Source organism: Bos mutus, chromosome 7, assembly GCF_027580195.1.
Source record: "Bos mutus isolate GX-2022 chromosome 7, NWIPB_WYAK_1.1, whole genome shotgun sequence".
In the NCBI taxonomy this organism is placed as follows: Eukaryota; Metazoa; Chordata; class Mammalia; order Artiodactyla; family Bovidae; genus Bos; species Bos mutus.
Window position 1 is genome coordinate 65610184 of NC_091623.1, and position 144179 is coordinate 65754362.

General features: G+C 37.4%; 1 protein-coding gene across 1 annotated transcript; it reads right to left on the minus strand.

The window, feature by feature from the left end:
- Positions 1-2435: 2435 nt before the first annotated feature.
- On the minus strand, positions 2436-96265 carry SLC12A2 (solute carrier family 12 member 2). Its single transcript, XM_005888414.3, has 27 exons — positions 95392-96265; positions 70630-70749; positions 69303-69378; positions 68855-68950; positions 56618-56757; positions 54638-54748; positions 53953-54061; positions 50939-51066; positions 50758-50842; positions 48722-48873; positions 44392-44499; positions 43234-43357; positions 42157-42258; positions 40675-40830; positions 39269-39368; positions 34658-34769; positions 33005-33145; positions 22040-22146; positions 18476-18555; positions 16123-16248; positions 13386-13433; positions 11841-11963; positions 10244-10355; positions 8950-9036; positions 8490-8625; positions 8116-8183; positions 2436-5559 (listed from the first exon to the last, which is right to left on the minus strand). The coding sequence occupies exons 1-27, from the start codon at positions 96121-96123 to the stop codon at positions 5424-5426; spliced, it is 3615 nt and encodes a 1204-aa protein (XP_005888476.3). The 5' UTR covers positions 96124-96265; the 3' UTR covers positions 2436-5423.
- Positions 96266-144179: the final 47914 nt, after the last annotated feature.

Here is a 144179-nt window from a genome sequence, read left to right on the forward strand (position 1 = left end):
TCACAGCTGAGAGGAGATGGAAATAAGTGTACTCTTTAAGAGACTCGATAGGCATGGGTAAAGGATAAAGGGAACCATAAAGAAGGGGTTATACTGAAAAGCTGTGTTTGTGAAGGGGAGGAATTTCACTCAGAGACTGGCAGGAACAATTATATTTTAACAAACCCTCAAGGTGATTCCAATACACACTGAAGTTTGAGAACCACTGTTCTCAATACAATAATACACCTGTTTTAGTACATAATACACCTGTTATTCCCTACTGTCAAATCTCTGAAAAACATCAAATGTGACGTTTACGTCAACAGTGTTAAACTCACAGGTGCACAGACAGTAAACAAAGGATTATCTTTATTGATGGAACAGCCATAGAAAAAGACTTCCTGAAAGAGATAGGTCATACTTCTGAATTTAGTACCATGTAACTAATAGGAGATGCTTATTAAAATCAACAGACTTTAAAATTCAGAAAAAAAAAAAAACAAACCTAACTTCCATTCTTCACAATTCACTGTTTCCCAGAAGGAAGAGTGAATGCAAGACTTTCAGCCATAAAAGCAGTCTTTCACAATCCATGAACCTTTCTTGGAGTGTAACTTGCCATTCTACCACTCTCCACCCCAATTCCCAAATAGTCGTTGCCATCTTTTAAACATCTTGACTACTAACACTCCTAGGAAACTCAAAGGAGTTTTCATGGCTTAAGCAAAAATGTGTGCTTGAAATAAAAGTAACCTGTGTTATACTGGTCATACAAATTCCTAAAACTTGCTCCTTTTCAAATTGTGATGACCTCCTTTTAAAATGGCTTACTTGGGACTTAATTTTATTTAGAATATAAAAGAGCAAATACAATACCTTATAGCAGTAGTTGTTATATGCCTTATGTGTACTATATATAAATCAAAACACGCTGCCTGCTTACTTTTAAAGTTTGTCTGTTATTAGATAGGAACTGGATATGAAATTATCTAGAAACTCAATTAATGTTTCTAGAATAAAACCTCCACAGTTCTTTACCTTCAAAGCTTATTTAGCAGTATTCTAATGAAATTCTGACAAATACTGAGTCTGAGGTGTCTGTTTTTACATTTCACATGGATCAGAAAAGAAAATTTCTTTTTCATTTGTAGTTTTGGATGGAATATCTTGCTAACTGGCATTCATATGATAGAAAAGAGGAACAAAGAATATGTGTAAACTATTATTTGGGGGAATGAGCTCCTGATCTGAGGACCACAGCCACAAGTAAGGCTGCAGGAGACAAAAAATTCAGACATATTCACATTTTCCTCTGAAACAGTAGTAACCTTGTCCAGCACAAAATTCAGTGGTAGTTTCAACAAGGAAAAAATGGGCTGCAGTTCTCCTTAATGCTGCCATTTAACAGCCTACCTTAAACTCCTATGCCACAGGTAAAACAGGTCTATGACCACTGCTTCCAGATTCTATAAAAAGCAATGAGACTGAGCTCTTCAGGTGTTTTAGTAGTCCCCCCCAAAAAAGTATGTCTGATTGGTTAATCCACCAACACCTTTCATGTACCTACTATCTGAACTAGCTAAACAGTACTTTCTGATGAGTGTATCCTAAACTTGTGCTGTTTTAACCATTATTTTGATGTTTTAACTACTTGTTTACCCAAATAAACATCAAACTATCATCCATTTCCTCTAATCCTATAAACATCCTGTTGATACATACATATGCATCCTGTTGACACATATCAAAGCATTTATCTTTTATTCCCCAAATAAAAACAAAACAAAAAACTCTGCTGGCTCAAAGACTTAATTACATTCCTGTTTTGAAAACCACTGGATGCTCTGATAGTAAATGTCACAATCATAGCTGCCTTTGAATTCTCTCTTAACCCCCTCCTATTCCACAAAGAAGTGAGTAAACCTGAATAGCAGCTTTTTGAGGAATAAGCAAAAAGCAAAGATCATACAATGGACACTTATATTTGTTTCAGATCTATTAGATAGCCTGTGCCCAGTATATACTTGTAACTGTAATTTGTATTACCTGAGCACAAACTTCCTGGGCAGGTAAGTATGAGTAGTTTGGAAATGACCATTCTAAACCAGTAATTAAGTTATGGATCAGGCAGCAGTGACTGAATAATGGTGATATGCGTGAAGATGAAAGATCTGTGCTCTAGACCAGTATCCTTTGTTGATTTATCACATGATCTTGGGAAACTCGCTACAATTCTCCAAGCTACTTTCTCAAGAGTAGAAGAGAGAGAAACAGCTGTCCCGCACATATAATACACCTACTGTAATGTTCAAATGGTAAAGTGAAAATGCTTTGTAAAACTGTAAATTAGCTTTGCCAAAAATCTTAGCAAGAAATGAATCAGATTATACTCAGGGACTGTGAATCCATTTTAATATTCTACTTTCTTCGCTCATAAACACATGATTTAACCAAAAGACAAATAAAGCAGAATTAGAAAAGTTAAATGATTTATAAAATATCAAAATGAGCTGTGTCTGATATAGCTCAATCTGTCAAGAAAATTAGTGATTACTCCAAAGGTTTAAGGATAGTGAACAACTTCAAACAACTTTTCCAAACAATGAATATTAGGGTAAAAGCCATTTTAAAAAACTCAAGACATCCATGAAATAAGTTGTATAAATGAGATAAAAATCAGAGTTGACAGGGATTTATAAAATGGATAAAATGAATAGACATTAAATTGTTTTAATGAATCCACTTCCTTTATTGCAGTAACTTCTGTACAAAGCAGCAACTGCAATACTCAACGTTAAAACATTAGAAAAGCATTTGTGTGACAGTTATAGTACAGTATTATCAAAATATTACATTTTCAAACTTAGTAAACATTCACCAGAGCTCAAATCTTTAAATTATTTTTCCATAGTCTTTAAAAATATGTAATGTCAGAAAGCATAAAAAAAGAATGTAAAAGGAAACCTAAAAATACAAATGAAATAATGTGACAAATAAATATGTGATTTAATTAACTGTTAATAATCAGCTTAACACCATCATTCTTTAAACCCACTGAATTTTTACCTAGAGAAATAATGAACGGTCATATGCCATTGCATAACTGTTTATTTCCAAGTTATCAGCAATGATTAGAACTTAAAATTTTTGGCATTAAAACAATCAAATTCAGCATAAATAAAATAGAGTAGAATAGCTTCAACACTGGCTAACATTTCTAAGAATTAATTGTTGAAATTTATCAGAGATAGCACAAAAACAACCTTGAAAAACCTGACCTGGTATCTAGTGTTAAGTAAAAGTAATGCATTTCTTTTTAAGTGAAAAGTTTCTTACATTATTTCACAGACAATATTACCCTCCCCATTATGTATATTTAGATATATTTTATGTACTTTATACACATATGTATGATGCATGACATTTGGTTCCTGCAGTACAGATCACAACAAGGTTTTCCTGAATGGGAAAAACTTAAAAAAAGAAAAAGTAAGTGTACCTGTGCACATTTCAAGATAGCAGCACTCAGTTATGCCCTATTAACCATTTAAAAAGTTGAGACATGATATTGTTTATTGAATATGACATTTTTACTGTCTTTCCTCTTAAACACTACAAAACCTCCAAAAAATGGTACAATGGTATGAGTTATAACATAGGAAAAAGTTTTTAGGAAAACAATTACCTCATTCTCTTAACATTCTGAATTTAAAATTACTATCAGATCTCTGTTATGATATTAACTTAGTTCATACTCATGCAGCAAAGATATTGCACTACTGAACAACAGTAGTAATTTTATATTTTCGAGATTCATGAACACCTACATAAATTCTTCACCAGTGAAACTTATACCAGTGAACACACTGAAGAGTACTTTAGATGAAACATTCTCCATTTCCTAATCGAATGATAACTGTGTGAAGTTACATGCCCTTCCAGTGATCACATTTGTTCTCCATGAAACCTGTCTTTCAATCTGTGAACTCATAAACAAAAAATTTAATATGATAAATCTTAACACTTTAAAATGCAAACAACCATTGTGTCGTCATAAATACACATATGCATATGTGTATGCATATATACACACACACATACAGATATGTAGACATACAATCCCTTGAAATGTTTCTAGGAAATCCTTCCTTGAATAAAAACAAAAAATTCACATTAATAATTGCATATAAAGCTTTTAGTAACAGTACATACGCACTGTCCAAATTGTACTAGTAGACTATGATGTCAAAACAGACTTTTCAAAAGCACAAACTGGCAGTTTTTCTTAACACAAAAGTTTTAAAGTATTAAGAATGGATTAAATTTAAATGTCCAGAATAATCTGTTCAAACCTGAGTATATTAATTAAGACTATGTACTTGACAGTTGAATGAATTAAGCCTAAGAACATTTCACTAAGAAACCAGTGGTCCATTTAACCATTTGATGAAACATTAAATATTTTAATGATTTATAAAAAGGATGATATAGTGATATTCCATATATTTATTGAAATATTCTATTAAATGACAATGCTTTGTCTAATTTTAACCAGGAAAGTCTTTTAGCATTTTGTAAAAGTCCCTCAGATTTGAGGAAAATTCTAAATTAGGACAGATCTTTCTTCTAATAAATATAAATGATTTTAAAAGATTTTCTTTAGAGAATGACAATATGTGATTTTTCAGGATGGTATATAGAAGTACTGGATAAATCTTCAACCTCCCCTAAGGATTCAAATAATAATAATCAAAAGAGATATAAATAACAGCCAATTAGAGGTTTTAAAAAAAAGGTTTATTGGGCTTTTTTCTCCCTAGATCTACATTTATACATCCTAACGCAAACCTAACCTTAGGGTCACTTTTCAGTTCTCATATTTTTTCCCTTGCATTTTCATTAACTAGTCCTAATTCTCGCCTAACAAACACATTTACAAAAGTAATAGAAAACATACAGTACTCAACACTAATTGGTCAATGGAAAAAGAAAAGCAGTGTCCATTTTAAGGTGGGAAAGATTAGAAATAAAAATAGCTGAAGGCAAAGTTCGACATTCTACAAATTTATAAAAGAGGATATATGGATGAAATTTGGTTAATTTCAGAAGGCACCTCAAGGCTAAAGGCTTTTTGTACTCCTTTCATCAATCAAAAAATAACACACTTTTATTGCTATTCAAGTAGCAAAGGAAAAACTTTACTCTCACAAGCTTCAGTCCAACAAGGAATCATCATTCACTAAGACTGAAATACGGAATTGACTAAAACTGAAGTCTCCATACATATATCAATGGAGCAACTTCCCTGTGTGCTTTCAAATTAATGAAATAGTGAAAAAAAGTCACAGTTCACCATTGTGATGTTGAAGATTTCAGTGATAGTTACTTCACTAGGCACTGAAGTACCGTCTGGAGGGCTGTCCACTGTGCAGATAAAACACTTAAGAATAGAAGGTAAGGACACTCTGATGATTCCCACGGACTAGGAGAATTGGTGGCAGGTCCTTGGATAGAGCTTCTAACCATGCCATGTAGAGAGCACTAGACACAGCACCTTTTCGTGCAACTGGGAGACTCCTGGTATCAAAAAACAACAAGAAATTAAACTAAGCTAAGAATAAAATAATAAAAACTATAAGTCACAGTAATAGTAACTAAAAATTACTATAATTACAATATATGCTGTAACAACTACTATACCATATATTCCTATTTTTTTTCAAGTTTGAACAAAGTATTTCTTACAAAATATCTTAAGAATAGCAAATTTTTGTTGTTCAGTCGCTCAGTCGTGTCTGACTCTTTGTGACCCCATGTACTGCTTCCTTGTCCTTCACCAACTCCCAGCGCTTGCTCAAACTTGTATCCATTGAGTCAGGGATGCCATCCAACCATCTCATCCTCTGTCATCCCCTTCTCCTCCCACCTTCAATCTTTCCCAGTACCAGGGTCTTTTCTAATGAGTCAGTTCTTTGCATCAGGTAGCCAAAGTACTGGAGTTTCAGCTTCACCATCAGGCCTTGCAATGAATATTCTGGATTGATTTCTTTTAGGATGGACTGATTTGATCTCCTTGCAGTCCAAAGGACTCTCAAGAGTCTTCTCCAACACTATAGTTCAAAAGCATCAATTCTTCGGTACTCAGCCTTCTTTATGGTCCAACTCTCACATCCACACATGACTACTGGAAAAACCATAGCTTTGACTATACAGACCTTGGTCGGCAAAGTAATGTCTCTGCTTTTTAATATGCTGTGTAGGTTAGTCATAGTTTTTCTTCCAAAGAGCAAGTGTATTTTAATTTCATGACTGCAGTCACCATCTGCAGTGGTTTTGGAGCCCAAGAAAATGAAATCTGTCACGGTTACCATTGCTTCCCCATCTATTTGTCATGAAGTGATGGGACTGGATGTCATGATCTTAGTTTTCTAAATGTTGAGTTTTAAGCCAACTTTTTCACTCTCCTCTTTCACCTTCCTCAAGAGGCTCTTAGTTCCTCTTCACTTTCTACCATAAGGGTGGTGTCATCTGCGTATCTGAGGTTATTGATATTTCTCCCGACAATCTTGATTCCAGCGTGTGCTTCATCCAGCCTGGCATTTCGCATGATGTACTCTGCATATAAGTTAAAAAAGCAAGGTAACAATATACAGCCTTGATCCTCTCCTTTCCCAATTTGGAACCAGTCTGTTGTTCCATGTCTGGTTCTAACTGTTGATACTCAACCTGCATACAGGTTTCTCAGAAGATAGGTAAGGTGGTCTGGTATTCCCATCTCTTCAAGAATTTTCCACAGTTTGTTGTGATACACACAGTCAAATGCTTTAGCATAGTCCATGAAGCAGGTGTTTCTCTGGAATTTTCTTGCTTTTTTTATGATCCAGTGGATGTTGGCAATTTGATCTCTGGTTCCTCTGCCTTTTCTAAATCCAGCTTGAACACCTGGAAGTTCTTGGTTTACATAGTGTCGAAGCCTAGCTTGGAGAATTTTGAGCATTACTTTGCTAGCATGTGAAATGAATGCAATTGTGTGGTAGTTTGAACATTCTTTGGCACTGCCTTTCTTTGGGATTGGAATGAAAACTGACCTTTTCCAGTCCTGTGGCCACTGATGAGTTAGTATCTAAAATTAAACCTCAAATCTCCCCTTATAATTGTTTTAGGAGAAAGGGATATTTCTATCTGAATTTTGATAATGGTAACTACATACGGATGAATGAAATTCAAACATAATTAATTCTATATATTAATGTTCAATTTCTTGTACCTATCTCTGAGCTTTCATTTTCATTTGTAGGTAGTGGATGTATGTCCAGTTGCTCCATAGAGTGTTTTTCTCTAGATTTCTATGTTTTAGTGACTTCCATTACAGATACTTGGTTACCATCAGCAAAATTGGAAATTTCCTGGTGTAGTCAAATTTCCTGGTGGTTAGTCAAAATAGCAATCTTTTGGTATTACTTAGTTTCATAATTTGACATGTTTCCAGAGATCTGAGCCTTTTTTACCTATATAAGGACCAGGCTCCAGGACTTAGAAAATTTGGGTTCAAGAAAGATCTAGGCAACCTGGTTTAGTGAAAGAAAAGCCAGAGTGAGCACAAGTATCTAAATTCAATGCAAAGACATTGTGTCTATATGACATTTTTTATGTGGGAACTTGGGAGTGGGAATTCAGATATGAACCATGTTTTAAATTTAATCCTTAGCCTAACTTGATGGAATTATTTCTATGAAGAAACTGTCTAGGAACCAAATTTCAACTTGCAGCCCCATTACCCGACAAATGTTGATGGTTATGCTGTGGTATTTCCAGGTTATGCTGTGGTATTTCCAAAGCTAAGGAATTTTTTAAAAGTGGGAAAAAGCATAAAGGAAAAAAATCCCAGAATATGCTACGATGATAAGGAATTATTTAGATTTATATAAGCTTAAGGTAAATATTTTTATCTTTCTTATCTTATATGATTTCTTCATATGCTTAAAGCAAAATGTATTAAAAAAAAGTTTGTTTTTCTCTCATAACCACTAAGTTATTATGGTTATAGATATATTTTTGGTAGAAGAAATGAATCCTAATTGAATTATCATAAAATGAATAGCCAAGAAAATCTTAGTATAGGTTATTACTTACATGACAATGATATTAGCTGTGTTTGAATGTTCCTTTAATAATTCATTTAACCTGATCTGCCGGTATGTCTGAAATGAAACATAACAGTCATTCTTAGTCCTTTCTAAAACTGAAATTTTCCCTGGTACATAAAACTATAGATAAAAAGAAACCAAAATCAATTTTGGTATAATAAAAATATCCATTCCCAAACTTAAAAAAAAAAAAAATCAGTGCTTTGCACTATCCAAATATAAGTACAACTTAAAGTAGATTTAGTTTACACAACTAGTTCTTTTCATAACCAACTGTAGTTCTTGATATTTATTTCTTAAGTATTTTCTAAAAAAACCACAAGGAAGATTAATGAAAAGGAAGCAGGAGAGAAAGAATACCTTGGTCTTATAAAGTTCAAGCTCATTATCTGTTATTCGCCATGGTTCATCTTCTTTCATTTTATCTGCAATATCTTGTTCTTTATCATCTTCATGAAGTCTGTATGGCTCAATCATTTCATCAAAAGCTACAATACTTAAAAAAAAAGGAATACAGACAGTTAATATGTATGTTTGGGATGGGTACAGAAATGTAAACTGAAGTATAAGGCATATTTGGGGGAACAGGAGATAAAGACAGAAAGGAAACAAGACAGACTATAAAGGGCCCTTTGGACTTACTTCAATATCTGCAATGTCAGTCAGTTATCTGCTAGCTTAAGAAAAAGTTGACTTCACATGTAACTAAAAGCAGGCAAAACCCCCAGGTAATTAAGTTAAATGACCTATTACAGTGTCTGAGTAGGTCATCCATAAAACAATCAGAAATTTATACAAAACAATTTATCTAATAACTTACTTTTCTTTCTTTGGTTTAGTATTAATATCTCCTAAGACCATGATATCAGAGAAGTCTATCCGGAACTTGCTAAGCAAAGTAGCCATCCTAGAACAAAAGTGAACAGCACTGATATACATGAAGGCTGTATACAGAAATATTTTTATTCTATTTAGGGCTGACTCCATATGATTTATAGGAAAGAATGATTTACAGGAAAAGTATGTCAGGTGCTGAGCAAAATCCATCGAATTAATTTATACTACTCATTCACAAAGTAGACGTCTAAATTATCTAGAAACTTGCATTGTATTCTCTTACATTCTCTGAATTTTTCCTTAGTATCCAATGGACAGAGGAAGACAATAATTAAATTTGAATGGCACCTAGTTTTTTAATTTTAGTCAGTTTGTATACGTACATGAATTTCAATAAAAACTGGTAAACAGTTATTTGTAACAAATAGAAACAGGGAACGTTTATGAGGAAGGTGTCAATAAGTACTAGGTTTTAAAGAATGGAGTTATTTTAACACAGAAGGGAGGCTAGTGAAGAACTATTTGTAGTAGAGAGATGAGAGCAGGCAAAGAAGTAAAAGTCTGAAATCATATGTATGTTTAGGGTGGGTGCAGAAATGTAAACTGAAGTATAAGGCATATTTGGGCAAACAGGAGATAAAGACAGAAAGGAAACAAGACAGACTATAAAGGGCCCTGATTGTCACACAGGCTTTCTATGGTATGTAACAGAGAAGAAGTTAAAATTCCTTGGGGCAGAGGCGTCACATGATCAAAGCTTTTCTTTCCAAACATGAAATTAGGAGCATATGTATAATATATTATGAAATAGTCAGAAATGAGACAGAGGGTACTTAGAGAAGCACTGAAACCAGAACTAGAATTGTGTGACAGGACAGACAGAAATGAGAGAATGGACAAGGCCATCATGCATTTCTGTTGTCTAGAAGTCTGAAAAGTATAATACATATATGGATATATAACTTTTGTGCACTTTTTACCCTGCTAATTTTTCTTCATAAAAGGCTGATTAATGCTTCTATGCTACAAGTATTTAAAGATGTTCTAAAATGTCAACATATTAAAAATATTACATGTGAGTAAAACCAAGAATCTAAACTTGAACATTAAGACTAAATTAAAAAGAATGAGGTTTTATTTTAGACTCTTCAGCTTCGCTACAGAACAGAGCAGCATTACTGACATTTTCTGTACTGTCTAATTGTTACCCTACCAAACCGATATTGAGATAATGAAATACTATTAGATAAAAGCTCATCAGTTTAAAACAGACTTACGCTCTTCGGTCATGGTCTATTCTATTTATTTTTCCACCAATGAATACTCTGATCTTACAATCTTTCCACTTTTTCTTGGTAGTCAGAAGATAAGGTATCAATAAAGTCAAACCTAAGTCATAAAAATATAACAGATCATTTATATTTAACATTGATTTCTCAATTAAAAACTTTTAATTCAAGTTAGCTGCTAAAAACTTCTTTACCACACCTCAATATATAACAAACATTTTTTTTCCGTCCTGCCTGTAATCATTCAGTCAAAAATCCACTTGGCAGACCTGAATAAGGAGGGAGGTCCAGTGAAGACAAGGCCCATGTCATGAAAGCAAAAAATGAGGTACTGACCTTGCAGGGTAGGGAGATTTGTTATATCAGGACTGAGAAAAAGAATGTTCACTGAAGCTAATGGGAGTCATGTTTCGAAACATGAAAAGGGAGAAGCTGGAGCAAAGCCTGCAGTGTTGGCAATGGAAGTGGTTTCAATCTACACATGTACATACAAATAAGTGCTGTGTGTGTTTCCTACATCTGTCCACTGAGAGGGCATGGGAGCAGTGACACCCTAGTAGAAACGGGCGTATCTAATGCTCTGACCGATGTTTCTAAATACTGTTCTTCACTGAAAGGAATCAAGGCTCTTTGGATTAAAGGGTCATTCAAGTGCTGATGCAGGTGAAGTACAAAATTGAGCCTGGAACATCATATTTTATCATAAAATAAAGAATGATCGGGACATGACAAATGGACACAGAAGTCAGCCTAAAGAGGATACTGCTGGTCAAATCTGGGACATCAAAATAAATTATAAAAATGAAAAATGCTAACCCACTGAATATAATTGGAGACTGTTAAGTCCACACAAATAGAAGTAAAGAGAAAGCTCTTCTTTACAGTTAAACACCAGATAAAACTAATAAATAAGGAAGAAATGATGGGATTGGAAAAATCATCATTTGGAAACCACATATACACCATAACAATAACAGCAAAAATAAATTCAGGCGGAAATATCAATGTGTGCTCAAGATGGTGGCAAAAATCACAGCAACAATAGAATATTTACATGGTCTCAAAGAAATTGCCCATGCCCCAAATACCCGTAATTATAAAAGGTGGCAATAATAGCTTTTCAGTATATAAACACAGTGAAAGCCACCTTACTCAAAGGTCAAAGCTACTTTCACCAGTGATGAGACGAATCAACATCAAGAGCCACCTGATGAGATGCAGACAGAAGGCACGGCATCACTCTTGTGATATTCCTACCCAAAATACATAACTTGAGACTAATGATTATGAATCATTAAACAGCACCTCAAATCAAGTGACATTCTACAAAACGGTCTAATTTTTTTAAAAAATTTTCAAGTCATAAAGCTCAAGGAAGGGCTGAGCAACTTTCAAACCAAAGGATACTGAAGAGAGATGACAACTAAGTGTGATGCCTGATTCTGGAACTAATCCTAATGCTTTGGGGAATGTTGGCCTAATGGGAATGGGTCAGTGAGTAAAGAGTACATGCTATTTCCTAATAACACCCCCACAACTCCAAAAAATTTAAACTTATTAAAAAAAAATAGGTTAGCAACCTTACCTCCATCATCAAAAAGCCACCAGACGTCAATAGTATTCTTTCCCTGTTTTTTCTGAAATTGTGTACTAGCTTCAAGAAGCTTTTGGTCAGCTACGTTTAAAGGCACAGCAGGGCCTTTGGATTCTGAAGGATTAAGCAGAAAAATAAGATGTAAGAGAGGTAAATCTTAAAGTATATTTTGCTAAATTCCTATAGTTCCCTAACTTTTGTATATTCAGATGTTTATAATGAAAGACAATTATATACATGGCATTCTTCACGACACAATTGCTTGTAATTTGAACATACTTTTAAATGATTATAGATAAATATATCTATACTCATCCAAACTACCTTGCCTAATTTCTAATATTTTGAAGCATTCTGAATGAAAGAGAATCACAAAAACCAGTAAATAAAATTATAACTGCTAGATTTTGACTTTTGAAAAGCTGTTTTAGGCTGACTGGGCAAAGTAAGTTTATCCCTGTTCCATGAAGATATTTCTTTTGTAATTTGGTTTCTCAATAATTTAAAGCTCAAAAATATTTAAAATAAATGTTTTTATCTGTAATATAAAAGACAGAAGGGAGTGGGAGACATATCAATACAATCATGCAGTTATCACAGTAAAACCTCTCACTGTTTCACTGAAGAAGGAAAAACTCCCTCATCTTTACCTAACTCTGTCCCCTCAATATGTGAGGCCCAATTTTAAAGCCATATAAGCACCAAATCTTTCTGTGAACCACAAAAACAATGTGGGAACTCCCAGGAAGAGCACCCATTTGCTGCAGGTTTAAAGAACAATTTGTCAAGGGAATTCTCATTTACATCGCTAGGAATTAAAAAGGAAGAAAAAAATCAGCACTGACTGTGAGCAAGCAAATGACTATAATGAAATCCCTATACCAAATTTTAAAAGCATAAATCCACAGAAAGAAATCTGATCACTTCTGAAGAATGTCTTATCATTCACGTTTCATGCTGCCATGATGTATGCAAACATGACGAATGACTTTGCATGATGAAATAATATGGCTACCAAACCACACTGCTCCATAACTCTCACCTCTATCTCCTTCTCATAAAATTCATGTACGTTGACATGACTGTATCTCCCAAACGCAGCAGGACTGTGAGAAATATTGTAATTTTTGAAATGAGAAATATATTAGTATCAAAATTAAGGACTTGGCTGGGTACAACTGATGGTAAAGAATGCAAGTGACACTGTAAATAAACCTATTTCAGTGTCTCTACTTATCATCTAAACCATGCAGTTTAAATTATAAAATTAAAATACTGACTTTCAGGATTTGAATATTCCTGAAATGCTACTATGATTTAAAAGAATTTGTTTTTGACATATCACCTTTTCCTGGGATGATTTAATGCTTTATTTGGACCAGTCATTATTTTTCTAATCTGCATTTAATAAATAACTGTAACATCACCTCACCATGAAAATAAAAACCAAGGTAAAGAAAGAAAATAATAAAATTGGAGTTAAAGAATTAACAGTATGAGAAAGGAGATTAAAATAAAATGATGAAAAATGCCTGCCTTTTTTCAACAGTGGTTGAGTTGGAGTCTTGCCATCCTCTTCCTCATCTAGATTATGTTTAAGAAACACAAAATATAAGTTAATTGCCTTTTTATTAATAAAATAATGAAAATGTAACTAGAACACATTTATAAGCAAACATAGTATGAAGAAACAGTGTGAAAAATAATTAAGACTGAAGATATTTCTAGACTGAGTGTTCAGGATTGAAAAAGCAAACATGTTAGATTCCTCCAACAGGGCTACTGAGTAACACCTGCCCCTAAATTTTATTCCAGTAAAACTGGCAAAAACTAGAATTTTTTTTTGAACTTTTAAACTGGCAAACTTGAAATCAGTTGCTATGGCTTACAGAGTAGAAACATGATATCAAAAAATTGATGTTGCAGTCAAACATGCCACTGTATCATTTGCAAATGGCTGCCAAGTAATTTTAGAAGCACAGATATTTGGTTTTTGTAAAAATTAATTACCACTTGAAATATTAAGGCATTTGATCAAAGACAAGAGTCTTATGGTTTATATAAAATGCCAGGTTATACAGGAGTGATTTTTCAAATATATAAATTTGTATATACATACATATATGTGTATGTGTGTGAGAGTATATATGTAGCATATACCAGTCCATTTATATTTATATATCTATAAATATTTCCCAGAATTAATATTTTTCTTAACTTAAATTTTTTTTTCTTAAAATAAGCTATACTATTTGTTTAAGGCACATAAAACTCCCAACTTGGACAGGAAAGAGTACACTACAGTGACGGGCTCTTGAGTCAGACTCCCAGCATTTCAAGAGTACCTCTAAACCTTTTTCTAGTGGTGTGACCTTGAGCTAATTACTTAAGGCCTCACTTTCCTCACTTGTTAAAAGGTTGAACAATACCTACCTCTTAAAGTTTTTATGTTGCAAGCATTAATGCACTGAGCTCAGTGCCTATCATAAAACGTGTATTCAAAGGGGACTCTTTTTGTCCCTCTGCATACTGCAGGCCTCAATAAGACAGACATACGAAATATAAAAACAATAACAGAATATTTATCATTCTGCAGGCTTTTTATATAAACTTTTCTACATTTTCCATGTAATTCTGAAAATAGCTAAATAGAAAGCTAACAAAATAAAATGTATGCTATTTTTGAATGCTAATTTTTATGCATGTTATGGAATAAGAAACATTTCAATTATTAAATCTAATTTTATAGTATTAAATAAACTGTTCTTATAAAGCAGACGTTTGATATTATCTATCTTTAACAGTAATAAAAGACTGTTGGACATTCTGTATTCATTTCAAAGAGCTCAGAAATGTGAAGAAAATACACTTAAAAGTGATTTAAACTAATTTTAAAGGCATTTACATTTTTAAAAGAAAAAGATGAGCAGAAATGTACTGACCTAGTCCCCTACTCTTTAAAAATAATGACTTCATAAGATTGTGACAAACATTAATAAGCTCATGTAAGGATAACATCTACTACAGTGTGAGAGGAACAGTAGATGACTGATAAATATTACTTCTCCTGTCATAGCTTTACCTATTAATTCCTAACATATTCCCATAAAGAAAAGATCTGTTTTGAGGCAAGAGAAAAGGGGAACAACAACAAAAAAAGTAAGAGAAAATGAAAGAATGTATACCATAAACTAAAAATAAATGCAGGAACGTTTAAGAGTTAGCAGAATCAGTTTATAGAATTTTGAGGTGAAATAGAAAAAAAAAAAAAACAAGCCAGCAAAGAACTGATATGGAAAATGGGTCGCAACTGGACTTTCAACTATCACTACTCTAAGCAAACAAATAAGGAGGAAAGAAAAAGCAGCATTAATGCTTCTAAACGATCTAGAAGAGATTTCAGAGTTAGGTTATCAAATTTCCATGGTAATCAATTTCAGAATTATAGGAATCAAAAGTATGATATGGTTTGATGATTTACAGTGCAGATTTTTCTTGTTGCATGTCAGCTGGGAGTAGGACAGATGGAGATACTAGACTGAACAGAGGTAGGAGAGTGAGGGTGGGAGAGTAAGATTTGGAAGTCATTCCTTTTTCCTTCTCATAGACATGACAGAGATTTATGGATGAAATTATCCTGAAGTCTCAGGAGACTTGGAAGGTTTTTTTGTTGGCTTAAACCCTGACTTAGCCACCAGGGGTATTTATGTCTATAGTTATGACTCAAAGAGTTCAGCAGCTAAACATAAAGAGCTCGTTTCTTGGGAGGAGATTAAACTGATTTTTTATTAAACTGTTCTACCTGAACAATACTAGGTACAGTAGATATATAAATATTCAGGGTATTTCAGTACATAAACAAAACCTCTGGTATTAAAATATCTTGATTAACCAAAAAAATCAGATAAACTAATCTTATAAGCCTCATTCCTTTCAGTGTTATCATATGCTGTATACACATTACTCCAAAACTACCAAGTTTCTTTGCAAACTCAGCTTTAACCTATGCTTCAAATTAAAATTAAGTATAAACAAAAATATACAAGAGCATATTAGTATTTAATTAACTAGCATGGTTTCTATTCTATGAGCTATTCAATACCTTAAAAATAATTAATTATTTGGAGCCATTTTTGAAAGGCATAACTTTCACCTGAGCAAGCAGAAATGAAGAGTACATATTTGAAAACTAGTTACTTTGTGAGACATGCCATATAATAAAAACCATTTCTTCTAAAACCATTAATAAAATTTCTTGTTTAATAAAAATTACCTTTATGTGTAATGGATTTCTCACTGGATGGTTTAGAAGTATCTAAATCTGATTTTTTACTATACTCCACACTTAGTACCACATCCTTTACACCAGGAGATTTCTCTTGCGATGATAGTAATTCTTCTGTAGACATAAAAGTATTCAAAATGTTTTGTAAATCTTTCAATCAAAGAGGGCATCACGGTGTAACATCAATTTAATGACAATTTTAAGCGCAGTTTATTATGAGTTAATAGTGAGTTCATAATAAATTATTTCTTATATAAAGGAATGTGATAATCCATTTTGAAATGACCATTCAACTAAATTATATTCGGCCACAACTGTCAGACATTTTAATTAGGTGATGAGAGAGAAATCAGTAATGAGTTGGTTTTACAGAACATAATATGGTATAAAATGTGAATCAACTCTAATTTCAAAGTCATTTACACATGTAAAAAAATGGAGAATGTGACAAATGTTGATATACATATAAGATGATAGACAACAGTGAAAAATTATACCCATGACTGTAGAACTAAAACTAAGGGATAGAGTTTTTTCCTTAGCTCATGGTAAACGTGTTATCTCTTTATTTTTAAAGTACTTTCTTCATTTTCTGCTTTGTAGGAAGGGGTTAGCAAACATTTAGCTTCCACGATAAAAGCATTTATCATAAAGAGAAACATGATATGAAATTGATCCTCTAGTCATAGTCCTCATCACTGATATGCATACATTAGGAGAAATAAAAATAGGAAGTATATAAGCCTAGGTGCCAGCACTTTGCTAAGATGGTGTCAGTCAGTATCCCCTATTAAATCTTCACAATAATCCTCTGAATACAGATGAGAAAACTGAGGCTCAGAAGGCAGCAAATTTGGCCTGGCTACAAAACTACTAAGAGAAAAGGCTGGAAATTATTAAAGCATATCTGACTCCACAGCTTGTGCTCTTAAGCCATGTGCTAAAGCATATTCCTGTTTCAGATCTTAATGATGAATAACAAGGGTTTCAAAACAATCCTCATAATGATTATTAACACTTGAATATATAATTTATTAGCTAAACTGATATTTTTGAGAGTGAAAGGGAACACTAGTAATAATTATGCAGAGTTAACAGGTATCCTAAACCAAAATTACTGTGAGAGCAAGAGAGAATGAAAATAGTATTTTGCAAGGCCTACTCCAGAGTAAGAAAATGCATTTTCAGCAGGCCATACTTTTGTGTTACATGGATAAAGATCTCAAAGCATTCCTTTCAGAACTGCACAATGCCCTTAAAATGGTGGGGGGAGTGGGAGGATTAAAACAGTTTAAATACATAAACAGATGACACAAGTTCATTACATGGCTCTCAGCTATTTAGGCTTAGCTAATTTTGATGATCTCGTTAATTAATTGATAAGGGTAAATATTAGGTATGCAAATTTTCTCAAGCTTATAGTATTTTTTAAACTACCCAGGAAAGCATTAGAGGGTACGGAATTTTCCATAGTTTTTATAAAGTTGGTAAAAATGCTAAGTATACTTTAACAGGTTTTAAATTTAAGGAAAAAAATTTTTAATGCTTGAAAAATTATACAGCTTGAGAGGAGATTAGGGTGTCAGGGGTTAAAGACTAGGGAAAGAATATGATAGAAGGTATGAAACAGTTGTACAAGAGAGATCTTTGTGGTGATGGAACAGCTCTGTATCTTACATGAAACAAATGTGACAAGTGAAACCAGAACTACACATGTGCTTGTGTGCACACGCGTGTATATAAAAGTGGTGAAATCTGAGTAAGGTATGCAAATTGTCCCAATGTCAATATCCTGGTTTTGATGTTGAACTGAAGAAAAAATGGAATAGAAGATGTTACCATTAGGGGAAAGTGGATGAAGGGTACACACATTTTTGTGAATCTATAATTATTTCAAAATGAGAAAATTTTAAAAATATTTATAGGGTCTTCTCTGAAGAAAGAATCTTTCATTAATAATATGCCTCTATGTACAAAGTACACTTTTCATAAACATGAAAATGTCTAAAATGTTTTCCTCTGATTATTTTACTTGTCATGTATTTTTATAAATCTGGCCAAACTACAATCATAGCTAACATTTGTTTCTCTTAAACTTACAATTTGAATTGTATTATATTAGTAATTACTAGCTTTTATCCAGATTGGTACAAAGAGAAAATACAAACTCTGGTGGTGCCAAACAGATCTTTAAATGACATACAGTAAGTATATGACACAGATTAGATGGTAAATATTAAAAGTATTGAAGGACGTTTTTCTAAAAAAGTAATTACTATTCTTAAGATATACTTAAGAATATATTAAGATATACATATATCTTATCTCAAACAAGATTTACCTTGTCCTTGAAGATGAGATATATCCAGACCTTCTTGTAGGCGGATAACTACTACTCCATATTGTATATCAAAAGCATCACTGTAACATGAAAAAAACAGCAATTTTTTTAAATCACAAAAATTTCAGTCTCCTTCTCTATAAAGGCAATAGTTGACAATCTCTAAAATTACTTTCAGGTTTAAATATCTGATTTGTTCAAATATGCTTTGAAAATTATGGTGATATCATATGTTACTTTCAAAACCTATACCATTTCCCATCCCCTTTTCCGTAACACCTCTAAAATCTACTTAAGTATAGTTCTTTATAGTATTGACATTTTACCTACAGTAGTGGTTTAAAGCAGTAACTATAGTTTTATCTATCAGAAACAGACTAAAATTACAGGAAAAAACAAAACTTTCAGTAATCCCATCATATATAATTTAGGCTTATACATTTAAAGCCAAGAGAAATATGTGAAGGCAAAGAAGACAGTTTCTGAGAATGAGACCAGGTTGTATAGTATGAAGGGATCCCTTATCACTTATGAAAGGAGAAGGGTATTTTTCAAGTAATTTGAGAATGGCATTGAAACATGTAAAATATCATGTATGAAACAAGATGCCAGTCCAGGTTCAATGCACGATACTGGATGCTTGGGGCTAGTGCACTGGGACGACCCAGAGGGATGGTATGGGGAGGGAGGAGGGAGGAGGGTTCAGGATGGGGAGCACATGTATACCTGTGATGGATTCATTTTGATATTTGGCAAAACTAATACAATTATGTAAAGTTTAAAAATAAAATAAAATTTAAAAAAAATAGTAAATATGTAAAAAAATAAAATAAAATACAAAAAAAAATTTTTACAAAACTGGTTTAAAAAGTGGTCCTAAGATTATATATGCATTTGCAGACATGTATTGATATGCCCTTTTAATTATTTTAAAAACAAAAACAGGAGTGTCTTATATATAGGTAAAATACATTAAAACCTCGAAGACAACTCTAAAACCAGACTTAAATTCTGAAAACTTTGTTAACATCATAAATCATGTAGACCTAAGCTGTTAAAGGCACTTAAAAAACTTATTGTTCCCTGGAGTGAAAGTGAAAGTCACTCAGTCGTGTCTGACTCTTTGCGACCCCATGGACTATACAGTCCATGGAATTCTCCAGGCCAGAATACTGGAGTGGGTAGTCTATCCATTCTCCAGGGCATCTTCCCAACCCAGGAATAGAACCGGGGTCTCCTGCATTGCAGGTGGATTCTTTACCAACTGAACTATGAGGGAAGCCCAATGGCAGCAGGCTTTTCTCTAGTTATTATCTTTACTTACACAAGTAATCAATGTTTATAATATGCATATAAAAATGATATGGTAACCTATAGCTAGACATAACAAAAAGAAAACTAATAAAATGATCAAATTTTTGCTCCTATTGATAAATATGTCATTGTAAAAGGTCTCTTATCATTGTTGTTTTAAATCACAGGGAGACAACCTCATTTCTCCTTGGTTGAATTTTAAACATGGTCAAAAGAGATTCACTGGAGAAAAAATGAATAGACATTCTCAGCTCTACTGTCAGAAGTCTAATTAACTCTTAGAAAAGAAATAACTACAAGTATTTTTTTAAATAGTTAATAAAGTAACTGAACCAAAATCAATTTCCTTTAAGAAAATTCAGAGAATATAGCTCTAAGCTAAATATTTTTGCTGTAACATATAGAAATTCCTATAATCTATATAATTTCTTTAAGCTATAGAAATTGATTTGCAGTTTTAGACCCTCCATACTGTTAATACATATATAGTAAATAAAGTATACCTCAACTGTTTCAGGTATTTCAAATCACAGCCAAAACATAAGTGTCACAAGATAAAAGAGTAAGCCATATCACTGCTTTCAAACAGCCACCAACTCTTATAGTTTAAGAAACCAGAGAGCAATATTTGACCTATTTAAAACTGCTGCCTGACACATAATACCGGACTTTCAGAGCAAACATTCACTTCAGTTCCTGCAAGATCAGTGTCAGATAAGACTCCCTTCTTTCAGGGCTCCCATTATTACAGACACAGCAAAAAACGAATGATTATTTGCAAAATGTCCCTTTTTCTCTCTTCTAGGATAACTATTCCATCTCACTGCTCTTATATGTGCAAAGGAAAAAAGCATACTCCCTGGCTCAAGGCCCACATGATGGATTCTTTCTTTCATACTGTCCTTCTTTCCCTGATCCCCATGTATACAAAGTACAGACCACAGAATAAGAAAGGGAGAATGAAATGCTGTTTATAAACAAGTAACAAGCCCGAAGAACAGTCACAACCTCTGACAAACCAGCAGAGCTTGAGTTTTGGGAAATCTTATGTATGGCATATTTTACTAATCAATACAAGGAGATTTATAAAAATAAAGTATAAGACCTGGGTACTTCCACAAAAATGTTTCAAGGCAGCTACAAAAACAAAAATATTATATGTGACACAGGCAAATAATTATATGGTTCTATCAATAGACACAATAGGAGCTCTGGGAAGGGAAGCAGCTCCAGTTAGTTAAGGATAAACAGACAAAAATTCACAGAGAAATAGGATGTGAATCTGGTCTTAAGAGTTATTTTACTAGATATAAATTTTTCTTTAAAATGAAAATTTTTATTAAGAAATTACTTTATAAAGAGTGAACTGTTCTATTTCATCAGCAGCTATGACAAGAAGAAGCTACTCTTCAATCAACTATGATGTAGGGAGAGGGAATCCTTATGCTCATGTGGACGAGACAAAGAGATTTGCTAAATAAATACCAGGAATACTATTATAGAAAAAGAAAGTACTTTTCAAGCTTAAAAACAAAATCTAACAAAATAAAAAGAAATTTTATTTTTTATTAAAAAATTCAGTTCCAAAACATATTTGTAATATATTAAAATACATATGCAAAAATTAATAACAACATGGATATAGTAATATCAGAAAGACAAAGTAACAAAAGGATAAGAACTCATTAGACAACCTGTATGCTATGCTATGCTAAGTCACTTCAGTCGTGTCCGACTCCGTGTGACCCCATAGACGGCAGCCCACCAGGCTTCCCCGTCCCTGGGATTCTCCAGGCAAGAACACTGGAGTGAGTTGCCATTTCCTTCTCCAATGCATGAAAGTGAAAAGAGAAAGTGAAGTCGCTCAGTTGTGTCCGACTCTTAGCGACCCCATGGACTGCAGCCGACTAGGCTCCTCCGTCCATGGGATTTTCCCAGCAAGAGTACTGGAGTGGGGTGCCATTGCCTTCTCTAAGACAACCTGTAAACTGATGTAAATCAAAACTAAGCTATCTTATAAACTTCATTGACAATACCACTGAAAAGTGAATAGTAAACTCAAAGGTGCGGAAAAGCAAACATATTAAGTGCATTTTAAAAAGGAAATGGAAATAATTTCCAAGTGATTATTTTCATTCTTATCCTTTTACTAGAAAAGACTATGTAAGAACGGACTTCAAAAACCAGTGCAAGCTTTCAAAATCAGTACTTTCTCAATCAACTAAATTACTGAATTAAAAGGATACTTACTGAAATAAGTTTATATACATATCTACATCCCTCATATCTGCTTGCAACCAGTCTTTCTTAAATCCAAGGACAAGTGTGTTTGGTTTCATACGCCCAAGACCAGCAGCCTAAAACACAGAAAAAATACAACTTTAAAGATACGCTATTCACAAAATGGTTTTTAAATGACAATATCCTAATGGACAGACTCTAAACATTTCAAAATTGTGCACTCTTATCAGTAAAAATTCTTGAGCAATACGTGCATACTTATAATAAATTACATATACTATATAAATCATATTACTTATGATTAAACATATAAAAATAGAAGATAAAATTAAACAGATGAAAAGTTCTAAATTTTTGTACTTTCATGACTTATCAAAATTTTTGATTTTAGTAAGAGAAAGATGATGGAATATACTTAACCCTTCATAAAAATCATAATAATACAGTGATACTCTCAATTATATATATATTTTGATAACAGCCATTAAAACCTGATCAGAAGTCCAAATTGAAGACATGCATTGCTGGCTACAGTTTAGAATTCCATCAACTGTTCTTGCAACTTCGTGCAGAGTTGCAATTCAATGTGCTTAACAAATATGCCCCCAAATCCAATTAATTTCTTCTTTTATAATATTTTTAAAACACACTGAAAATCCTATTCTCAAGGCTGAGTACACATAAAAGATAAAGTAGTTTGCCATTTTAGCCATTTTAAAATGCACAATTCAATGGCATTAATCACATTCACAGTGTTGTACAACCAACCCCACTATTTATTTCCAAAAAACTTTCCCATCACTCTAAACAGAAATTCTCTAAACACTAATTCTTTCCTCCCTCCAGGCCCTGGCTTATTTCATTTAGCATACTGTCTTCTAGGTTCATCCACGTTACAGCATCTATTAGAACTACTCTCCTTTTTATGGCTGAATAATATTCCATTCTATGTATTTACAGTATTTTGTTTATCCATTCATCTGCTGATACATAATTAGGTTGTTTCTACCTTTTGGCTACTGTAATGCTGAAACAAACACTGGCCTAAAAACATCTCTTTGACTCCCGGCTTTTAATTTCTTTGGGTATATGACTAAGAGTAATAAATTATTGGATATACAGTAATTCCTTGTTTAAACATTTGAGTAACCACCAAACTGTTTCCCACAGCAGCTGTATCATTTCACACTCTCACCAGCAATGCAAACACTCCAGTTTCTCTACATCCTCAGCAACACTTGTTATTTCTTGTTTGTTTACCTAATTATATACAAGCTAGTAGTATAAAATGGTATCTCACACTATAGCTTTGATTTTGCATTGCCCAAGTGAAGAAGAACTAAAGAGCCTCTTGAAAGTCAAAGAGGAGAGTGAAAAAGTTGGCTTAAAGCTCAACATTCAGAAAACTAAGATCATGGCATCCAGTCCATCACTTCATGGCAAATACATAGGGCAACAATGGAAACAGTGGCAGACTTTATTTTCTTGGGCTCCAAAATCACTGCGGATGGTGACTGCAGCCATGAAATTAAAAGACGCTTACTCCTTGGAAGAAAAGTTATGACCAACCTAGACAGCATATTAAAAAGCAGAGACATTACTTTGCCAACAAAGGTCTGTCTAGTCAAGGTTATGGTTTTTCCAGTAGTCATGTATGGATGTGAGAGTTGGACTATAAAGAAAGCTGAGTGCCAAAAAATTGATGCTTTTGAACTGTGGTGTTGGAGAAGACTCTTGAGAGTCCCTTGGACTGCAAGGAGATCCAACCAGTCCATCCTAAAGGAGATCAGTCCTGAGTGTTCATTGGAAGGACTGATGTTGAAGCTGAAACTTCAATACTTTGGCTCCCTGATGCAAAGAACTGACTCATTTGAAAAGACCCTGAAGCTGGAAAAAGATTGAGGGCAGGAGGAGAAGGGGACGACAGAGGATGAGATGGTCGGATGGCATCACCAACTCAATGAACATGAGTTTGGGTAAACTCTAGGAGTTGGTGATGGACAGGGAGCCCTGGTGTGCTGCAGTCCATGGGGTCACAAAGAGTTGGACAGGACTAAGTGACTGAACTGAACTGAATGACTAATGATACTGAGCATTTTTTAATGTGCTCATTAGTTATCTTTATATCTTTGGAGAAATGTGTATTCAAGTACTTTGCCCCTTTTTAAATAGAGTTTTTTTTGTTTCTTTGGAATTTTATATACATTTTGGATATTAGGACTATCACATATATGATGTGAAAAGGTTGTCTTCCATCCTGTAGGTTGCCTTTCTACTTTCTTGATAATGTCCTTGGATGTACAAAAGTTTTTAGCTGTGATGAGGTCAAACTTGTCTATCTTTGGTTTTGCTGCTTGTGCGTTTGGTGCCATATCTAAGAATATGTTGTCAAATTCAAGATCATGAAGATTTACCTCTATGTTTTTTTCAGAGAGCTTTATGGTTTTACCCTTATCTGTGGATCTTAGATCCATTTTGAATTAAGTTTTTATGTGCTCTGAGGTCGCACTTAAGTTTTTATACATGATATACCTAAATCATTTTTGGTTAAAGATTAATTCAAGTACTTTTCAAGAGCTGACCATGTGCCACTGTCCTAAAGACTGGATAACTTGGGAACAAAAGCAATAAGCCTACCCATGTGAAGTTCACAGTCATTTCCAAAATGTTCTATTCATGCGCAAATTTCAAAAAAGATTTTTTTAAACTCAGAATTATGAACAACCATTTACCTTTAGGAAACAGATAAAAAAATACTTATTTTTGTTTTTTAAAACTAAGTGTTAGGTAGCAAGGTGGCTACTAACTACAGAGCATAATTTTGTTTCACTTTTCTGGTAAGTGAAAACCAAGAAATATCTTCAATTTTACATATATATATATATTTTTTAAAGAACTAAGCTACAAGACAACTGGTAACTTATTCATAATACAAAATAATGTCAGAGTTATTCCTTTTCTCATCACAAACTTTTGCACAATCTTATTATAATTAAAAGGTTTTATTTGTATAACATTAAACATCCTGAGGTATTCTGTGCACTTCTGCTTACAACTTCATTATCGTAATAACTTTCTCTTGAATGACTGAGTAAAGAAATTTCACATCAGTCATCCTAAATCCTTTGTAAATTACAATCAAAGTAGCTATTTAGTTAGGAGTAATATTTTATGTTTCTATAAAACATCCAGTATTTTAAAGAAATACCATTACTGAAAATATGTCTTTTCTAGAACGTATTTCTTTTGGCTCAGAGAAAATAAGTTCTTTGTGAACTTCCATAATTGAAACTGATTTAGCAAAGTGCAATCATCTGAAGATTGTTACAAATATCTCTAGTTTCAATCAAGACATTCTCCCTCTGTCATTTCTTTGAATTGTTAGCAATGTTTTTTGCATATCCTCCACCAGAATTTGCTGACAAAAAATGCATTTAGTTTTTTATAATAATTTTCTTTGTATCATTTTATTTTGTAACTTTTTATTTGTTTATTTATTTTTTGGTAACTGTTTTTAGTGTGGCAGAAAGAACAGCTGTTTCCTCAATATTATGTCTTTGGCTATTAAGTGAAAACATTTCCAAATATCATGGTTATCCAGTTAAATACTATAGTAAGATTTCTATTACTTTAAGAATCACTGATAAAAATTATAGTTTTGGCTTCATGTTTTGGATGGTTTGTTTTTAAAAGGTTTAGTTAATAGTGATGGTTTCAAATTATTATTTAATTAATTTAATATTATGGCATTTTATATATATGGAAAGGAGCTACAGGACATGGGTATAATTTAGTTTTAAATATTCTTATTGGCAATATTAAGTGATTTTGACCTTATTTTAGAAAATTTTTTAAAAATTGCTTCTTACCTCAAAATGAAGCTGATGAAGAAAAGAAAAGGTTTCAGAAACATTCAGTATATATTATAGGATAATTCTAGGCTAGTTTTGCCCAGGAAAAAAGGTAATTATAGCTACACTAAGACTGGATGAGATCCATGTGGTTTAAGGATCATCATGATATAATATGAATTTTCAGTAAAAACAAGAATTTTCTACTAATTTAAAATGACTATTTAAAATTCAGTTCACAATCAAGTGGCTCCTGCCTTTAAAAAAAAAGGGGGCGGGGTGGTGGGAAATAAAGAAGTTAGCAGTGTTACTGTCTTACTGCCAAAGGGCTCCATAAGCAAGCTATTGGCAAGACTACCTCTTAAAATGATCCAGCGGATGTTGGCAATTTGATCTCTGGGTCCTCTGCCTTTTCTAAAACTAGCTTGAACATCTGGAAGTTCACGGTTCACGTATTGCTGAAGCGTGGCTTGGAGAATTTTGAGCATTACTTTACTAGTGTGTGAGATGAGTGCAATTGTGCGGTAGTTTGAGCATTCTTTGGCATTGCCTTTCTTTGGGATTGGAATGAAAACTGACCTTTTCCAGTCCTGTGGCCACTGCTGAGTTTTCCAAATTTGCTGGCATATTGAGTGCAGCACTTTCACAGCATCATCTTTCAGGATTTGAAATAGTTCAACTGGTATTCCATCACCTCCACTAGGTTTGTTCATAGTGATGCTTTCTAAGGTCCACTTGACTTCACATTCCAGGATGTCTGGCTCTAGGTGAGTGATCATACCATCGTGATTATCTTGGTTGTGAAGATCTTTTTTGTACAGTTATTCTGTGTATTCTTGCCACCTCTTCTTAATATCTTCTGCTTCTGTTAGGTCCATACCATTTTTGTCCTTTATCGAGCCCATCTTTGCATGAAATGTTCCCTTGGTATCTTTCATTTTCTTGAAGAGATCTCTAGTCTTCCCCATTCTGTTGTTTTCCTCTATTTCTTTGCATTGGTATCTCTTCTTGCTATTCTTTGGAACTCTGCATTCAGATGCTTATATCATTCCTTTTCTCCTTTGCTTTTCACTTCTCTTCTTTTCACAGCTATTTGTAAGGCCTTCCCAGACAGCCATTTTGCTTTTTTGCATTTCTTTTCATGGAAAAACTAAGAAAGTTCCAGAAAAACATCTATTTATGCTTTATTGACTATGCCAAAGCCTTTGACTGTGTGGACCACAATAAACTGTGGAAAATTCTGAAAGAGATGGGAATACCAGACCACCTGACCTGCCTCTTGAGAAACCTATATGCAGGTCAGGAAGCAACAGTTAGAACTGGACATGGAACAACAGACTGGTTCCAAATAGGAAAAGGAGTATGTCAAGGCTGTATATTGTCACCCTGTTTATTTAACTTATATGCAGAGTACATCATGAGAAATGCTGGGCTGGAAGAAACACAAGCTGGAATCAAGATTGCCGGGAGAAATATTAATAACCTCAGATATGCAGATGACACCACCCTTATGGCAGAAAGTGAAGAGGAACTAAAAAGCCTCTTGATGAAAATGAAAGAAGAGAGTGAAAAAGTTTGCTTAAAGCTCAACATTCAGAAAACGAAGATCATGGCATCTGGTCCCATCACTTCATGGGAAATAAATGGGGAAACAGTGGAAACAGTGTCAGACTTTATCTTTTGGGGCTCCAAAATCACTTCAGATGGTGACTGCAGCCATGAAATTAAAAGACACTTACTCCTTGGAAGAAAAGTTATGACCAACCTAGATAGCCTATTGAAAAGCAAAGACATTACTTTGCCAACATAGGTCTCTCTAGTCAAGGCTATGGTTTTTCCTGTGGGTATGTATGGATGTGAGAGTTGGACTGTGAAGGCGGCTGAGCGCCGAAGAATTGATGCTTTTGAACTGTGGTGTTGGAGAAGACTCTTGAGAGTCCCTTGGACTGCAAGGAGATCCAACCAGTCTATTCTAAAGGAGATCAGCCCTGGGATTTCTTTGGAAGGAATGATGCTAAAGCTGAAACTCCAGTACTTTGGCCACCTCATGTGAAGAGTTGACTCACTGGAAAAGACTCTGATGCTGGGAGGGATTGAGGGCAGGAGGAGAAGGGGACGACAGAGGATGAGATGGCTGGATGGCATCACCGACTCGATGGACGTGAGTTTGAGTGAACTCCGGGAGTTGGTGATGGACAGGGAGGCCTGGCGTGCTGCGATTCATGGGGTCACAAAGAGTCGGACATGACTGAGCATCTGAACTGAACTCAACCTCTTAAAACAGGGAATCTCTAAATAAATGCTTATGATTATAATTAGTAACCTGATAAATGAAGTGACAAATTTAAAAAATCAGAATGTATAATAAAAGAAACCCATATAAAACAGCATCTCTAGAACTATAAGTTACTGTATAAAGAAATCAATGCACAAACTACTTTGACAAAGATTATAAACCTCCAACAGACATGAAGGCATTTGCCACTTTATGTAATGGGTTTTGAGAAGGTATGAACGAAAGAGAAATACTCTCAGTTGCAACTCATACTCAACTCGTACTCATATTTCAGTGTTTAGTTCTAAAGAGGCAATTTGTAAGGGTATTTTAAAACAGTGTTCCTCAGACACTCTGCCACTGCAATAAACCATCTCCTGAGAATCTTTGTAAGAGGAACAGCGTTTGTCAGGTTTATAAGGCAGTCTCAGAATGATATTGATGCTCCCTTTGCCCACACTGGTGAAACTGTCATGACATGGGGATGAGCATGTTAGGTGGAAGAGAATGCTAAGCAATATAGTTCCTCACTCTTGGCAAATTTACAATACTGTCATATATACTACAAAAACCCCTGAGGGTATAGTTCTCAAAGTGTAGTACCTGGACTGGAATGGCAGCAGCATCACCTGAAAAGTTGTTAGAAATGCAAATTCTTGGGCCTCACCCTAGACCTACTGAATCACTATAAAGACAGGGCCCAGAAGGCTGTGTTTTAGAAAGTCCAATAGGTGATTCTGATGCAGGCTAAAGTTAAGAAACATTGCTCTAAGTAAGTATTTTCCTTCATTTCCTTTATAACACTTATTAAATATATAAAGTAATTATCAAAGTGTTCCTATAAATTATACAAAAGTAAGCAAGATTTAAGCACTAGAAACAACCTTATGATGAGGGGTAGCATTCCGTTTGAAATATTTACATATTTTACATACAAAAAGTGAATAAAGTAATAATCACCACTCACTTTAAAAGCTTGATGAATACATATAAGCACACTATGAATCCTTTTCAAAATCTCCTTATATTTTTACTGTATATTCCATTATCTAGGCATATATAAGTTTGAAGTGTTAAGTTACATATTTTTAAAAATTTATAATGCAGATGGTATGATCACAATGGTATGATCACTCACCAAGAGCCAGACATCCCGGAATGTGAAGTCAAGTGGGCCTTAGGAAGCATCACTATGAACAAAGCTAGTGGAGGTGATGGGATTCCAGTTGATCTATTTTAAATACTAAAAGATGATGCTGTGAAAGTGCTGTACTCAATACGCCAGCAAATTTGGAAAACTCAGCAGTGGCCACAGGACTGAAAAGGTCAGTTTTATTCCAATCCCAAAGAAAGGCAATGCCAAAGAATGCTCAAACTACCGCACAATTGCACTCATCTCACACACTAGTAAAGTAATGCTCAAAATTCTCCAAGCCACGCTTCAACAGTACGTGAACCATGAACTTGCAGATGTTCAAGCTGGATTTGGAAAAGGAAGAGGACCCAGAGATCAAATTGTCAACATCTGATAGATCACAGAATAAGAGAGTTCCAGAAAAAACATCGATTTCTGCTTTATTGACTATGCCAAAGCCTTTGACTGTGTGGATCACAACAAACTGTAGAAAATTCTGAAAGAGACGGGAATACCAGACCACCTGACCTGCCTCTTGAGAAATCTGTAGGCAGGTCAAGAAGCAACAGTTAGAACTGGACATGGAACAACAGACTGGTTCCAAATAGGAAAAGGAGTATGTCAAGGCTGTATATTGTCACCCTGCTTATTTAACTTCTATGCAGAGTACATCATGAGAAACGCTGGGCTGGAGGAAGCACAAGCTGGAATCAAGATTGCTGGGAGAAATACCAATAACCTCAGATACACATATGACACCACCCTTATGGAAGAAAGTGAAGAGGAACTCAAAAGCCTCTTGATGAAAGTGAAAGAGGAGAGTTAAAAAGTGGGCTTAAAGCTCAACATTCAGAAAATGAAGATCATGGCATCTGGTCCCATCACTTCATGGCAAATAGATGGGGAAACAGTGGAAACAGTGGCAGACTTTATTTTCTTGGGCTCCAAATCACTTCAGATGGTGACTGCAGCCATGAAATTAAAAGACACTTACTCCTTGGAAGAAAAGTTATTACCAACCTAAACAGCATATTCAAAAGCAGAGACATTACTTTGCCAACAAAGGTCTCTCTAGTCAAGGCTATGGTTTTTCCAGTGGTCATGTATGGATGTGATAGTTGGACTATGAAGGAAGCTGAGCACCAAAGAATTGATGCTTTTGAACTGTGGTGTTGGAGAAGACTCTTGAGAGTCCCTTGGACTGCAAGGAGATCCAACCAGTCCATCCTAAAGGAAATCAGTCCTGAATATTCACTGGAAGGACTGATGCTGAAGCTGAAACTCCAATACTTTGGCCACCTGATGAGAACTGACTCATCTGAAAAGACCCTGATGGTGGGAAAAGATTGAAGGTGGGAGGAGAAGGTGATGACAGAGGATGAGATGGTTGGATGGCATCACCAACTCAATGTACATGAGTTTGAGTAAACTCTGGGAGATGGTGATGGACAGGGAGGCCTGGTGTGCTGCAGTCCATGGGGTCGCAGAGTTGGACACGACTGAGCAACTGAACGGAACTGAGCAAGACCACATACAGATAGGCCCAGACAGTCAGATTTCTTCAGAAGTCCTTCTGTTTTCTTTAGATTTGGGAACTAGCTTCCCACAACTATGTATCTGCATTTCATAAAACATTTACTAGCTGCATCTGTTCTCTGGTTTTCTATCTCACAACTTAACCATCAATCACTTGCCTAAAAACAACATGAGACCCATCTAAATGAGGAGTTTATTTTGTTGTTATGAAGAACTGTGAGACATTTGTATCCTTCCCGCGGATACACTGAAGGGAAATTCTTTATTGTGTTTAACAGCAAAACACTCATCTTCAAAAAATGCTCCTTAAATGGATACCCCCTCCTTGTCCATTTCCTTCCTTCACTGAAGTCACCACCTTGAACCATAAAATCTTTGACAACTCAGTGAAAGAGACAACTTTTATAATATAATGGCTTCTGAGTTGATTTCCCAGTCCCCTTTTCACCTGTACAAAGACAATGAAAGTTCTTGCATGTTTTGGGGCACATATCAGAAAATAATTCAAAGACAGCTCTTCCAGCAGGTTATTAGTGGAGATGTCAAAGAAACATCTAGGATGCTGAACCTTTATTCCCATGGTGTCAATACTCTGATCTCTGAGTAAAATACAGTTCCAGGTGAACACACTTTAAATAGGGAAAAATCAAGGACAAACTAATCCAATCATTTTGCTCCTGATTATCTTTTATCTTCTAAATAACTTGTGCAGGCCTTCTTAAATTCTTTGCACCAGTCCAGTCTCCTCTTCCCAGGGTCTGGTCTGTTAAAGCGCTTCAAATCTACCACCACTAGAAAAGGCACTAAAGACTGTACTATGGTTTTAGTTTTAACTTCTGTCATTTAGGTTTCCTCTTCTTTTCATGTCTTTTACTCCTTTAAAAAAAATCTCATATTGATTTACAGTATTTCTTTATATATTGTGGCCCATATTCTTTTTGCTGATAACATGTTTTCTCCCTTTAGGTCTGTGGCTTCATTTTTCATTTCATGCTTTCTTTAAGAAGCAGTTTTATATGTTAACTAAAAAAAAAAATTGGTTTCTTCTTCATAGTTCAACTTTTTGTGTCTCATTTAAAAACTTCTTCCTTAGTCCAAGATCAAAAATTTATTTTCTGTTTTCTTTTAAAAGCTTAAAAATTTTTCTGTTCTTGTGTAGGTCTTTCAACTCAACCTGGAAATATTTTTTGTTCATCTTTATAAAGACCTGTTATTTTTTTCACATAATCAGTTTTCCCAGTTCATCCTTTCAATGTCACCTCTGTCATGTATTTAATTTCCTATATCAAAGACTCAGTTTCTACTCAGTTGAAATGTCTGTCCCTATTTCAACACCACGATTTCTTAATCACTATAGTTTTATGATAAGGCTTTATGTCTGTCAAAGCAATCCTACTTCTACCTCTTATTATTCCAGAGGACTGCCTAGGGTATTCTTAACCACATGTTTGTCAAGTTTTAAAAGACACAAAATAGAAAAAGGCCAGTGACAGTACTCTGAATCTCCCACTCTATTTTAACAAAGCAGCTCAAACAAAGCAAAGCAAAACAAGGGGCTTTTGCTTGAAGTTTTCTTTTGAAGAAAGAGGTTCCTATAAAAATAAGTTGGCCAACACTGTCTTCCTACAACCATAAGAGTTGAGGAAACTGAGTTTCAGAGAAGTTAAATAATTTTTTTGTTTGGTCCAAAATCTATAATAAGGAAGTTGCAGTGCTAGCTAGCATTTAAACCTAGGATTGATTCCAAATCCCATATTCTGGTTACTATGCCAAAAACAAAACCCACAATAAGTCTAAGTTTAGAACTAGTAAAATAATAGAAATAAAATAAGGAATTAAAATTTCTTAAAAAATTAAATAAGGACTGCCATTACTTAACACTCTCTCCAAAAAACCCAGTGAGTCAAAGCAGGGAGTGAATGGGAAATACCTTAGGAAAAGGACAGAAATAGGCTAAGATAATTCACAAAGAGGTTCTTTGCTGTCAGCTAACAGCACAGTATTTCTATAGTCCTTTTAACTCTCAAATTACACAAACTGTAGTGGTATACGGTAATAAACATATGTTGAAAGTTTACAATTTTTATTAATGTGAATAATGAAACCTGGAATAAAAAACATTTTGAACACTTACACAGAATTAAAATGTTATCATTTAAAAGAGGTAAGAAATTTACCTGCATCAAATATTGTGCACCCTCTCTCAAATCATCTGCATGTACTGGAGCATAAAAAGCCTTCATTTTGTTTTTAATAAGCCACCGCTGATATTTGGCTTGATCAATGGACATCTCTTTCATAGCTTGTCTTCGAGGGCCCTTTAAGGTAAAAATATTAATAAGTCTTTAACTGAAAGGTAATCTATTCCATTTTCATAAAAAAAGCTTCCTGTTATCTTGGCTTAAACAAGGCATCTGAACATAGCAGTTGGGGGAGAAGGGAAGTACAATATAATGCTAGCGTTTTACTCTCAAATCGGTGAATTATATCCAATAAAGACTATGAAAAGACAGTGTTGATGGAACAGAGGCACAGAAAGAAGAGAAAAGGAAACAGACTTTGAAAAATAAATAAGTATTGGTAGTAGTAAATGAGAGAAATTATAAATTACTGAAAATGGAGACGATATTACACAGAGAAAAATAAGAGCCTTCTGTTTTTCTATGGAAAGTTTCCCATCTTGTTTTTCATTTGTCTCAAATGTCTGAGTTATTAAATCTCAGAAACCTAGAAATATCATTAAAAGTCAAAGTTAGCTATATAAATTCATTTTTTCCTTTGTCCTTCTGTTGAACAATGACATAACATATGAAAGGAAATTAGTTTTTTCAACTTGCAATTCTATTTTGATCCTTGTAAGCAACACATAAAATGTATTATATGTTTTACCTAAAGTGTATTAAGAAAAAAAAAATCTAAAAATAAGATTAAAAGTTCACCTTAATTATACATGAATAAGGAACTGGAGAAGGAACTGGCAACCCACTCCAGTATTCTTGCCTAGAAAATCCCATGGACAGAGGAGCCTGGTGGGCTACAGTCCACGGGGTCGTATAGAGTCAGACATGACTTAGCAATTAAATAAGACAAGGAATGGTACAATTTATCATTATTAGTAGAAAAATTGCCTCTGTGCAATTTCTTACGCTCAAGACTCCAACCTGAACTGATCTACTTGGAGACAAACTGAAACTCCGCAGGCCCCAAGTGGAGTCAGTGTCTCAGTGTGCTCTTCACTACCCTACACACACATTTTACTACTCTACAAGCAGAAGATTAACTCTAGCAGCGGCTGGGACATAGGGCATATAACATGCATTTCTAGCACCAAAATAAAATACGCAATAGAGCCTGGGAGGTAAGTTAATCTGGTAAATAAATACTCCAATTTCTTATGCAGAAAAGATCCATCATCTAGTGATTTTAGCCAAGAGGCCAAAAATAAAACTACTTTTAGATGAACATTTACCCCTATTTTTAGTAATTTCCTTACTCATGAATAAAACTAAAATGAATGGGCAAGAATTCAGCTTTCACCCTACTCTTTACATACCAGATACTAAATATTTATCAGTACCATATCTGACAAGTAAATGTTCCTGGCGTTTCAGGACTTTATTAGATTTATCAGTAAGAAAAAAACACATACCGAATTCCATTCAGCTTCCTTAGTTTTTTTTAGCTCCTTAGTAGGCTATTTTTCTTAGCTAAAGCAATATTGCTTCCTAAAAGCTACTCAAATTATTTCAAATCTAGAAAGATTCACAAATTACAAATGATATACACAGAGTGTAAAATGTTTTAATATGGAAGATAAAACTAGGACTTACCATATGCACATGACCACAGATCATCAAGCCAACATTTTTTGTGAAATCGTGAACAAGATGAAGTAAAGCTGGGCGTGAGTTTGGCGCACCTGTCATAACAAGACACTGAGGCCTAATTTAAGATTAAAAGGAGAAATGTAATTAGAGAAATTTAAGGCTTTGATAACATGGACATGATTTCAAGTCGCTTCTCTAACACTACATTGTTACACTAGACTCTCCTTTACACAACTGTCCTCAAGACGCAGGCTACACGATTCTCATAGAAGATGACATAACCAGGGTTCCTTGGTGCATGAGAAATGCAGAAACAAAATCTTCTTTGAGCAAACATCATACCAAATATCCTAAATTAATAGGTAATATACATCAAGATTCTGGGAGATACTACAGAAAGAAATGACCATAACCGATTAAAAACATGTAACAACTTTTCATCTTCTAAAAGTAATAAATATTACAATTCTTTCAACAGAGTTCACAAAACTTCATAAGAACACGCCATGTCTTCATGTAAAGAACAGGTCGCTTTCCTTCTTAGCCTGATCAAATCATACTCATTTCTGCTTAATAATATCAGTCTTCCCTAATCTAGCTTAATTTTAGTGAATGTTGTTCTATGAGTAAAATCACCTATGGTGAAGAAAAGGTTTCTATTTGAACTAAAAGTTTTAATTCTAATTCGTTACAATGAAAGCCAAAATTAATTCAACTGCCTTTCAAAAAATAAGACACTCACATGATTTTTCATGTATTTTTAACTCTTGATTTTCACTGACTAGAAATAAAAGTCAATATTGTTTGAGGAAAAAATATTCACAAATCCATTTCATAAATTCAAACAGATTCACAAAAACTCATTAAAACAACAGTGTGTATAGTTGAACTTTAACAAAAAGCAAATAGGCTGAGAATTCTGACTTACCTACTAAATTAGTTAGTAGCTCCTAACTATTCTCATAAAATAAGCAGGAAAAGCTGAATAAAGACTACAAACTGATTCAGAATTTTAGCAAGCCATCTGAAAATCCAGTTCTGTCTGGAGGAATAGATTTGAGGCAACCAAACATGAAGTCATCTTTAGCAGCCCAGAGACTGCTAGTAGTCCCGTCTCTCCATCTGAGTGTTAGCAGGTTACATGGCTCCCCAGCTAAACACTGCCTTTCTTAGCCTTCCTCAAAGTGGCCCTATGACTGATTTCCAGCCCATATGATGTTCCTAATTCCTCATCCTACCCTTTAAAAGGAACCTGGGTCACCCTCCATACTTTCTTTACCTTTTCTGTAATCTAGACTGTGGAGTTGGTGATGTCTTTGGCCACATGGACATAAAAACATATCCTAGGGAATGGCAGGCTGATGAGGTAAAAGGAAGAAATGGGGGACTTGAGTGACCAAGTGCAGCCAATCTATGTAGCAGCCATAAACTGTCCATCTACCTTTGGACTATCACAGAACGCTGATATCTATCTTGTTTAGCCACTTTGTTTTTTCAGCTTTTTGTTATGGTAGTTTAACCCATTACTAATATAACCTAGTACTGTGGGAAATGAACCTGTAGTCCCCATCTTTACTAAATAGTAAACATGTTAGTAAACATACCACAAAGGCATAACTTGGGTATAATAGTATACCAAAAAAAGGCATAGAACAAAATATATTAGGGATGTCGTCTAGTAACGAGAGTGTGAATATCTGCCTTCATCTTTACTCCCTCTTTTAAAATCTCCATAGTATGATAGGATTTTTTTTTAAGGCACCAAAATATAGAGAAGAGGATAGGACACAATTCCACTGAAATTTTGAAAGCCAGAAAGCAAATGCAAGAACAATAAAGGATTTGACAAATCAGGAAAACGCTAAATTATAAATGAGCATTAAGAGAAAACTGTGAAGCCACCTGATTTTATACCTGCTGCTACTGCTGCTAAGTCACTTCAGTCATGTCCGCTCTGTGCGACCCCAGAGATGGCAGCCCACCAGACTCCCCCATCTCTGGGATTCTCCAGGCAAGAACACTGGAGTGGGTTGCCATTTCCTTCTCCAATGCAGGAAAGTGAAAAGTCAAAGTGAAGTCGCTCAGTCGTGTCCGACTCTTAGCGACCCCATGGACTGCAGCCTACCAGGCTCCTCTGCCCATAGGATTTTCCAGGCAAGAGTACTAGAGTGGGGTGCCATTGCCTTATCCGGATTTTACACCTAAGAATCATCAAAATGCCTAGGACTGACAGGCAGTAGATGCCTCTGTAAATGGCAGGGGCAATGTGTTAAAAAAACAAAAATAAGGAGAACTAATTTAAAAAGTTTGCATAAGAAGCATCTAGATGAACCCAAGTCATTTCCATCACTATGATGGGCAACTGTCCTTGCCTTTCTCCAACCCTATTAGGCTAGAGCTTATTTGCTAGAGAGGCCTGTGGTCTGGGAGCAATAGCTGAGGGCATAAGCAGCTACCTTAAGCAGGGAGTTAGAACATTCGCCATATGCTGGAAACTGAAATCTCCAAGCTGCTTTGTCACTTAGCTCTCAGAACTGTGGCAGCCAGAACTTTACCAGTAAGCAAAGATTAAAAGATTGTTTTCTGAAAAATCTAATCAAATTAAAAAAGAAAACTTTTAAGATGACTTAAACTTCTCAAAGAACCATCACGGTCACATTAATCTCCATTAAGGGCTTGACTGAGAGCCCTACCCCTAATGCAGAACTTCCCTAGCCCCGGATCACAGACATTTCAGACAAGGCTAAATCTAAGAACCCAAATTAAAGAGGCAGGAAATGATGAGAAAGACACTTCAAGGAAATAGAAACTATAAAGTGAAGAAAACAAAATCTTTTGGCACATTTGGTGAAGGCTGAGATAGTGATAAATAGAAACTGAAATAGGAAAAACAATTTATTGGCTACATAGAAAACATAAAACCTGTACAGGAAAAGAAAGCAATCATAATTTACAAGCCTAAGCTCTGAATTATGCTTTAAAAGTCATAAAAATATAAACATCAAGTCTAACCTAATCAAAATAGTGACATAAAAATATACTGGGAGGATAGGGTAAAGAGAAGGGTGTGTGTGTGTGTGTAATGGGCATGCATGGATGAAAGAAATCAAGAGAGAATGCCTAAAATTTAAAATCAAACAATACAATAAGACAAACATGCTTTTGGGGACTATTAAGTAAATACTACACAATTCAGCTAAGAACTGAAATTGGTTGCTAGTGGCATAAAAGAAATAGGGATTTGAGAAGTAGGACAACTACTAATTTTCACAACAAATGTAAGCTTTTCCTCTTTTAAATATGTTCATGTATAATTCTGATAATTTTAAAACACTTGTTAGAGTAAACTTTTTTTTTAAGTTTTTAAAGGTTTTAAAAAATTCCCATTTCTATTAATAAGCCAAATAACAGTTTTTTATTGACGGCAAGTTAATTCTGATTCTTGATCATACTCTCAGTTCCGGGACACAGCTTTTTGCACAAAGGAAGGATTTCTATTTTCTGCCATACTTTGCATTAACTATGAAAACATTAAAAATGTGCTGAAATTAAAGTTTTCCTCCCAGGGCTCTCACTTCTTTTCCCTATTTCTTTCTACTCCAAAACTGAAGATCTGTGGTCTATGGGAATCTTTCATTTGACAAAACAAATTGGTGGTAGTGGTGGTTGGTGTGGGGGTGGGGGGAGGATATTCAAAGAGTAACATAAAGAATATATTAATACAAAGGTGTTTCTTCTTGAGAGAAATTTGGTAGAGCACTTATCCATCTTGAAATTTTCTTTTAAAAAGATTCTGTCTTTTGTTTTACTGAAAACAGGAATTTATTCCTGTGATTACTGTTCAGAAGCCAATCAGAAGCAATTACTCATGACTAAAGAGTTGCCTGTTCAGAGCCAGGCTTACATGAACAGTATGAGAATGACTGTCTAATGGTCTATTTTTAAAAAAATGACAAGCCTACTTTTAGCTACACTTAACAATAATCTATAATTTCTAAGAATCTATATAAATAAATTAATACTTTGATTTCCAACAGTGCTTTAATAACTGAATCTCATCGACTATTAGAAACGTTAAATTAAGGAATAGCATTTAAATTGATGACTGATAAACTAAATTTTAAGATAAAATAAAAAGGAAGGAAATAGTAAGAAATGCTCTTTACTCTGACATTGATTCTTTATCACAAAAACTGATTGCCAGTTCCACAGTGAGAACAAAGCCACTAACATGAAAATATTTACCACCTGAGTAAAATTATAAAACAAGTATTTTTATGAATTTCATCCTTAATAGTTATAAACTTGAATGGCCACAGAGGGGGGAAAAAGTTTACTTTAACGATACCTATCTAAAAGCCTTCAAAGAGAAACCTCCAAAACTTCCATAACATTTTTATAAGGTAGATGATAATTTTTCTCTCTGTAAATTTTTGAGAACAAGAAGCCTCAACCTTGTTTTTGAATAAACTGCTCAAATCAAACCAAACAAGAAACAATATTCTATGCTTTTAGATAATTTTTCATGAAATATTACCAAGTGAAAATATTACTAAACAATAAGTCCTGATTGCCATCTAAAACAAAATGTTTCTGTGTTACCTGATCACTTACCTGAAGTTTTTCACGTGGTCTTCCACTCCAGAAAGACGAATCGAATGCTGCAGTGCATTCAGGTAGGTCAGAGCTTGTGTGGAGGATCCCCAGTTCACATCTGTAAGAGGACAGTGTTCATGCACCATAATACTGGTGATCACAAATCATCAATAACCAATGCTTGCACATTTAAAAAGTCAGCTGCTAAAATAAACTGTTGTACTCATCAGGAATTTCAATAGTTTACATCTACAGCATGAAATTAAGGGAATGCTAATCTGAGCTATTATTAACATTTAAAGAAAGTGTACAACTTGGAAAAGACTGAGATGAAAGGGCTGCAGACATGCTGTGCATTCAGCTCAAAATGAGTCTTGCAAACAAAGAAAAAAAAAACATTTAAAAATTATTGTTTATACAGCCAAAGGTCAAAAAGGAAAAAGGCAGATCTATGATTGTTATAAAATACTATTTATAGTACTTCACCGTGTAAGTTATTTGAACATCAAGGCAAATTTTACTTCTTATTGAATAAACAGTCTAAACACAAATGATGATTTTAGACATTTGTTACTTTAGAGACTTAACAGGCATATTAGAGAAATAATTGTTTCTAAGATATTTAAAACAATATCTTCTTTGTCTACTTCATTTCTAAAGCCACTGTTCTAATCCAAAACCTCATTCTCTCGTACTTGGATCACAAAATGTTTCCTCACTGTGTAAAATAACTACACTGCAACTACTCTGTCGTCTCTTTCTAATCTACTCTATTGGGCCACAACTTCTCAAGTTTTTTCAACAGATTTTCTTGTTACATGTTATCACACTAAATAACTGGACTAATCCTAACCTATCCCAGCATCTGCTTATGTGGAGATATACCCAGCAGTTATCAATGCTACACATTCTAGATAATCTTCAACTATTTCCCTCTTTATTCCCAGTTAAGTATATCTGTCTAATTGTCCTTGCTATACAGTAAGCTAGTGGGAAGATACTATGTGTTCTATTATTTTGTGATTCTGTGGTACAAATTATAGTAGGTACTAAACCACATTAGGTAATACATATAATGCTTATCAGGCTAACAGAAACTTCTGTACTATAATAAAATCCTTTCAAAGATTAATTTTAAAACATATTGAGTGAAACAGAATGTTTATTACATGAATTTGTTATTTTTCTACAAATAGGATTAATTAAATTTAACTCATGGCTAAGAATGAAATTCCACAGAATAAAAAGTCTTAGAGTAACTTTTTCACTAAAACTACATATATTTAGAAATAAAGCATTTTAGGTTTTATGCAAAAGGCCTTTCCAAAATACAAAAGATGGATGTTTAGATATGAAAAGGTACAAAGAACATCTAAACATTTTTTAGCTTGAAATACTAAATATTAAGAGAGAAGACTACTGACCTGGTTTTTTGTAGGTAACATAAATGTAAAGTCCAAGAACTATCACATATGTTAGCAATGCAGCCCACCAGTTAATGACAAACATCACTATGCAACAGAGAATTGCTCCAAGAAGTGATATCCACATATTGTAGTATTTGAATGCAGGACGCCACCCTAACAGAAACAAATAATATAGATAAATAAAAGTCACTCAGCTACCTCATCTGCTTTAGACAGTGGTACATATGCATGCACAAAATAAATTTCTCTGTGGCTGCTACACTGAGAAGTCTTTAAATGTGAACTGTAAAGCTAATTAAACGGTAAAGTCATAGACCATCACTGATCATAATGTCATGATTCTTGATAGCCATGAAGTGGGCACATCTATTTATATCAACATTATCCTATCTTACTAGTTCCCTATTCAAAAAGTCCTTACTAAAAAAATACAAATCAACCTAAACTCAGTGAATGCTAAAAATAGGAGAAGATGAAAAAATTAGGTTTCAAATTGTGTCCTTAATAGTGAGATTTTATTTTCTGGTTTTTAGCATAAGACACATCCATATGTTAATGAATATAGAAAACAATTCAAATAAATTGTTCTTTGGAACTGTTAAAAAACCTCACCTACTTGCTAAAAAACTTATCATCATTTGGGGAAGTATTTCATCTCAATAAAATTTATATTTTTAAAAATTAAGCTTTTAATTTTGAGACAACTGCAGATTCACACAGTTTTAAGAAATAATATAGAGATTCTGGGGGTGCTTTACCTAATTTCTCCCAGTGATAACATCTTGCAAAATGATACCAAAGTATCACAGCTAAAATATTGGTATTAAAATAGTCAAGATAAAGAAAAATTCAACACAAGAATCCCTCGTGTTGCCCTTTTAGAGCTACACCCACATCCATCTCTAAACTTTATATTCTTAAAAACTGAAGCTAAGATGTTTGTCTCCTAAGTTCCCATGTTTTATCTTTCTTGTTCTGAGAAACTTCTAGGCCCATAGAAGCAATAGTGTTTTTGTTATTTCATTTCCTTCTCTGATGCCCAACTGTTGTCAAGGTTTATAACAAAATACCCATAAAAACTGTATATGGAGTAATTTTTCAGTTGATAAAGACCCCTTATATTAGAATTCCACAGAACTCATTGTGTTAAAAATATTCCTGGATAGGGTACTATATCATAACAATGTTCTTAGAACTGATAAATACAGGAAAAAAAATAAAATAATTCTTTCACAGTTAGCCAGAATTTGAGATTAATGCTATTTTAAATTATTTGAAGCAAGAAACAGACATTGTTTACCAATAAACTGCATGACAGAAGATCTCTGAAGACTCAATTTGACTCAACTATAAAGGCAGAATGAAGCATTAGTGAACTAATTCCACACATGCCATCTTTTTAAATGTATTAAAGTTTTATTTTCTCTAAAATCAAACATTGCCGCATTTACGAAACTTTTAAAGAAAATGTAAAATCACCTGGAGATTTTGCAAGTGATGCATGAAATACTGAAAAATTGATCAGTGCATATGATGCAAGGAAGAAGTTAGAGATAATTGGAGCAATAACATTCAATTCAGCTGCAAAAGAAATACGACATATTAGACATTTAACTTTTCAAAACTATGAATCATTTCAAACCTTTAGATAATACATAATACTCCTAAATCCATAACCCAGATTTAATGAACTCTGCTATACATACTTCATATACTTTAAATCATATCCTACGTACACAGTAGAAACCTCCTTTATAACTCTCTCTCTCAAAGTTGAAATATTCTTTCCAGTGACGTTATACTGTTTTCCTACATACATATATGGCTCACAACGATTATGGAGCACTGTTTTGGATGTTTTAAAAGTTACATAAATTACATCATACAATATTATCATTCAGTAATTCAAATTTTTTTACATTCATTATTTTTGAGATTCATCCATATTAACATATGAAAACCAAGTGTATTCACATTTTTACTGCTGAATATTTCACTCGGGTTGTTTCCATTTTTCACTATTATAATTAATGACACTAAAAATATTCTTTTATATAAAAGTTTCTGCAGGGTACAAAGCTCTAAGAACTGGTGGATCATAGGAAACTTTATTAAATATTGCCAACCTGTTCTCAAAAAGTAGCTATACCAGATACATTTTTAAGCATCAGATGAGAAAGTTAGTTTCCATGGTATAATCCAAAGTCCAAACATTCTTTAAGACCCAATCAGAGGCAAAGGAACCAAAAAGATCAGCAGAGGTTCTACCTTCATGGAAGACACCATAATCCTTTACCCTATGCTACTATCATACTTGTTTTAGGGATAAGAAGCTAGGAGCTCCCTTTAGCCTAATAGGGAGTTAGTGAGGGTATGAGTTTGAGCAAATATTTAATGAATGCTATTATCTGCAGTATTTTCTAAACTCTTTTCCTTTGATCAAAAAGAAACTTAGTATAGCAGGCAAAGTAACATTTTATGACTTAATGACTCAATGTTGACAGTTAATACTATAAATGCACCAAAATCTACATCAGCACACATGTATAGACTAACCAATTAAGATGAATCCAAGTGCAATTAAAAATGTTAAGATGTAGCCACGAAGAGGTTCATTATTTTTCCCATAACCTTTAGCAAACATCTGGAAAGCTGGGTAGATGTTGTCCTTACATAGAGCCTAATAAAGAAATGTAAACATTAAAATGGAATACATCAAAATAAGACATACAGATCTGCTTACAGTTACAACAGATAAATCAGGAAATGAACCCAAGTTTCTAATTCTTGGTCCTCTTTTTTTTCCTCTCATACTGCTTTACCAACAAATTGTAAAGAAGAGTCAAACATTTCCAGTATCAGAAAGCCTGGAGATTTAGAATACACTGTAGTGTTTATCTATTTTACCCCACACCAGGTTGACAGTCTTACACAAATAAAGAGTCAAAGAAGCCGGCATATACATAGAAGTGTGGAAGCTTGAGAAGTATGATAGATGTGTGACCTATTTCAAGAAAACCAAGTCAAAATCTAAGACTTAAAGCAAATAAAAATCCTAATATAAAACTTAATCACTTTTCTTAAAACAATACTGAAAATAGTTTTAGGATATATTCTACACCTCTACTGTATTAATTATAACAAGAAATTAAGAACAAAGCTGCAGAATCAATACTTCACTTGTTTTAGTAATAAAAAGTACTTTCTATGCAGTATCAGTTGTTTATTTATTTGATGCTCACTAAAGGGAGATAATGTTTTATTTATCATTATATCCTGAGCACCTAACATAATGTATGGCACATCCTAGGCATTCAAATATTCATAAAAATAAAACACTTATTTTGGCATTATGCTAACAGGAACAAGATAAAGTATCTTCTTTTGATTTATGGTACTTTTTATCTTTGGTAAGACATGAAAATTTATGCTAATAGAGCATGTCAAAAAAGCAAAAATTCATTACCACTTCCAGAAAGACAACTCAAAAACTATACCCTGTCAGTGGATAAATGCACAACAGTTTATATAAATATACATATCCACATTCCTGTGCATAAAATTAAATATGCCATTCTTGATATATGTGTTGGCATGTATCATATAAATTCACAGGGTTGACAGAAGTAAATCATTTAAAAATATTAAAAATCCCATTTGAAATATATTACCTTGTCTACCTCTATAATAAAATTTGCAATGTGAAATACTCACCTGAAATATTTTGGGTGCACTCACAAGAGATGCTAATGCAGAAGAAAGAGTGGCTGAGAAGATACCTGCAGAAATTAACGGTGCAAAGCCTGACACCATGCTCATTACCTTAAAAAGTGACAATGGAAAAGTCAGTCATACACAATTCAAAAAAATCCACAACACTATACATCTTTACTATTCCTATGAAGAACACTGATAGCAATACTGGGGAGAATACAATAACAAAAGCAATAGTCCACAGCAATAATGGTTCTTACATGCATTACAAACTTCTGAAAATGATGTATCACCATCCCTTAATTAATGTAGGAAAAGACCTTTTATTTCGTACAACATCAAAGGCAAACACAATGGCAACGAGAAGAGCATGCCAAACTATAAAATATGCATCAGTTTCAACAGGCCAATCTTTGCGTTATTATAAACCATTTTACACATGAATGTTCCAGATATTATTTCATGCATAAATGTTTCAGTGCGTACCTCTAATGGGTAAGAACTTTAAAAAACTGTAACCACAGTCACTGTCACATCTTAAAAACTGCTTAATTCTTTAACAGCATCAAATACTCAACCGCATCCACAACTCCCAAATTCTTTCTCTTTTCTTGCTTTTTAAAATAGTTCGTTCAAATAAGGATCCACAAAAGGATTACACTTTATATTTGGTGGTTTTGTCTTAAGTCTTTTTCAATCCATAGAGTCATCCTTTCTTTAAATTTTCTTATTTTTATGTTATTTCTCCTAGAGAAACCCGATCTCTGGATTTTGCTGACAATCTCCATGGCCTTGTTTAATTTGTTCCTCTCACCTCTATTTCTAGTCAACTGGTAGGTAGACGTAGCCAGTTAATCAGACGAAGGTGCACAGTAATACTCCAAACTGGTATGAGACACTTCTGTCAGGAAGGTTGTTTCTTTTTTTTTTTTTGACGTTAAGGTAGTAGATTGGTATCATGGTTATGTCTTTTGTTTGTTTTTAAAGAATCCTCATTTTTTTTAAGCTAAAAGTTGAAATATCCAGTCAAAAAGTTGTAAGTCTAGGAATTGTCTCTAAGTAATCTGTGAATTGGGGGTCATAAACAAAACACAACTAGCCATGCTTTAATAACTGATGAAGCTAGAAAACGGGTATGTCAGGTACATTAGATTGCTTTTTCTCTCTTTGAACATGTTCAAGCATTTCCCTATAAGGAAGTTAAACTTAAAAAAATACATCACTAACTTAGATGATGAGAAGGCAATAAAATAAACCCCAAACTGAGGAGCATAATGCCAAGTAATTTGCCTGAACCCTTCAAAATGTCAGCATCTTGAAAGGTTAAAAACAAGCAAGCTGTGAACTCCTCTAGGTTAAACCATTTTAAAATAACACAACTAAAGGCCACATGTTACAATAGACTGAATCCTGGATCAGGAAAACATGACCTGGGGCATTAGTGGAACAAGTGAGGAACTATGAATATGGAATATATATTTAGACAACAGTATTTCATCAACACTGGGATTACTTGGGTGGGATAATTCAACCACACTTGTAAAGAATGTTCTAAATACTTCAATCTGACTGTCATGTTGTGATGTCTATAATTTATTCTCATTGGTTTGAGAAAAATACTATACCTATAAAGAAAAACAACTAATAAATACAAATGAAGATAAGTAGGTAGGGTAGGTTTTCATAGCACTGTTCCTTGTGTGCCTTTAAAATCTGTCAAAATATAAAGTCAATTTGCAAGCACTGTTTAATGGATTTAGGTACTGTTAATTTGATCTATCCATTATAAATTTTACTAGTAGTGAACGATCATCACACTTTGTTTATTAAACAATGGTGAGTCAAAGTTTTCTGAGGACATTAAAATATAGAAATATAATAAGAAACATAAAACTAAATAAAATTGAATATTTAAGATAAGGTGACTCAATTATATGTACATATATTTATCGATTAAATGCAAAATAGCATTATATAGTGTGCCTTTGTATAGATTTCATGATGGAGTCTCCATTTATATGCTCCTCAGTAATGTTCTATTCACCATTCTTCATTCTCCAAGTGACAAGCAATTAATAATTTGACAGAATTTTCTTTCCATTCTCTTATCACTTTACAAAGTACTTTTAAAAAATTTACTTAAATTAGAAAAGCATATTTACATATACCAAACTCCTATACTTTGATTAAGTCCATACTTTCCATACTTAGACTTAATAAAGACAACATACTTTTGTAGTTTAAGGCAACAACACAGAAATCTGATTGGCGTTTTCAGTCACTGGGCAGAGACCAACATTTGTGTCTTTCATACACAATATCAATGTCAGAATTGGCCTGAATAATTAGCTGGACATGAATACTTTCTTTCATTCTACGATTTTGCCTAGTCTTGTGACTAGAAAAAAACAAACATCGTTACATAATTGAGTTCAATATTTTTAACCACTGAAAGTGCAGCCCATTGTTTGAAACTAAACAAAAGAAAATATACATAATGCCATTAAAAATTTTCATGTAAACCACACAGATTCTACATAAAATGTCTACATAATATTTCTACATAATGTTCTGAAATACATTAAATCCACAACTATTCTGTTTATTAGGTTTAAGTATTACTAGAAAAACACGAGGAAGCAGAATTTTTATTTTCCACTTTGAATTTGTAGATCTATTCTACAACTTTACCACAAAATATCTTGTTTTAATCTCCTGAATCTATCTATACCTTTGAGTTTTTTCTTTCTAGCATCCTGAGAATTATCAAGCAACTCTCAAAATATCCTCCAAATTTTAGTAGTTCCTTTTCATCTTATAAATCTAAAACTCATAAATTTTACAAAAATAGAATAAATAAAAAGCAGGACTGATAGCCTGCAAATACTCGAGCAGTAGTACTAATCTTTATTGGGGCTTCCTTTGTAGATCAGCTGGCAAAGAATCTGCCTGAATGCAGGAAACTCAGGTTTGATTCCTGGGTCAGGAAGATCCCCTGGAGAAGGAAGTGGCTACCCTACTCCAGTATTCTTGCCTGGAGAATCCCATGGACAGAGAAGCCTAGCAGGCTACAGTCTATGGCGTCACAAGAGTCAGACATGACTTAGCGACTAAACTACTACTACTACTACTACTACTAATCTTTACAGAGTTCATATGTTTACTAGTTCACAAACTTTTAAGCACGCATTAATAATTTAATTCTGCTGTTCAATGGTGGTTTAACACAGCATCACTATATTAGCCATATTTAATTAAATAAGACTGCTGATACTGATCAACACTTAAAAGGGCATTTATATATAGAGGAATTAGGGAGAAATCTCAAATCAGAAAGCTGAATTCATTTCAGTTAGTACGGATTTAAGTCGGTCAAAAATAAAAACAAAATACTTAGGTGTAAATCTAACAAAAAATATACAGGACTGATATTCTGAAAACTACATAATAATGATGAAGGAAGTCAAAGAAGATCTAAATAAAGAGTAGAACACATGTGTTCATGGACTGGGACAGTGTAAAGCTATCAGTTCTCCCCAAATTGATGTACAAGTTTAATGCATTTCCTACCAAAATTCCAGCAAGACTTTTTTGTAGATAAACATAGATTATTCTAAAATGTATCTAAAAAAGCAAAAGAACTAAAATAGCTAAAATAATTTTGAAAAAAGAATAAAGCAGGAGGAATCAAGCTCCCTGATTTTAAGACTGACAATCTAATTACAGTACTCAAGAAAGTATCGCATTGTTGGGAGGACAGACACAAAAATCAATGGGACACAACAGAGAAGCCAGAAATAGGCCCAGCACATATGACTATGTGTGAGATGCTTTCTTACTTTCTCAAACAGTATACCATATACAATTACTATTTATTATACCTTATTACAGAAGTGTTGCCCTCTGGGGGCCTTTTGCCCCTGAACAGGCTCAGGTTTCATTCTTTTATATTTTTCTGTTTGCCCAATTATTTACATGGGGCTTCCCAGATGGCACAGTAGTAAAGAATCCACCTATCAATGCAGCAGACACTGGTTCAATCCCTGGGTGGGGAAGGTCTCCTGGAGGAGGCAATGGCAACCCACTCAAGTATTTCTTGCCTGGAAAATGCCATGGACAGGCGAATGTGGCGGGCTGAAATCCCTGGGGTTGTGTAGAGTTGACACGCCTGAGCGACTGAGCATGCACTATGAGCTGCATGCCGTCTTCACTGATGTATGAGTATAAAGCAATAGCAAAAACTTTCCGCTATACTCTGAATGGTAGAACTGACAGCAGTTTGACCTCCAGAAGAACACAGAACGCTTGTATAATACAAATTTATGCTCACCTGGAAGTTGTTCATTAGGCCATAGGAACAAGGGTTGGTTTCACAGGATGAAAAATCAAAGTTTAACTTGCAGGCTGCAGAAGTGCAGTTTGTCAGCTCTGTTACAATGGTGTCATTAACGTTCCCAGTAGCGTCCCGAACAACACACGAACCTGAAGCACGAGTGATAATGAGGACAAATCATCAAGCTAACATTTACCTTCACTTCAAAATTATATACACCCACAAAGAAATTTATGGTACTGACGGTATGTACTTGCTTATAATAGTAATTGAATACAGTGTATTACAATTAAGGAAGCTTTACCTGGAACAGAATGTGGAAAGCATCATGGTCCCCAGTATTGAGTCAGGGAAATGAAACCTTATAAAGTATGTATATGTATATACTTAAAAATCTTGTAATCATCACTGTGAAAATGATATATTAGCAAAATCATTTCCTGTACTACTTGATTAAAATGTCCTAAAGCAAATACAGAAACACTATGTTGAAAGAGTTCCAAATGGCAGAAACAGTTTCACATACTCTGAATACTTTATATTTAAAATGTGCCAAAGATCAGACTTGAGGTAATATCAATCTTCTGTGAGGAAAAGTAATTTAAACATGAATGAATTATATAATTCTATTTAAACCTTTGTATCAACTAAGTCCACCCTGATAATACGAAAATATAAGGTGGGAGGAGTCGGGGAGGGATAGTCTGGGACTCTGGGGTAAGCAGATGTAAGCTATTACACACAGAATGAATAAAAAAACGAAGTCTACTATATAGCACAGGGAACTATATTCAATATCCTAGTAAAACTATAATGGAAAAGATTAGTAAAAATAATGTACATCCATATATAACTGAGTCACTTTGCTGTAAAGCAAGAATTAACACAACATTGTAAATCAACTCTACTGCAATAAAAAATAAATGAAAAAATTAAAAAAAGAAAACATACAGTATGAGATTTGCAGCAGACTGAATAATCAAATACTATGAAAAATATATATTCTATAGTTAATGAATTTGGAGTTTGTGATTCTTTTGATTAGTACTAGACTATGACTTATTCTTCTAGTATGCTTAAAATTTTTAACTGTAAAACCTGAATTTTAGAATTTAGACATTAAATATAGTGCTTGTACTTTAGGAATATGATTTCTGAATAAAGTATTTCATTTCATGAATGTACAATAAATTCAAGACAAGACAGCATCTATAGTCACTGTATGCAAATTATATATAAAATCAGTAGTTATTAAATTTTTTTCTAGACTAGAATGTTTCAGTTAAAGAACCTATCTTAGACTTTCAAAATTATTTACTTACTTACTTATAAATAAAAACACCAAAACCCTCTTTGTCATGAGGCAGTGCTATTATCTTATTTTTGGCAGCAAAACTGGCTTCCTCACACATAAAAGATTTAGAGACTGACTGACCTCTTAAGTTCTTTCTTCAAGTACTATAATATGATTCCATCAATGTATTAAAATAGCTTAAAATCATTTTCATTAATTTAGTAATACTTTTCATTCAATGTAGTATCTCCTATTAATTGAAATCAAATTTTTATGGTAAAAAATGTCAGGTTCTGCATAATGGCCTTGAAACAATCTTAATAGAGTAAGATTATATAAAAATATAAAAAATAATCATCATACACAAAAATATGCTAAAATTTGTGAAGATCAGAAAGTAAAATTCATTTACTTCTACACATGAATTATATTTTCTGTAAATATGTCTCAGTGAAATTTAAGAATCTGCAGATGAGACTTCACATACTTTCTAACTTACTATATAATTAAATAAAAATCCCAGACAAGAAACAATAGAGGATTTGGTGGCTTAGACAACATGTATTAAGTCACCACTAGTTTACTTAAGTACTTTTGAAGTAAAATACAAAACTCCATGTCTTTTTATTGAAATAGTTCTTAATTTAAAAGTTAGAAATATAATATCATGAAAATGAATACTTATAGTATATACATCATTAAATGACTGAGACACATAGAGAAATGTAAGGTTATTTACCTACAGATACTGCAATTCCTATGTAAACCAGCGTAGTGATTAAAATGGCTAAGAGTGTTCCTTTGGGTATGGCTGACTGAGGATCCTAGAAGACAAAAACATTTTTTAAAGTCTACTGTTAAAAATAAATATATGTATATCACTTTTATATGAAATCAGTAAAGTACTTTATAATACTTACTGCAAGATCACCTGAGATATTTGCTCCGGCCAGAATGCCAGTTGCAGCAGGAAAAAAGATGGCAAATACAGAAAAAAAGGTCTCTTCTTCTCGAAAATCTGGACCAAAGTTCTCACTAAATATTTCATCTATAGAGAATAAAAGATTTTTGGCAATTAATGGACAGCAGATTAGGCCATAAAATTTCAGGTTAAGAGTAAGTGGTGATCTATGATCCCTAACATTTCTTCAGTTCCAGTAACTGGTAAATTCTTGAATATTTTCAAATTCAAGTATTGGTGTTCCTCTTTTCTTGTATGAGGAAAACAGTTTACAGCCAAAATGGTGGTGTGATCTGGTTCATGCACTGTTTTTTTTGTATACCTTACTAATTATGTTTGAAATACCTCTAACTTGATTCTTAAGACAGGCCAAGAGGTCAAAGAAACAAGAAAGCAGATAGAAGAACAAAAAGGACATCACAGTAACCTGGAACTGTTTTTTTCCCTTACATACAACTTATCTGTACTGTCTTCTCTACTTCTTAGGGGTGAACTGTTTGAATTTTGAGGCTATCCATCAGGCATCTAGACAATTTTTAGCTAAGACAAACTAGGTAAAGGTCCTTTCCATTTCAATAATAATGAAAGTGTCAACTAGTTCCTACTATTTCCATCTATTCTAATAGGTCCTCAAACTGAAACAAACAATAAACTGTCATCCATCCATCCATTCATCCATCCATCCCGTATCTGAGTATACACCATGTGCCAATAGTGGAGCCATCTGGTATCTCAAGGTACTGAGGAAGTCCAGTAGCAACAAGCTACCTTCATGGAACTTAAAAGTATCAATAGTAGTAGTAGTTGTAGTTTAGTCACTAAATTGTGTCCAACTCTTGCGACCCCATAGCCTGCCATGAATCTGTCCATGGGATTCTCCAGGCAAGAATACTGGAGTGGGTTGCCATTTCCTTCTCCAGGGCTCTTTCTGACCCAGGAATCGAACCCAAATCTCCTGCATCGCAGGTAGATTCTTTACCAACTGAGCTACAAGGGAAGCCCTCGTAGTATCAATAGGGAGCTACCAAATAAGTAAAAAAAAAACAAAAAGCCACTGCTGCTACTGCTGCTGCTAAGTCGCTTCAGTTGTGTCCGACTCTGTGAGACCCCATTGACGGCCTCCCACCAGGCTCCCCCATCCCTGGGATTCTCCAGGCAAGAACACTGGAGTGGGTTGCCATTTCCTTCTCCAATGCATGAAAGTGAAAGTGAAGTCGCTCAGTCGTGTCTGAGTCTTAGCGACCCCATGGACTGCAGCCTACCAGGCTCCTCCATCCATGGGATTTTCCAGGCAAGAGTACTGAAGTGGGGTGCCATTGCCTTCTCCAAAGGCAGTAAAAGTACTCAATGGAAACAGGGTGTTGTGACAAATAATCAGAGAGAGATGATCTAATTCAATGTGTTTATTACACAAAGCTAAAGTGATGCAACTAAGGAGTTAACACTTAAGTTGAAGCTTTACGGAGCAGGAATCAGCCATGTGATGTTCCAGGGAAAGAGTACACCAGGAATAACCGGCAACATATAGAAAGGCCCTGAGGCAGGAAGAAGGTTTAGCTCTTTTGAAGAACTGAAAGAAGGCAAAGCTCTCACAGTACAGGGGAGATGAAATGAAATGGAAGATATCAGCAGGGGTGAGATCATGCAAAATTTTATTTTATAAGAGTTTAGATTTTGTCCTCAATATAATGAAAAGCCAAGGTGGGCACAGAGTCATGGAAATGACATGCTATGATCAATGCTTACGTGGATGCTGCAGAGACAATGGACTGAAGAATCAGCATCTGATGCAGGGAACCAATTAGAAGGTTACTGTAGTGGTTCAATTTAGTGATAGGAGAATAATGTACTGATGAGGGAAGGATTAGAAAGACAGCAAGTAGAAAACACTGAGATCCTGATTTCTTTCATGTATCAGGATGGAGAAGTTCAAGAAGGGTTAGTTAGGAGGGACATCAAATAAGCAGTTGAATATATACTTATATCTGGAGTTTGAAGGAGAGACCAAGGAATAGAAACATGTCAGTCTCTTGAAAGCATTTTGAGCCATGAGAATAGATATTGCCAAAGGAAAGAATACAGTTAGAAGGCCGAGGACAACACTGTACGACTCGACATTTAGAGGAAGAGAGAAGAGAAGGGGTAACAGGAGTAAAAGACATAGCGACCAGAGAATTAGGTAGGAAAGAACTCACTAGAAAACAGTGTCTGACACCAAAGGAGAATGGGACAGCTAAACAGAATGTTGCTGAGAGTCAGGAGACTAAAAAAACAAGGAGTTTTTGTCAATTTAACACAGGCAGATCCTTTACTCTAAGGGAAAAGCAACTCTGATGCTATTGCAACTCTTCTTTCTGGCTTTCATTCTGCCTTGAAGAGACAGGTTCAGAACGGCAGGTCAGTGGAGGGAGTGGGGCGGAGATACAGAAAGACACTTCATAAAATAATAAATGACACGGAAATTACACCTGTAGTGAAAGTTAAGAGGCAGAATGAAAAGGGTTATGGAAAATGAAAACTGGAAAATTCTCACACAATTAATAATGTAAACTGTAGAATTACATCAAGAAACTACTTCTAGTTGCTTTCACAGTCTCAGGCACTTTTAGACTATTATGTTTAAATACAACTGAAAGAATGGAAAAGCAACATTAGAACAGAAGCTACAATTTCAGTAACAAATTCCCCAAATGAGAACAAAAGCACTTTTCCTCGGTAGCACTGATTTCTCTATGTTTTATCACTTTTCATTTTGCTAATGATGAAAAATGAAAGATATAAATAAAAGTGATTTTTTTTTTACTCCAATTATACAATAAACATAAAGAAACCAAACTAAACTGGACTGTGAATTAGTGTTAGTCACTACACCAAATTCAATTACATTGCAAAATATGAAAAATGTACTAAATTTATTTAACACTAGAATGCTATAATGTGCACCTTAAAAAAAAAAAAATCTTTCTTACTTACACTTATAACCAAAGAAACCTTTGGGCTTCTTGCTCTCCAATGGGATAAATGTTCCTATGACGAAATCAGCTATAGCAAGTAGTAGAATCACCAAAAGAACAATCTGAGCCTGAAATTTTAAACGTTAAAAATCAAAATCAAACATATTGTGTCAATACACCAATTCAGTGCCACTGGAATATAACTCCCGTTAAGGGAAAAGACTTCTGTCTTGTTTTTCCAGAGCCTCACACAGTGCTAAGTACAAAGCAGATGCTTAATAAATTTTTGTTAAAGGAACAATCTCAGAATATTCAATACACTGGGGAAAATGGAGAGCAAAAGTAGGGTCATGCCAACTATTTCCAAAGTGAGTTAAAGATGTGCGTGTTAGATGCACTAACACCACAAATGTTAAAATACAGAAAAAAATTATAGTACTGATATTACCTTTAGTAACTCCCTCTGACATACCCCATAATTCATTTTTCCTTACATACTCTTTGATTACCTCTTTAAATGACTATTATTTCCAAATACTCCCCACCTTGCCGAACAGAAATGACCTTATTTGTCTTTGAAAATGGCCACTTAGGAACCTTCAAAATCTAAAGGTATTACCACACCTTAGAACATACCTAAAACATAAGCTCTAAAAGTTTGTACACTCACCATTTACAGAGGTCCCAATGATACCATTACTTACTTTTGCCTCCCACTCCATTCCGGCTACTGAGATACCCAAAAGGATCACCACTGTAATGGCTCCAATAATTCGGATATCATTGATTTCATCTATCATAAGTATGGAATGTTCCTACAAAAAGAAAATAATAGAATGAAGAATATTATTTACTTCAGCCTAATGCTTCCATTCTTTTTGAAACATTTTAGAGATACCACAGTTCTTCACAGATAGAAGTTGAATAAATTCCTATTTAAGGGATGAATAGGGAGATCTAGCAAAAAAAGAATGAATTACTGTTTACTATTAAGATGTCACTCAAACATCTGAAGACATCAAAAATATGATCAAATATTAATACTGCTATATTTATAAAGACTCAAATTTTAAAAATGGATTGCTAACAAGCAAAAAAAAATTATAATATGACTATGTGTATGTACATTAGTCGCTCAGTTGTGTCCGACTCTTTGCAACCCCACGGACTGTAGTCCACCAGGCTTCTCTGTCCATGGAATTCTCCAGGCAAGAATACTGGAGTGGATTGCCATTCCCTTCTCCAGAGGAACTTCCCAACCCAGGAATCGAACCCTGGTTTCCTGCATGGCAGGCAGACTCTTTACCGTTTGAGCTACAGGGGAAGTCCTATAATAATAATATGACTAAGTAGTATTAATAGGATTTTTTTTAAGTTACAAAGCAGAAATATATTTTGTATTCATTGTGGTTAGTGAATTCAGCTTTCAACAGTCTCTTCCATTGCATAAGGAAAAGAGATGAACACACTTTCATGCAGCTGTCCAAAGTGACACTGTTCCATTCTAAGAACAAAATTATTTGTGGCTCAAATAATGACATTAAAAAACATATACTAAATTAAACAATGAAAGACTATGAATTCTTAATGATTATACTGTTTGCTTACTTCCTTTTCTCTGTCCCTTTGGCCTAGGCAGCTAAGGTCCATGCCAATGCAAGTATCAGTCCTTTTCAGATGTTACACTTCCTAATATACCATACACTGCAACTTAACATGAACAACTACAGGTGTCATTCAAGATTCTTCTCAGTTAATAAAACTGAATCCTACCTACTGCTTTAACTACATACATACTAGTTACTCTTTTCAACTAAGTTCTCTTCTCAACTCCACGGCAGTATCATCAACCACTTCCTGGCCAGCTTGACTTACATATACCAAATCAGACATCCCAAACTGAAATGTTCTGTGTTCTCTATCTCATGGTAAATGGCATTACCATCCATCTAAATCAGTCCTCCTTTCTTGCTCTCTGATTTCCCACATCCCATCAATCAAGCCTACTTACTCAACTGATTAAAAACCACTCGTCACTGATTTAATATTCACCAACATCTCTTCTCCCAGGATAGCTACAAGCTTTTAAATTGTCTCCATGTCCAATGGTGACCCCTCACAATTCTCTACACTGTAATCACATATTTCTTGAGGCACCTAATCTGATCATCATGGATCTCAACTCCAGTTAAGATACAATCCAGGTTTAACAGCAAACAAGACCCTTCCTGACTTGATCCTTTCTTTCTTCCCTCTTATCTTAAACCTCGCGCCACTTTGGGCTTCAGCCATACTGAAATATTGCCAGTTCTGTGTTGTTGTTTTTTTAATAACACACCATACTCTACCCCTTCTAGGTCTTTTCTTTTCTTTCCTATTTCCCTCATACCATATCTCACCTCTCCTACCTGGGTGCTAATGTCTTGACTCCCTTCCTCTGAAAATGCTGTCTTGACACTTCTCTGCCACCCTACTCCTGGATGGTAAATTAAGTGATCCTCCTAGTTTGTCAAGACCTCCTGCAGTTACCCACTTCTGACATGTGTTGGTCTATCTCCCACACTAAACTTCTTGAAGGACGAGTTTTATGTTCCTTGCTGCTTTCCTGGCATCTTACATGGTGAATGGCACGTAAATCCTCAGTAAAGATCCAGGAAACGAATGACTGGAAAAAGGTGAATTACCTTAAGCAACTCCACCACAGTTTCTGCAAATCCAACCACGTACATAGCAACTGCGACGGCATTGGCAAAAGCGAAGATCAGGCCAATTGCACCACCAAATTCTGGCCCTAGACTTCTAGATATTAAATAATACGCTCCTCCTAAAGAAAAGAAACAAACACAAGTACTAATGTTAGAATTTTAAATGTCAAAGAATCCTTTCAATTACACAAGAGTTCACAAACACACGCCACCAGTGAACATAGCAGTTAAAGTAAAAGGCAAGTGGGTGAGCATATTTTTAGGAAGAAACATCCAGAAAGAATTCTTTACAACCCACTTCATTCATAACAGTTCTGAACATCCAGAAAACTTTTCTCACATTAAATATAAAAATCATCCTGCTATTTAAATCCCTTCTTTCTTTTCTAAAGCTTAGATTAAAATGGCAACAGCCTCCTCCTCATATTCAGAGACATCATTTCCCAATGATTTTCTAAGGAATATGTTAATCTTAAATAACACTTAAAATGATAATTGACATGATTTCAGTTACTTAGTGTGGTAATTTGCTGAATGTGAATACTAAAGAAAAATGAAGGTATCACAAGAAACTTAATGAACAGCACATACTGACATCCTGAAGAGACATAGTTTTATTACATGAGTGAGTGAAAGTCACTCAGTCGTGTCCCACTCTTTGCAACCCCATGTACTATACAGTCCATGGAATCTCCAGGCCAGAATACTGGAGTGGGTAGCCTTTCCCTTCTTCAAGGGATCTTCCCAACCCAGGAATTGAACCCAGGTCTCCCACATTGCAAGTGGATTCTTTACCAGCTGAGCCACAAGGGAAGCCCAGTTTTATTGTAATAAAACTTAATTTATATTAATTTATTAATAAATTCATATTGCATTTAATATAATTCATATTATATGTTTATACTTATATTATAAATCCTGCCTAAATGGCAGAGTAGACAAAGCCATTAAACAAGCTATCATCATGAAGCAAGTATTTTTCTAACTTAAATCAGTATTTTGATTCTGAGTCAGTGTATACTTATCTAAAGTCTCTAAAAGCTCCCCTAAATTTCTAATTTATTTTTGGTTTCTAGGTCATAATCAAAACTTAGTTTTGATAGTACTGAAGTTACATTAAGTTATGTACATTTTTCTAGACACTGATGAGACATTCTATTCTTTTTATTGATCAGTCGCTCAGTTGTGTCTGACTCTTTGCGACCCCATGGACTGCAGCACATCAGGCTTCCCTGTCCTTTACCATCTCCCGGAGCTTGCTCAAACTCATGTCCACTGAGTCGGTGAGGCCATCCAACCCCATCTCATTCTCTGTTGTCCCCTTCTTCTTCTGCCTTCAATCTTTCCCAGCATCAGGGTCTTTTCTAATGAGTCAGCTCTTCACATCAGGTGGTCAAAGTACTGGAGCTTCAGCATAGTCCTTCTAATGAATATTCAAGATCGACTTCCTTTAGGATTGACTGGTTTGATCTCCTTGCTCTCCAAGGGACTCTCAAGAGTCTTCTCCAATGCCACAGTTCAAAAGCATCTATTCTTTGGCGCTTAGCCTTCTTTATGGTCCAACTCTCACATCCATACGTGACTACTGGAAAAACCATAGCTTTGACTAGATGGACCTTTGCTGGCAAAGTAAAGTCTCTGCTCTTTAATATGCTGTCTAGCTTTGTCATAGCTTTTCTTCCAAGGAGCAAGCATCTTTTAATTTCATGGCTGCAGTCACCATCTGCAGTGATTTTGGAACCCAAGAAAATAAAGTCTGTCATTGTTTCCATTGTTTCCCCATCTATTTGCCATGAAGTGATGGGACCAGATGCCATGATCTTCGTTTTCTGAATGTTGAGTTTAAGCCAGCTTTTTCACTCTCTCACTTTCAATAAAGAGGCTCTTTAGTTTCTCTTCACTTTCTGCCTTAAGAAAGTCTTAAAACCATATAATGAAGACAAATGCAACAACAGATTCTACAATTTAATAAATTGCTAAATATGCAAACTTTATTTTGAAAATACCTGTAATAGGTTTTGGGGTTAATTTGATCAAGTTTCTCAAAATATTCTATACTTTAAACCTATCCACAAAAACTTCCTCATTACAGTACAGCAGGCACAGATACAACACTGTAAAATAACTACAGGCCAATTAAAAAAAAACTTTCTTAGTAATTCACTTTACCAATTAATAATTTTTACCGTCTTTAAAATTCTGAAGATTCATTTAGTATTAGTCTCATTTTTTAAAATGAGATAAAATGAAAAAAAATTTCCCCAAATACTTTTGAACACTAAAAATTCTAATGGACTTACATATAATGACAATTTTTATGTCAAAGAGCTAAAGTTAAAGATATTAAATCACATAATTAATCACACAGAAAATCCCTAGAATATCATAATTATCACAGCCTATAGTTAATGAACATGTCATTTAATCTCAATATCAATAATGAATTAAGACAAGTATTATTTATCCTGACTTAATTGATAGGACAATTAAGTCACAATAAAAGGTTAACTGAAATCAGTCAGCCACTCATGTATTTCAATAGTTGATAATATTCTTTAGACAGAGAAATACACCAAGAGAACCTATAAAAGCACAGAATTCAGTTGTTATGTGTTTAAAGTTTTGATTTTCTGAAATTTCAAGTCTATTACTAATAAGAAAAAATATATATCTTCAGATGTATTTAACATTGGTAAAGGTAACTGGAAGGGAAATAATGAATATAAGTAACAAATTCTGACATTTCAGAACTATTTAAAAATCTTCTACTAATTGGGATACCTAAACTTAAAACCTAGGACCTAGTTTTATTACTTTTTAAAATATTTTATTTTTTTTAATGAAAATAAAAAGTTAGACATGAAGAATATTTTAAAAGCATCCGCTCATCTTCCTATAAATTCCTGATGAAAAGCAACAGTACTCTGCCCTATTCTCATTTCTACTCCTGTGTCCTTGAGGCAACCAGTTTTAAGAACTTTCTCCCCCTCCCTTTTTTTCCTTAGCAACAAAATAGTATAAAAGATCTACTGCTCTGAAAGGCTGGTCTATTTACTAATCAACACAGAGTGATACACACCTTAAAATAAAATGTTTATTTTGTAATTAAGTAAAATTACACATTTTACTTAATTCTAGCAAGTACAATTGACTCTTGAACAACACAGGTGTGAAATGCGCAGGTCCACTTATATGTGGATTTTTTCAATAAATATACTGAAAATTTTTTTGGAGATCTGTGATAATTTGAAAAAACTCACACATGAATCACATGGTATAGAAATACAGAAAAAATTAAGAACAAGTTAGGTATGTCATTAATACATAAAATGTATGTGGACACTAGTCTATCTTTACATAGGTTTAAGGTAAATGATACCTAATATGAAATTAATATGTTAATTTTCTTTCTAATACATTAACTGCTCAGAGAATTAACATACAAAACAAGCTGTGCTCTGTCCCTCCCTCTCTGGTAATTAGAGAAACTGCACATCATCGCAGATAAGTGGTTTTTTAAAAATGTAACAGTGTTTATAATACTATACTATGAATATGACTATAATACTGTATGCCATAAAAATTGTACAAGGATTCACTCATTAGTGCAGAGGCTAGGCTACCATGATACAATCATATCATTATACTGCTGCTGCTGCTGCTAAGTCGCTTGAGTTGTGTCCGACTCTGTGCGACCCCATAGATGGCAGCCCACCAGGCTCCCCCGTCCCTGGGATTCTCCAGGCAAGAACACTGGAGTGGGTTGCCATTTCCTTCTCCAATGCATGAAAGTGAAAAGTGAAACTGAAGTCGTTCAGTCATGCCAGACTCCTAGCGACCCCATGGACGGCAGCCTACCAGGCTCCTCCGTCCATGGGATTTTCCAGGCAATCGTACTGGAGTGGGGTGCCATTGCCTTCTCCTATCATTATACTAGGCTACAATAAAGCAATCATATTTCTGCCTCTTTGTTTTCAATGTGTGAATTGGTATACCAGTAAATAAATATAAATTCCACTTTTCACATTATCTTTCCATTTGTTAAATGTTTATAATTTCTCACATTTTAAAAAAACTTCTGTTGGAATATAGTTGATTTGCATGATGTCTTACTTTCAGGTGTACAGCAAAGTGCATCTTTTCATTTTATCTCTAGTGTTAGTAATACATGTAACACAAATAGTGTTTTGTAACATATAAGACAATATTAATGCAGGTATTAACAAATGATTAATCTTGTAAAAAGATGATGTAAAACGTATGGCATCAGTACAGTACTGTAAATGTACTTTTTCCTCACTAGAATTTTCTTAATAACATTTTATTCTCTCTGGTTTACTTTACTGTAAGAATACAGTATATAATACATATACACAAATATCTGTTAATCAATGGTTTATGTTACCTACAAGGCTTCTGGTCAATAGTAATCCATAGTTAAGTTTTGGGGAACTCAAAAGTTATACAAGGATTTTCAACTGCGTAGGGGTCATCAGCATCTCTTACCTATGTGTTATTCAAGGGACAACTGTACGATTATCATTCCCATTTTACATATGTGAAAATTCAGGCTTACAGAGGTTAAGTAACTTGACCACAGTCACACATATAGTAAGGGAAGAAATGGGCTTAAACTCAAGTCTCTCTGAGTGCTTATTCAGTACAGTATGTAAAATTAAATAAGACATTTTATTATCATTGAACAAGCTGAAGAGTATAAAAAAATTATGAATTAAAAGGCAACAATAGAAAAACTATTTTATTTACAAAAAAAATCTGTTGTTCAAGCAAACACAGAAAGTCGATATGGAAAAGATATCCTCATGAACTCTCAAAATTTGGCTGTAAAATGCCCTGTCTTCTAAGTGTAGAAAACACCAATGAAACAGACACCAGAGATGCTAAGTAATACAATACTATACACTGGGTTCCATTATTACTACATATTGATTTGGGGATACATGTCCCTGCAGCTCTAAGTAGATTTCAAATCAATAACCAAAACTCTGACTAGGTTAATCAACAGCTATATGATTACTGGCCATAAAACAAGTCACTATATATTTCAAAGAACTGAAATGACATAGCATTACTGATAACAGTGCTGAATTAAATGTATGGACTTCACCTGAATATGTTTTAAATTATGCAACATATTTTTAAGTAACCCACTAGTAAAAGAACAAATCACAAGGGAAATTAAAAAGTATTTTGAACTGAACAATAATGAAAAGAGAACCTATCAAAATTAGTGGGATAAACCTAAAGCAGGAATTACAGCTTTAAGTACTAATATTAAAAAAAAAGACACTTCTACTAAAAGTAAATAAATAATATGAAATCAATTACCTAAGCTTCTACCTTAAGAAAACAGAAAAAAAGGAAAGCCCAATGTAGGGGGAAAAAAAGTTAATACCACAGTTGCAGAAAACTATAAAGAAAAATCAATTAAGGTGAAAATGGACAAATTCTTTGAAAAAGTTGTCAGAACTATTGCAAGAACAGTAAATTGAAATACTCCTAAGAAATTAAATTTGAAACACACACACACACACACACACACACACACACAGAACCACAGGCCCAGGGAGCTTCAGCAGTGAGAAAGAAATAAGATCAGTTTTACAAAAACTCTTTCAGAAAATTGAGGAAGAACCAGTACTAGCCAACACCCTTTATGAGTTGAACTTAATCCTAATACCAAAACCTGACACAGATTATGACAAAAAAAGAAAATTTTAGACAAATATTTCTCATGATCATAGATTCAAAAGTCGTTAACAAAATGTTAGCAAGTAAAAAGTAGCAGAAACCATAATATTTTTTTGACCAAATATATCTTTGATCTTTGTGGAGTTTATGCCACGAATGCGAGGTTACTGAGATTCAAAATACCATATAATTTTGATAATAACAGAATAAGAGAAAAAAACCACATAACCATTTCAACAGATGTAGAAAAAGTGTAACAAAATCCAACATTCATTCATGATAAATACTACCAGCAATCTAGAAATAGAACTGTCTCAATCTGACAAATTACATCTTCTAGAACTCCACAGTTAACATCTTAATAGTGATATATTCAACTCAGTCCCCCTAAAACTGGCAACACCACAAGGATGTTTATCCTCACTGCTTCTTTACCATGGTACTGAAGGTCCTATCTATTTCAACAGGCTGACAAAATAGAAGGAGAAGGAAAAAGAGAGGGAGAGAAGAAAACACTAAAGATTGAAAAGAAAGTATAAACCATGTCTGTTCACAGATGACGACTTTATCTTTAGCAAAGTCACAGAACCAAGACACGTAAGTCTACTGCGTTTCTACACACAGTCATTAAAAAATTTGGAAAATGAAATTTACAATTACCATCTACCAGATGAAAAACATGACTGAGGGATACATTGAACAAAACATGCAAGATCTCTATACTGAAAAATATACAACACTGCTGACAGAAACAAAGATCTAAATAAACAGAAAGATACACCATGTTTAGAGACTGGAAGAGTCAATATTGTTAACATGACCATTCTTCCCCGGCAAAAATGTTAAGAGTGAAATCCCAAAGTCCCAGCAAGGTTTTCTGTCTTCAGAGAAATTGATACTGCCAATTCAAAAATTTTACATGGCAATACAAAGAACCTAGAAGAGTCAAAACAATTTTGAAAAAGAACAAAGTTTTAAGACTTAGAACTTATAAAGCTAAGCAATCAAAACAGGGTAGTCTTGGAATAACTGGTATAAGAATAAACGAATCAATGGAACAGGATACAATAAAGACAATACACAGAAAATTCGGTTTTCAACAACAGCACCAAAACTAATTCAGTATGGAGTAGATAGTTTGTTGACAAATGGAGCTAGACAAGTGGCTATCTAAGCGGGGGTGGAGGGGAGTGACAGCAGCGGGGAGAAACATAATCTCTGTCTCACATAATGTGAGCCTGTTCATAGTTAAAAATCTAAAACCCATACTCAACAATTATCTGTTGATGAACTGAAATACAAGGAATATAAAAATTTGATCTTAGTCACATAGGTAGGTTTCTACTGATTTTAGATTCTCAGAACTACCTCTCAGAAATTTGATGTAGTCTGGGCTTTTATTTGAAAGTGTACTGACCTCTGTTTTTATGCTCCAAACCACACAGTGGTTGAAGAACTGTTCCCTTCTATTGCTCAGTTCATATAATACACTATAAATCAAAATCCAGAATTCACATCTCCATATTATAAAAGGCTGCCTGTGGTTGTCCTCTATTTCATAATGAGTTGATATTCAGAGATTGTCTGTGGACAGAAGAAACTCTGGCCTGTGAAATCTAGGAAACGCAGATCTGAGTGACAGTAGAAGCTGGCCAGCACCATCTGAGTTGCAGAATCTGTAAATTCTGTAAAATAGGAGCTTTCAAGAACACTGGCAGGATTTGCAGGATGGGAAAGAGTTCTGGGCTGCATGTGTATATGGCTAGGGCAGGGAGTATGCCAGAGGAGAAGGAAAGAGGGGACTCCATCAGCTAGTTGGCGGTGCTAGTTCTACTCCGTGGAAATAGAGGACTGAGGAGATGGTTCTCTAACTTGCCACTAATAGCTTCAAATAGTACCCTCCTCCCATTATTACTATATTCCAATCAAGACTGAAACTAAAAACCTTGCATTTTCTAAGTTTTAACTCTTTTTCTTCCCCTGAATGTTTCCGTATTACTTTTATCCTAGACTTCATAATCAGACACCATTATACTTCTTTACAGGGCTTCCCTGGTAGCTCAGCTGGTAAAGAATCCACCTGCAATGCAGGAGACCCCAGTTCAATTCCTGGTTCGAGAAGATCCCCTAGAGAAGGGATAGGCTACCCACACCAGTATCCTTGGGCTTCCCTGGTGGCTCACTCGGTAAAGAATCTGCCTGCAATGCGGGAGACCTGGGTTCGATCCCTGGGTTGAGAAGATCCCCTGGTGGAAGGCATGGCAACCCACTCCAGTATTCTTGCCTGGAGAATTCCCATGGACAAGAGGAGGCTGGCTGTCTGCAGTCCATGGGGTCACAAAGACTTGAACACGACTGAGCGACTAAGCACAGAACAGCACATTTCTTTACAAGTTGACAGTTAATTTCTATTTTTTAAAAAACTACACTTCTCTAGATTCTACCTGTTTAAATCTCTAAAAGGTACTGTTAAAGTCAGTGTAAAGGCTACTTTAGTTCAGTTCAGTCACTCAGTCATGTCCGACTCTTTACGACCCCGTGAATTGCAGAGCACCAGGCCTCCCTGTCCATCACCAACTCCCGGAGTTCACTCAGACTCACGTCCATCGAGTCAGTGATGCCATCCAGCCATCTCATCCTCTGTCATCCCCTTCCTCCTGCCCCCAATCCTTCCCAGCATCAGAGTCTTTTCCAATGAGTCAACTCTTTACATGAGGTGGCCAAAGTACTGGAGTTTCAGCTTTAGCATCATTCCTTCCAAAGAAATCCCAGGGCTCATCTCCTTCAGAATGGACTGGTTGGATCTCCTTGCAGTCCAAGGGACTCTCAAGAGTCTTCTCCAACACCACAGTTCAAAAGCATCAATTCTTCGGCACTCAGCTTTCTTCACGTCCAACTCTCACATCCATACATGACCACTGGAAAAACCATAGCCTTGACTAGACGGACCTTTGTTGGCAAACTAATGTCTCTGCTTTTCAATATGCTATCTAGGTTGGTCATAACTTTCCTTCCAAGGAGTAAGTATCTTTTAACTTCATGGCTGCAGTCACCATCTGCAGTGATTTTGGAGCCCAGAAAAATAAAGTCTGACACTGTTTCCACTGTTTCCCTATCTATTTGCCATGAAGTGATGGGACCAGATGCCATGATCTTACTTAGTAACATTAAATCTCTCCTGTGGCATAAAGAACAAAACACATTTCACACACTTCCGTGGAGTTGGAAGCACACACCTTATAAAATGAGAATAAAATATTATTCAGTATTAATATAGAAAAATACATATTATAATTAAGAACCAAGATAAAACAAATTAAACTGTCAAACACTACCTCAAAGTAGTTTATATTAATTACTACATGCTCAAGTTTAAAAGAGGGCTCTTGAAAATGAAATTATTAAACAGAGCAACCACAATCAGCAATATTTTGAGTAAAATATTTTCTTGTTAATTCCCTTAATAGTCAACTTTCAAGCCTCAGTGATTGGGCTAGAGGGCATCCAATGCAGATATTGCTATTCCCATTGCATCTCTACCTAACTCTTTGCACCCTGACCTTCTAGATAGTTCCAGTTCCCCTGATCTCCCATTATGCAGCCCTTTCAAGGAAGAAGTCAAAATTAAGTCCTCAGTGACTGGGATAGAGGGCATTCAGTGTAGGCACCCCTGGCCCCACAATACTGAAAGATAACCCCATCTATACACGAAGCAAGTCTGAAAGTTTGTTTTAAACCATAAGCCCCTCTCTATCTTTTTGCTCCCTGCAAAATTTTATTGAACAAGGATTCCTTGTTCCAGAGAGATTCCCAGTCTGGCATTTGCTGCTGTCATCCTATAGTCTCATTTGTAAGTCCTCTTTTCCCTGCCTATTCTATGCTTCCTGGAGCTATAGGCACATCACATTCAGTACTTCACAGGTGCTCTTATTAAGTAAAGCATTTACAGAATTGTAAGAACCAATTTCTTTTTCTTCTTCACTTATTTTGTAGAATAATTTCCTAAAGGATAAATCTCTTATTCATTTCTTTCTTATACTGAGTTGAGGTAGGGAAATTTTCATTCAGAAAACCTGATTCACACTAGATTCTTTATCAGTTTTCAAAATAAATTAGTTCTCTAGCATTCTACAAAGGTAAAAATGAGATTTTGTATGTTTGTGTGATGTCTGTGAAGCTAGGGATTTTATCTTATATTATGCTTTCATTTAAATCAGTTATAATTAGTAGTACTCCTGTTCAAACTATCCAAAGTATTAGCTTTTTCAAGTTGGCTCCTCAGTCCTTTTAACATGAAACAATAGCCTTTGTTATCTTCTTTACTTACTGATGAGAAAAGATGTCTAGACTTGTCTAGTACATTTCCTACCCGGATATGGAATCAGTAATTTCTCCAAGGTCCCCTGGTTCCTTGGAATGAAAATACACAATGTGGGCACTAGGGGTGCTCCCTGGTACTGGGCTGACCATCCGTGACAGGTGATTTTTGTGGAGAGAGCTAAGAAATACACTCTTTGGGGATAAACTGTATGATTCATACTGGTATTTTTAATTTAGAATCATGAATACAGAATAAAATGTAATCTCACCAGTTTTATACCTATATCCACTTTTTCCCATGTGGTAATACTGTTTAACCAAGAAACCAAAATAAATTCTGTTAGGGATCTCAAAGTCTATGAAGCATATATAGAGGAGACAGGAGTTTACATTCATTGCAAGAATCTACAGGAACTTTAACTGCAGATAATGCAGCTCACTTATATTCTATAAAAGATCAACTAGGTTTCTAACATCATTGACTGATCTAAATGAAAAATCAATGCCTTCTAGTAAAGCTTCAAAGTATTTGGTCATTTCTTTAAATTAACGGCTTCTCTTTTCCTATAGGTTTCATTATCTCAGCAAACATATTTACTTTGTCATTTAAGAATAAGTGGTAACATAAAATTTCAAATTATATAATTCCATATATATATGTTTTATATATATATATTATGTTTATATATATATATTTATATGTGTGTGTGTGTGTTTTTTCCCTATAGTTTTAGTTTACTCTGTAAACTGACTTATCATTTTGAGGGAAGTCAGACAAAACTGCAACATGGTACTTTTTTGGGACACAGCTTCATGCATTCCACATTCTCATACTTTGTCCATGTCCCAGGACAGAAGATTAGATACAAGTCTCTGAAGTATTTGTAAAAATATATAAAAACTACTGGTAGTACTGCATGAAGTGGTTTTTTAGTCACAATGCAGGAAAATCTATACTTTCCAGAAGTTTGAACTCCCATAGAGAACAGTCTGGGGTTTGTGCTGACAGTGGGTCTGTGCCCCAATCCCCTTGAGGCTCACAACCTAGATTTGAAGGGCTGAAGACAAGGAGAAAGTCGATGATGATTTGCTGATCCTCTCAAATAACTAATACTGCATCCATTTCTCCTTCTACTTCCATTCCCTAATAGTAGCAGAATGAAATGAAGCATGGGGCACCTAGTTGACAAGCAACCAAGAACCTCTCAGCATTGCCTGATTAACTCTCGGGCATACCCACATCTTAGACCCCAACTTCATGTACACATAAAACAGCCAACACACAGTCATAACTGTACTGATATGAGCTACCAGCTTCCGCTAGGGCTACAGTGATCTGAATCCTCTGAAACATAAGATATATGAAGAGACTGGGGAAAAATGAAAAGCTGAATCTGGTTCTTTCCCCAAGTACTAATACAGATAAAGCAGAAGTTGTATGTATGTAACGTTAAATACAGATCTGCAAAATGGTTGAGGCAGATGGAACAGGCAGATGCCCTCCTCAGTTGATCTGCTATGACAAATTTATAGGAGCTGGTACACATCTTCTCTTCTTCCTCTCAGCATCTTCCCCTCCAGCTGAATGATGAGTTCTGCTTTGGAAAATGGACTTCTTTTCTTCTTGTTCTCAGGGGTCCCAAAACCATTCTCCTGCTGTCTTGGGTATTCTTCCTGGCAAGAGTAAAACCTTACAAGGCAGATCTTGTGGGCTCCAATACAACAGGCCTCAGGGTACCCTCAGAAGAGAGCTGGATTTGAGGGTATGGATTCAGGTTTAACTTACACAAGCTCTTAAGACCATGAGGAACATTTCCTTCAGTGGGGAGGAACGAGGTGACACCTGTATAATACTGACCAAATGCAGGCTGCACAACACTAATCCAAGGGCGAAATCCTGGGAGGAGGTAACAAAGGGTGCCTCAACGGAGAAGAAACCCAGTTAGAAGCTCCATTCTTGCTACCAGACACCTGAACACCTGAACAATTTGAAGCATACATGTTTGTGTATGGATCAATTTAAAATTTTATATTCAAAATCTACTTCAGAAGTGCTCAACAGCAACTTTCTTGCCTATACAGAACCCAAAATGTTGTTTTTAAGGTAAAAAATAGAAATATTTTTAAATCTGTTTATTTAGTGTCAGTAATTCAATGACGATGATCTGAAAAGACTGAATTTACCTCCTCGTACAAACCCATTAGTAGCTATTGCTGATGTAGACAATCCTGTGATAGTTGTCACGACAGTGGCCATTGCTATTACAATGACTGACAGACCTTCAGGGAAAGAGAAAAGAGAACTTGAGAATACCTGTAGTCTCATTTAAATCTGCCACATCTAGAACTGATGAGTCTAAGTATATTGAATTAACATTATAACTTACAAATTATCTTACTTTTAACCCATTTTAGATCAAATCCAGAATTAGAAAAAGGGACATTAAGACAACTGTCTGACACAAAGGAGAATGTAGCTTAGAATGATTCTAACTGATTGAATTTTATGAACTTTAGAATTTTATGAACTCAGTTGAATTTTATGAATTTTATGAACTTTATTGAATTTTATGAACTCAGTTACTTCCCCTACTCATTCTCAAATGAATCAACAGTATGTAAATTCACTCACCTATTCCAGCTTGACCCACAATCCATGACAATCTAATAAAGAGCATCACTCCCCAAATGTTTAACATACAACGTACCTAGAAGAGGAAGAGCCAAGTCACAGGTGAAAAGTAATTAAATACAATACACAGTAAATGCTCAACTAGCCAACAGCTGGATAACATACTTTTAAAACTACAGAAAGTCATTTTAAATCTCTTATCCGAAGATTTTAACAGATATTTTTAAAAAGAACTTTAGTGAGAGCTTCAATGTGAGCTAACTAAAGTATAAGTATGATGTAATATATGAGTGTGTATATATTTTACATACACACACACACACACACAAATTATCTGAAGCAGCAGAAGCAAATGAACAAGAAAGATACAAGGAATATTTCAAGACTTCAGCCCTAAAGAAGAGCAGTGTATGTTCCGCCTTTTCAAACCAAGTAAGTTTAATTTTTAACTTACTCCTTAATAACATCCTCATTTCATAATTTCTAAGTAGCCTTAAATAATTCTGTAATATTTGTCAATTCAAATGCTAACTATTGACACGTTTCAGAAACCAAAACTCTTCGTAAGACAGTATCCCCAACTTATTTTTACTTTTATTTATTATGCTCATACATAGTATAGTCTTCTGAAATGCTAAAATCTAAGACTAGGCAAACAATACAACCCAGAGCATAAAATGCATTCTACCAATTAGACAATAAAACTATGGCTAGAACTGGAACTTTCCCTCTACTCCCCTAAATGTCAACACAACTCTAATTTAGCGCTTCCAGAGTCTCAGACTGTCTACTCTAGTTAGATCCTTAGAGCCTATTCAAACACAGGGAAAAAAAAAAAAAAAGTAAATCTGAACCTTAGTTACCTAAACCTGTCTACTGATGTGATCTCAACATAAATATTTCTCCTATATTCTGCTGCTTAACTTCTACACATTTCTCTTCAAAAGACAATCTGGTAGCAGGAAAGGAAGCAGGCACATTTCAGCGATGCTGCCTGCCCAGCATCCTTGATCCTGCTGCTCCCATCAATGTAACAGCTTCATACTTAATTTCTGAGAAGTGACAATATGTGAGATTCATAAGAGGTTATATAATATAATTCAGAGGTAACCAAGTATAATTCAATTAAATGAATAAGCATATTTCCTTTACCCAATTTAATACCCAGAAGAAAAGGAGGTATAAGTTATTAATTTGGTTCTCCTTAAAAACCAGATAAAACTGTTTTAGGAAGAGAAAACATTATTTGAGAATTAATGATAATACTAGGAAGACTTTCTAATAAACAGAAATATGTGACTCTAAAATTAGGTCTATAGGTACATACTAGTACACCCTTAATCCAGCCAAACTTCACGACTCCTTTACTTTCCGCAGTGTATGTGACCACAGCCTCTCTGGTTGGCGTGCTTTCTTCTCCATTTGCAAAGCCATCCTCAAAAGGTTCCTGTTCATAAGAGGAAATGTGAATTATGCTTAAGAGTTATTTAACATTTAAAACCACTTGATAAAACAATCATCACTAAACACACTTAACCATGTTTAAGGAGGGCACAGTACAGAATTCCAAGAACCAAGAGTTTCTAAATATTTTACCTGAAAGTGAAAGTCACTCAGTTGTGACCGACTCTTTGCGACCCCATGGACTATACAGTCCATGAATTCTCCAGGCCAGAATACTGGAGTGGGTAGCCTTTCCCTTCTCCAGGGGATCTTCCCAACCCAGGGATCGAAAATGTAAATCAATAAAGTGGAAGAAAACCTTAATCATTGAGTTTTAAACCTGTAAATCTTATTGTGACATCAAATCCATTTTAATAATTTCAAATTTTAATTACATTTTGGTGGTATCCCAAGAACACAAAGAATACTATTTGCTAAGTATAGGCTAGCCAGGTGGGTCAATTCAGACCTTGTCTCTCTAGTCTCAACTTCATATTGCCCGGATGCATCCAACCCATATCTGAAATTTCAGTGTTAACACTGTCAAACTCCTCTTTGGAACCAATGAACGCTTTTCTCTGTACAGTTGCTGATAGTGGGACTCTGTTGACCCCAAGGTTCACTCCTAACTGCTGTCTTTACTCAGTACTTCATTCAGTGCTCTTCACTCTTGCCTGACTTTTCTCAGATTCAGACATGAACTGGTTGACACAGTGCATTTTCACAAGTGTTTCCCTCTAAGGCTTTTATGTTTCACGTCTGATTCTATAATTCTTAGTTTCTGTTCTTTATATTCTCTTTCCCTGTCCATAGTTCCTTTTAAGAATCATTTTCAGTAGTTACACACTCTACTGAATTCTGAATATAATTTTTCTCACAAAAATGAGCTGAAGCAAGTTTTGTGTTACAACAGAGTGAAATGTATGTAATAATACAAACTTCCTTTTTTCCTTTGACTTCTGCTAGCCAAGTAGATTCAAATGCATTGTTGCTGTTGGTTTTTCAAAGTGCTGTCAACCAAGACCTGCTGTTGTTTAGTCGCTAAGTTCTGTCCAACTCTTTTGCGACCCCATGGACTACAGCCTGCCAGGCTTCTCTGTGCATGGGACTTCCCAGGCAAAGATACTGGAGTGGGTTGCCATTTCCTTCTCCAGGGGATCTTCCCAACCCAGGGATTGAACCTGCGTCTCTTACATTGGCAGGCAGATTCTTAACTACTGAGCTACATGTGTTTTTTATTTATCCTGGGTATACATATAGAATTGCTAGACCATGAAGTACTTGTTGCAATGACTACATCTTTTCATCTTTCTCACCTCTTCTCTATCAGACTGCAGACTGTTACTCCTCATTTCAGTCAATGTATCTGCCTATTTTTAGCCCTCTTTCTCAGGTAGAATTTGACATAAACCAGTAACAGCTAAACATGTTAGAAACATGTACAAACAGGAAAAATGTAATCAGGGGCCTGGTAGCTCAGCACCCCACTTTGGCTTTATCTCCACCGCCGTTTACGTTCTAGACAGTAGGACATCACTGATGAGTTCCCCAAGCCTTGCCCCCAAAAGAGAACTGATGACTCAACTGTTCCATTATCCAAATAAAACAAGAACAAAAATGTCTGCCTTTTAACTCAATTACCTTTAAAATAGCCAGAAGTTCCTTAGATTTCACTCTAGGATATTTAATGCTCTTCCGTTATAAAATAACAGTTTAAATTATTATATAACCTGCAAGAAAATTCAATACCTATAATAATGAAGAGAGACTTTCTATTCCCATTTCTATTAAAAGAAAACTAAAGATGTGTGTACCTAACAGGCTACTTTCTCTAAGGCTAAGTACTAATGTGGGTGTCTTTAATAATTCAGAAGCAAGATGGCATCTCAAAATTTTTGCTGTGGGTGTTTATTAGAATTCAACCTCAAAGTTGACAATCTAGCAATAATTATACTACTTTCCACTAAACTATGAACTATTAAGACACAAAATAAGGTTTTTCTGCATGAATAATGTATTTTAAAACAAAGAGGAGTCCAAATAAACTTTTAACTTCCTTATCATGTTACAATAGATTTACTTTAAAAAGTGTTATTAATCTTTAAAATACAATTCAAAAGTTAAAATCAATTATGTCATTTATATTTAAATCAACAAATTTAAGTTAATGAAATTGGGTTTATAATTATATTAATTTCCAAAATAATAGGAAACCAACATAGAATACACATTTTGTTTCTATAAATACATTAGTTTCAGAGAAATAGGGACACTGTTGAGTATGGCATTTTATCTATACACACACACACACACACACACACACACACTATTATATACAAATCTTACTACCAGAAGAATTTCACATGTACAATTATGGACTATATATTATACTGACAGAAGGTACATAAATAAAATCTTTTATCTACCATTTTTAGACACACTTTTTTTTTTTTTTTTTTTTTTTGTTTTTTCATATAATGAATACAATGTCAAAAAGAAATGATTTTTTGGATAATACCATATTGAATGAGATGGACCAAATTAATTCAAATATATTTAGGGACATAATCTTTCAAAATGTAGCACTGTGAACCTGAACCTACAAAGCAGGGATTGAGACCGGGAGCAAGAATGGGGTGGGGAAGAGAGGCAAAGGAAACAATGAAGACCCAGGGAGGTAGGCCCTCAGGGACTGGAAGGGTTTCTCAATGGAACACAGAGATACTGATCAATTATGTCAGTCTGAAAAGAAAATGATTAATTCAATTGGACATACTGAATTTGAGGAGCCATGAAACAAAGAGTTCTATCAGGCTATTAAAAAATTCATGACTGGAACTTAGGAGAGGGGCCAGGGATAAAGAGCTAGTGGGGGAAGCTACCGGAAAAAAATGAAGAGAGAAACTTCGGGAGAGAAAACCTGAGTAACTGACCATTTTTCTGAGACTACAAAAAATATAAGAATGAAAAGGAACTGATTTCCATGGTCATCATTTCTCTGCAGGGAGTAGAGAAAAGCAGAATTTTTACACTATGGATACTCTCCCTTGTATATTCAAATTTCGACCTCAACTTGATCATTCTTTCTCCTCTAATCATGGTTATCTTTTTGCTATACACTGCACATCCCACCTCCAAATGCCCAGCCAAACTTGCTGAAATACTATACAGTCTATTTATCAATGCTCACCGATCTGGCTTCACCATGCTACAACACTAAAATGTTTCAAGACATTCAAAGTCTTCTCTGCTACCAAATATAATGTCTAATGTACATTTTTTAGTCTCTCTCTCAAAGGTCTTTTGAAGTAGCTCATGATACTGTTGACAAACCCCTCTTTCTTCAAACATTTTTTGAAATACCATACTCTCTCAGCCTCTTTCCCCCAGCATTTATTTATTTATTTATTTTTCTTACCCCCAGCATTTAAATGGCAGAAGTCAGTTCAACACTTGGTCTTAGACCCATCTCTTTTTTTCACCCTATTTCTTCCCTATGGTCATCTCACCAGACCTGTAGCTTTAACCACCATCCATATGTGACGAGTAATAAGTGATGGCTCCCATACATTTCCAGATCAGATGTCCCCTCTGAATTTCAGCCTGCTATGTAAATACTGATGTTGTCACTTGAACAGTTCATTATGTTTACTACTCTAGCTCTTACCATATAAGAAAAAAAGAAATTGTCAATGTATCACAAACAACAACTTTTTTCTAAATGAAAAGGAAAGGGAGGTAGTTTCTCTCTTTTGGATTAGTTTTTAATTCTTAAACGTTTTGGTGAACACAAATAACAAAAAAGGTATTTGATCAGAAAGACAGTAAGTTCTTAATAATTAACATTGTTTATAATATAAATTAATTTATTCTGCAATGCATGTCTTTAAGAATTTATAGTTTTTCAGTTTGTAATATCCAAAAGTTAACTTGTCTTTTAATTCACTGGTTTAAATTATCTTTTACATATCAGAAGTCATAGTTCATATTCTGCGTGACCTAAGAGAAAATACTACTTCAATACAAGGGGTTGGTTTAATGATGATTCCTCAGTAAAAAAAAAAATTTCTTGCCAAATTGACCTGTTGTTTCTTCCCTAACATAAGATTCCTGAGCATTTTAGAGACAAACTAGGATGAAGCCAGATTTCTTTTTACAATAATGGACAAAAACAAAGCTTTAGGAAAAAATACTTCTCCAAGGATTTTTTAATTACAGTTAAAAACGTCTCACTGGCTCTGTAACCTAGAGTGCAGTAATATCTTCTGTGTACATCCTCACCATGGGCACGCCAATGCACTTTTCATTGACAAATGCTTTAAGTACATATCACATTAAAATGTCACAGTTGTTCTCTTTCTTTGGACATGCCAGTTATTTAAGACCACAAAAATTTCATCTTAAGTGTGCAAAGTTGTATAGATGGTGTTTGTGACATCACTAGACAAGGATGTGAATACCCACGAAAGATGATCGTGCAGGGATCAGAATGATTTATGATCACATGCTTTTTCCAAAGTTGAATAAAGGGGCTTATTATTGTGTAAAGGAAAATCAAGACTGTCTAGACAGTGCAACTTCTGAATACAGTTAAAAAATACTAATAACACATTTGGGCAAAGCCTATTCCCTATCCATTTTTATACAAATTCATTCTGTTTTTACCATTAAACTGGTAAAGCCTTGGTAAAAAGTATCTCAGCTCAGCAATTGTAGATCATAGTAGGCAAAAGACAGTAAGCTACACACTTTTTTTTTTAATTTGGGAGGAGGGGAAAATGTTCGGGTTTTTATTGCTTTACTGATGTTTTAAAGAACTGAGCAAAGCTGTATCAAACTCTCTCTTGAGATCTACGGCTACTAAAATATCGTTTCCAGACAGACTTAAGGCTGCTGAAATATGGACACCCTTTGAAGAGGGAAATGTTCCAATCCCTTAAAATAACTCCTGATATTCTTTTATTTGAAGATCCTACAGTTGCAAAAAGCAGTTTCTGGCATAAACTACAACCATATCCTTCCATTCATTCATTAAACAAATATTTACTAATTGATTTTATTAAGAACCATGCTAAGGACTTTTCAGCCCTCCCAGAATTCATATTTTTATAGTAGAGACTAAAAATGAAAGGTAGGTTTTCTATCTTTTATTCAGGGCATTTTATTTTCTACTATACCAGTAAATCTCAAGCAGTCAAAGAAACGGTTGGGTGCTTCTTTTCAAGTCACAGCCTCTTTATGAAAGTTTGTTTCCTAATCTGTAAAATGGTATAATAATCCCTGCCTACGTGTACCACCTCCTTGGAGTCTCAAAACTACAAATAAAGATCAGTGTGTTACAGCCACATATACCAGTTGGGCCTTCTTAGAGCTTGACTATCAAGTCAGCTGATATGACTTGATTGTAGTCCAGCAATTTAACTTTGAATGCCATGTGAGAAATGTGAGAGTGTGACTCACAGTTAATACATTTCAAAAGGATTAGCAGAAAACTTATTCCTAGGTGGCCCCGCTTTTCAATGCCTGGCCACTTCTCAACAAGGACAAGATTACACACTCAGTTAACCCCATCAGAGTAAAGGCAGCAGTTTCCCTGGGGCTGCACATGTCTCAGCGCCCACACAATGCTGCTCTCATGGCACCTGCTGGGAAGCTCAAACCCACCATGTTACGTGGAGGACCAAAGCGCATGCCAGTGAGCATTCCTTAACTCCTCTTACAACTAGGGACCCTTCTCCTTCTGTCCTCACACTGTATCTCTGATATATATGTTGCATTAAACCTCAATCATGCTTTATGGTCTCATGAATGCAAGGGGACGACAGAGGACGAGATGGTTGGATGGCATCACCAACTCAATGGACATGGGTTTGGGTGGACTCTGGGAGTTGGTGATGGACAGGGAGGCCTAGCATGCTGCGATTCATGGGGTCGCAAAGAGTTGGACATGACTGAGCGACTGAACTGAACTGAATGCATGCTTCTATGTAAAGGTCCACTTATTTAGAGGAAAAGATAGTGTTACCTCGGCAACTAGAAAGTAGTTATTAAACTAACACACCAACTTACAGAGTTACTGTGAGGGTTGTATAAGATAGGGTATTCATTTACATAGAAACACAAAGTTAAAATTATTAAAGATGAAAATTGCAAAAAGAAGAAAAACAAGAAACAATATTAGATAGCTTTAGTTTTCCAACATGACAAAATTATATGTACTGGCTAATCACTTTCTGGCTGCCACAAAATATGGGCTAATGAATCATTTACCCTGCCAAATGAAGACTAGGGAACTATACTGCATTACAGCATTTTGAACTATGAAGTAACATTTGGATTCTAAACACAACTGATGTGACTTTTTAGACAGTAAATCAACCTTACCAAATTATCTTAAGCCACAGGGGGAAAAAAACATGAACAGGAATACAATGTTGGGGGCAGATATAAAGCTATAAAAGTTCAAATGCATTTAACAACTACTTATTTAGAAGACTGAAGAAGGAAATGGTAACCCACTCCAGTATTCTTATCTAGAGAATTCCATGGACAGGGAAGCCTGGCGGGCTACAGTCCATGGCCGTCACAAAGAGTCGGACACAACTGAGCGACTAACACTATTTAGAAGATGCTATGCATAGGGTGGTAGCTGCTCTCTATCAGAGAACAGAGAAATTTTTAAATATACAAAAATGCTTTTCCTTATTCAGGTTATCAAGTTATCTATTCATTGATGTGGCTGTGGCTGCTGCTGCTGCTAAGTCGCTTCAGTCGTGTCCGACTCTGTGCGACCCCATAGACGGCAGCCCACCAAGCTCCCCCGTCCCTGGGATTCTCTAGGCAAGACACTAGAGTGGGTTGCCATTTCCTTCTCCAATGCATGAAAGTGAAAAGTGAAAGTGAAGTCGCTCAGTCGTGTCCAACTCTTAGCGACCCCAGGGACTGCAGCCTACCAGGCTCCTCCATCCACAGGATTTTCCAGGCAAGAGTACTAGAGTGGGTTGCCATTACCTTCTCCAGTGGTTGTGGCAGACAATGCTAAAAATTTCTGTTAACTACAACCACCAAAAAGCTCAAAAGTCCAGCATGAAGGGTGATCACATATAAGTAGAACTGAAACATTAATCCATTCCAGAAGTTTCAAATTCTTCCAAATTAATATTTGTACTAAATGAAAAACAAGTAGGAAAAGCCTATTTAACAGTGCAACAATCTGCCTGAGATGTTAAATACACTGTATTTTCATCTGTTTCTGAGCAATTCTCTTATTATTTCCTATAACTACATACACACATGGAAAATATCACAGAGAAAAGGATGATTTTTTTCCCCCATGACTTTTAAAGAGTTTGACTCTGGATATGAATTGATTTGTAGGTTAGGCAATAATTTGGTTTTGTATATTTGGACTCCTATTATCTGTCTGGCTTCCTTTCATAACAGCCAGCATTTACTGAAAGCCTACTGTGTGCCAGACATTTCCCTAAACGTGTACACATCCTCTTTCCCTGAACTGGAATATCTTTGAGAGATAGATATAATCTCCACCTAACAAAGACGGAAACAGTCTTTTGATAGGTTAACTTACCCAAGCCATGCAGCTGTTAATGTGGCAATGCAGAGAATCTTCTAAACGGGAGAATTCCACATACTACAGTGAGTGAGCCAAAGTGAATTATTTTAAGCTGTCTATTTTGGGTAGGAGGACAATAGACAAATTGCCCAACTTAAGAAACTGTCCTGCTTATACTTCCCAATTCCTCAGCTATTTTCACTCTTACCTTGCTTCATCCTTCCTTCCTCTGCTTCCCAATCTAGAGAAGCTAAGGGTCTCTGATATAATCCTCGTAAAAAATGACAGAAGTAGTTCTGCACTCCATGACAGTGGAAGGGATTTTTTAAAAATCTCTTTGTGCTTTGCAGAAATTCCCCCAGGGTCTACAGTGTATATGAGACTGCTACAGACAGCTGCATGAGACCACCTATGAGAAAGAATTGCTAGTGTACAGACAGAACCCACCTGGAAGGCATGTAAAATGTTTAAATATGAAATTGTCCAAGATAGTTACATTAGTTATTTAACTTTGGAAGCTTTTTTGGATGCTGTGGTGGTAGGGTAGTTAAGACAGACCAATCAATCATTTGGTTTCTATGTTATCTAGGATATTCTTTTTCCAATTACAAACCATGTTAGCTGCTCAAGTTAGCAACCTCTTTTGATCAAATGCTCTACGTCAGGGCTTCCCTGGAGGCTCAGTGGTAAAGAATCCACCCGCCAATGCAGAAGACATGGGTTCAACCCCTGATCCAGGAAGATCCTTCTTGCCTCGGAACAGCTAAGCCTGTGCACCACAACTGTTCAGCCTGTGCTCTAGAGCTTGGGAGCCGCAACTACTGAAGCCCACTTACCCTAGAGCCCGTTCTCCATGACTACAGAAGCCACTGCAGTGAGTAGCTCGAGCACTGCTAGTACAGAGAGTAGCCCCACTCACCGCAACTAAAGAAAACCCTGCACACAGCAATAAAGACCCAAAGCAGCCAAAAATAAATAAATAAAATTACAAAATATTTTTTTAAATGCTATTTAGAAAAGGCAGAGGAACCAGAGATCAAACTGCCAACATCCACTGGATCACCGAAAAAGCAAGGGAGTTCCAGAAAAACATCTACTTTTGCTTTATTGAATGTGCCAAAACCTTTGACTGTGTAGATCACAATAAACTGTGAAAAATTCTTCAAGAGATGGGAATACCAGATCACTTGATGTGCCTCCTGAGAAATCTGCATGCAGGTCAGGAAGCAACAGTTAGAACTCGACATGGAACAACAAACTGGTTCCAAATCGGGAAACGAGTACGTCAAGGCTGTATGTTGTCACCCTGCTTATTTAACTTATATGCAGAGTTCATTATGCAAAATGCCAGGCTGGATGAAGCACAAACTGGAATCGAGATTGCCGGGAGAAATATCAATAACCTCAGATATGCAGATGACACCACCCTTATGGCAGAAGCAAAGAAGAACTAAAGAGCCTCTTGATGAAAGTGAAAGAGGAGAGTGAAAAAGTTGGCTTAAAACTCAACATTCAGAAAACTAAGATTATGGCATCTGGTCCCATCACTTCATGGCAAATAGATGGGGAAGCAATGGAAATGGTGACAGACTTCATTTTGGGGGGCTCCAAAATCACTGCAGATGGTGACTGCAGCCATGAAATTAAAAGACGCTTACTCCTTGGAAGAAAAGTTATGACCAACCTAGACAACATATTGAAAAGCAGAGATATTACTTTACCAACAAAGGTCCCTCTAGTCAAAGCTATGGTTTTTCCAGTAGTCATGTATGGATGTGAGAGTTGGACTATAAAGAAAGCTGAGTGCTGAAAAACTGATGCTTTTGAACCGTGGTGTTGGAGAAGACTCTTGAGAGTCCCTTGGACCGCAAGGAGATCCAACCTGTCAGTCCCAGAGGAAATCAGTCCTGAATATTCACTGGAAGGACTGATGCTAAAGCTGAAACTCCAATAATTTGGCCACAAGATGTGAGGAACTGACTCACTGGAAAAGACCCTGATGCTGGGAAAGACTGAAGCCGGGAGGAGAAGGGGATGACAGAGGATGAGATGGTTGAATGGCATCACTGACATGATGGACATGAGTTTGAGTAGGCCAGGGGAGTTGATGATGGACAGGGAAGCCTGGCGTGCTGAAGTCCGTGGGGTTGCAAAGAATCAGACATGACTGAGCGACTGAACTGAACTGAATTAAGGTCATTCTAGGTTCTTTCCTCCAATATATGATTTATCATTGCAACCTCTTGACCCCTGGGAATCCACCTACACATCCATGCCCTTTCTAGAAGGCTTGAAAAATAAAATTACCCACACAGAATTCTTGAAGCTTATTATTAGTGGTTTGTGTCCACATACAGTAAGATTTGACATAACTGAAGAAAAAGTAAATATTAGTCTGTTTTAGAAGTAAAGTTTCTGGGGAGGGAGAAGGGAGGGGGGTTCAGGATGGGGAACATGTGTACACCCATGGCGGATTCATGTTCACGTATGGCAAAACCAACACAACATTGTAAAGTAATTAGCCTCCAATTAAAATAAATAAATTTATTTTAAAAATAGAAGTAAAGTTTCTGTATTTTTACAATTATAGACTTCACTATTCCTAATAATTTTTCTTTAAGTTTTTTGTACATCCTCAAAATCCTATCCTTTAAAGTTAGGAAATTACTGAAAGACTTCTAACTAAAATATTTAATTAGATATAACACTACTTTGCTGCTGAAATGTTGGTTTTAAAGTATTTCCTCCTGGGGAACTTTTTGCTTGCTATTCCCTTTGTTTTTAACACACTTTGAAAATGGCTGGCTCCTTCTCAACCTTTAGGTCTTAACTCAAATGTAGCCTCCTTCCCAGATCACCCAACATACAGTTTCTTCTCAGCGGTGCCCCTTTTATTTTCTTCATAGCATATATCACACTCAGTAATTTATTTATTCAGCTCTTGTTATCTAAGCATCTACCTCTACTCCTTCAAAATAAATTAAAATGGCTTTTCCTGACATTTTTAATCAAAGACACAGAGAATGAATATTGAGCCTCTATGGGCCTTTATGAGCAATCCCTTTTTTCCAAATAACGTCCTGAAATAGTAACAAGTAAAATTTTATGTCCTGAGTCAGATCCAGGTTCAAAACCCAGCTCTGCTCCTCACTAGCTATGTGAAACTCCAGCAAGTTAACACCTCTGGCTCTCAGTTTCCACATCTGTAAAATAGAGATTGTATTACCAATCCCACAATGTTCGAGAAGATAAAGTGAGAAAACGTGACTGTACAGAACCCAAAAAACTCTCCCATACTGCTAGTGGGAATATAAAGTGGCACACAACTTTGGAAAAACAGTTTGGGCATTATCTTTGTAAGCTGAAAAAACTGCACACCTTTTCATCCAGCAAATCTACTCCTAGAAATATCCCTATAGATAAACAACACTTAAATGAAGCAGGATACATATTAAAATGTTCATGTCAGCATTGTAACAAGTGCCAAGGACCAGAAACAATCTCAAACATCCACAACTACAGAACAGTAGCATTTCATATAATGGAGGCTAATCAGGAGTACAAATGAATGAATCATAAATACACACAGAGAGCAAAAGATGCCAGAGAAAAAACCACCATAGGATTCCATGCAGAGTTTTAAAGCAGGCAAAGCTAGACTAATGGTCTCAGGAATACGTAAAGGTGACCAAAGACATTAAAAAACAAACACCAAGACCCAGACCCAAAGAAATAATCACCATTAGGTTAGGACAGTGGTTCCTTTTGGCACAGGAAGATTAGAGAGGGGTACACAGAGGGTTTCTGGGGTGTTAGCAATGGTCTATTCTTTGATTAAATTACACACAGGCTTTATGTTTTTTCTTTGCTATATTTCACAATTTTAAAAAGACCTTTAAAAGGTTAAAAAAGAAAATGTATTAATTACTTGGTACATTGTCTGACATTAAAAGTAAGTGGTTGATGAATTTTGGCTATTATTATGGACAACAAACAAGTGCTGTATTATTGCAACTGCCCATGGGTGAGTTCAAATAACTAGATGTTGAACAAATACATAAAAATAAATACTGCAAAACATTATTAATCTAGACTCCACTACAGTGCTTCTTATAATATTGACAGTTTAATATTACCTTTGGAAGAATAAACAAAAACATGACTATACGTACAAATATGGCATCTCCATGCTGAATCGTGCTGAAGGATTGTACCCTCTACATCAGCACGTCAACAGGATTCAGCGTGAAGAACCTGGCTCTGAAGTGACCCCTCTACTAGAAATGCTGTGTACTGTCTCTGGTGTTTAAAATGTCTTTAATAAATGAGCGCTTCCTCCCTGTGTTGTTTGCTTTAGTGGCAACTGATAAGCACTTTAGAGCAGGGCTAGCAAGGGTTAATATTACACTGCATAATAAGAGAACTGAAACAAAACTTCTGGGCCCAGCTTTATTAAGGCAAATTAAATCACTGTTAATGACAGAAAGAGGAGTGGGAAATCTTCATTTCAGGGTACAGTTAGTGTAAGATAATTCACTACTTTCTTTAAAAGCAGCTTACTATGGATTTAAACAAATTATACTTCAAGAAAGTTAAAATTCACAAAAAAATACTATTTAAATTGGAAAAACAAACTTTTGAACTAAGGCATTCATAAAGATACTTTAGATAAAAATTTCTCATGTACTTCAGTAGCATCTACTTAATACTAAAGTAAGCTAAAGTGTTAAAATATTATGAAGCAAAGCCAAATCAGTATCTACAAATGAATGCATACATATGCAAATACAGATGTGAAAGTGGCTGGGCTTATTCTAAGCATTTTTTCATCAAGCACTAGCCAATTATATCATCCCAAAGCTACCAACATTTCCTATCCGTGCTGTCGGTGATTGGTGTATTCAGTGTAATGCCCCCCATACAGACTATGCTCTCAAAACAAAGTATTGTTTTACAGGAATCCAATCTGCTCTGGCTAACAATGGTCTATTAATATCCAGCGGCATTAATGCAGAGCTCAAAACTCAAGTGCCACAGATAAAAGTGGATGCTGTGACCATGTGACTTTACAATGAACCAAGTCAGAACTGCTGATTACAGTCAAAGAATTCAGTCCTCTACCTAGCCCATCTTGTTCAAGACTGAGTTACAACAAAATGCATTAAGAATACTTTAATTTATATATCATTTCAAATTCCATACAACCTGCTAATGTCAACAAACTATAGCTTAAAAGAACATTTTAATTCAAGGTACCAGAAAACTTATTAAGTGATACTGGAAGATATAACTATCATTTACATTTTAAATTGTTTTATTTTTAAAATAAGAAGAACCAGAAGTTGTCAAGGATATAAACATGCAACTTAGTGACTTCCTAAATATGTAGTATTAGAAAAGCAATAAACATGGAGAAACACGTGATAACAAAACTTCACCTGGTGCACAGTGTGCACTTAGTAGTTCACATGTTTCCTACGTGAATATATGCTATTTCTCACTATGAATTAATGTCTTTCCCATTTTCTACAGAAGAAAACTGAGGACCTGAGGTGGCAGGTACTCTTTCTAAAGATCATCCAAGTATTAAGTGGAAAGGGCAAGACTTAAACCCCTGACTGACAGTCAACTAACTACGTACGGAAAAAAAAAACTGGGAGAAATTGAAAACAAGATGAGATGACAGAAAGAGAAGAGGAACTAAAGAGCATCTTGATGAAGGTGAAAGGGCAGAGTGAAAAAGCTGGCTTAAGACTCAACGTTCAAAAAACTAAGATCATGGCATCCGGTCCCATCATTTCATGGCAAACAGATCGGGGAAAAAATGGAAACAGTGACAAGCTTTACTTCCTTGGACTCCTAAGTCACTGCAGATGGTGACTGTAGCCATGGAATTAAAAGATGCTTGCTCCTTGGAAGAAAAGCCATGACAAACCTAGATAGCGTATTAAAAAGCAGAGACATCACTTTGCCTACAAAGGTCCGTACAGTCAAAGCTACGGTTTTTCCAGTAGTCATGTACGGATGTGAGAGTTGGAACCATAAAGAAGGCTGAGCACTGACGAACCGATGCTTTTGAATTGTGGTGCTGGAAAAGATTCTTCAGAGTCCCTTGGACAGCAAGGATATCAAACCAGTCAATCCTAAAGGAAATCAATCCTGAATATTCATTGGCAGGACTGATGCTGAAGCTCCAGTACTTTGGCCACCTGATGCGAAGGGCTGACTCACTGGAAGACCCTGATGCTAGAAAAGATTGAGGGCAGGAGGAAAAGGGGCAACAGAGAATGAAATGGTTGGATGGCATCACCAACTCAATGCACATGACTTTGAGCAAGTTCCAGGAGATGAAGGACAGGGAAGCCTGGAGTGCTGCAATCTATGGGGTCACAAAGAGAAGGACACAACTAAGCAACTGAAAAACAACAATACACCTAAGAGTTAAATCCAGACCTTTGATAGTTAGATTCCTATATTAGGATGTTTCAAAATTGACACTCAGCATATCAATAAAAAAAAAAAAAAATACCCACAACAATGTACTACTGTCATAATGATAACCAAAATCTGTCTAAGACATATTCTTTGGGAGGGAGGAGTAATTTTTTTCCAGGTAAGTCTTTTAAAATTTGGGAATCATTGGTCCAAACAAAAGGAAAGGAAGACAGAAAGTTAGTTTCAAAGAGATGCAGCCTCACCAAGTGTTAGTTAAGTGCTTAGGAAAACCACAACCTTGCAAAATATAACTGCTACTCCAAGACCTGAAAACCCACCTCCTCCAAAGACAGACTGGAAGACCAAATGCAGACAGGTGAGTTAAGAGTGCTTTGAAAATGTAACACTTTATACGATATTAACAGATTCTTCACAGACTTTCCAATATTAAAGATGAGGAAAGAGATAAAGTCCACTGACTCAACAAATATTTCATTGAGGGCCTGATATGTTTAGACAACTTTATTTAAGGAAGAATATCATGCAAAATTAGGGGGGAAAAGTGACTGTTTTAACAATTTTAAACTAGCGGTGACTATTTAAACGGAAGCACAGGCTAATAGGTTCTCTGTGATGAGGGAAACGCTCTGTATCTTCACTGTCCAGTATGGTGGCCACCAGCCAACATGTGGGTACCGAGCACTCAAAATATGGCTCAAGTACACGTATTTTTAACTTTAGTTTAAACTCAGTTTAACAGCCAAATGTGACTAGTGGTTATAGTATTGAAACGTGAAAGCCCAGATCATAAAAATTACATCCCACTTTTGAGAGATACAGATAAGAAAGGCAGAAGAAATGGGGCGGGGGGGGGGAAACTTACTGAGTCCTTTTACAAGAAACTTTCTTAAAATTTTTTGAAAAGAATTTTCTGTCGGGAAAAGATCTATCCACACTGTGAAACTGAGGAGTCCAAACCTTTTCTACTTTATTTTCAATGAACTAAAAACAACTGCCACCAAATAGCAAGAAACAATCCACCAAATAGCAAGAACTTGTATAGGATTAAACTGTGGGACAGTGGAATTAACGGGGAGTTAAAATGGCTGTTGCAAGTTCCAGCCTCGTCTCTGCCAGTTATGGGTCTTATGATTTTGGACAGGTAGGTCACTTAGCTCTTTCATGTGCCAACTGGGGCCACACGGCTGTCACATGTCCTTTAGAAATTCTAGATGACGATATAAGGAACATTAAAAGTTTAAGATTCTTCTGCAACATTAATTTATAAAAAAAAACAGTTCTATTATTCAACATTTATTGACAGGATCTGCTATGTAGTAGGGACATAATGATAAACAGCCATAGACGTAAGTCTGCTTCTCATGGAGCTTGAAGTCAACTCAAGTTGACTCAAATAACCATCTTAACACACACACACTCCCTCTAATTGAAATAAGTGCTCCAAGAGAAAAGAGATTTGTCCTAGACTGGAGGTTAAAGGCTTCCTCTCCCAGGAAATAAGGACTGAAGTGAAACTTTAAGACTGAAAAGTTTTATCAGTGTGGCGTGAGGGAGAAAGGAGGAAGATTTCCTGGATCGTATTACATACTACAAAGGCCCAATGGCCAAAGAAAATACTGTGCTGTTAAGAACAGAAACATTTAAGAGGATGTAGCCCAGAGCTAGACAATGCAGGGCTAGTTTTAAGCCAAGGAATAACATGGTCAATTTTGTTTTAAAAGGATCAGTCTGGGCACAGTAATGATACGGCACAGTGAATAAGAGGAAACCATAAAAGCTTGCTGGAGAGGGACATGCTGCAGTTGTCTAGGATGGCAGCAGCGAGGATGAAAATCATATTTAGAAAATAGAGATGATGCAAAGAACTTGGTGATGACCTGGATATACAGAGAGAAGGGAAAGTGTCAGAGATGACTCAGTCTTCTCACTTGGGCAATGTGATGAATGGTAGTACCATTCAGAAACACAGGACACACTGGAAGAGGGCCTGGGCAGTTTCGTTTTGGGGGGCAGAGGGAGAGAAATAAGTTTATGAGTGTGGGGTGTCTTTAGACATGAAGCAAAAATGTCTAGCAGGCACTGGATGCCCAGGACTCAGAAAGCGCGTATTAATTAGTAAGAGACAAAATCCAGGGAGTAAATAGCCTTCAGGTGATACTAAAAGGTGATATACAGAGACAAGATGACAAAGGAAGAAAGCAAGCCAGAAGCAAGCCTAGAGGAGGGCCAGTTTAGAGACAAAGGAGACTGCAGAAGACTCTGGATTGAAAAAGCCAGAGAGGGAGAAGGAAAATTAAGAGAGTGGTGTTATAGAAGCCAAGGAAGTGTCAAGAAGACTTCAAAAGAATATCAAATGCTGCTGGAAGGCTGAATGCTACTGAGAAAAAAGGTTTGCTGGAATTAGTGATTGAGGATGAAGGAGGTTACCCGTGACTTTTAACAAAAACTATTTAGGTGAAATGATGGGGTAAAAGTCATGGTACAGCAGATGGCCAGGATCCTCATAGTTCCTTTAAGTCTCGCTCTAATGGAGCATAGTCAAGCCTGTCTTCCAAGCCACCTACCTGCAATACAGCTCCGAAATGACTCACACACTAAACTGTTAGAAACTACGTCACTGAAGGAACCAAGTCACACCGACCCAACAAAGAACCACCCAGAGGTTTCTAGTATGCTTACTCTAGATAAATAGCTAGTTTGTCAGTGTTCAGGAACTGCATAGCGAAAATTTCAGACAGAGAAATTTCTGAGTCCAAGGGTACTATGACTACACCAGCCACAACCAGCTTCTACAGAGATGAGATTCCACCAGCGGTATTTGCTTTTCAGACTTCCCTCTTCTTCTAATCAGAAGTCCCCAAGCTCTTCTGTGGGCTTTAAGTTTTTCATAACAGCTTTGTGCTAAGTTGCTTCAATCATGTCTGACTCTGTGCGACCGTATGGACTATAGCCCGCCAGGCTCCTCTGTCCATGGATTTTGTAATTTCCTCTGTCCATCCCCTTCTCCAGAGGATCTCCCTGACCCGGGGATCAAACCCATGTCTCATGTCTCCTGCCCTGGCAGGCAGGTTCTTTACCATAATAGCTTTGTTGTTGTTGTTCAGTCGCTCAGTTGTGTCTGACTCTTTGCCACCCCACGGACAGCAGTACCCCAGGCTTCGCTGTCCTTCACCATCTCCTGAAACTTGCTCAAACTCATGTCCATTGAGTCAGTGATGCCATCCAACCATTTCATCCTCTGTCGGTTGTCCCCTTCTCCTCCTGCCTTCAATCTTTCCCAGCATCAGCCTCTTTTCTAATGAGTCAGCTCTTTGCATCAGGTGGCCAAAGTACTGGAGCTTCAGCATCAGTCCTTCCAATGAATATTCAAGACTGATTTCCTTTAGGATTGACTGGTTTGATCTCCTTGCAGTTCAAGGGACTCTCGAGAGCCTTCTCCAACACCAAGGGTCAAAAAGAATAAATTCTTTGGGTTCACCCTTCTTTATGGTCCAACTCTCACATCCATACACGTCTACTGGAAAAACCATAGCTTTGACTATACGGATCTTTCTTAATAGCTTTAGGAAAGCACTATTACAGGTTCTAGTGAAAAATGGAAGAATAATAAAGCCAATGGCAGATGATAAATTTAATATTTAATGGGAAACCATTGATATGTTTTTAACTTCGGAAGTTAAGTAGATTTCCTTGTCCATCCCTCACTCCTTCACTTTGTGGAGTCAACTCACTAGTTCCCCACTCCCTTATCCTCTTTGAAAAACTACCAGTTCTCATAAAAACACATTTTTATGCTAGAAATTAAAACCCATTTTCTTAGGTTCTATTACTTCACAAACAAGTAGCTGCAATTTTACAACTATTTGCCCCATTACAGAACTAACTTGTAGGATGAACCCCAATTCTTGAGTCCACTTACCAAACTTGCTCCTCCCAGTCTCTCACCTCTTCATAAACATTGATTCTATTCTCAACAAGGGAAAACTCCTCAAACAGTTGCTAATCTCAAGAATTTCACCTTTTAAATGTAATCAGCATGTAAACACCTGTCATCATATCAAACACTATCACCTTCATAAGTCATCATCATCATAACACTGCTACCTGGTTTCCCAGCTTCCACTCTAAGTGCTGATGGGATACTCCCCACACAGCAATGACAGTGATGTTTTACAACTGTAAGTCAGATCATGTCAAGTCTGCGCTCAGAGCTTCCCATGACTCCCTGCATCACTCAGGGTAAAATTCTACGTCTTCATCCTGATCTACCAGGTTTCACACTGTTGCTCTTCACTACTGTCCCAGCCTCCCCTATCACTCTCCTACTAGTCACCCCAGTCTTGTCGGTCCCCTTGTTTCTCAGTCACGTCAAGCACACCCCAGGCACACTCCTATCTCAAGGTCCTGATGTTTGCAGTCCTCTGCTGATTCTTCTCCCAAGGTACTTGCATGAGCTGATCTTTAGCTCCTGTCTAGTGACTGCTCGTGGAGAAGGCAATGGCAACCCACTCCAGTACTCTTGCCTGGAAAATCCCATGGACAGAGGAGCCTGGTAGGCTGCAGTTCACGGGGTCACTAAGAGTTGGACACGACTGAGCAACTTTACTTTCACTTTTCACTTTCATGCATTGGAGAAGGAAATGGCAACCCACTCCAGTGTCCCTGGAGAATCCTAGGGACGGGGGAGCCTGGTAGGCTGCTGTCTTTAGGGTCGCACAGAGTCAGACACGACTGAAGCCACTTAGCAGCAGCAGCAGTGACTGCTCGAGTCAGAGCGGGCTTCTCTAACTCGCCTAAAACAGCACCACCCCAGCCATTAGCATCTATCTACCTTTCATTTTCTTCACAGCAGTTATATCGGACTTACTGGCTTACTTCTCCTACCACTGAGATAAAAGCTCTACAATTCTTTTGTGCTCACTGCTGTATCCTCAGCACTCAGAACAGGGCTATTACTGGTGCTCAATCAAGACTTTTTGAATAACTAAAAAATTCATATTCATTTCACTTCAGCATGGAGCCAATCTGATTAGTGTCACAGGCTTTACAAACACATATGAAACATGTAATAAAAAAATTAGTGAAAATGAACACACTCAATACATAAGAACCAAGAAACTCTCTTTTGGTCCTTTAAACTCTGGTCTAACAAGATCGGGAATGTAAGTGTGAACATAAACACATGAAGACATTGATTACAAAAGCAGTACACAGATTTTTTGCCACATTTTAAACCTCAAATTTATCTTTCCTTCTTCCCAGGTAGTCAGTTGGTGTATACTTGGAGAATGTGTACAGTCTTATGGGCAAACCAGACTTCAGCTCTGGTGGCTCTGGTTTAGAGGGTGGTAAAAGTCCACCCTAAAGGTGTTCACTGGAAGGACTGATGCAGAAGCTGAAACTCCAATACTTTGGCCACCTTATGCGAAGAGCTGACTCACTGGAAAACACCCTGATGCTGGGAGGGATTGGGGGCAGGAGGAGAAGGGGACGACAGAGGATGAGATGGCTGGATGGTATCACCGACTCAATGGACACGAGTTTGAGTTAACTCTGGGAGTTGGTGATAGACAGGGAGGCCTGGCGTGCTGCAATTCACGGGGTTGCAAAGAGTCGGACACGACTGAGCAACTGAACTGAACTGAACTGAAAAGTCGCTCAGCTGAATTCTCCAGGCCAGAATACTGGAGTGGGTAGCCTTTCCCTTCTTCAGGGTATCTTCCCAACCCAGGGATCTAACCCAGGTCTCCCGCACTGCAGGCGGATTCTTTACCAGCTGAGCCACAAGGGAAGCCCTTAGAGGGTGGGGGCCCCGGCAAAATCGTGAAACAGTCCAAGTTTGTGCCACACACAAATATTTCTGATGAAGGTCCCACCTTTACTCAACCTGGACCTACTCTACTCCCTATCCCCAGGGATTTGACGCATTCTTCTTCTTCCTGGGTGATCTTCCAAAACTCAAGCTCTGTACTGATATGATTAGCAGTGTGTGGAATTTCTTGTCCAAGACTCAACACAATCCACTTAGAGTGGTAGCTATACTTGTTTAAAGTCCTTGTTAAGTGGGAGGAACCGATCACCCTGATATACTCAACAAACAAATCTTTATTAACTACCTATTCTCTGTCCAGAGATGAATGAGATACCAGCTCAGGTCCTAGTGAAAGAGACAATCACGTTAGTTAATAATTCCTCCTCTCTTCTTTCAGTTATGTAACCATTCCACTCTCAGGTCAAGATAGAAGAGTGATGTTGGCAATCCCCAACATGTCCCCCTCAACATCCCTGCCATCTCAGAGCAGGCCCAGGGAATACAGAGAAAGAAGAAACAATGATAAACAGGAGCTATGTCCTGGCAACAGTAAAAAAAAAAAAAAAAAACCTGGGTGTGAATTTCATCTGTACCACTTTCTATGACAGTGGTATTAAGGAATTTCTTCAGGTTCTATGAGCCCATTTTATCATAAGTAAAATGTGTCTAAGACTTATTTCTTAGGAATTAAATAAAAAAACCAACATGCTTAGTGAAACATGAGACATTTTTCCACATCTGATGTTTTCTATCATACATGTTGAAATTGTCTATCAAATACTTATTTATTTATCATCTGCTTTTTAACTGCTTCTTGTAGGGGCAGAAATCACTACGTCAGTTTTATTCTTTAAAAAAAAAAATCAATTATTGGCAGCTTTGAAGACTTTCTGTCCTCTTTAAAATTATTTTCTCTCAGTTTCCCTGACACTGATCTTCTGGCTATTTCTCACCAGCCTAAGAGCTCCTTCTTTATTTCCTTTGCCAGTGTACCCACAATCTGCAGTAGACCTCTAGGCATTCCCCAAGTCAAAGCCCAGACCATGTTTCGTTCTTTTATCTACCCACTTTCCCAAGTAACTTCATGCGTGACTTTCGACCATCAATACATATACACATACATATGTATATACACATACATACATGTATTTCATATACATATTTCTGCCCCTTCTCCCTCAAAATGATTCTTGGACTAAGACGTCTTACAAGCTACTCAAAAAGCATTCTCTCTTTCCTCCCCAAATCAATGTTCTTTCTCCAGTCTTTCCCATCTTAAGCAAAGTACCACGTATTCAGCTGCTCAGGTCCAAAATCTAGGAGTCAGCTTCTCTTTCATGCCCATATCCAATCCACGTACATCGCACTCATTCTGCCCCCAACCCTTGTCGTGTATAATGAGACCACAGCAAAAGCTGCTTCTGTTCTCCCCGCTGCCAATCCCTTCTTCATCCGGCAATCAAAAGATGTTAAAACAGTTCACGTTGCTACGTCATACGAAATCAATCACTTTTCACAACCTTTATAAATAAATCTTATATTGGCTTCCTTGTAGTTCTTTGAACACGCCACTCTCAGTATCTTCACAGATTTTGCTCCTTTGACCCGGCATGTTGTTCTGCTCTATCATCAGCTTAGCCTTTAAGTTTCAGCTTCAGTGTCACACTTTGTGAAAAAGGCCTCCCCAAACTTAACTAAAATTAGGACCTATTATATCTTCATCAACATTTTATACTCCTCTTTCACAGCACCGGCAGGGGTGGGATTTAATTACATTATTTGTTTGGTTAATGTATGCCTACTCGAGTATGACAGAAGTGAAGTGAAGTGAAGTTGCTCAGTCGTGTCCGACTCTTTGTGACCCCATGGACTATAGCCTACTGGGGTCCTCCATCCTTGGGATGTTCCAGGCAAGAGTACTGGAGTGGGGTGCCATTTAGTCAGTCTCTATTTTGCTAATCACTGCATCGTTCCCTAGTGCCACAGTCATGTGATCTACACCTAAGAAACTCTTCTCCCTAATAAATATTTGCTAAATGGGGGACTCATGAGTCCTGGCCCTAGAATGGCTGTGTAATACAGCAAGACGCACCTTGATTATTTAACTATTCCTCCTCAGCTGGATTTTTAGGCAAAATGCTTTAAAAGGTTACAGCGCTAGGCAAAGAAAGGAACTCAAGTAACGGAAGACAGTGTAGTCCTCTCCACCAACAAGTTCCTGGAGTGCTTTTCTTTTACTTTTTATTCTTCCATAGTTCCCAGCACAGACTTAGATCCATGGTAGATAATGAAGAACCCAGTGACCTGACCAGACTCCAGTCAATCAAGAGCTAGGATTAAATGCTATAGAATTCTGAGCACTGTGATTTCATCTAAGGCTACAAGCAGTAGAAAAGATTTTAATGAGTAAAAGTCAATCTAAAAAGTGAAGAACAACATTTGGGAATCTTGCCAACCTGTACTATCAGCCTCACCCTGCCCTCCTTCAATAGCGGTTTATCTATGGCCAGATTGGTACTCCTTAACACGACACGTCTCTTTAATCTGTTTGCTAATTTCTAAACAAAACTATCTTCAAGATGAGGTTCTGTACTTACTTAACCTAATAAACCTTTTCACTGCCCATAAAGGACCTGAATAGTAAAAGGTAAAAAACTACAAAGAACTTATTATACCACATGCTGCACAAATGAAACTCTGAACGTAACATCTTAGTTACCACAATTCATTGAAAATTGTAGAGATTAAACGAATCTTAAAAGTGAAATCCTAAAGCTTAACTATGTACTTTAAATTTTTTTTTTTTTTTTTTTGGCTGCAGCACACAACATATGAGATCTTAGGTCCGTGACCAGGGATTGAAGTCCTGCCCCCTGCATTGGAAGTCCAGAGTCCTAATCACCAGACCACCAGGGAAGTTCCTAACTATTTACTTTATGAAGGGCCAATATAAGACTGAAATAGTGACTGCACTAGCCATTATTTTGCTGGTACTGAACAAGGGCCTTTGTGTACATTTTTTTCTCTAATCTTCAAAATAACTCTGAAAGATGAGGAAGCTGAGGTTGATAGCCTAGGTGACTTCTTCAACTACTGCACCTCTAAACAACGCAGGTGTTCTTGCTCACACATTGTAAGCCGACCAGAAACACCAAACAAAACCCTGAAATTCTGGGACAACTAGAAGTGATTTCCTATTTAGAGAATTTAATTTAAAATAACAAAAACTTTCCCAGGAAGCATACAAGATCAAGGTATATAATAATATCCTTCCATAAAAAAAGCCTTTAAGACTTATGCATAAATATAGACTGTTTTACTACTCAACTAAGGGCTTTGATGAAATAAATCTGAAAATATCTATATAGTATTTTCAATAATAAAAATGCTCTAACAAAAGGGGAATTACCAGCTACATAAACCAGCTACATAATCTACTTTATAAGGACTATATAAGGAATTTTGAAAAAAAAGAATAGATTTAAGAGAAACAACAGAAATATGAATAAAATTTTTTTAAAAAATGTTTTCTTCTGAAATGACAAAATACCATAACGGAATGAAAGGAATAGTATTACCCAAAGTTAAATGATGCCAGGCTTTTAAACAATCGATACACTATAAGGGTTGGGACCTCAGTAATTATCTCAATGAATATGTCACATTTTCAAACACTGGGACAGGTGTGTATAAAATGACTGTATGACATCAAATAATCATATCCAAAAGAAATTACACACTTTCTGTATTTCTATTTCAACTTTTTGACACTATGATCACATCAATCTACATGGTACTACTAACTCAGCATTCACAAATTCCATCAATGTAGTCATTATACACTTGTAAAGGCAGACCTCAAGTAATCCAAGTTATAAAAAAAGTTAATTATTAATCAAATCTCAAAAGCATCAATGTTATCTCAAAAGAACGATTTTGTACCCTGAAGAAATAAAAAGTCTTATGGGGTCATAAAAAATAGAATTACAAAAATCAATAGTTTATAGGGATGGCTTTCCGTTCACGAAGTGTAACTACTTACGCAAGACCCCAAAAGGTCTTTTCTAGATAGACATCCTCCCCAAGTCTCCTGTTTTTCTCTCCCTCTCCCTCTTTTATACTCTGCCCACTCCACCCCCTTTTTGATGTGACCCTCTTCCAAAAGCTTTGCATTATAAAAGGTGGATTTATGCTATTATCAAGAACAGCTTGTCCCAAGATTTAAGATTTCTATGATCTTTGCACATTCAAGATTGCAGGAACAGAGCTTTAATAATTCATAGACCACAAACACACGCTGCTAAGGCTTTCCCTTCAAACACTAACGTTCCCACTCTTGGGAGCTCTAATGGGTATACAGAAGGCATACAATACAACCTTTAAAAAAAGACACGGATGGCAGGTTCTCTCCACTCTCTCCTGAGAAATGTCCTCAACTAAACCTCCCTCACATTCCCTTGTCCGGACCTAAAAGCACAACTGTCATTCAGAGGGATGGTAATTGTTAAGCGTGGGTAAGGAGAAAAAAAAAGCATAACTAGATACACAACTGGATGGGGAGATTGTTAAAAGCAGCCTCTCCTGTATCACGTAACTAGCCTAACCCGCTGCAAACTTTCAAGATATTAAGTTACATTCCTATGCAATTCCACCCTTGACAGCTGAATCCAGAGATGCCAGCGAGTCGTGCACGTCCATTCCCGTCGCCTTACCCGTGGAGAGCCGGCGGCTGTGTCCCGCGGTCAGCGCGAACCAGAGGCTGGGGAGGAGGGGAGGGCTGCAGGGAGAGGGCCAGGAGAGCTCACCTTTTCCAACTCATCGTGTAGTTCCGCCAGGCTGGGCCGGAGCAGCTTCTCGCCTAGCTGCGCTGCCGTGTGCCGATAGTGGTCGATCCTGGGCACGGCGTCCATAGTGTTGTGGCCGAAGGTGCGCAGGTAGTAGGTGTTGGTGTGGGTGTCATAGTAGTAGTGCTGGTGGTGCCCACTGCCGCCGCCGCCGCCGCCCGAGTGCAGGCTGCTCCCCTCGCTCAGCACCGTGTCCCCGCCGTTCTGGAAGCTCACGTTGGGCCCGTCGCCTCCGATCCCTGCCGCATCCGACACGCTCTCGTCCGCCGACGAAGAGGCAGCCGGGTCCACGAAGTTCACGCGGAAGCGGCCCTTGGCTTCCTCGCTGGCCTTAGCCTGCCCGCTTTCGACGCTGGCTTTCCCATCCGCGGGGGTCTCCTTGCCTCCCGCCCCAGCGCTAGCCGCCGCCGCCGCCGCCCGCCCGGCATTCTCGGAAACCAGATCCACCTGGAAGCGGCTCTGACTCGGGGTGGGCCCCAGGGGTCTGCCCAGTCCGTCGCCGGCCGCCGCGGCGCCCTCCCCGCGGACCCCACCGCCGCCACGGCTCACAGCCGCAGCATCCTCCGGCACTGAGGGCACGGCTGTGCCGGGCAGGTCCATCCCGGCGGCGGCCAGCGGGGCGACTGGAGGCGTCTCCCCAACCCCGGCCAGCCTCGGGGCGCCGGAGGAGGGCGCCGTGGGCCCCGGCTCCATCGCCGCCCGACCCCCGGCGGACCCGGAGAACCTGGCGGACTTCGCGGGCTGCACGCCCTCCGCGCCCCCGGCCGGCGGTGGTAGCGGCCGCAACGCCAGGTGGGGGAGTCGCACTCCCAGCCGCGCGCTCGCCGCCGCTAGCCCGAGCCGGCACGAATGCCTCCGGCGGCCGAGTCTGCGCGCGAGTGTGGCGGGCGCGGGGCGGGCCCCGCTGTTTAAAGCCTCGGCGGGGCCGCGGCGGTGGCGGCTCCGGCTGCAGCACGCGGGAGGCGGGGCCCCCGGCTCCTCCGCCCCTCAGCCCGCCCACCCGCGGACCGGCAGAGGCGCGCGGCAGAGGCTCCCTCGGTTCCCGGCGGGTCCCGGCTTCTGCGCGGCTCCACGCAGGAATCGCGTCCGGCCAGTCCGAGCCGGGCCTCCAGCAGCACGAGCAGCGCGATCGGGGAGCGGCCGCCCGCCGTCGTCGCCGGGAAGATCTCTGCGCGGCTACCTCCTCTTCCGTCGCCCTCCTCCCACCCCTCCACCTCCTTCCCCCGCCCCACTCTGCGGTGGAGAGGAGCTGGCCCCCGGCCTCCTCCCTTTCTCCCCGCCCCTGGGGCCGCGCGTCAGTGGGCCGGCACCCAGGCCACGGCGGACCAGCTGCGGACGGCGCCCAGCCCGAGCCGCCTGGAGAAGGGGCGCGCGGGCCCTGCCTCGGCGCACGCCGATCGCTGATGCTCAGGCGCCAGCTGCCACCACGGCGGCGGCTCCGGGGGCTGTTGCCCGCTCGCCTTTTTTTTTTTTTTTTGGTTCTGAGCTCGCAGTACGGGGCTCCGAAGGCGAGATCTCGCGAGATGCTGCAGGGCTACTGGGCTGATTTCCCTGCGGCGCTTGGTACCCGAGGCGATGCTGGAGCCGCTGACCGCCCAGCGCGCCTGCGGGTGATGCGGCCGGTTTTCTCGTCCATCCCGCAGGTGCTTCCGGAGTTTTAGGCAATATGTGTCCCGGGCGAGGCCTGCGCGGAGATCTGGCTCGCCGCTACTCCCTTCACTCACTCCAGGCCTGAGCCTATGGGGAGGAAGGATTTCCTCTGTACGGTCTTTGAGGCGTTTACCCCCAGGCAGCGTTAATTTGCATAATCTGTTACTAATTCCTGTAGTGATGCAGTGGGTGTGTTCACTCTTACAGTAACACCTTCATTTTTTAAAAGCTGTGATGTTTGAAGACGAGAACGGAGCCTAGTTGTGATAACTTATTGTTTCAAGACGATTTTTAACTTGAATTTTTTTTTTCTTTAATGAATATACTGAGAGCAAAAACTAACAGTGGAGCACTCGCCTGTAAGTTTCCACGTGGTTTAGGTTATGAAGAATTCTATTTCAAGTAAAATAGTAAGGTACCTCTCTCCTGTCCAGGCCTATTTTTTATTCTGTCAAAAGCAGGGGAACTTTGTAACTTTCTTAGCAGTAGAGAGAATCCATTTTTAACAAATTCTACCCACAGCCCTACATAAAAACAGATAACCATGAATGACTTCTTCCCTCGTGTCTTTTTGTATTGTTGTTTATGTCATTTAAAATTTTATTTATAGAGATGAAAACCATCCTTTGCTGAATCCTGGAAGCATGATCAGAGAGGCAGAGTTTGTGAAACTGTTTGGAAATACTGTGAAGAAGGCTGCAACCAGGCAATTTTCAAAAAATTGTCCTATCCATGATTTTATTTGACATTCACTTTTCATCTTAGTTTATTATCTTTATTGTAAAGATGGAAGAGAGGAAGGAACCACTCTTGGATCATGTAGCCACAATTTAAGTCCATCATGAGCTTTAGTTATATTGGCAGAAAACTGCAGGTCCAACTCTTTGTAACTCTGTGGACTATAACACATCAGGCTCTTCTGTCCATGGGATTCTCCAGGCAAGAATATTGGAGTAGATTGCCATGTCCTTCTCCAGGGGATCTTCCTGACCCAGGGCTCGAACCCGTGCCTCATGTCTTGGATTGGCAGGCAGGTTCTTTACCACTAGTGTCAACCTATGTGAAAGTGAAGCTGAAAATCCCTCAGTGGTGTCCAACTCTTTGCGACCCCATGGACTGTACAGTCCATGGAATTCTCCAGGCCAGAATACTGGAGTGGGTAGCCTTTCCCTTTCCCTTCTCCAGGGGATCTTCACAACCCAGGGATCGAACCCAGGTCTCCCACATTGCAGGCAGATTCTTTACCAGCTGAGCCACAAGGGAAGCCCAGAAAACTAGAAGAGGCCAGAGCAGTCAAGTGGCAGTACAGTTTCTACGACAGGATTGCTGCCTTAGTAGCCGGTGTTTGTGGTATCTTTTAGCTACAGAGCTAATTTGGTGGCTATGGGAATTCAGCATTCATTGATTTAAGCAAATAGTAAGCACCTACTATGTGCTGACTATGATACTACTATGATGCTGAAGCTGAAACTCCAATACTTTGGCCACCTGATGTGAAGAACTGACCCACTGGAAAAGACCCTGATGCTGGGAAAGACTGAAGGCAGGAGGAGAAGGGGACCACCAACAGAGGATGAAATGGTTGGATGGCATCATTGACTCAATGGATGTGAGTTTGAGCAAGCTCTGGGAGTTGGTGATGGACAGGAAAGCCTGGCATGCTGCAGTCCACGGGGTCACAAAGAGTCTGAGCGAGTGAGCTGAACTGAAGTAGGGGTAACATGTGTAAGATGAAGGTACCAAATTTTTCATAGGATGGCCCCAGTGAGAAGGTGACATTTGACTGTGGAAATGAATGATGCAAACATTTGAGAAAAGAGTGTTCCAGGCAGAGGAGAAGCAAAGGTCGGAAGGTGAGAGCCTGCCCAAAATGTTGATGGAATTGCATGTAGGTGGATGTGGCTGAAGCTGTTTAAGGGTTAAGGAGAATCAAAGGAGATTTAAATCAGAATTTAGGGATTGGGGACATGAAGACCAGATTGTATAGCACCTCTTTGACTTTTACTTTGAGTGGAATGGTATGTTAGTTTGGGCTGCCTTTTCACCATGTCTTCAGTGAAGACATAGGAAGAGGAAGAGAACTCTGGTGTTGCTTTTTCTATAGGGCACCATTTCTATCTGATCAGAGCTCCACCGTTATGATGCATTTTAACATTGATCACCTCCTTAACGCAGTATCTTCAATATGATCACATGTGGGTGGCACTAGTGGTTAAAAAGCCTACCTGCCAATGCAGGAGATGTAAGAGAGTTGAGTTTGATCCCTGGGTCAGGAAGATCCCCTGGAGGAGGAAATGGCAACCCACTCCAATATTCTTGCTTGGAGAATCCCATGGACAGAGGAGCCTGGTGGGTTACAGTCCATAGGGGTCGCAGAGTTGGACACGACAGAGTGACTGAGCAGTAGGCAAATGTTAGGAGATATTGCTGCAATCCAGAAAGTTATATTGTGGGTTTTGGCCACTGTGTGGAGCAGTGGAAATGGAAGGAAAGTGGTCAGACTGTGTGGAGGCAATAGAGTATGCTGATGGATATGGAATATTGAAGAGAGTTCAAGACTTTTGGCCCGAGCAACTAGAAAAATGGTGTTGCAGTTTTCTGAGATGAAGAAGATGGTGAATGTAGCAGACTTGAGTTGGAGGAATATCAGAAGTTCAATATAACATGTCTGTTGAAGGAAACAAAGAAATGTATAGTAATAATAAATAGTAGCCACTCATATAAACGTGTGATTGCAAACCGAGAGGTTTTGGGACAGAGAGGAATATGGTATAAAGAGAATGCAAAAGAGAGGGACCAAACTTAGGTAGGAGTGACTGTTCAGTGAAGTCTGAAGGATGATTAGAATAAAATTTTAACTGTCATGGGGGTTTCAGAAAAGGGAAATATCATGAGCAAAAGCCTTCTTGGAAAGAATATGACCACTTTGGTTAAAGCACAGGGATTAAGGAACAAGTGTGATAAAAGAGGTCTATTCCAAAAGACCTATAAAACCTATAAACTGGGTTTCCAGGGAGATTGAGGGGGCAAATGATCAGGTTTATATTTACTAAAAGTCTCTAGTTACATTGCAGGCAGAAGATTCGAGAGGAGCAAGAGTAAGTATGGAAAGACAGGATACAATTTCAGTAATCTAGGCACGAGATGATAGTAATCATAGTAGCTAATATTTAGAGAATTTATGTCCTATACACTATGCTAAGCTCTACACTTATAATCTTATTCAATCCTTAAAACAACACTATGAAGAATATCATAGTATTATCCCTATTTTTACAGATGAAGAACTTGGTTAAGGAGGAGTCTAAGAAATTTGCCTGAGGTCTCTCAGTCAAGATTTAAATTCAGAGAAATTTCTCCACTAGTCAAGCTATAGGAGTATGGATTATGGGGGTGGCAGAAAAACGAGGAAGGGGAAAATTTTGAGAAGTATGGTACTTAAGAAATAATGCAGAGGACTTGGAAATGGATTGAAAGAATAAGGAAAAATAGAGGGTAGCTTGAGTTTTCAAACTAGTTCACCTGGAATTAGATGGCAGTGACATTAGGAAGAACATTCTAAAGCCAGGTTTGGAGATGAACTTGAGAAATCTGGTCTGGGGCATTTTGGGCTTTGAGATACCCAAGTGGAAAATTAAGGCAGTGTTTGGCCACACTGGTCTTTTGCTCAAAAAAGTTTTTACAAGAGTATAAATGTGAAGATTTTTCTGCAAATAGATGATAATAACTGACAACTTGGGCATAAAGACAGTCACTCAGGGAGAGGGTATAGAGCAACACTGTGTAATAGAATGTCGGAAATATTCTATTTCAGTGTTGCCCAATACAATGAGCCACTTGTGGTTTTTGAGCCCTTGAAATGCCTAGGGCAACTAAAGAATTGAATTTTTTGTTTTATTAACTTTAGTTTATTAAATAGTCCCATGGCCTAGTGCCTTCCGTATAAAACAGCATACATATAGAGTTTAAAAGAAGGCCCAAGGCCCAGACTTGTGTGAGTCCAACATTTGATGACTAACTTAAAGGAGAAGTGGCCTAAGACATGAGAAGAAAACCAGATTTTCAAAGTAGGATCAGCTGTGTTAAATGGGCCACGACGTGGAGAACGGTTAAAGGTGAATATACATTGAATTTAGTGACGTGTTAGCCAACATGATGAGGGGGTAATGAAAGACGGAGCAAGGGCTCCGGGAGATAGAATCAAAGTATGCATGTGAAACACGTAGAGACGTTGTCAGGAGAGGTCTTCTGTAATTTGCTGTTCACAAACATTTATCAGATATACTGGTTGTCAATTTAGAGACTAACTTTGAGAACGGACTCCTTGTAAGGGCCATGATGGAGGAGTAACTCAGACATTTTTCTCATCTTCCCCTTTCACCAGGAAGTCAGTCCGGCCAAGATATGTATAAATGTCTTTAGAACTATATATTGAATGTACTTAGAATTTTAGGACTAGAAGGGACTTAGGATGTTGTTCCAAGCCTCTTATTTCACAGCTGCTAAAATGTCCTGGAAGGAGATAAAGATTATGTTAGACCTACAACTCCTCATATCTTACAGCAACAGAAGTTGTAAGGTATAAAACCATGTAGAGCCTTTAAGGTTACCGTTTTATTTATCTTTTTTCTTTTTTTTTTACAGTGAGTTTTAGTTAGCTGTGTTCACATTTTGCCTGGTTATGATTTCCCTTTTTTACTAGCTAGCAATCAACATACAGATTAGATCAATGGTATTTTTCTTGAGAAATAAAGTGTTTATTATGGAAAAAGACTTTCTAGAGAAGCTTGTGTATGCTGTGTTACAATTTTCTTTTCTTACATAAGTCCAATCATATTCTTTTTAAAAAATACAGAATTTTTTTTAAAATTGTGTTTATTTTTGGCTGTGCTGTGTTTTCATTGCTGTGTGCGGGCTTTCTCTAGTTGCCGTGAGAGGCGACTTCACTTCGTTGCGGTGACTGGCCTCTGGTTTCAGTGGCCTGTCTTGCTGCGGAGCACTGGCTCTGGACACGTGGGCTTCAGTAATTGCAGGATGTATATTCAGTAGTTATGGCACACAAGCTTAGTTGCCTCAAGGTATGTGCTACCTTCTCAAAGCAGGGACCTAACCTGTTTCCCCTGCACTGGCATGCAGATTCCTAATGCACTGGACCACCAGGGAAGTCCAAATATATATTAAGATTTTAAAGGCAGTGATAGAATTAAACATCAATCAAAATCTGTGCTTTTCATCTCAATAACATTTAAATTAGTATTTGTAAATTATATCTTTCAAAAAAGGGAGCCCAAGATTTTTTTGAATTGAAATCTTTTATGTTTTTTCTTATCCAAACAGTAAATTCCTGATAAATACATTTAAAATAAACATAATCTGTCTTTTCTCCTTCCTTACGTCCACCTACACATGTGTTTGTCATAAGACTAATCAAGGATATCACCTTCACTCAGATTTTCTGTTGAAAAGCTGTTTGTCTGCAGTGATTTACCTCGAATTCTGCAGGCAGTGAACATTTGCAAAAGAGTACAAGATTGTTAACAAATATTAATATTTCTCAAATAAATACTTTACAAAATAGCCAAGTGATTACAATAATGGTCTCCATAGCCAGACTACCTGGATTTGAGTCTCATCTTCACTAGTTACTAGTCCTGTAGCTAGTGGGATGTCTGTGCCTCAGTTTCTTCATCTGTAAAATATGGGTAATAATGGTACCTAACGCATAGAGTTATGAGGATTATGTGATGACTATCTAGAAGGTTTTTAGGACAGTGCCTGATACATGGTAAGTCCTAATATATATAAACATTAAATATTTGAAACATATAATGTTTTATTGAAATTTAAAAAATGGTTCCAAGGCTGAACTTTTCAATTGTATCTTTTTTGGAAGATGGGTCCTACTTCAGTTTTTAAATTTTGCTTTTGTTTTGATTTTAAGAGGCTTTTAAATAATTTTTGAGTGACATGTAAGCTGTCTTTTTTCTGTTACAGATTTGGGAAATAGTATGTGTAATGCCATCACACTAAAATAGCATTTACCTTTTGGTTTTTGATATTACAAGAAGATTTACTATGTATTTTGTTTTGTAATTTTTAAAACTTACAGTAACATGACCATCTCTCTGTGTATATGATTATCTCGCAACCAATTGATTCCTAATGGCTTCATCATATTGCATCATTTGGATTTTCCATAATTTACTGACTCTATAACCTCTTCTAAATGTTTAGTTTACTTCCTTCCTTTATAAATATAGCAAACAATGCTGCATTAAATATCTTTTTGCGCATTTACTTTTTTTATAATTGGTTATTTCCTTAGGCTAAATTCCTAGAAGTGCAACTGCAGAATAGGTGTATTTTTAAAACTTTTGGCATACATTGCAAAATTGATTTTCAGGAAGGTTATACAGTTTTATTCTTTTGTTAGCATTGTATTTGCGGAGAAGGCAATGGCAAGCCACTCCAGTACTCTTGCCTGGAAAATCCCATGGACGGAAGAGCCTGGTAGGCTGCAGTCCACGGGGTCGCTAGGAGTCGAACACGACTGAGCAACTTCACTTTCACTTTTCACTTTCATGCATTGGAGAAGGAAATGGCAACCCACTCCAGTGTTCTTGCCTGGAGAATCCCAGGGACGGGGGAGCCTGGTGGCTGACGTCTATGGGGTCGCACAGAGTCGGACACGACTGAAGCGACTTAGCAGCAGCAGCAGCAGCGTTGTATTTGAGTGCCTGTCTCCCACCACACTTGGAAATTCTGAGAAAGATCCTTCTTAATCTTTGGCACTCTCACTGTGCTAAGTTGCTTCAGTTGTGTCCAACTCTGTGATCCCATGGACTGTAGCCTGCCAGGCTCCTCTGTCTGTGGAATTCTCCAGGCAAGAATATTGGAGTAGGTTGCCATGCCTTCCTCCAGTGGATCTTCCCAAGCCAGGAATCGAACCTGCATCTCTCATGTCTCCTGCATTGGCGGGCAGGTTCTTTACCAATAAAGCCACCTGGAAAGCCCTGTCACTCTCATTTGCAAGGCTTAATTTTCAGATCATCAGTTGCTAGTGAGAGTGAACTTTTTAAAACCTACCAGTGATTTACATATCATTATTCCTGAATTGTCCATTGATACCTATAATACACAGTGGCTGTATCCTGGGAGTCTGGCTTCCACTCTGCCTTGTTCTGGTAAGAGCATACAAATGGGTTTTTTTTTTTTTTTGGTGGGGGGTGTATGGCCTCTCTGTGCAGTTTTAGAAGGACAGAATATTAGAGAACCTGGACCACTCCAGTCAAACTCTGAGCACATGACCAAGTGTGCCTGTCTGTTTTTTCTAAGAGTTTTGAATTTTGTGTGGTGTGGTGCAAAGTCAGAAAATAAGTCCTCTGCTGTGTCTATTAGCTGCTCATACTTCACTGCCTCCTTAACTATAGACAAGTGCCTTATCTGTGGACAGCCCAAGGCTGGACTGGAGAAAAGCACCAAACAAAGGCCCTTGCCTCTACTTGGGGCTACTCTCGGGAGCACCCTGTGGGGTTGGCTGAGGCTCCAGCTGCATCCGCAGCTTGAGTTGGCTTCTCCCTCTGCCCAATCTCACCTCATTTCTTTCAGGTGTTATCTCCTGAAAGCAGTCACCAGGAAACCATCATCTTCCACCTCAAAATATCTCCAGGGAGCTGTGCTTTTATTCCAGTGATGTCCCTCAGAGAAGACTGTATTGTAGTTCCTCTGGAACTACTTGTCCTTTCTGCATCCAATTCTCTTTCCTTTCAGCTTTCCTATGTCCTCCCAGTAATTAACTCTTTTAAGTTAACCAGTGTTGGTTCCCATGGCTTGCAAACAAGAATCAGTATTAATACAACGCTCCTTGCCATTTTCCCAATGTCTTTTACTTACCGATTTTAGGCGTTTTTAAATATCACAGACACATTCCTTAAACTAAATTGGTTCTCTTCAGTTTATCAGTGGCATTGCAGTTTTGTTCAACCTAGTGTTGACGTGCAATTATTTTTAAAACCGGCTGGAGTGAAGTATCTCAATTTTTCCCTCTGTGATTTTTACCTTTTTTATAATTCTTAGAGAGAAACTTGCCATTACCAGACCATGTACATAAAATTAATATGTATATATGTTTCAGGTTAAAGTTTTATGTTTGCTCTCCTTATCACATTTACTTTTGTTTGATATAAGGCCGTGATTTAATTTATACTGCCTATTTTTTGTTATTCTTACCAATTAGCATTGCCAGGTGTGTCTAAAGTGAAACTCATATTCATTTAGTCTGTGCAGGCTCAGTTATGTCCGACTCTCGCAACGCCATGGACTGTAGCCCACCAGGCTCCTCTGTCCGTGGAATTCTCCCAGCAAGAATATGGGAGTGGGTTGCCATGCCCTTCTCCAGGGGATCTTCCCGACCCAGGGATTGAATCTTTGTCTCCTACACTGTAGGCAAATGCTTTACCCTGCACCACTACAAATAATTTATTTTGGCTTTTATATTTAAAATCTACTTTTATATTTAAAATCCAGTATCTTCAAATTACAGTGCAGAAATAAGATAAACATTTGGCTTTTACTCAGACAACACTCCAGAAACGTGTCTCAAGATGATCAGGTAGTTTTGCCATTCTCATCAGGAACTGTCATCTCTGGGTCAGAGGCAGTTACTTCTTCTCTTGCTGTTTTCTATTTAGTGTGAAGAGGGAACAAGAAAGTGGAAAACAAGCAACTTCCTTAAACACACACACACACACTCTAACACACACATACTCACATGCTTGCATCTTATTGGCCAAAATTTAGACACTTGCCTCTGTACAGCAGGTTAGAAAATGTCACCATTTACTGGGCAATCGATGTAGTCAGCTAAAAACCCATGGAGCTGAAACTCCCTGTGATGATGAGTCCTGCCATTGGGTAGAAATCTGCATTTTGCATGCTTGTAAAACATCCCATTAGAGTAGTAATTATGTTGAACATGGAACTAAAAAATGTACCAACAAATATTAAGTGAAAATGAAATACACCACTAACATTTTGTGGCAGGTTCCCCATACAAAATGGTGGTGTATGTGAGACTGTGTGTGTGTGTGTGTGTGTGTAGCATAGCAATTCAAAGCTTATCTTCCTCTTACTTCACCATCACCCATCACCACCAAGAGGTGTTTGGATGTGGAGCTTAAGTAGACAAGAGATTTTCTTTTAGTTAGATGACTTTAAGCCTCTAGACATGCCTCATATACTTCTTTTGTTCAGCTGTCAGATTCCTTTTTTGCAGGGTAGGTAGATATGAACAATGACAATAGGAAGAATATATTAATATATTAATAATATTAATTTAAGAGGACTTGACATTTGTGTAGTAAATTCTTCAAGAAATACTATCTTCTTGAAAAGTAATGGTCTGTATAGATAGGAATAACTATTAAAGATCTAACAATGAAGAATAGTCTGAAGTTCCATCTTCTCGTCTATTTTAAATATACTCGGTACTGGGGCTGATTTTTACTATGACGGTTTGGACACAGTTTGATATCCTGTTTCTCTGTACTTTATTTTGGAGTTATAAATGCCCAAATCTTAGACTTCATCCTGCAAGCCCAAAAGATGACTCCTTGGAAACTAGCATAAAATACCCTTTGGTATCATAGATAGAATATTGGTTTGTGTAAACTATGATTTAGACGCAGAATGGTATCAGGTGCTTTGTTTAATTTTTGTAGGTTTTATTATGACATGTAACATAGATACCGGAGAAGGCGATGGCACCCCACTCCAGTACTCTTGCCTGGAAAATCCCATAGATGGAGGAGCCTGGTAGGCTGCAGTCCATGGGGTTGCGAAGTCGGACACAACTGAGCAACTTCACTTTCACTTTTCACTTTCATGCATTGGAGAAGGAAATGGCAACCCACTCCAGTGTTCTTGCTTGGAGAATCCCAGGGACGGGGGTGCCTCGTGGGCTGCCGTCAATGGGGTCGAACAGAGTCGGACACGACTGAAGCGACTTAGCAGTAGCAGCAACATAGATACAAGGAAGCATTTAAACATATGTGTAAGTTTTGATAAAGATTACAAAGCAAATATCTGTACAAATCACAGTCTAGGTCACATAACACTGTCAGGTCTCCAGAAGCCCCCAAGCGTGCCCCTTCCAGCTTACAACCCTTTTGTCCCACTCCCAGATAGTTTGTGATAGTCACTGCCTTGGTTTTCCTATCTGTGTATACACCCTAAGCATAGTATAAATGGACTCATACTACGTGTTTCTTTTGTATCTCGCTCCCTTTCATCCTTTGTTTGTACAGTTGATCCATGCTGATGGGTTGTGGTGCATTTATTTTCACAGCATTATAGCTTTGCCTTAAGTGACTGTATCACAACTGATGTAGCCATTCCACTGGTAATGAATATTTTGGTGGTTTCTAGGTCAGTTTCTGTGTTTGCTATTGGGCACATTTTTCTAGTGAACATCTTAGTCCATGTGTTTTGGTGAATATGTGTATATATTTCTGTAGAGTCTGTATTTAGGAGACTATTGCTCATTCAAAGGGTGTGTCCTTCATCTCCAATAGATGGTGACAAATCATATGTGGCAAACTGTTTCCCAAGTGCTTGTACAAAGAATGGTATTATTTTTAAGATTCTTTACCATATCTTCAAATGTTTGCTCAACGAAAACAAGCTGATTATGGTATTGTATTTTACTATAAAATAAATTTTAAAATACCATCTAGAACCCATCCTTTCTCAGCCATGATTTTGAAAGGTATCTCAATATGGATAATATGTTATATAAAATATTTATTATATTATAAATTAGTATTAATATACAAAATATATAATTTATCAATGATAAATTCATGTAATGTATAATATAATGTATAAATAAATATCAAATACACTATATAATATAGCATAAATATATAATATAGGTTCATATATATGGTAAAATAAAAGTTTAAATTAAGCAAAAGTCATAAAATGAAAAAGTCTCTACCAGTTCCTCTCCCTAAAGTTCTGCCTAACTGACTGCCTAATTAACAGTTTCTTTTGTATGCTTCCTGGGAAAATGTTTGAATATATTTCCCCTTATACATATAGAGGATAATGCATATGGTATTCTTTGTTTTTGTTCACTTTATTTAATAGCATGCATGATTCCATTCTTTTAATAGCACGTATTATATAATTCTTAATTTGCAGTGCTAAATAATGTTGAACTGATTGGGTATATAATAATTTATTTAACCAGGCAGACTAATTGATGGGTATTTAGGTCATGGGCAGGGTTTTTATTTTCCTTTTGGCCATGCGGTGTGGCATGAGGAATCTTAGTTCCCTGACCAGTGATTGAACTGGAGTCCCCTGAGCTGAACGCAGAGTGTTAACCTCAGGACCGCCAGGGAAGTCCCCAGGTTTTTGTTATTACCAGTGATGAATCAGTAAACATATGGAAACATATGCCTTGTAATCTTTGAGAGTTTGCTCACTGGATGAAATCCTAGCTGTAGACTTACACTTCACAGTATACAGGCATTATAAATACTGATAGATGTTGCAAAATTGCCTTCCAAAAGTTGTATCAATTTACATGTCCATCACCTGTTATTTGCCAGCCTTGTGCATTAGCAGAATAATTTATGCTTGCTTTTCTGGTCATTGAAAGCATAATTTGTTTTGGTGTGCATTTACTTAATTATGAGTGAAGTTAAGCACATGATTCTATTTGTTTTTCTTTCAACTGCCTGTTAATATCCTTTGCGTGTTTTTGTATTAGATAGCTGCATTTTTTTTTTTTTCTCCTAGGATTGCTGAGCACAAGTTCCTGTGCCCAATGCCCTGTGAGGCCAAAAAATAGAAACGTTGTCATTTGGAGTAGAGAAAGGTTTATTAAGTACTCCTTTCCTGATTTGGAACCAATCTGTCGTTCCATGCAGAGTTCTAACGGTTGCTTCTTGACCTGCATACAAATTTCTCAGGAGGCAGGTCAGGTGGTCTGGTATTCCCATCTCTTTCAGAATTTTCCACACTTTGTTGTGATCCACACAAAGGCTTTGGCATAGTCAGTAAAGCAGAAGTAGATGTTTTTCTGGAACTCTCTCATTTTTTCGATGATCCAATGGATGTTGGCAATTGATCTCTGGTTCCTGTGCTGCTGCTAAGTCGCTTCAGTCGTGTCCGACTCTGTGCGACCCCATAGACAGCAGCCCACCAGGCTCCTCCATCCCTGGGATTCTCCAGGCAAGAATACTGGAGTAGGTTGCCATTTCCTTCTACCTTTTCTAAATCCAGCTTGAACACCTAGAAGTTCATAGTTCATGTACTGTTGAAGCCTGGCTTGGAGAATTTTGAGCATTACTTTACTAGTGTGTGAGATGAGCTATGATCAGTGCATTCTCTTGGCAAAACTTGATTAGCCTTTGCTAATCTTTGCTTCATTCTGTACTCCAGGGCCAAATTTGCCTGTTATTCCAGGTGTTTCTTGACTTCCTACTTTTGCATTCCAGTCCCCTATAACGAAAAGGACATCTTTTTAGGGTGTTAGTTCCAGAAGGTCATAGAACCTTCTTCTGTGAAGAAGCTTCATAGAACCGTTCAACTTTAGCTTCTTCAGTGTTACTGGTCAGGGCATAGACTTGGATTACTGTGATATTGAATGGTTTGCCTTGGAAATGAACAGAGATCATTCTGTCATTTTTGAGATTGCATCCAAGTACTGGGTTTTAGACTATTTTGCTGACTATTATGGCTACTCCATTTCTTCTAATGGATTCTTGCCCACAGTAGTAGATATAATGGTCATCTGAGTTAAATTCACCCATTCCAGTCCATTTTAGTTCACTGATTCCTAAAATGTTGACATTCACTCTTGCCATCTCCTGTTTGACCACTTCCAATTTGCCTTGATTCGTGGACCTGACATTCCAGGTTCCTATGCAATATTGCTCTTTACAGCATCTGACTTTGTTTCGATCACCAGTCACATCCACAACTGGGTGTTGTTTTTGCTTTGGCTCCGTCTTTTCATCCTTTCTGGAGTTGTTTCTCCACTGATCTCCAGTAGCATATTGGGCACCTGCCAACCTAGGGTGTTCATCTTTCAGTGCCATATCTTTTTGCCTTTTCATGCAGTTCATGGAGTTCTCAAGGCAAGAATACTGAAGTGGTTTGCCATTCCCTTCTTCAGTGGACCACATTTTGTCAGAACTCTCCACCATGACCCGTCTGTCTTGGGTGACCCTACACGGCATGGCTCGTAGTTTCATTGAGTCAGACAAGCCTGTGGTCCATGTGATAAATTTGATTAGTTTTCTGTGATTGTGGTTTTCAGTCTGTCTGCCCTCTGATGAAGAAGGATAAGAGGCTTACAGGAAGCTTCCTGGTGGGAGAGACTGACTGAGGGGGAAACTGGGTCTTGCTCTGATGGGGGCCATGCTCAGAAAATCTTTAATCCAATTTTCTGTCAGTGGGTGGGGCTGTGTTTCCTCCCTGTTATTTACTTGGAGCCAAACTATGGTGGAGGTAATGAAGATAATGGCTACCTCCTTCAAAAGGTCCCATGCATGTACTGCTACATTCAGTGCCCCCAGCCCTGCCGCGGGCCACCACTGACCCACACCTCCACTGGAGACTGCTGGACACTCACAGGCAAGTCTGGGTCAGTCTCTTGTGGGGCCGCTGCTCCTTTCTCCTGGGTCCTGGTGCACACGAGGTTCTGTTGTGCCCTCCAAGAGTCTATTTCCCAGTCCTGTGTAAGTTCTGGCAGTTCTGTGGTGGGGTTAATGGCGACCTCCTCAAAAAGGGCTTATGCCATACTCAAGTCTGCTGCACCCAGAGCCCCTGGCCCTGTGGCAGTCCACTGCTGACCCGTACCTCCACAGGAGACACTCAAATACAGTTCTGTCTCAGTCTCTGTGGGGTCTCTAGGTCCTGGTGTACACAAGATTTGTTTGAGCCCTCCAAGCATTTCTGGTGGGAATGGAGTCTGATTCTAAACGTGAATTTGCCCCTCCTATCATCTTGCTGGGGCTTCTCCTTTGACCTTGGACGTGGGGTATCTCCTCACGGCAGCTCCAGCGCTGCACAGCTGCCACTGAAGCTTCCATTGAAACCTAGCTTGAAGGATTTTGAGCATGACCTTGCTAGCATGTGAAATGAGTGCAATTGTGTGGTAGTTTGAGCATTCTTTGGCATTGCCTTTCTTTGGGATTGGAATGAAAACTGACCTTTTCCAGTCCTGTGGCCACTGCTGAGTTTTCCAAATTTGCTGGGATATTGAGTGCAGCACTTCCACAGCATCATCTTAGAATTTGAAGTAACTCAGCTGGAATTCCATCACCTCCACTAGGTTTGTTCATAGTGATGCTTCCTGAGGCCCACTTGACTTCGCATTCCAGGATGTCTGGCTCTAGGTGGTTATCTGGGTCATCAAAATCTTTTCTGTATAGTTCTTCTCGGTATTCTTGCCACCTCTTCTTAGTGTCTTCTGCTTCTGTTAGGTCCATACCATTTCTGTCCTTTATAGAGCCTATCTTTGCAGTAAGTGTTCCCTTGGTATCTCTCATTTTCTTGAAGAGATCTCTAGTCTTTCTCATTCTATTGTTTTCTTCTATTTCTTTGTTACTGTTCCCTTAGGAAGGCTTTCTGTTCTTTCCTTGCTATTCTTTGGAACTTTGCTTTCGGATGAGTATGTCTTTCTTTTTCTCCTTTGCCTTTCACTTCTGTTCTCCCCTCAGCTATTGTAAGGCCTCCTCAGACAACCACTTTGCCTTCGTGCATTTTTCTTGGGGGTGGTTTTGCTCACCACCTCCTATACAATGTTACAAATCTCTCTGTCTATCAGATCTAATCCCTTGAATCTATTTGTAACTTCCAATGTATAATCGTAAGGGATTTGATTTAGGTCATATCTGAACAGCCTAGTGGTATTCTCTACTTTCTTTAAGTCTGAATTTTGCAGTAAGGAATTCGTGATCTGAGCCATAGTCAGTTCAGATCTTTTTTCCTACAAATGAGAAAAAGAGGAACAAGGAAAGGCTTTTGTGTCTAGGCAGTCCCCATATGATCATGCTTGATTTCATTAGTGATTTGTAAAACTAATTATATTAAAGAAATTACCTTTTTTGTCTTTTATGTATTACAAATATTTTCCTATTCTTAAAGGCCCTAGGGTTTTCAGGATGGTCAATGAGCCCTGGCTTCCACTTAGGTCACAAGTGTATTAGCCCCTGACAGCAGTCAGCCTATCCTTTGAAACTTTGAAATCAGGCATTGACTTCCCCTCTCTAGCTATGAGTCCTAGATGGCATCTTCTGCAGTGAAAATCTGTTGTGTAGTGTAGCCAAGTGTAGTCATCTTAGCTAGATCTTCTGTTTAACTTACTGCAGCTTCTGTTAATACACTTGCGCTTGTTGCTTCACCTTGCACTTTGATGTTATGGAGACAGCTTCTAAGTTTAAACCCCATGAACTAACCTCTGCTAGCTTCAAACTTTTTTTCTGCAGCAGCTTGCTCACCTTTTTCAGCCTTTATGGATTTGAAAAGAGTTAGATTAGGATTAGATTAGCTCTGGATTAGGTTTTGGCTCAAGGGAATGTTATTATGACTGATCGGATCTTCTATCCAGAGCACTAAAACTTTCTACAGTCAGCAATAAGGCTGTTCTATTTCACACACAAAAAGACTTTAAAACCATGATTGGAGAGGGGAGTCATCTATTCCATGACTTCAAAAAATGGTTCTGATTTTGCAAAAATGTTAACTGCGTATTATATTTGGGGGGGGCAGTTTTGGTTTCAAGCAATAGACTGTCAACTCAAAGTGGCATGAAATAGCTTAAGCTAATTCTATAGAACATCTAATATAAACTCTAATGATGAATCCAGGGGCTTATTATCAGTCACCTACCCCTGTAATCAGAAGTGGAGTCTGGCTGCTTGCTTTTCAAAAGGCAATAAAGAGGCAAGGTTGGTGGAAAGGAAAGTTTTCTTTATTTTGGAATCCAGCAACTGGCAGGGAGGGTAGACTCCTGTCCAAAGGCAGACTCCTCACCACTGACAAACAGCAGGCAAGAGCTTTTATAGACAGAGGGAGGGGTCTATTGCAGAAACAACATGGTCAACTCTGATGGTCATCTTTTCTTTTGGCCATGCCATGCTGCATATTGGATTTTAGATCCCCCACCAGGGATCCAACCCATGCCCTCTGCATTAGGAGTGTGGAGTCTTTACTGGACCACCAGGGAAGTCCCTAACACTCGTCTTAAAATTAGTCATCAATGGTCTGACCCCTGTCATGTTGATTGTTTTAAGTACAATTAATCTTTAGTTCCAAAGTCATTTTTTTCCCATGTCCTTGAGGCCAGTTCCTGGAATTGTGGCAGCTAATGTCATGGCTAGTCTGGTCATCATGTAGTTAATATCTTCCACTTGGTGAGGGTTTTAGTATCCACAAAACAGCTCACAGGATATGGCTCAGAATATTTGTAGCTCTTGAGAAGGAACTAAAGATCATTAACTATGCTTAATGACTGTGCTGTGCTATGCTTAGTTGCTCAGTCGTGTCCAGCTCTTTGTGACCCCGTGGAATGTACCTCACCAGGCTCCTCTGTCCATGGAGATTCTCCAGGCAAGAATACTGGAGTGAGTTGCCAGGCCCTCCTCCAGGGGATCTTCCCAGTCTAGGGATCAAACCCAGGTCTCCTGCATTGCAAGCATATTCTTTACCATCTGAGCCACCAGGGAAACCCAAAAATACTGGAGTGAGTGGCCCATCCCTTGTCCAGGGGAACTTCTCAACTCAAGAATGGAACCAGAAACTCCTGCATTGTAGGATGATTCTTTAGCTGAGCTACCCGGGAAGCCCATGCTTAATAACTAAACTATTATAATTGAATCCTCCTGAACTGTTTCCCTTTGTCTCTTCATTTTCTCACTTCTCCGATTAAACTTACTCATTGGTTAAAGTTTGTCCACAGACAAAAGGCAGATGGAGGACATGGACCTTGGGGGTCCTTGCTCATTTTCACAACCAGCCAACAGCATAATAAGTAAATATTTACTAAAAGAAAATCAAAGTGCTTTCTCCACCTCTCTGTTTTTTTCTCTTTGTGTGTTAGCGTCACTTCTCTTCTAGTGGTGAATGATTACTTCCATGCAGTAATAAAGATGGTATGAGTCATTCCTGATGTTGTCCTTACAGCTATAGTCACAGAAGAGGATTTCTGAAAGGGTTCAGAGTGTACCACCCTAAAATATGCCACTCTGGCATGTGGATTATTTTGAGCTGAAGGCAATTGAGAAGAAACAGACACATGGCTCCTGGTCTATACCACAAAGGGCAGAACAATTCTTAGTCATTGGACGTGGGACATAACTCTAGACTCCAGTCAGCCTTGGGATGGCACCAGAGGAACCTACATAACATTCCTTACCAACTGGCCTGTATCTTCCATCAGTGTTGCCCAAATCTTGGTTCTCTCTGCACCAGTGTTGAACTGAAATAGGGAGACCATTATGGAGGAGAAGGAAAGAGTGGCCTTATTACTTTGCCAGTCAAGGGGAAACACAGTAGGCTAGGGCCTCAAGAACTCTGCCCCCCTCCCTGGTGAGCAGAGAAAGGTTATAACAGATAGGAGTATGGCAGTAAGACTCTCTGCAAAGTTTCGTAAGGGTGGTGTTGCTGACAATATTAGAGTGTGTGCAGGGTCTTAGGTGGTCCAGTTTCCTAATTTTGATGAGCCTCTCTGGTTCTATAATCTTTTGGTTTTATTGCTGTTCCTCCTTTGATTAGCAACTGTACTGCCATTTGGAACTGAGAGAGGGTCATGGAGGTTTAGAAATGGGGGACAAAAAGGCTGCTGCGCCCAGGAGTCCCACAGGGCCCTGCTTGGCAGCATTAGTTTCCTCCTAACATTAATACTTACCTTTCAACAGTTTGCTCCCTTTAGAAGCTGAAAACCCTTTCCTTTGTCCTGTCATTTCTCTACAAAATTTTTTTTCTTCTATTAAGGAAATATATGAGCCCCACTTTTAAACACCCCTCTGAGGTCATTTTTTCATCACTGAACTCTCCTGGAAGTATGTGCAATGCATGTGTTAACTTCTGTTTGTTTTTCTCTTGTTAATCTCTCTTTTGTCAGTTAAACTCCAGCCATCACACCTAAGGTGAGTAGAGGAAAAACACCTTTCCCTTGTTTTTGTTGTTCAGTCTCTATGTTGTGTTTGACTCTGAGACCCCATGGACTGCAGAACACCAGGCTTCCCTGTCCTTCACTGTCTCCCAGAGAGTTTGCTCAAACTCATGTGCATTGAGTTGGTGATGGCATCAAACCATCCACCTTCTCCTCTGTCACCCCTTACTCTTCCTGCCATCGATCGTTCCCAGCATCAGGGTCTTTTCCAATCAGCTGGCTCTTCGAATCAGGTGGCCAAAGTATTGGAGCTTCAGTTTCAGGGTTGATTTCCTTTAGGATTGACTGGTTTGATTTCCTCGCAGTCCAAGGACTCTCAAGAGTCTTCTCCAGCACCACAGTTCAAAAGCATCAACTCTTCAGTGCTCAGCCTTTTCTGTGGTTCACCTCTCACATCTGTACATGACTACAGGAAAAACCACAGCTTTGACTATATGGACCTTTGTAAGGAAAGTGATGTCTCTGCTTTTTAATACTATGTCCAGTTTGTCATCGCTTTTCTTCCAAGGAGCAAGTGTTTTAATTTCATGACTGCAGTCACCCTCTGCAGTGATTTTAGAGCCCAAGAAAATAAAATCTGCCATTGTTTCCATTTTTCCCCATCCATTTCCCATGAATTGATGGGATTGGATGCCATAATCTTAGTTTTTTGAATGTTGAGTTTTAAGGCAGGTTTTTCACTTCTCTTTCATTTTCATCAAGATGCTCTTTGCTGCTTCTTCACTTTCTGCCATTTAAGTCAGCTTTTTACTCTCCTCTTTCACCTTCATCAAGAGGCACTTTAGTTCTTCGATTTCTGCCATTTGAGTGGTGTCATCTGCATATCTGAGTTTGTTAATATTTCTCTTTACAATCTTGATTCCAGCTTGTGATTCATCCAGCCCAGCATTTTGCATGATGTAATCTGCATAGTAGTTAAGTAAGCAGTGTGACTTAGAAAAGGCAGAGGAACCAGAGATCAAATTGCCAACATCTGTTGGATCATAGAAAAAACAAGAGAATTCCAGAAAAAAATCTACTTCTGCTTTATTGACTACGCCAAAGCTTTTGACTGTATGGATAACAACAAACTGTGGAAAATTCTTCAAGAGATGGGAATACCAGACCACCTGACCTGCCTCCTGAGAAATCTGCATGCAGCTCAGGAAGCAACAGAACTCGACATGGAACAACAGACTGCTTCCAGATTGGGAAAGGAATATGTCAAGGCTGTATATTGTCACCCTACTTAACTAACTTATATGCATAGTACATCATGCAGAATGCCGGGCTGGATGAAGCACAAGCTGGAATCGAGATTGCCGGGAGAAATACCAATAACCTCAGATATGCAGGTGACATCACTCTTATGGCAGAAAGTGAAGAGGAACTAAAGAGCCTCTTAATGAAAGTGAAAGAGGAGAGAGAAAAAGCTGGCTTAGAACTCAACATTCAAAAAACTAACATTGTGGCATCTGGTCCCATCACATCCTGGTAGATAGATGGAGAAACAATGGAAATGGTGAGAGACTTTATTTTCTTGGTCTCCAAAATCACTGCAGATGGTGACTACAGCCATGAAATTAAAAGATGTTTGCTTCTTGAGAGAAAAGCTATGAGAAACCTAGACTGCATATTAAAAAGCAGAGACATTACTTTGCCAACAAAGGTCTGTCTAGTCAAAGCCATAGTTTTTCCAGTAGTCATGTATGGATGTGAGAGTTGGACCATAAAGAAAACTGAACGCTGAAGAATTGATGCTTTTGAACTGTGGTGCTGGAGAAAACTCTTGAGAGTCCCTTGGACTGCAAGGATATCAAACTAGTCAATACTAAAGGAAATTAATCCTAAATATTCATTGGAAGGACTGATGCTGACGTTGAAGCTCCAATACTTTGGCCACCTGATGAGACGAACTGACTTATTGGAAAAGACCCTGATGCTGGGAAAGATTGAAGGCAGGAAGAGAAAGGGATGACAGAGGATGAGGTGGTTGTGTGGCATCACCAACTCAATGGACATGAGTTTGAGTAAACTCCAGGAGTTAGTGATGGACAGGGAGGCCTGGCATGTTGCAGTCCATGGGGTTGCAAAGAGTCAGACATAACTGAGCGACTGAACTGAACTGAATGAAGCAGGGTGACAGACAATATACAGCCTTGACATATTGACATTTCCCACCTACTGACATTAACTCTTTAGGGAGGTCTCCGCCATGGTCTGGATCACTTTGAACTGGGTTGTATGCAGATCACTAGGACTGCTGTGGGTGGATAGGGGTAAAGTCAAACTTGCTAGGACCTCATATCAGAGGAGACTATCATTCCCCAAAGGGATGGATGCTGACAAACACACTGAACAACTGCATCATGAAATCTTTTGCATCACAACTGTCTTGGTCTTACTGACCCAAAATGAACTGCCAGTTACTTCTCCAGCAAGAATGGCTTTATTTGGGATCAACAAAAGAGTTTCAATTTGAGGTCTATGACCTTGGTATGCTTTAAGTAAGTCCACAAGTACAAGGAGAGGGGAATTCTTTTAAGCAAAGAAAGAAAGTTGGAAGGGTTATTGTGAACAAAGGGTCTACTGGAGGGTCTACTGGAGGAACTGAGAGTTGAAAGTATAGTGACTTTTTAATGGCTGAGTTGTGACAGTCTCTCATTGGCTGGGCTCCTGCCAGGCAGGAAGAGTTGGTCTCTGCTGGCTTCCTAGGGCGTGAGAGCTCCCTCTTCTGGCCTCCTGACTATTTTAATTATGTTTTCTATTTATTAATTTTCACAGTCTACAGTAGTGCTTTTCAACTCATGCTGCAGGTTAGAATTACTTGTTGAATTTTTAAAAAATAGCTATGCAGATACTCTGAAGTGAAGTGTTAGTTGTTCAGTCATGTCCAACTCTTTGCGATCCCAAGGACTGTAGCCAGCCAGGCTACCAATTCAATCAGAATTTCTTGGGTAAGAGGTGGTGATGGAGAGGAGCGAGGCAGTGATGTTTTTTAAGCTCTTCAGATGACTGTAATGTGCTTTTCAGTGTAAAGCTACTAGATTATTGTGTAAGTCATTGAGGTAACATTCAAGGCAGAAAAATAACAAAAATACTTACACATCTGTAGTCTCATGTGAGTACTATAGTTACTTGATACAGAAATTACTTTAAAAACTCATAGGTTATATAACCTGTGATCCCAATAAGATTTAAAGAGAAAGAAGAGTTCAGTTTAGTTCGCACTCCTTGTGTGCCCAGTTGCATAAAAGAACACTGGAGCGTGCTGCTGTTTCCTCCTCCAGGGGATCTTCCCAACCTAGGGAATGAACCTGCATCTCCTTTGTCTCCGGCACTGCACGCAGACTCTTTACCTGCTGAACCACCGAAGAAGCCCTTGGCACTCCTTCAGCCAGAGGTAAATATAAGACATTTATAAGTATAAGCTCTAAATCAACTTGATGAGGTTAGGTTAGCTACATTAGCACTGAAAAACAGTCAACTGGTTCACATTCTGCTTTACACCTACAGGAAGTAGAATCATTAGCATCTCCTAGAGGAGGAATTGGCTCATGCCATTTTATCAGCAATAGAGGTGATAAGTTTTGCTCTGAATGGAATTCTCTGAAGATATAAAAGGTTCCATACTATCCCATCTGGTTCGATGCTATCTTATTCAAAAGCCAAAGCTAGCTTTCTGGAAATACAAAGGATCAGACTTGTATTAATTCATTCAGGACTGTTATATGATAGGCTTATAAATTCAATTTAAAAAGAATAGCAATAATTTCTGAGTTCTAATACCATATTGGTAGACAGAGTCTAATATACTCATAGATGCTAATATTATGTTAATCCAACATGTCTTACGCTTACCCTTTCTAGCTAGTATAAATAACCATCCTCTCTTTTAATGATAGAATAACTATACTTTCATAATCATAAGCAGCAGCATGGCATATTGGAAAGTAGCTTTTAGGATCAGATATATGTGGAATTAAATTCTGCTATTTATCAACTGTATGATCTTGGGCAAGTTAACTTCCTGCTGCTGCTGCTGCTGCTGCTAAGTCACTTCAGTTGTGTCCGACTCTGTGGGACCCCATAGACAGAAGCCCACCAGGCTCCCCTGTCCCTGGGATTCTCCAGGCAAGAACACTGGAGTGGGTTGCCATTTCCTTCTCCAATGCATGAAAGTGAAAAGTGAAAGTGAAGTCTCTCAGTCGTGTCCGACTCTCAGCGACCCCATGAACTGCAGCCTACCAGGCTCCTCCATCCATGGGATTTTCCAGGCAAGAGTACTGGAGTGGGGTGCCATTGCCTTCTCCGAGTTAATTTCCTAGTGCCTTAGTATTCTCAGTAGTACAGTAACAATAGGCTCCATCTCGCCCTGTTGTTGTTCAGTCTCTCAGTAGTCTCTGACTCTTTGTGACCCTGTGGATGGCAGCACGCCAGGATTCTCTGTCCTTTACTATCTCCTGGAGTTTGTTCAGACTCATGTCCACTGAGTTGGTGATGCCATCCAACCATCTCATCCTCTATTGCCCCTTCCTCCTCTTGCCCTCAATCTTTCCCAGCATCAGTCTTTTCCAATAAGTCATTTCTTCGCATCAGGTAGCCAAAGTATTGGAGCTTCAGCTTCAGCATCAGTCCTTCCAATGAATATTCAGGACTGATTTCCTTTAGTAGTGACTGGTTTGATCTCCTTGCAGACCAAGGGACTCTCAAGAGTCTTCTCCAACACCACAGTTCAAAAGCATCAATCCTTCCATGCTGTTGTAAACATTAGAAATGACAACTACGTCCTTCTTCCATTTTGCTTCAGGATTTTAAAAAATTCTACAGATAAAAATAAGTAATTTTTTAAATAAAAAAGTAAAAATTACAGATAAGGAGTTTAGTCTTTGATGACCATACCCCTCCCCACCTTGCTAATGGTCACCAGAAATACCAGTTTAGTGCATAATGAGGGACTGAATATACGAATGAACAAGAGCCAGACCATGTATATCAACAGAACACTGACACACACTCTCTCTAGCACCCAGGCTGGTAAATCAAACCACAAGCTCAGCAAGTTTGGTCAATGACTGCCAGTTTCCAACTCAGGACCAACCAGAGAGAGTAAAACATGCTCCCTAAACCAATCACTTAAGATACCCCTGCCTCTAGCTAGCCAGTCTCTAGCTTGCCATGCCAACAATTTCCAATCACAGAATACCCAAAGCCTTCCTGTTTCCCATTATAGCACTTCTTTTTACCACTCCCCTGCCTGTCTTTCAGCCTCTGCCAAACATTAGTGATGGTGCCTGACTCCCTCAATATAGCAAGCCCTGCATAAATATCCTTAGATTACTCTCATTTGTTTATTTCCACAGTAGTTTTCCAGTCTTTTTATTATGCCTTTACAGATGGATATTCATATGTATCCTTGGGAAATATATACCACTTTATAGATTTTTAAAATTGAACTATGGTTCATTTACAATGTTGTGTCAATCTCTGTCATACAGCAAAGTGACTCAGTTATACACACACCCACACACACATATTTACATATATATATATGTGTGTGTGTATATATATATATATTTTTTTTTTATTCCTTTCCATTATGGTTTATCCCAGGAGATTGGATATAGTTGTCTGTGTTAAAGAGTAGGACCTTGTTGTTTATCCATTCTAAACGTAACAGTTTGCATCTACCAACCCCAAACTGCCAGTCCATCCCTCCCTCTCCTGCCAGCCCACTTGGCAACCACAAGTCTGATCTCTGTGTCTGTGAGTGTGTTTTGTAGACAGGTTCAATTGTACCATATTTTAGATTCCACGTGTAAGTGATGTCAAATGGCATTTGTCTTTCTCTTTCTGACTTACTTTACTTGGTATGATAATCTCTAACTGCATCCATGTTGCTGAACATGCATTATTTTGTTCTTTTTATGGCTGAATAATATTCCATTGTATGTGTGTGCCACGTTTTCTTTATCCATTCATCTGTTGATGGGCTTTTAGTTTTCCATGTTTTGGCTATTGTGAATAGCACTGCTGTGAAAATAGGAATGCATGTGTTTTCAAGTTTAAGTTTTGTCTGGATACATGCCCAGGAGTGGGATTGCTGGATCATATGGTAATTCTATTTTTAGTTTTCTGAGGAACCCCATACTGTTTTCCATAGTGGCTGCACCAACTTACATTCCAATCAACAGTGTAGGAGGGTTCCCTTTTCTCCACATCTTTAACATTTGCTATTTTAAGACATTTTGACTGGTGTAAGGTGGTACCAGAGAAGGCAGTGGCACCCCACTCCAGTACTCTTGCCTGGAAAATCCCATGGATGGAGGAGCCTGGTAGGCTGCAGTCCATGGGGTCGCTAAGAGTCGGACATGACTGAGCGACTTCCCTTTCACTTTTCACTTTCATGCATTGGAGAAGGAAATGGCAACCCACTCCAGTGTTCTTGCCTGGAGAATCCCAGGGACGGGGGAGCCTGGTGGGCTGCCGTCTATGGGGTCACAAAGAGTCGGACACGACTGAAGCGACTTAGCAGCAGCAGCAGCAAGGTGGTACAGTTGCAGTTTTGATTTGCATTTCTCTACTAACTAGTGTTGTTGAGCATCTTTTCATGTGTCTATTGGCCATCTATATGTCTTTGGATGCTTTATGGATTTTTAAAAACAGAAACAGTGTCATATTATACATAGTGTTTTGTTACTTGATTTTTTTTCTTAAAAATATCCTGGAACTCTATCCATGTTCATCCCAATTGTTTTCACTGGAGGAAGGCAGTAATATTTACTCTGGCTTGTTGTAACATAGTTAGCTCTGTGGTGCTACCTGCTTCAGTGTTTTGCAGGCTACTTGCTTATCTGTGTCCATCGCAGGAACTTTCTGCCTTTGCACCTCTGAGATAATAGCATTGAAACATATACATTACCATATGTAAAATAAATAGATAAGGGGAATTTGCTGTATGATGCAGGGCTTCCTACTTCCTTTTGACTCCCATCCCCAGGTTTGTTATTGTTTAGTCACTAAGTATTTGCAACCCTGTGGACTATAGCCTGCCAGGTTTCTCTCTGTGTGGGTTTTTCCAGGCAAGAATATACTGGAGTGGCTTGCCATTTCCTTTTCCAGGGGATCTTCCCAACCCAGGGACATCCCCAGGACATCCTCCTTTAATCTTCATTCTCTGAGCCACTGTTTAATCTCTGTGATCAGGCTAGCTGCCTTTCTTTGTGGCTGTTAGTAATGACTGCCCTGGGGCAGATTCCTCATCTTTGCAAAGTTGGGGCATGTCTAGGGCCTCACAGACATTGTTCTCTGACTGCTCTAGGTCCTGTGTATTGTCCATTCAACTCCCTCCTTGTAATGTATGACCAATGGAGTCTTGCTCTTGCTAGATTTTTTCACCTTGAGTCAGTTTTCCAATTGTATGTAAGGAATTTCTTCCCTTGAATTAAGCATACCAATTTTAGAAACTTGTGAAGGAAGTAAAATTAAGATAATTGCTTTATGTACTTTGTTTTTACCACACAATTTGAGTACATTTGCAGTCATCCAAATAATGTCCCTCCTGGTAAATACTGAAACATTCAGAATTAAGACATCAGTGGTAGGGTCTTGGAAGAATTGTTTTTAAGTTTTGACAGTTTGTTTAGGCTGGTAGAGGCTTTGGACCCAATATGAATAATTAAATGAAATGATAACTAGCATATGTTCTCTGAAGCAATAATCTTGTATTTAAAATCATGATTCCTTTAGTTCAGTGAACTTCAACAAGTTTCCTAATTTCCCTGAGCCTTAAGTTTTCTGATGTCTACAGTGAGGATGAAATTACTTACATTGCAGAATTTGTCAGAGGAAAATGTTTCCTCTACCCTCCTGGGTTTGATAATTGGGGACATGTGAATTAGAGTGACAAAAGTCAGATTACCAAGGGAAAAGACAGCTTTTAATCAGCTATGTACATGGGAGCATAAGGAAAAATGAGATTTTCCCAACAGTTAATAAGGATGGGGAGGGGGAGAAGAGGCTTTATGGGAAGAACAAATGGGCTTTTAGGGGGACAAATGGAAAGTAAGGAAATTTGTGATAAAGTTTGCTGATGTGGGTGCAGGTGGTCTTCTCCATCTTTTTTCTGGGCAGTAAAGCTCCCCATGGACAGGGGATTTATGGCTACCTCTCTTCCAGAAACTTCTGCCTTTATTTCAATAAGAGAAGCTCTGAACAGGCTTCTTTCTGTATCTGTTAAATCTCAAATGTCTTTAGTTTAAAATTATCATCTTACCAACTCCAGGGGTCTGAATAGGTCTCAATAGGTTGCTGTGAGGATAACTGAGGTTAATCTGCTGAAGCTCTTTGCATAGCACTCCAAAAATATTTGCTGTTATTATCGACATTTGAAAATTAGTCTTTCTGTCTTGATGACAGCAGCAGATGAGAAATTATGGGAAGACAGAACCATTGAATAGGTCTCAGATAGTTTGCTTACTTCCTGTATAAGTATTTCTTATATAGATGTTTAGTTACGGATTCATTCATTTGTGCTTGTATTCAATTAAACTCGCAACCTACCTTTTCCAAATCAGTTTCTTTTTGAGTGTTAAACTTGCCTTGGAATTAATTGCAGTTGTCCTAAATAATTGGATAATTCAAAAACATCTGCTAAAATCTGTCCCTATCTTTCCTACCTTCTACCTGGTTTCCCATGAATGTTCTGGGATGTCACTCAAGGTGGAGTTTTTTGAGGGTTTTGTTTTTGACCTTTATCTTTCTCATTTCATTTGGCTTTTTGGCCCTCAGAGGAGAAACAGAAAAATGTTATCTTTGTTTTTGTAATCTTCTAATGTCATCGATTGTTTATAAATGCTTAGCATTTATAGCACCCCATGAGTTAGCTGGAAAAAATGCATCTTAGAATGCATAGTATAGAATCATCTCTTTGCCATTTGATAATGTTATGAACTTTCACACAAGGTCTCTGGAACAAAGATTCTCATTAAATTTAGGATAGGTTAGAAGATTTGGATATTAGGTTGTATTGCTTGAAGGAGGTATGTAATATCTCCTCAAATTGGCTTGAAACATATAAATTGCAAATGTTCTCTTCTGCTACCTAAATTCACCAAATAAATATTTGGTTCACTTTGCTTGGGAAAGCATTATGACTATAGAAATATGTTAGGTGTTCTCTATACAAATGCAATAAAGTATAAACAGGCTTATTAACTTACTTATAAATTGATAATTGCTATTTTATTTGTCAATAAAAGTTTTATTTATTATTATATTAAACAGTTGGTGTAAGTATACCACAATTCCCTTGTGGCTCACAATTCCCTTGTGAATATACACAAATCCCTTTTGGCTTAGCTGGTAAAGAATCTGCCTGTAATGTGGGAGACCTGGGTTTGATCTCTGGGTTGGGAAGATCCCCTGGAGAAGGGATAGGCTACCCACTCCAGTATTCTGGCCTGGAGAATTCCATGGACTGTATAGTCTATGGGATCGCAAAGAGTCGGACACAAGTAAGCAAATTTCACTTCATTTCACTTCATAAGTATATTAATTAGAATTATTTACTAGTTTCTAAAAATAAATATTGTCTCTTATTTATGAAAATACATTTAAATTAACTATAGTTGGTCATTTGACATGAAAGTATTATTTAGTTTTGTGTTCGTGGTTGTCAAGGAGAAAGTATTTAATGCCATTCCCTGAAGGCTAGTAAGTTTAATATTTGTTGGACCACCAGGGGGAGTGAATTCTAGAGTTAAGAGCCCCTCAGTGAGTCTACGCGTGTGTGCTCAGTCACCCAGTCGCGCCCAACTCTTTGCACCCTGTGCACTGAACCTGCCAGGCTCCTCTGTGTGTGGGATTCTCCAGGCAAGAAGACTGGATTGGGTTGCCATTTCCTCCTCTCGGGGATCTTCCTGACCCAGGGGTCAAACCTGTGTTTCTTATATTTCCTGCATTGGTGGGCAGGTTCTTTACCACTAGTGCTACCTGGAAAGCCCTACATCCATTTAGTTGACTAAACAGCCTGACAAAATTTGTAAGTAAAAAGCTAATTTGGCAGTGCTGGGAAATTTGATTATAAACAAATAATTTTGGCCTTTTCACTTAAATAAATCATTAAAATTCTTTTAAAATCAACTATGTTTGCATTTGATTATATCTTTTGATACTAGAAAATTAGAATTTTGTCTATGAAATGTCAGAATAAACTCAACTTTAGACTCAGTCTTTGTGGTTGTGGAATTTTTTTTTTTTTCATTTATTAGCAACTGTTACAAAGCAAGGAATTTAAAAAGTTCTCTTTCTTAAGTTTTCTTTCTCCTAATAAAGAGGTTAAGCCTTAAAATGTCACTTAAAAAACTGCCAATCCAAACCAGAATGCTACTTACAATAAAAAGACAATAGTTCAGGTCAATAACCATACTTATTTGGGTAAATCAGGATAGGAAGCACTAATTTTTCTAAATTACCAAGATAATTGAGGAGTTTTACATGAATTAGACTGAATTTTCCCAGTGATTTACAATACAATTCAAATAACTTGGTAACTCTAACTCCCTAATTTTAAGATATTTTGAAAAAGTCAACATAAAACAGAGGTGCCTCTAATTGAGAACAACTACTAATTAGTGATTGAGCTATTTTGCATATAATTTTCCTTCTTGATGGGATCTTAAAGATATTGATTACTCTTAGTTTCTTATATTATGCTATTGACCATTCATCCCATATCATATTATTTTCTCCAGCTAACCAATGGGTAGTCTGAAAACCTGTCCTGTTAACTGAACAATTTGGCCCTCTCAGGACTGGGATAAAACAGATTATTCAGAAGGCAGAGAAGTTAGGAAGAGGCCTGACTTCTCAGTGACTGATGATCCGCCATCTTGGTACAGAGGATTTGATGTAAAAACTGTTCAACGTGGATTCTAGGTAAAGCAGCCAGCTGACCTTGGGAGACAAACCAGAAATACCATCTGCATGGTTTGTCCCTAAATAATGGGCTTCCTTTTTGACCTGCCATTTTTACGGGAAGAGGTGATACCAAACCTCAGTAAAGGTGCCTGGCACAGGCTGGACACGATTCTTATTTCTCTTGGGGGTATTGGAGCAGAATGAGAACCAGGACCAAGGCAGAATCTCAGCTAAACAAACCAGTGCCAGGGACATAGGACCAAGGTTGAATTCTGTTATCACAAGCATCAGGGAGTCACACAGAACTAATTCTAATGGTACCATTATCCATCCCCTCCTGGCCTCCTGTGTCAGACCTATTACTTTTTTTTTTGAAGTCTCAACTCAAAGGATATCCTCTATCCTTTCATACAAAATCTTGACTGCATAGTAAAACTAATATCAATAACCTCAGCAAAAGTATAGAAAAACTATTATCAGAAAACAAGCTAGTTTCATTTCCTCAAGGTCAAAAAGAATTTGGTTTTACAAACATGGGATTCATCGTCACTTAAAAAAAATGCTTATCTAAAAAATATGTATTTTTTAAATACTTATGTTTTTATTTGGCTGTGTCTGGTCTTAGCCTCAGCACACAGGATCTTTGTTAAGTCATGAGGGATCCCGCGTTACAGCACTCAGCTCAGTAGTTGTGGCACAGGCTTAGTTGCTCTGCAGCCTGTGGGATCTTAGTTCCCCAATCAGGGGTCAAATCTGCACCCCCTGCACTGCAAGGCAGATTCTCAGTCGCTGGACTACCAGGCAAGTCCCTCATCTCCACCTTTTGGAAGAGACTGGAAATACTTATTTTCTCTCCTGAGGGTATAAAGATGATTTCTTTTCTCCATAGATGGATCAGAATCTTCCTTTTAATACTAGAGTACAAGAGAAAATATTCCATATAAAAAAAGACTAATTGTTCATATCCAGCCTACGAATAACTGCTGGAAAGCAAATTTTTCTGAAGTCAAGTACTATGTAATTCCCAAACAAAAGGAAAATAATAGGCTTTGTTTTCAATCTTCTTGCATAAATATTAAAATGATAATTTTACCAGTATATTCACCTTTTATCCTATGTGAAAATGAATCCCTGATATGATAAATCAATCTTTGTCTTATTCCTCCTGTTGAGGTGATATGAAGGAGTGTTGAGACAATGACACCATCCCCACATGTTCTTCAATAGATACCACTCTTCCCATTTTCAACAACTAGCTAAGTGTAGATTTTTCTTGCCTGTGCCGCCAAATTCCATTCCTAATTAAAATCCAAAACTTACCATCTTTTGCGTGAATATAGAGAAACTCTGTTTAAAGTTCCTGAATATCCCTTTATGATCAGAAGGAGTTAATGTGACTCAGCCTTCTAAATGTCTCACTTAACAGCAGAGACTCTGGGGAAATGAGCTTATTAATATGTTTTGGTTTAGTTTTTAATGAGACTCAGGAACTGCCCCCTAAACAATTTTATTAGTGCATAGTATGTGTCAGCCCTTGGGGTAGATACCATGGAGAGTAGGACATAATCCTGGTGACTAGAAAACATGGAATCTACTTGAACAGAGATTCTTGCATTTGCATTTTTTTAACCTTCACTTTGTTCCCATGAGAGCATTTTAAACAGGACTCTAACATGGAAGCACTAGAGATATCTGTAACAGGTTAGCAGTGTTTATCTTTGAGTGGTATGATTATAGGTACTGTACTGTTTCTGTGTTTTTTGTTTGTTTATTTTGCAGAGAGTATATGTAATTTTTTATAAGTAGAGCAGTAAACACTAGTTTTTGAAGTGATGAACATGATGTTATATAATATTCCCCCTTATCCATGGGAGGCATGGCCAATATGTTCCAAGACCCCCTGTGGAAGATACCAGGCTACTTTTCTATACGTACATACCTGTGATAAACTTTATAAATTAGGCAAAGTGAGAGAATATCTGAATTGTCAGCATTGTCTTGCTCTTTGGGGACCATCATTAAGTAAAAGGAGAGTTAGGGTGAAGGGTGAAGATCGCTCAGTCGTGTCTGACTCTTTGCGACCCCATGGACTATAGCTTACCAGGCTCCTTTGTCCATGGGATTTTCCAGGCAATAGTACTGGAGTGGATTGCCATTTCCTTCTCCAGGGAACTTCCCGACCCAGGGATCGAACCCGGTCTCCCACATTGTAGACAGACACTTAACTGTCTGAGCCACCAGGGAAGTCCAAAATGAGAGTTACTAGAACACAAACGCTGTGAGACTGCTACCCAGAAGGTCTGTAAGTGACTACACTTAGAGTGGGATGTGCTACACAAAGGGATGATCCACATCCCAGATGCAGTGAAGAAGGATAGCTTGAGATTTCATCATGCCGCTTGGAATGGCACATGATTTAAAATGTATACATTATTTATTTCTGGAATTTTCCATTTATTATTTTCAGGCGATGGTTGCCTGCAGGTCACTGGAACTGTGAGAAGCAAAGTGGTGGATAAGAGGGGGACTGCTGTAGTGCTTTTTTACAATAGCGTGCTCAGTGAATATTGTTAAGTGAATGTATGCCTTTTTCAAATTCTTGAACTTTTCTCCCTTAAAAACGTTAAGGATTTTATTTCAGGTCCAAAGAACTCCCCAGACTTCCTCTAGGAGAGGTATTCTGCTAACTTTTATCTTCAACATTTGAAAACCAAGTAACTAAAGACATTGATAAATGCTGTGGATGTTATATTATACTCAGAGGATAAAGAAGGTGAATTTGTTTTCTCACTGGAACATTTTATGAATCAACAGTATTGATGTGTAGGAATAGGCATAGTTCGAGATCATTATAACTTGGTCTTATACACCACTGCTGAAGTCTTCCAACTCATCTTGATGAAATAGATTAGAGAATGCAAAAAATCTCTCTCTAAGCTGTAGGATGTAAAAATAAGATGTTACAAAAACTAACCTTAAATTACTAGGTTAGTTGGCTGGACTGTGAGGGTTAATGAGTCCAGTGTTTCAACTTTAGATAGCCTTCTTTAGCCAGTGGCTATATTGCTAAACTAGCCAGACTTACTACATAAATGTGCAATGATCTTAAGAAAACCAGATAATAGGAACATAGTAACATTGTTAAAAAAACAATTCAAAATACTAACTTTAAAAACAGGTGTTATGTGTGTGTGAAAGTGCTTTGGCATCAATACTGGGGCTAAAGCCTGGATGGAGTGGTAGTAGTTGTTGGTAAATGGATATATGCCATTGAGACAGAGTTCTGTTGAAGAGACAAGAGATACACACAGCAAATTAAATGATAAGATACATCATATGCCTTTTATAAGCCACTCAGTCCCCTTTGTGCCACGTCTTATAGGTGCAACTGGACAAAACGCATGTAAGCTAAAAACATTTATTTATTGCTTCCTGCCCAGAGCTTCTCAAAGGCCAGTAGAAGTGCAGTCTCATGCACGTGCAATCAGGAAGTGCAGAGGAGGCATTGCCAGTAAAGCCAGCTTTAATCAATGGGGACAGGATCTTATAAGTAAATATTTCCTCCTTTCATCTCCCAGGTGGATTTTCAGAGATGCATTTCATAAGGCTCATTAGAAGATCTTGGTGAGACCTGACATCAGTTACCCAGAGTGGTGGCCAATTCAGTAAGGAATCTTTGAACCGGCCTTCCCTCCTTTACTGTCCCACTCCGTAAGCCTCTAAATCATGCTTCTTGGTATCACTGCCCACGTAAGCTACCAATATGCAAGCCTATCTTAGCTCTTCTTCTGAGAGATACCAAGTAGGGAGAAACCAATGTCATAAGGCTATAGCCTAAGAAAGGTAACTGCAAAGTGAAATGGAGAGATGGATTTCAGAGACTCTGTGAAAGAACTGTTAGATCTCGGTAATGAAATAATAAAGAATGAGAATAGTCAGCTTAGACAGCAAGATGATGGGTTCTATTCTAGACGAGGCCATAACATAATAGTAACACCCAGCTGGCAGCAGGGACTAAAATTGAGGAACTGAAATCTTGAGAGTGAAAGTGAAGTCGCTCAGTCGTGTCCGACTCTTTGCGACCCCAGGGACTGTAGCCTACCAAGCTCCTCTGTCGATGGGATTTTCCAGGCAATAGCACTGCAGTGGATTGCCATTTCCTTCTCCATTGAGAGTGAAAGAATGCTCTAAAAAAAGACTGTGGAGAGATGACCAATGGCTATAGACTGAATTTCAGATAATGATCAGATTTCAGGGGTCAAGAGGAAAAAGAAAAAATTAATGAAAAATAGAAACATAGGAACATCAATGTTTAGGGTTATAAATGATGGGAGAGAACATGGAGTTCAATTCTACCATCAGATCAGGGACCAGACTGAAGATGCTCAAGAAGAAAATAAGTAACATACAGTTAAGAGAGGGAGACAGTGATGGACATGGCTTACTGCACAGACAATATAGGTAGAGATAGTTCATTCCTGATATGCAGCAAGCCTGCTATGGGTAAACTGAAGGAGCAATACTAGAATCTTGCAGATCCAAGTAAATTTTTTTCCAGAATTTAATAAATGGATAAAAGGTAGTAGAAAGAACTTATACAAAATCTGAGCTTATTTTATTTCTATATAAACTTTATTGAAATTAGTCACTAATTACATTAAAATCTGAGATTTATCTTGCTCTCACACTTTTGTGCCTTTTCAGTCTTAAGAAACACTCATTTGAGGAAAAGAAGCATATTCATAAGCACTCTCTCTAAGATGTTGGTCTACAGAATGGCATTATTGAAAAGTACCTCTCTTCCAGAAAATATTGGAAGAATTCCACTTGAATAAATATTGCATAACTCACTGCCTACTTTTACATACCCATATTTGTGTTAAGCTAATCCTAGTTTCCAAAAAAAGGATTTTGTACTGTTGAATAGCATTTCTGAAATACTGCCAACCACGTCTTGTGATTGAAGTTCTTTGGTATAAAACAGGTTAGAAAGGGTGAGATGCCATGCAGGTATTTAGAGAGAGTTTGATTGTGATGTTTTGTATTTGAATAAATCATGGTTTAGTTTAATCTGTTTCTGCAAAAATATGTTTAATACGCAATCTGATCATTTTCTCCTTTTCCACTGAATTTTTTCTTTTTGGTCCTTTTCTACCATCTGCTTTAAATATAAATGACAGTTTATCACTGTATGCTTAGATTTTTGCATACTTCATCCCTCTAGGGTATGTTTAGTATCTGTTGGATTTATACTCTGAATTAAGTTATTACTGTATGGGTGAGATTAGAGACAGTGGCTAGTTGCCTGCAGAGAATGACTGAGCCTTACAAACCACATATTGCTTATCCAACTAGTTGTTATAAACCTCTTGCTTATCTTTACACTATAATTATAGCAATCAAGCTGTAATGTACTTGGAGGAGGCTTTTTTTTTTTTTTCTTGTTTCACATTCTCATGATCATAGTGTTATCTCATTTCCGATATTAACCTATTCCTGAGCTCTCACTCTTTTTAAACTTTTATAGCTTTTAGTTTTACTTGTGGACTGACAAACTTCCCACATATTATTTTAATTCTTCTTTTGGTATAAAATTTTCTTTGTTCTTAATGCACAAGAAATGCAAGTTCCTTACCAATAATGAGATTTTTAAAAAGGAGGGGAGATAAAAATTTTGCAATTCTACCATAGAGAACCACTACTGACAGTTTATACAATGCCATAATTTCTTGTATGCCTATATATGAATAAATTAAAAAATGTGACTAATTAGGACATAACCCCCTCAAACTTACATTTTTCATTAGCATGTATCATAAACACATAATTTTATCTTAATATTACCCTAAAATATGATTTCTATATATTGGGTACATTCTGTTCCGTTCAGTCACTCAGTCGTGTCCAACTCTTTTGACCCCATGAATTGTAGCACGCCAGGCTTTCCTGTCCATCACCAACTCCCAGAGTTCACTCAAACTCATGTCCATTGAGTCGGTGATGCCATCCAGCCATCTCATCCTCTGTCGTCCCCTTCTCCTCCTGCCCCCAATCCCTCCCAGCATCAGAGTCTTTTCCAATGAGTCAACTCTTCGCATGAGGTGGCCAAAGTATTGGAGTTTCAGCTTTAGCATCAGTCCTTCCAGTGAACACCCAGGACTGATCTCCTTTAGAATGGACTGGTTGGATCTCCTTGCAGTCCAAGGGACTCTCAAAAGTCTTCTTCAACACCACAGTTCAAAAGCATCAGTTCTTTGGGGCTCAGCTTTCTTCACAGTCCAACTCTCACATCCATACATGACCACTGGAAAAACCATAGCCTTGACTAGATGAACCTTTGTTGGCAAAGTAATGTCTCTGCTTTTTAATATGCTGTCTATGTTGGTCATAACTTTCCTTCCAAGGAGTAAGCGTCTTTTAATTTCATGGCTGCAGTCACCATGTGCAGTGATTTTGGAGCCCCCAAAAATAAAGTCTGACACTGTTTCCACTGTTTCCCCATCTATTTGCCATGAAGTGATGGGACCAGATGCCATGATGTTCGTTTTCTGAGTGTTGAGCTTTAAGCCAACTTGTTCACTCTCCTCTTTCACTTTAATCAAGAGGTACTAATCTGCTTCTGTTAAATATTTAACGTTTTCTATGCTGTGATAAACAGCTGTGAGGTTAAATCTTTCCCGATTTCCTTAATTAATCCTTAGAATATATCACTACAATATTTCCATATTAGACCTCCTATTTTCAAGTAATGGAAACCCACCTCATTTGAACAAAAAAGAGGAATGTATTAGAAGAATATCAGGGGTATCTTGAGGAACTAGGCACAAGGAAACAGAGTTGGGAACGTTCTCTGGGCTCCTATGTATACTTGTCTCTGTATTTCAGGTTCATTACCTCCCTCTCAGCCAGCAGTCTTCCTCTGCTTCATGCTACATGGATAAAAACACGACACAGACAGCAGCGAGGTTATGTGTCACAGATTCAGCCATTCTCAATAAAACTAAATCAACCCCATCCCTTTCTCATTCTCCCCACCTTATTCACCATTCCAGATTTCCAGGATAAGCAGATGTTCACCTCGGCACTATCAGCTCGGGTCAAAGGATGTATTTTGTTGAACACAGTTGCCAGGAGTCACCCAACAGCCATATAAACAGTGGGGAGGAAAAGTGGGGCTGGGGAGACAATCTATATTACCATCACATTCTCATCACTCATCATACTCACTTTTTTATTCGGAGATATTCATGGTAATAAAGTGGCATTGTTAGACCAGGAGAAGAAAGTAAATTCTCTTTTTCTTTCTTTAATAAGAATATCTTTCTCTAAGTCTGAGCTCATTTTATCTGACGCTGGACAGCAACACCTCCACATGCTTTTCAGCTATACATCTACAAAAGGGATAGCGTCCTCTGCGTTCTAGCTTGACTCAAATGCAAAATTACCTATTGTCAAAATCGTAATAAGAATAAGAAAATTCTAGTTTGGGATTAATAGATACACGCTGCTATATATAAAATAGATAAACAACAAGGATCTACTGTGTAGTATAGGGAACTATATTCAGTATCTTCCAATAAGCTGCACACACATGTATATTCAGTAGTATATGGATAACTGGATCACTTTGCTGTGCACCTGAGACTAACATAACATTATAAACCAACTATACTTCGATTTTTTTTTAAAAAGATCAAAAAATTCTACAATGGAAACAAATTCTTAAAATTTGTCAACTCTTTTAGGTCTGAATGTTAAATCATGCTTCTTACATAATGAATTTTGTGGATATTATAAGAAAAGTACATCTAGTATTTAAGAATAGAACATTAAAATTTGAAGAGAAAAACCATGACCAACTTAAAGTAAATGTAAATTTTCTATGGACTTTCATTATACAATTAGAAAACATGTTTCCATGGGAGAGTGAAATCTTCCAGTTGAGCACGTTGAAATCTTTTGGGGAGGAAGGAAATGATAGGATAGAAGGACCCGGGCAAACAGAATTTTACCAGTTGTATGTTTTCTAGAAAGGCCTATAATAATATATATGTCTTGGATCTCTACATTTTGTCAGTTGTTTTAGTCTCTACTCTATCTATGGCTGAGTAACACGTTACTCCCAAAGCTTAGTGGCTGAAAACAGCAAGCACTTATTATCCCATCCAGTTCCTGACAGTCAGGAATCTAGGGGGAGCTTAGCTGGGTGGTTCTGGCTCAGGGTCCCTTGTAAAGCTGCAGTTGAGCTGTCAGCAGAGGCTGCAGTCTTCTGAAGGCTTGGCTTAACAGGGGGATCTGCTTCTAAGCTCACTCATGTGGCCATTAGCAGAAGGCCTCATTTCCTCACTACAAGGCCCTCTCTGTAAGGAATGCTCATGACACAGCAGTTCATGTTCTCAAAGCAAATTACCTGAGAGCAAGAGCGTTGGTAGGGAGGGGGACGTAGAAGCTACACTGTCTTTTGTGACTTAGCCTTGGAAATGACAAACCATCACTTCTGCCATATGCTATTGGTCATATAGAACAATTCTAATGTAATATGGGGGAGGGGTGGGATTATATGAGTACCAGGAAGTGGGGATCACTGAGGATCATCTTGTAGGCTGCCTGTCACATACACCATTCTCAGATCTTTAAAACTGCCCTCATAAATTGACTTATATTTACATTTCTAGATCTGATTCCCCTCTGTTTTTTCTTGGTACTCACAGTAGTGGTACAAATAAATTGATTAGTTGTAATTTTATGGTTTGTACATGGAGACTTTCTTCAAATAGTCCTAAAGCTTAGAGCTTTGGTTTCTTACATTTTTACCAATGATATAAATTCTGAATTATGCATATTATACTTATTTTAAAAAACAGGTTGATTAAATGTCTCTATTTAGGCTATTATTCTAATAGCTATTTATTAGACTATTAATTCAACAAATAATTATTGAAGTCAGAGCACTGGAGTTTATTATTATTCTGTCACCCTATGTTCTTGCTTCCTCTTTTAAAACAGTTTATTGAGATGTATTTCACATATCATCCAATTCACTCAATTAAAACATAAAGTCCTCTACTTTTTTTTTTTTGGCAGAGCAGCTTGCAAGATTGTAGTTCCCACACCAGGGATTGAACCCAAGCCTGGGGCAGTGGAGGCTCAGAGTCCTAACCACTGGACCGCCAAGGAACCCCCCAAAGTCCCCTACTTCTAAACCATACTTTTTAGAACAAGTGGCTTGACAATATCTACTTGGGCAGTCTAAGATATTTGGCCACCATCTACATACTTATATTTTTTAGAACAAATGGCTTGACAGTATCTAAAATTGGGCAGTCTAAGATATTTGGCTACCATCTACATACTTAAACAAGAAGGTCCACCTGTAAGACTCTGTGGACACATGATCTTCTACTAGAGCAAACAGTTAGAACAGAGGTCTTATGTATTCTTCCTGTGACTGTGCTGTAGAACTCTGGAGATGTGGAGGGGTGTTAACTGTGCAGCGAACAGGACCAAACAAGTGACCTCAGTGGCCCGAAGACCTGTTTACCAGGACAAGGCCTCCAATCGCAGCTCTATCATTTCAGCAGAAGAACAGGTAAACAAACCAAGTCCCAAGTGACTATAAAAGACTATGCTTACCAGATTATCAGCACACACCCAAATGCCACTGCTCCAGATAACCTGATCTTAATGAATGGAAATTATGTCCTAACTAATGATATTTCAAAAAGTAAGACAAGTTTTCACATGCTCTTCAAAAACTGTCACATAAGCACAAGACAATGTAGGTCTTGATCTGAACTGAAATGTAGCATATCATCTTTTGTTTCCCTCCTCTGGAATAATTTTTATTAAATTAATAATTTATATTAAATTATTATATTTAATAATTTTATTGAATTAATAATTAATAATAATTATTAAAACAATTTTACAACTTGTACATGTACATTACTGAAAAAAAGAGAAAATACTCAAAAGCAAAAGCACAAAAAGAATTTTTTTTTTTTTACAAAAAGAATTTGTAAACACCCTTAATGCTATTATCCAGAGATAGCCTGTGCTGCTTTGCTGTATATTCTTTCAAAACAACAAATTTTAGGGCACATATATTTATGTGAATTTTAACTGCCAGCTTTAACAATCTGGGCTTGAATTAATATCTAATACTCTGATTATTTCGAGTAGTTGTGCACTTGGCCTGCTCTGATCTCCAGGAGGAACCCACCACTGTTTTCCTGCCCTGCTCTGGCGCCCCTGAGTCCATGTTCACTGACTATAATGGCCCTGAAGGAGCCTCACCATCACCATTGCTAATGGTACCCTTGCCTCTGTGAAGGAACCTTCCATCTCACAGTGCTTAGAAGGCTGCCAACTGTCTCATGGACCTCAAAGCAACACTAACATGCACCATGACTCTAGAGGAAACAGCCCCTTCAGCTTCTCAGAGCTCAGCTCCAAAGCTCCTGTCAGCAAGACTGCAAACAATTACACATACTTATCCTCATCTGTAAGAACAAGTGACATTTTTAGAACAATGAGATCTCAAGCCAAATAGATAAAACAAAACAGTTCTCTCAAACAGAGTAATACCTGTCATGCACTTAGCACTGTAAGCATGTAAGCTAATACTTAGCTTTCCTGTGTAGGCAGCCTCCTGTGTGAACCTCTATGGACCAAAACATTCAAGCTTGAGGGGCTCACGGTCTCAAACACCTTCTATGCTGATGTGGGATCAGTTTAACACTTACATAGCTAAATGGCCTATTTAGGATTATCAGATCAAAGAAACAGTCTGCCCTAAAAGTAGATTCAGTACTGTAAAACAAACAGGTGATAAAACCCAGCTCACCTCATTGATAGTTTTATAAGGTTTTCATCTCCACCCAGGTTTCAGTTGGCCAGATTTCATAAAGGCATGAGTTCAAGGTTCTTGTTCCTTGATTAGCGATCTCAGCTCCTATGACAGTTCCTCTGAGGAGGGTGGGTGTATGTGTGTGGGTGGCAGTGGTGGGGTTATTTTCATGCGTTGAGCATATCATATGCATACTTTTAAACTGTTGCGATGAGAATATATTAGCATATTGGTTACATAATTTAGAAGAAATACTGCCAATATCACCACTAACAAAGTAGAAACCTGGCCACAAATACATTGAAGAATTCACAGTGGAGCTCATGGTGTGTCTGTTTCGAGTGCACTGTTATGCAATCATGGTGGCAGCATTTGTTGTTGATCCAATGGCAGCATGGTCCAACAGAAAGACCAGCTCAGGAGTCTGAACACCTCTGTGATCCTAGAGCATATCACTCAATCCCCTGGTTTCCTATCCATCCTGTGTTCTATGGAATGCTCACATCTCCTGGAACGCCACCATTCTAGAGCATGTAGGACACCTAAATGCTCTGGTTATAAGAAATGTCACTTTTTTTTCTTTCTCCAAATAAATTTAATCTTTTTGATTTCTCTTTTACTATGTTGAGGGAAAAGTTCGAAGTCAATTTTTCTTTTTTTTAGATTTCCTTTCCCCTTCTATAGGATTCTGCCTGAGTCCCATGAACACTGTGCAGTCCATACATCTAGTGGTAAACCCTTGGTCTTCGACACCAAGCACTTGAACATGCTTATTGTCCAATTCCACAGGGTCTAGAATAACAGGCACCTCAGCTTCTTTTAACCTAGTTTGACCACAAGGATCCTTTAGCAACCCTCTGAGATAGTTCTCTTAAAATGTATTGCCACCTCTCCTATGACAGTCTCTCGTATACCGGTCACTTGTCTGCTATCAGCTCTGTTCCTGCTATTCTTTGCTCTTTTAATATTTTAGAGAGCTGAAAGTCTGCAGGTTACACTTCCCAGGGTCCCTTGCCAGTAGTCTTCTGACCAGGGTTGCCATTGGGAGGCACTGACAGGATACTGGGATTCAGACAGTGAGGAAAAGGAAATCATTTTGTGATTTCCAGTTTCTGACAGAGTCTCAGGCAGTGATGATGGCAATTAATGCAGTGACAGTGTTGCCAAATTTCCATTCCTGGTTGGGGTGGCACGTCAGCAGCAGATCCAGAGCTGACTGCAACAGTCTCTATCAGCATGGCGACAGGTACAGGCTTTGAGCCCCAACCCAGGAGTGCTGGCAGTTGCTAGTCTTTGGGTACCACCCTTCTTGCTCATAATCCTCCAGCTCCCTCCTTCCCTGTTTTCTCTCTTTTATTAATTTTATAACCAATTGGATTAAATTGCCTCTAACTGGAATAGCTAACTTGGGTTTTATTTTCTTAAGAAGCCCCGTCTTTCCCCTACCAAGTATCCTTGAGCCACCCTATTGCATGGTATGGCTACCTCTTGTGGGACTCTGGGCAAGAGTAAGATGTTGTCCCTGCTAGTCTCAGATCCTATCGAACCCCAGTTAGTTAAAATTGTAAATGACAGGGTTGTAAATGACAGGAGCTCCACTGAGGAAAAAAGATTAATTGGAAATTTTATTGTAAATGTGAGCCATGGAATCTTAGTGCCGAGATGTGTCTATGCCTCCAAAACCATGGATGGAAGCATTATAGGTAACTATCAGTCAGCTAATGTTGCACAGCAAGCAAAGACTTAGTGGTTTCTGATACTCATTTCTTATTTTTCATGAAGTCTGTGGGTTGGTTGGGTTGTTCTGTTCATTTAGGCTGGGCTTGCACACTCCCAGCTGGGTTTCTTCATGTCTGTTTGGTCAGTTTGTGCATCCCATAGGGACTGGCTTCTTAAAATGACCTTGGATGGGATACCATGGCTGGGCTCCTTATCCTTCCAGCAAGCTAGCCAAGCATGTTCTCAGGGAGTGGATGGATCAAAGAGAAAAAGTGTAAATATGAAAGGCTTCTTGTAATCTAGGCTTGAAACTAGCACTCTGTTACTTTCTCCAAGTCACAAGGCCAGCCCAGATTCAAGAGATGAGATAATAGGCTCTGCCTTTTGATGGGAAGAGCTGTAAAGTCATAACTGGGAAGGGAGTGGCGTACAGGAAGGAGAGGTAAGAATTGGAGTTGGTTTTGTAATCAGCCCACTATAGTAACCCCAGGAAATCATCTCTGCTTTTCTGTGAAGGTTTACTTTATTTTTCATTCCCATATCAGTTTTTTCTCTTACCTGGTCCATATGGTAGATGACTGTTTTTACCACCTTCCTTGTTTTGTGTTCACTGTTCAAGAAGATAACCAGGCTAAAACTGGAACCTCAATCAACGCTATACATCCTGGAAAAGATCACAGTGGCTCATCTTGAGTCAGGTTTCACTCACTGTTCAGTAAATTTTAGTTTAGAAGACAGAGTCAGTTGATGCTTCCACTATGGCCATATGGATGGAAGGATAGTAGATAGTAGTTATCATATAAGAAAGCAGCAACCTAAATATTATTTAAATGAGCCACAAAACATAAATGGTCCAAATACGTCTTCAGTTTTATTTTTAAGAGAAATATCTTTTTGCAGGTATGACTTATGTCATGAACAAAGGAGGAAGACAGGTAGACAGGTTTGTTTGGAGATCAAGAGCATGGGTTCTAGAGTAAGATTGCCTGGGTAGATATTTCCCATCTGCCATATCCTGGCTGTGTTATATTGGGCAAATTCTTAACCTTCTTGTGATCCAGTTATCTTAAAAGTTATACTGGAAAGAAAATGTTCCTGCCTTATAAATTATGATAAGAACTTAATTAGAGAATGTATACTGTACATACAACAGTGTCCACACGTAGTAAATGCTTAATAAATGCTAGCTATTGACACTGTTATTACTACTAAAGAAAAAGTATTGAACATTGAGGATAAAAATTCAGCAGTATAGCACTTGCAATTGCTATTAACCCTCTGTGTCAGGTACATTTGTTAGGTGCTGTTAGAGATGCCTAGTTTGAAATTAACTTATATTCATCACAGGGCATCCTCACTGGAAATTCCAGATTTGTGTTTACCATTCTGAAGATCAGTCATCTTTTCAAGCCTGTCTTTCTGGTTTTTGTGTTTGCTTATCAAAGATACAGAGAGTTAAGTCAAAACTCTTTGACTTAACAGAATCAAAGGTCAAAATGTCAGTGATGAAACTCTGAACCCATCAGAAGGATGGGCACCAATGACTCTGATTGAGGCTATAGTAAGTCAGAAAAGCAAGTAGTAGTTTTGAAGAAAAAAAAGTAATCTTCATCTAATTTTCCCTCAATACATACATAGAGCCCAGAAATCTAGAAGTGTTAGTGCTCATCTATCTAATAGCCCAGGCAAAAAGGAAAAGAAAAACATTTAAATATTGAAAGATTTAATATAGATAATATAAATCATACTATGTAGAGCACAAGTATATAGGAATGTAGGAGACATCAAATCCAAACCTTATTTCAGTAAAAATAGGAAGAGCTGTTTTTCTCTTTTAATTATTTCTTTATTTTTCTTTTAATTTTTAGTGTAACATAATTTTTTGAAGATTAGATTGCAAGCAATGAACTCAGTTTAAAAGTATGTGTAAGATGTTATGAAAATGTATGAAAATAGCTTCTGTTTTATTTACCACACCTACATTCTTCGTGCATATTCACATAGGAAGCAGCTAAGACTGAAAGCAACCAACTCTTTTATAATCTTATCAAAAATAGAAGCTAATAGTTGTAATGACTCACTTGTTTCCTTCTGTTTTCAACCCTTATCTTGAGACCACAGATTGCATTACAGTTTGTAAGTAATTGTACATCTTTTGTGAAGCACCTTGAAGTGTTCTGGCATGACAATGACCTGGCTGTGTTTTAGAATTCCCAAAGCTAAATTTTATGACAGAGTCCTGTCCCTTTAAAGTAATACTTCAAATTATTTTGAGAAATTGCAGCAAGACACAAGATCAGAGCTGAGCTCTTACTAAATAAAATAAATCGATTTATATGAAATTTCTTTAGAGTGAAAACTAAGTAATTATTTTCTTCACTCCTAAAATACAAATTAGCATGTCATTGTAAATTCTAGGTAACATGATGTTTAGAGATTTTTTTTCTTCTCTATTATCCTTGATTGCAATTTTAATTTGTTCTGCAGAATTACATTTGAAGAGTTTGAAAACTATGAATAATGTTAGTTTGGTTGAAAGTCCAATTGATATTAAAGAAATTCCTATGACAGAAACTAGGTACAACTCAAAGTTAAAATGTGTGGTGTGGAGTGTGAAAGAGACTATCTGTTATTCCCCTAAGTCCATTTTTCATTTATTCCCTATTAATAAAGCCTCTGGTTATGTGCCATTAGGGCACATGACTGCCCCAAATCAAGGCTGCATTTCTTACCCTCCCTTTGCAGCTGGATATGGCCATGGAATCTAGTTCCGAACAACAGGACCTAAGAGGCCGTTATGTGTGACTACTAACGGACTTTCATGTGAGCGAGGAATAGACCACTATTACCCATATCCTACCACCACTCGCGCTCATTGGATAAAAAGATAGTGGGAGGTGACAGTTAAGACAGTTCTTTGTCATTAGATATAAAATACCTTGTGCTAAGTCACTTCAGTTGTGTCCAACTCTGTGCGACCCTATGGATTGCAGCCTGCCAGGCTCCTCTGTTCATGGAATTCTTCAAGCAAGAATACCAGAGTGGGTTGCCCTCCCACAGGGGATCTTCCTGACCCAGGGATCAAACCCATGGCTCATATCTCCTGCATTGACAGGCAGGTTCTTTACCACTAGCGCCACATGGGAAGTCCCTAAGAAGGAGCTATGCTTCCGTCTGTAATCAGAAGAACAGTCTGGAGCCTTCACCAGCATACAGCTGCAATAGAAACAATGTCTTTATAAGCCATCCTTGACAGTACAAAACATTTGTTTGTGCTGGTAATTACCTTTCTAGTGGAGATTATCAAGTATTATCGTCCTCACAAATAGTTCTACCTCTGTTGAAGGTGGAAAATGAAAATTGGGCTCAAGTCATAGAAAGAGAGATTTACACTATAAAAAATTTTAAGGAAGAACTTAAAGAGTGAAAAAAAAAAATCCAAGTAAAAGATCTTAATTCTGTTCATATTTGAAATAGGATAAACAGTTTTATTTTGTTTTCTAGTCTCTTTCTGCTATAGACTTCTATGGTTCCCCTAAATATTGCATTGACTTTTTTTTCTTTTGCCGCATAATGTGGCATGTGGGAATCTTAGTTCCCCTACCAGGGATTGAATCTGTGACCTCTGTAATGGCAGCATGGATTCTTAACCACTGGACCACCAAGGGAGTTCTACTTCATCTAAATAAAGTTATAGAAGCCCTTTACAGAAAAAAGTATAGTATCTTTTATTCTTTTTCTCTAGTAGGCATCATGTGAAAAAACTATATTTGACTACAGATGTGAATAATTTTAGAGAAACTAAAACAAACAAAAACCTACTAGCTTACATTTTTGTTTTTGTCGTGGATATCTTAGGTAGTCAGGTAAATATATATTTAATTATCAAAGCATCCAGTTACACTATCATTTCTAAGCCATTTTACAGGTCATGAATAGGACAAAGATGTTCTCATTGCGTACTGTTATTTTGTTTAGAGCAGGTAAGATTGGCTATAATTATAGTTTTATTTATCAAATTTAGAAGGCTGTCAACCATAACACACACTTATTCTACCAGTCATTTCAGTCAAGTCTGAAAGCCACAGGGCAAATATCACTGTATTAGCTGTCATATACACCCGGGGGACAAATACGCCTAGACAAATTCTTCATTCTCTGGGATGTGAGTAAAGAAACAAATGTGAGAAAATCTGTGCTTCCTTATGCTGATGCAAATTCTTGGCTGTTGGTCATCTTTTTAACCTAAAAAAAAAAAAAAGTAATGAATTTATGCTACTTCTCTTACAATAACAGCAAATTTGATCCTAATTTTTCTGTTGTTGCTTGAAAAAGTCTCTCAGAATAGCCATATTTCTTTAAATACAGCTGATTTATGGGGAGCTAAATCTACAATTTTCCTCTGTTTTACAAATACATTGCCAAGATATGGTAACCATACCAGTATATGCTTCCTCTTTCCTGTCTTCTAACTTTGATGATGGTCTGCATATAAGCAGACTATAATCTTGAACTTTGACCAAGATGAAACATAACATGATCAATGGAGTATTTTTGCCAACACCTTAGCGTTATGACATTTATTCATTTTTTAAAATTACTTCTTCTGGTAAAGTGTGATACAAGGGAAAGGACGGTAGACTAGGAATTAGAACTAGATTGACTTTTTGCCTTGGATCTTGAAGTACCAAGTGTGAACTTGAGTACCCAGGGTGTTCGTGGGCATCATTACTTCACCTCTACCCTGAAAGGAATTAGACTAAAATGTCCCTAAGTTTTTTCTCTGAATTATAATATGCTATAATTATAATATAAAATTATAATATGCTAAAGTCATAATTTGAACAAATGTTTAAAAATACTTATTCATTTATTTGGTATACGCAACTTATGTAAACTTTCCTGGCTCTTGCTTTAAAAAGTATAAACCTTAGCAATAATTGCACTTGTGGGGCAGTTTCAGTAGGAATTTAAAGTAGATCTTTATTGCTGTTTTAAGAAATACTATCCATGTTTTCTCTCTGAAATGAGTGGGTCATTTAAAATTATTTTATACTTCATGAGAATTTAAATATAGAACCTCCAGTTACAAGTTATACTTGGAGTAAATTACATAATGAGTCTGCAAATTTATTACTAAAATCATATTTTTTAATTTTCTTTCTTTAAGCTCTAAATGTATATTTTCTGAATTGACTGATGCTTAAAATTTTGAAGAGGAAATTCGGAATTATAGGAATCTTTATTCAGATTATCAGAAACTACAGAAATAAAACCATTCCAAGGATGAGCCAGATGTCATCATAACTCAAAGTTTGTAGATTAGCCATTCCTATAGTCCCAAGTGTTCTCATCCTGAACCTGTTGAGTTACATTCTCAGTACCCACTCCTCTTGTTCCCACTATTAAATCTCTTCTTCCCCCTTCCCTCCTCAGCCACCT

Bases quoted from the DNA above. Each gene is read 5' to 3' on its own strand.
- SLC12A2 (XM_005888414.3), bottom strand. From the start codon at position 96,123: ATGGAGCCGGGGCCCACGGCGCCCTCCTCCGGCGCCCCGAGGCTGGCC. The intron at 51,067-53,952 runs GTAAGTAAGAAA...TATTCTCTATAG, and splicing joins AGGTTTCTTTGGTTATAAGT to ATGAAATATTTAGTGAGAAC. The intron at 5,560-8,115 runs GTAAGTAATAAC...TTTTGATACCAG, and splicing joins ACAGCTAATATCATTGTCAT to GAGTCTCCCAGTTGCACGAA.